The 121896-nt window shown below is 37.9% G+C and overlaps 3 protein-coding genes across 4 annotated transcripts; all 3 read left to right on the forward strand.

The window, feature by feature from the left end:
* Positions 1 to 36732: 36732 nt before the first annotated feature.
* On the forward strand, positions 36733 to 61825 carry LOC145766567 (piezo-type mechanosensitive ion channel component 1-like; the record flags this gene model as incomplete). The annotated part of the gene is made up of 19 exons (XM_082578284.1): positions 36733 to 36882; positions 37420 to 37512; positions 37977 to 38099; positions 38586 to 38628; positions 38827 to 38930; positions 39296 to 39418; positions 39691 to 39802; positions 41684 to 41785; positions 44985 to 45147; positions 46496 to 46567; positions 50647 to 50740; positions 52469 to 52584; positions 53282 to 53428; positions 53813 to 53944; positions 54881 to 54956; positions 58483 to 58667; positions 59204 to 59352; positions 60570 to 60693; positions 61739 to 61825. Coding segments are annotated over exons 1-19 (2118 nt in total), but the record flags the coding sequence as incomplete, so codon positions are not given.
* On the forward strand, positions 61818 to 102388 carry LOC145766234 (piezo-type mechanosensitive ion channel component 2-like). 2 transcript variants are annotated; one of them, XM_082577902.1, is made up of 38 exons: positions 61818 to 61844; positions 64381 to 64541; positions 65161 to 65349; positions 65956 to 66045; positions 66682 to 66882; positions 67729 to 67844; positions 68753 to 68841; positions 69071 to 69184; positions 69511 to 69670; positions 69857 to 70065; positions 70779 to 70922; positions 72316 to 72475; positions 72949 to 73038; positions 73474 to 73544; positions 74058 to 74152; positions 74242 to 74329; positions 75168 to 75431; positions 76933 to 77093; positions 77506 to 77585; positions 77959 to 78051; positions 80173 to 80347; positions 80572 to 80760; positions 81322 to 81400; positions 81957 to 82065; positions 85280 to 85427; positions 87721 to 87807; positions 88374 to 88504; positions 89390 to 89548; positions 90452 to 90599; positions 90954 to 91142; positions 91833 to 91925; positions 93666 to 93844; positions 97199 to 97246; positions 98160 to 98282; positions 98621 to 98712; positions 99968 to 100148; positions 100244 to 100333; positions 100847 to 102388. In XM_082577902.1, the coding sequence occupies exons 1-38, from the start codon at positions 61826 to 61828 to the stop codon at positions 101010 to 101012; spliced, it is 4980 nt and encodes a 1659-aa protein (XP_082434028.1). In that variant the 5' UTR covers positions 61818 to 61825; the 3' UTR covers positions 101013 to 102388. The 2 variants fall into 2 exon arrangements, with proteins under 2 accessions (XP_082434028.1, XP_082434029.1); XM_082577903.1 differs by lacking the exon at positions 97199 to 97246.
* Positions 102389 to 112546: 10158 nt separating this feature from the next.
* On the forward strand, positions 112547 to 121503 carry LOC145767348 (fatty acid binding protein 1-B.1-like). The gene is made up of 4 exons (XM_082579154.1): positions 112547 to 112690; positions 117936 to 118108; positions 120572 to 120673; positions 121217 to 121503. The coding sequence occupies exons 1-4, from the start codon at positions 112624 to 112626 to the stop codon at positions 121268 to 121270; spliced, it is 396 nt and encodes a 131-aa protein (XP_082435280.1). The 5' UTR covers positions 112547 to 112623; the 3' UTR covers positions 121271 to 121503.
* Positions 121504 to 121896: the final 393 nt, after the last annotated feature.

The raw sequence follows: 121896 nt of genomic DNA on the forward strand, positions 1-121896 counted from the left end.
TAGCTACTCTACAATGCCTGACAACCCCTGAAAATGCTCGACAACCCCTGAATATGTTCGATAATGCCTAAAAATGTTCGACAATGCCTCACAAGCCTGTCAACCACTGATAATGATCGACAATGCCTGTAAATCCTACACAATGCCTAGAAATTCCCAACAATGCCTGAAAGTAGTTAGCCTACTCTACAATACCTGAAACCCCTGAAAATGTTCGACAACCCCTGAAAATGCTCCACAACCCCCCAAAAAGCCGACAATGCCTGACAATGCCCGACAATGCCTACAATGCCAGACAATGGGTATTTAGAGGTACCCTCTGTGACTGTGATTTGTTTTCAATCGCCAGAATCTCCATAAAGCAGTCCATGCGGAACGAGAATGTGACGTCATCACAAGCAATCCATACGTCAACTTGAAAACGAAGAAAGTTTTATTTAAACAAAAACCAAAAAAATATATTAAAAATAAAGTTGTTTTGCTGTGCCAAGTTTGAAGTCAATGCATACAGCCATAGCTACGCTGTTAGCCTTCAAACATCTTTACGCACCACTGAGTTGCATATCTATATATAAGATATCTATGGTTAGAGCATAGATTACTCTATGGTTAGGGTAAAGGTTAGCGGAAACTGCGGAAAAATGTTTGCGGAAACTGCGGTCAGCGAAGGTTAGGGTTAGAGCATAGATTAGTCTATGGTTAGGGTTAGCGGAAACTGCGGAAAAATATATGCGGAAACTGCGATCAGCGAGGGTTAGGGTTAGAGAACATAGATTATTCGATTGTTAGAGTTAGGGCCGAGTTAGGGCAAGCGGAAACTGCGGTTAGCGGAAACTGTGAAATTGCGGAAAAATGTTTGCGGAAACTGCGATCAGCGAGGGTTAGGGTTAGAGCATAGATTACTCTATGGTTAGGGTAAAGGTTAACGGAAACTGCGAAAAAATATTTGTGGAAACTGCGGTCAGCGAAGGTTAGGGTTAGAGCATAGATTAGTCTATGGTTAGGGTTAGCGGAAACTGCGGAAAAATATATGCGGAAACTGCGATGAGCGAGGGTTAGGATTGGAATGTTTAAACACAGTCTCTATATTACTAGTCTGGAAGGCTAACGAAAAAGGCAGTTGTCGTCGCTCGTGAAACAGCGCTCCTAGTGGTGGTAGGGTATATAATGAAAGCCAAGCACCAAAGGTATGCAAATACAGGCATATTGTCAACTATCAATGGTGAAATTGTGCAAGATATTGTGGTTGCAGACTTGTTTTTAACTAATGTAGAATGTTTAGGATGTTAGTTCCAGTATTTATCTAGAAAAATTTGTTTGGTTTACTTTTCTGAGGCTTAGGTTAGCATGACTACAAGTAGTTAAAAGATGATGTGAGTTCAAATTATTAAGGAATTGAATTTTGGCTTCTTCAGCAGAAGATTAAAACATAGGTTGTTGAAAGGCTGGTTAGTTAATAAACTTTTCTGCCAGGAATATTAGGCACTGGTTAGTTTAAAGGAAAGCACTTGTTGCCAATGGAAATTGACCTAGACTCAAGGTTAAACAGTAGGCTACTTTTGTCTATTCAAAGTCTATAAATATATATATATATGTACACTGTACAGGTTATTTATACTGAAGAATTTTTAGAAGATATTAATTACATTATGTAAATCTAGATAAGGTTATATCAGACATGTGCAAATTATGATGCACTGGTCAAATCTATACTTGTCACAATCAACAATTTTGCTGTTCATTAAGAATAGGTGAATTACAGTCAAAAAATTTTCCCATTCTTATGGCTAGTTTTCTAGGTTAGGCCCAATAAGTTTATTCTAACTTGCCATTGAATATTTATTGTTTGTCAGTTTACACTACAGACTGCAGATGTAGCCTACTGGCAAAAAACTTGTTTGTTTACTACTGATAAAAATATAAAGTTACGTATGTTATCTCCTTTCTTGTTCCACTTAAGCTTTTTTGCACCAAAATGAAGAAGTGCATTTGACATGACACATTTGTAGCCTATATATTATGAGTTCTTATTCACTACCGCAACCATGGTTGATTTTGAGCCAATTTCACTAAAAATATGCTTGTGCTAATACTCGTAAGCACATACATACGGTAAGCAAAATAACTATGTTTGAATTAAACACCGATGGGCTAAGGTATTGGTAACTTACTTTTGAATGCAAACAGCTAGCTTCATAGAAAAGGAAATACAGCACTTCTATATTTCAGATATGTCACATTTAGCATGTTACTCGTGGGTCACTCATGATATAGAAAACAATTTATATGCATAATACAAATAGAGAATGTTCATAAATACAGTATATGTTTATTACAATACAGCAATAAGTGTACAGAAAGGTTTATTATTATATTGTTTTTAAAAAGTCACTAAAATGTTGTCACAATGTTTGGAGGCTCTTCAAGACATGAGTGAAGAAGAACTTATCGTACAATATTTTTGATGAGGTATGTTTAACTACACTTAATACTTTTGCAGCTTACTCGTTAACAATTCTCCGCAACAGCATTATCTGTTAACCAGGTTATTGTGATTATTCTTGTATTTTTTGTTTTTGTCTTTTTGCATGTATGGTAATTAATATGGACTTATTGGTCTGATGCAAATAAATAGTAATAATAATATTATCAATATCAAATTTGGAAATGTAGCCAATGAAATACATAACTGCAGGTTGAAAAAGTTAGCTTTCGAAAGCATAATATGCAATATACACCATTATGATGGTGCTACTTTAGAAGTGCATTAATTCAATAATTCCGTAGCTACTAGCTTTATTTACATTTTGAGGTACCGGTAATGAACCTTCTTTGGGTGCCATTTTTTGCATACTATATATAGCAATTGAACGTGACTTATTTTACGCAAAACATATGCATTACATTACTGGTATGCTAAAGAACTATGGCATCAAATGGTCACCCAAGTTCGGAGAGATTAATGGCACTTGCTGAAGATGATGCATTACTGAAATTATTTGTATTTTACAGTTGAATGAAGATTTGGAAGGTGGAAATTTGCCAATGACGAGGATATTCCCTTCGAAAAGTGGGGTATTACACCGACATATTGCACGCAATGAAATTAACAACCTTAATCTGCCTAATGCATATATCATGACTATTGTGAAGAAAGCTTATTGCCGGACTTGGACTGTGCAATGTATACAGCAATCCATACAGAAACCCTCTACGAAGGCGCTTTTGAAGAACTTTTTTAGACCCTTACTATGTTGATGTGTATTATTTTTGTTGTAATGGTCAGAAATAAAAAAAATTGAACTTAAGTGCTGTATGCGTATGAGAAGTCATATTTTTTGCCACTACAAGACTTCTTAGGGAACGTTCAAATATTACGTAACGCCTTCGAGGGGGAGGGGGGGTTTATGCAAAGCGTTACGTTAGCGTCACATCGAGGGAGAGGGGGTTCAAGCAAAACATTACGTAATGCTTTCGAGTACGAAATGGTAGTTTTTTGTGCTGAATTCGTAGTGAAAAAGCGTTAGCCTACATGGGGGAGGGGGGATTGAAAAAAGCGTTACGTTGGCGTTACATGGGGGAGGGGGGGTCAAAAATTCCGAAAAAAAGCGTTACGTAATATTTGAACGTTCCCTTACATGGTAGAAACAAAACAGCTATGCAATCGCATAAGCTGAACAGTGCACTACGTAGCACTCTGAAAAGTACAAGCAATTCTAAAAGCAAACATTGAAGGAGAATTCCTGTTGTATTTTGTCATCCGTTTTTGATTTGTACAATAAACATCATAGCATACTTTCATCGTATGCTTTTCAAGCTGATTTCATAGCACATTACTTTGAAGAATAAAATAGGCTTTCTATTTACACCGTAACTTAGATAAGGCGCAGTATGCCGGAGTAGTTAGTCTAATGTTCACTCTCGACATTAGATCCCTTCACTGCAGAGTACTTTACCATATCTAAAGTTTTGGCGGTACTGCTAAACATTCGAACTGTAGGCGCGGTATCACATTTAACTCTTTGACGTTGTCGACCGAAGTAGTGTTTTGCACCAGCAGCAAACGTTTCTCGAATTATTGCTGGTAAGGACAGGCATCTGAAGCTTTACTTAGTAGCATCTTCTCTCTATTGACATCCCCAACTAAATCTGAAAATCAATGACCTATATCATAAATAACATTTAACAATGCATGTTACAATTAGCACACGTGTTCATCACTAATCAACTATACACAGGGATCATGCCAGATTAGTGAATCTTCTCAATATACGAGTACATTAGCAGTGAGCACCATATGCTTGTTGCTTAAATTAAAAAAAAAAAACATTATATCTGTGACACATTACGTGATTCACTAGGCATAAGCTCTTAATTTTTACTAATGTCAACCATCATGACATACAACATAAAATTACATTATTTTATTATGTTGATGTTACCCGATGAAACTGTTTTTCCCACTGTGCTGTTGAAACAGAAAACCTTTTGTTTTCACCACTTGGAACTTTGTACAAACAAAATCCCATATTTGTAGTGCTGTTACATTGTGGTAAACAGCAGTTTATTCCACCACATTTACGCTTAACTTGTGACATTATCAATTTAAATAAGCATAACTAATACAATAAGTAGACTAATTGACCTTCAAAAAATGACATGCTCAAGATAGTAAAGAATAAGAAATTACAACACAAAGGATTTTTTGGGAGTGACTTTTTTGAGTGCCACAGATTGAAACATATCAACTTTTTGTTGTATCAGTAAATAAAACAACTTTATACACTTTTTTATAATAAGTGTCAACTGAATTAGTTGATCAATCAATGTTTTTGGAAATGATGCTGGCTAAGTAGCATCTGCCAATTACGGTACTAAGTTCAAGCCTACTTCAGCTTCAAGCTTCCACAAATATTTAGTAATTAAACCCTTCAATTATTAAGCTGCTGTGTATACAGTACTTGGTACATTGAAACTTATGAACTTTAAAGATTACTACTTCAAACTATAAAGTAATCAATTCCTTAGTAATTTGAAAACTCACATCATATTTTAACTACTTGTAGTCATGCTAGATATTAACTGTAGGCCTAACTAACACACTAAACATTCTACATTAGTTAAAAACAGTGTGCAACCACAATATCATACAGTTTCACCGTTGATAGTTGGCAATATGCCTGTATTTGCATAGCCTACCTTCCAAGCAGATTCTGTGATTTGAACGCAGTCTCTATATTAAAAACTTAAGACTAACTTAATAAGGATAATCTGGTAATAAGAAAAAATAGCCTAGGCCTATTTAGCGGTAATCTGCAAATAAGAATTTAGCCTACTTAAAGTTAAAACAACCTGCAGTTGACATTACTCGGCTAAGCCTGCCTAGACTTTTGGCTACGAATTGCAAAAGTACCCTACTACCACTTGAGGCGCTGTCTCAAATGCTAAAACACTGCCTTGCATAGCAACGCCATTGAGCTTCCAGACTAGTAATATAGAGACTGTGGTTTAAACGCGGCTTTGAATAGACTAAATGAAAGAATAGACTAAATGAAAGTAAACAATGAGCGTCCCATCATATGTGAAACGAGTCACCGAAACAAAGCAACGGTTAAACTTTTGAGATATGACGAATGAAAACAGCAGTGAACAGTAGCAATAAACAAAAGCAAGATACTTTTATTCTCACAAAATTTACCGTTAAGCTTAGGTAAGAAGTGCCAAAGCTGGAGTTTAGCCATGGAGAAATCCAGCAAATTGGGAACTTAAGCACCTTCTTCCGTTGCCAAATGTTATAAACGTTTTAAAGGTGCTTGCTGTCAAACAGTAAATGTAGATTTTTTTCAGGATTGGCTGGATTTGCAATAAGGGAACGTTCAAATATTACGTAACGCCTTCGAGGGAGAGGGGGGGGGTTTATGCAAAGCGTTACGTTAGCGTCACATCGTGGGGGAGGGGGTTCAAGCAAAACGTTACGTAACGCTTTCGAGTACGGAATGGTAGTTTTTGGTGCTGAATTCGTAGTGAAAAAGCGTTAGCCTACATGGGGGAGGGGGGATTGAAAAAAGCGTTACGTTGGCGTTACATGGGGGAGGGGGGGTCAAGAATTCGGAAAAAAAAGCGTTACGTAATATTTGAATCGTTCCCTAACTGGTTCAAGATGTTTCGTCCCACTCAAATTTACCATAAACCTTCGATTCACAGCAAGATTGTCAGTTAAATTGTCAGAAAAATTTTCATTGCCTAGCCTATATCATTGATTAGCAGGACAAAATCATATGCAAATATAGCAACCTAAATGAAGACCTTAAACCCTCAGTGTTCAGCTAAACTTGGTTAAAATAAAAACATATGGTAGCTTTATTGCACATCTACTAAAATATATTTCTTAAGATAATGTAAAAAACTACCCTACTGTCTGGCTGTACATTGCATGCAAGCACTTGAATAGCCTAAACCACTGTATCTGGTTGTGCATGGATCACAAGCAATGGAACTGGACTGGACAGAGGACAGTCTGGACTACTGGTGAAAAATCCTTAAAGCGAAAAAAGCGGACACTCCAATCCTTCTAATTCCGTGATCCATGGATACGGTTAGCGGAAACTGCGATCAGCGACTTCGTCTTTGTGCTATCTTTCTCTCGATCTTTTTAGAGGAAAAACTTTAAAATGTTTGCGGAAACTAATATCTTACGTATTAGGTAAATTCCACCACATGCCAAAGGCTTAGTCTAATGAGAACCTTATCTTCTCGTTCCCCGAGGCTTGAATCAAGTATGGGACTCACCTTTACTTTATTAAGTAAATATCTTACGTATTTAAAAATAAATAGAGATTTTGACGTTTATGGACGCCTTACGTAAGATAATTACCCCGTTTTCAAACCATTCTGCTCGCGTTTCCTTCGTCTGCCGCACCACGAAATAGCACTCCTTGGAAAGGAAATTTAATTCTGAACACGATTCAAAAATAAAATTCCGAAAAATGTTTCGGGAAAATATTTTTATAGATGCTTAATTGAAGGCGTATCAAAACGTCAAAATCTCTATTTTTAAATAGCCTACGTAAGATAATTACCCCATTTTCAAACCATTCTGCTCGCGTTTTCTTCGTTTGCCGCATCACGGGATTGCTACCGCTGGAAGTAAATTTAATTCTGAACACGATTCAAAAATAAAATTCCGATTCAATTTATTGCACATCTACTAAAATATATTTCTTAAGATAATGTAAAAAACTACCCTACTGCCTGGCTGTACATTGCATGCAACTAGGCTGTACATTGTAGTACATCGGGAAAATATTTTTATAGACGCTTAATTGAAGGCGTCTATAAACGTCAAAATCTTTATTTATTTTTAAATAGGTAAGATATTTACCCCATTTTCAAACCATTCTGCTTGCGTTTCCTTTGTCTGCCGCATCACGAGATAGCCACCCCATGAAAGAAAATTTAATTCTGAACACGATTCAAAAATAAAATTCCGAAAAATGTTTCGGGAAAATATTTTTATAGATGCTTAATTGAAGGCGTGTCAAAACGTCAAAATTCTTATTTAATTTTAAATAGGTAAGATATTTACTCCATTTTTAAATCATTCTGCTTGCGTTTCCTTCGTCTGCCGCATCACGAGATAGCCACCCCTGGAAAGGAAATTTAATTCTGAACACGATTCAAAAATAAAATTCCGAAAAATGTTTCGGGAAAATATTTTTATAGATGCTTAATTGAAGGCGTGTCAAAACGTCAAAATCCTTATTTAATTTTGAATACGTTAGATATTTACCCCCATTTTTAAATCATTCTGCTCGCGTTTCCTTCGTCTACCGCACCACGAGATTGCCACCCCTGGAAAGTAAATTTAATTCTGAACACGATTCAAAAATAAAATTCCGAAAATTGTTTCGGGAAAGTTTTTTTATGGACGTTTTTGTGATGCTTACTTTTCTTGCCAAATCACATATAGCAGTCTTAATATACGATTTTATGTTTTACTTTTCGTAGTTGCACTTGCTTTATCTTTGACAAGCCGACTTTTTTAATGAAATTTCTGTGTTCAATGTTCATTTTCCTATGGAAAAAATATAAGATTTGCTTTGATGTGGTAACGAGAAGTGATTTTATCAGCTTCCAATTGTTGCTACTTTCATCGCATTGTTTATCGCGCAAATTTTTACGGATAATTTTTTTTAGGCGGATCGCGCAGAATTATTCTGCCAGAATGACGGTGGTTAATACAAACTCTATGCGAAGTAACAAAAAGTTTGTGAGAAAAAAAATTTCGCGGCCCGGTCACCGAGGTTGACTGAGCAAAGTTTCCTTTTGTTCTTGAAGGGTTTTCTTTGAATTATTTCCACCCACTAGGTGCTGCCAAATGAGTTTCTCAACCCTAAACGCACACCATGAAAGTCGAATCAGCGCCACCTCAAGAAGTCAGTAGGTCTAATCTGGTCCTAATCTAGTTCCTACTACAAGCAAAGAAACTATGGTATGTAAGAACATACAGTGAGAGGACAGACTTAACACTTGCACATAATCATTGAGGTGTGCAGGAAGACTTACATTACGACCACACCTTGTGCGACGAACAGTAGTTGCGGTCGGTGTCACTGAAGTCAGAGGTGGTGAAGATTTAGGTGTAGGCTGATTGTTCAGCTCTGGCATATGTGCAGCTTTTAAGCGATCAATGGATACAGTTTTCCTATTGTCTTTAATGTCTAAAGTAAAATATTTTTCATTTCTAGAGATCACCCGGTAAGGACCTGTGTAACGTGACTGCAGAGGAAATGCAGTTGCATCTCTTCTAATCCATACATACTCACATAGCATAAGCTCTGGGTCAATATGGCTTTTGTGTTGTGGGTGGGGTCGAGTTGGTGAAGGCTGAATGTCTTTGAAATGATTTTTCAGTGTCTTTACAAACTCATGCTGAGGAACAGCAGCAGCAGTTCCTTCAACCTGAAAATCTCCTGGCATGGCCACGGAGGCACCATAAAGAAGCTCTGCTGGAGAACATTTCAACTCTTGTTTGACTGTATTGCGCATAGAGAGTAGCACAAGGGGTAGATTATGGTACCAATCACCTGGGTTGTTACAACTACGTAGAGCATCTTTCAGTCGTCTATGCATGTTCTCTACTAGGCCATTGCATTGCGGATGGTAGCTAGTAGTTCTATTTCGACGACAACCAAGGAAATTCATGAGCTGACCCCACAAATTTGATTCAAACTGAGCTCCTCTGTCAGAAGTGACAGTTTTGGGCACTCCCATCTGTGAAACAAAACCATACATAAAGGCATCTATTACGGATTCTGTAGAAATGTTCTTCAAGGGTACTGCCACTGGCCAACGAGTAAAACGATCTACTGCTGTAAATAGGTATTTATAGCCGCTTGATTCCGGTAAGGGACCTACCAAGTCAATGTGAATGTGTTCAAACCGTGACTGAGGCATTTTGAAATCCTTTAATGGAGCAATGTTGTGGCGAATGACTTTGCTTCGTTGACAAGACTGACACTCTTTTACCCAGCTGGCAATCTCTTTTCGCATGCCTGGCCACACAAAACGCCGCGAAATAAGATCATGAGTAGCCCTTACTCCAGGGTGACTTAATGAATGCAACTGGTCAAAGACCATCTTTCTATATTTTAGTGGAATTACCGGTCGAACCACAGCAGTTGAAGTGTCACACCATATGAGTTTATCTTGAACACCTGGAATAGCATACTGGTCTAAGAACAGCCCAGATGCCTGTGGATTGTTGAGCATGCTCTGAACAGCTTCATCACACTCTTGGGCTGCAGCCACTTCGGAGAAATTAATGCCACTTTGCACATGTAGCACACCATTAATTTCAATTCGAGAAAGAGCATCAGCAGTAAAATTTGCAGACCCTTGAATGTGTTTGATGTTTGAAGTAAATTCTGTGATGTAGCTCATCTGTCTGACTCGCCTCAAGATAGATTGATTAGATTTGGAAAGGAATGCACTTACTAAAGGCTTGTGATCAGTGAAAAGAGTAAAATCCTTTCCTTCTACATAATGATGGAAATGTTTAAGAGTACTGTAGGCCGCTAATAACTCCCTATCAAAGGCAGAATAAGATTTCTGTGTCTTATCCAGTCGTCTCGAAAAGAAAGCTACAGGAGACCAGGACCCATCAATTTTCACTTGCAACACACCACCTATTGCTGTGTCACTGGCATCAACCATCATACTTAAAGGAGCATTTTCCAGTGGATACACCAAAATTGATGCTTCAGCCATGTAATGAAATTGCGCTCTTCTGATTTGCGTGTGTGACGTTATTATTATTTTGTTTCGGACGCAGGCATTCTTTCTTTATTGGTACACGCGGTGTTTTGTGTTTTCAACTCGTTGCAGTCTTGAGTTTGTTAGCTGGTGTTAGGTTCCTATGTTTACAGAGTAATGATGTTCTTTTCTGTTTACATATGTATTTATGTTCTGTATTTAGATATCATACTTTTAAGTTAATTAAAACTTCAGTAAGTGAAATGTCTGGTTATTGTAACAGAACAATTTAATTAACTTATTTGAAAATGGAAAGCAAGTTTTATAAACCTAACGTCTTCAAGGCTGATCCAAGTTCTGCGCAATCCAAGAAAACCTGGCTACATTGGTACAAACAATTCACGGGATTCTTAGAAGGTACACCGGATGCGACTGATGTGGACAAGCTAAGATGCCTGATTGCGCATGTAGATGCCGACGTTTATGACTATATTAGTGAGTGCGACACGTTCGACAATGCAGTCGCTACACTACGTGCTCTTTATGAGAAACCTATCAACAGTAGTTTCTCACGCTACCAATTGAAAACTTGCAAACAAGAAATAAGTCAATCGCTAGATGACTATCTACAAAAGCTAAAAACGTTAGCCAAAGATTGTGATTATGGACAGGTGACGGCAATAGAATATCGAAACGAAGCTATATGCGAAACGTTCATTTCTGGTATTGTCTCTCATGAGATTCGACAGCGTCTTTTGGAAAACAACACGCCAGAGACCACAACGCTAGAAGCTATTTTCAAGCAAGCTCGTTCCCTAGAAATTGCTCATCGAAACTCCGAACAATACGACAGGCCGTTTGTGTCAAAGCCGATTTCTGAGTATCATGATGAACCCAGTACTGCTGCTATTCCAAACCAACTTGCGGGTAGTTCCAATCAATCCAGCTTCAAATCAAAATGTGGATATTGTGGAAGTTTTCCAAAACATGCTCGGTTGCTGTGCCCTGCCAGAAAAGTCAAGTGCTACAAATGCAACGCTTACGGACACTACGCGGTGGTTTGTCGCACGAGTTGGAAGAAGTCTTCAGCAATGGAATCGCTCGCGGTGGTATCATCGTCGGAACCAACAGGAGACCCCCCGACAAAGGTAAATGTTAGAATTAGCATCAATGGCATTTGGGCTAATGCATTAATTGACACCGGATCCAGTTTAAGCCATGTGGATAAAGAGTTTGTTCGAAGGCATAATCTTGTAGTTCACCCTCAATCATGTAAAATTGGAATGGCGATAAAAGGAAAAGCGTCAAGTAGTCAAGGTTACTGTCAAGTAAACATTGAACTCGAGCAACGCAAATATGTTGATGTCAATCTGGTGATTTTAAAACACTTACTGACTGACGTAATTTTGGGCCAAGACTTCTTAAAACAACACGAGTCAGTAAAAATTGATTTTGGTGGAAAGGAACCATTACTTCAGCTTGGCGCTCTAGGAAAAATTAAGACACCTCTCATGCCACAACTTTTTGAACATTTGACTGCAGATTGCAAACCTATTGCCACAAAATCAAGAAGACAATCTATTACTAATGAAAAATTTATTGGAAATGCCATTCAAACGCAACTAGCTAATAGAACAATTCGTCCAAGTACCTCCCCATGGAGAGCCCAAGTTCTTGTTGTGTCTGGGGAAAATGAAGAAATTCATCGGAAAAGAATGTGTGTGGATTATAGCCGCACAATTAACAAATTCACTGATTTAGACGCTTACCCATTACCCAATATGCAAGATCAAGTAAATAAAATTGCACAATACACGTTCTTCAGCACACTCGATCTCAAAAGTGCTTATCATCAAATTGAAATTCCCGAAGCTGATCGCTTGTACACCGCTTTTGAAGCAAATGGTCAACTGTACGAGTACAATGTCATTCCATTCGGCTTAACTAACGCGGTGCCATGGTTTCAAAGAATTATAGATGACATTATTGATCGACATTTTTGTAAAAGTACTTTTGCTTACTTAGATAATGTGACAGTGTGTGGCAAAACAAAACAGGAGCACGATGAAAATCTGCGTCACTTCCTGGATGTTGCTAAAGACTGCAACCTTACTTTTAATGAAAAGAAGTGCAAGTACTCATGTAAAACAATTGATCTTCTAGGGTATAGAGTTCAAAATGGAACTATAATTCCAGATCCAGAAAGAGTAAGGCCCCTCCTTCAAATGCCTGTGCCCCGGAGTACAAAGGCTCTACGACGAATTGTCGGGTTATTTGCGTACTATGCACGTTGGATACCAAAGTATTCGGATAAAATAAAGCCTTTAACGGAAACAGCATCATTTCCATTGAATCAAGATGCTGAAAACGCGTTTAAAACCTTAAAACAAGTGTTGGCGGACGCGACGTTGCAAGCTATTGATGAAAATTTGCCTTTTTGTGTTGAAACCGATGCGTCGGACGTAGCACTGTCAGCAATACTTCAACAAAACGGTAAACCGGTTGCATTTTTCTCTCGTACCTTGAATCGCCATGAAAAGCATCATTCAAGTGTTGAGAAAGAGGCCACGGCAATAGTGGAAGCTGTTCGAAAATGGTCGCATTTTCTCCACGGCCGTCGTTTTAGCCTCGTCACCGATCAAAATTCGGTAAAGTTTATGTTTGACAACAAAAATCATGGCAAAATTAAAAACGACAAAATTCTCCGATGGAGAGTTGAACTTTCACAATTTTCTTACGACATTATCTATAGGCCTGGGACTTTGAACGTGGCACCAGATGCTATTTCAAGAGCATATTGCGCCAGCACAGCAGACACTACACTGTACGAAATTCACGACAAATTATGTCACCCAGGGGTGACAAGAATGTTTCATTTTATTCGTATGAAAAATTTACCGTATTCAGTTGAAGACGTTCGACGTTTGACTGCTAATTGTGAAGTATGCTGTGAAGTAAAGCCACGATTTTATAAGCCACCGAATGCTACTTTAATCAAATCTACCCAACCGTTTGAGAGACTGAACATAGATTTTAAAGGCCCGATACCATCAGTTTCTAAGAATCGTTATTTTCTTACTATCGTGGATGAGTATTCTCGCTTTCCGTTTGTATTTCCTTGTGCTGATACCAGTGGCGATACTGTGATTTCATGTTTGCATAATTTGTTTTCGGTATACGGTACGCCTAGCATTATCCATTCTGATAACGCCAAAGCGTTTAAATTTTCTAAGAGGTTAAAAGAGTACTTGAGAAATTTGTCTGTTGCGACTAGTTTCACATCTGTATATAACCCCCAAGGGAATGCTCAATGTGAACGTTACAATGGTATTGTGTGGACTGCCATAAAACTGTGTTTAAGATCGAAAAATTTACGTACTGCCCACTGGGAAGCTGTGTTACCCAAGGCTTTACATTCGAACCGATCATTGCTTAATACAGCCACAAACGAAACCCCTCACGATCGCTTGTTTAAGTTTTCACGACGATCATCGTTTGGCACTTCTGTCCCGACTTGGCTCGAAGATGGTCCTGTGTATGTTAGACGGCATGTGCGTAACAGTAAATATGAACCTCTTGTTGACAGTGCCGAGATTCTCGAAAGTAATCCGAATTATGCCCGTGTACGTTTCGAAAATGGTCATGAAGCCACTGTATCTGCCAGAGATCTTGCCCCCACAGGACATTCGTCTTCACCTCCGTCACAAGATGGCGTGCTTGAACCTGATAGCATGGGAGTTAGCCCAGCAGATAATAGGCCTACCGACTTACCGCTCGCCGAAGTTGACGACTCGCCCAAAAAGGTTGTGAAAGCACAAACTGAAGTGGGTTGGCGATCATCAAGAGAACGTAAACCTCCTGATAGGCTATCTTACTAAATGTGTTCTCTTTAAGCTACCGTGGTATTATATTTGCTATGTATTCGCTATTAATATTCTCACTATTTTGGTGGAGGAGATTGTAATGAAATTGCGCTCTTCTGATTTGCGTGTGTGACGTTATTATTATTTTGTTTCGGACGCAGGCATTCTTTCTTTATTGGTACACGCGGTGTTTTGTGTTTTCAACTCGTTGCAGTCTTGAGTTTGTTAGCTGGTGTTAGGTTCCTATGTTTACAGAGTAATGATGTTCTTTTCTGTTTACATATGTATTTATGTTCTGTATTTAGATATCATACTTTTAAGTTAATTAAAACTTCAGTAAGTGAAATGTCTGGTTATTGTAACAGAACAAGCCAAAACTACTTTGCTGTCGAAAAAAGCTTTTTCTGCACATTTAGTCCACACAATCTTTTTATCAGCACGTGTTTTACCAGCAATCAAGTCATTGAGAGGTGCTAAGCATTGAGCTGCATGTGGTATGAATCTGTGGTAGTAGTTTATCATGCCCAGATATCGTCTTAATTGTTTTGTTGTTTCAGGCAAGGGGAATTCAGAAATTGCCTTGACCTTGTCAGGGGTGGGTCGCACACCATCCTTAGACACCAGATGCCCTAAGAACAGTAATTCACTCTTACCAAATTCAGATTTTGTAGGATTGATGATTATTCCATACTCATCCAGCCTGCGGAATAACTTATGTAAATGCATTTTGTGGTCTTCCTCATTTTCAGAAAATATAATTATGTCATCTACATATGCCATTACGTTGGTTAAACCATGACAGACATGATCAATGAAGCGTTGAAAGGTGCTGGAAGCATTTCTTAATCCGAAAGGCATAAAATTATATTCAAACAGACCTAAAGGACATGTGATGGCGGTCTTATGTCTTGACTCGGACGACAAAGGGATTTGGTGGTAAGCTCGAACTAAGTCTATTTTACTGAAGATAGAAGAACCTTGCAATCTGTGCAACAACTGATTGATCGAAGGTGTAGGATACATATCAGGCACTGTTTGGACGTTTAAGGAACGATAGTCTCCACACAGACGAAAAACACCAGAGTTTCCTTTAGGTACCATATGCAGGGCTGAGGAAAAGTTAGAGTTGGACCTACTAATTATGCCTGCTTCCAGGAGCATGTCAATTTCTTCTTTGGCCGCTTTTAATTTTTCAGGTGACAAAGGGCGAACGCGTGCGGAACAAGGATAGCCAGTGGTTTCAATAGTGTGGGTGATATTGTGCTTGATTGGTTTGTCTTTGTTTGGTGGACGCGTTAAATCAGGATATTTTTCTAAAATTTGTAAGAAGGAATTGGTGGCTACAAATGCTTTGGGTGCACCTACATGTGCTACCATTTTTGGGTAAAGTGGCCATGCAATCGGCTGGTTGACACTTCTCAGACAAGATTGACTGAAGTCGACGCATAAATTAAAATGTTTGAGAAAATCAGCACCAAGAATATTTTGAGATACTTCGGCCACTACAAAAATCCACCAAAACCTTGAAGTTTTCTCACCAAACTGCAAGTTCATAGTTCGCTGTCCAAAAGTGGCAATAGAAGTTCCATTCACCCCCACTAAAGAATGACTATGTGTTTTTAAATGTTTTTCAGACTTATACGGCCTAACCAAGCTTATTTCAGCACCACTGTCTATCATGAAGCATAAACCTGACTTGTGATCCCTAATGTGAAGAAGTGGACTGTGACTTTTATGAAATGGAAGTTTTGTTGCACTGGGCACAGTCGATCTCGCAGTGCAACCTACCAGTTTCCCTGGAAAGAGCAAGGAGGGTTACATTTGCGAGCATTTGCACCAAACCGTTGGTGATAGAAACACATCATATTGTGTGTTCTAGCCACGCGAGAATAATTTGAGTGTGAAGCTTGTGGTTTTGGTGCAAACCTAGCATGTGATGGACCTGTGTTCTGGGAAAAAGCTTGGCTTGGAAGAGTCCTCATTAATTCTTGCACTGACTTAGTCAATGACTCCAGCTGTAAATTTACCCTAACCATTTCAGACTGCTGGGGCTCTTTGTTTACAGCACCCACAAAAGATAAAGGGGCAGTATGCTTCATAGCATGGTCTGCTGCTATTGCATACTCCTCTAGTGAAGCCTCATGAAGTGGTGCCAATGCAATTTTAACCTCTTGCGGAAGTTTGTCGACCAACATGGACTTCACCACAGAGTCGGACATGTCTGACTCCGAGATATTTACTCTCATGTTAGCCACAAACTCCGAAGGTTTTACATCACCTAACTGCTTGACAGAAACTAACTTCTGAATTTGGTCACATAAAGGTTCTGTGAACTTGCTTATCAGAAAACTTTGAATGTCCGGGAATTGTTTTTGTCTTGCCAAAAGTGGTTGCACTGCAATCATAGTTGATGAATCCAGACAAGACATTAAAGCTTCAATCTTGTCTGAATCCTCAACTATGCTCCACTTCTGGCACACTCTATTGAAATTAGCAAACCATGCCTTAGGGGCAGAGTTGCAAAATTCTTGGGTGACTCGTTTACCCGGTTTTAAAATGGAAGTTGTTGGGTTGTTTTCTGTCATCACGCTGTTACTAGTGTTTGGTGAGATATAGGAGTTGTTTTGTGTGATGCGTGATTGGTGGCGTGTATTGTAGGTGTGTGTAGCCACAATGATAACAAAAAATGATTAGAAAAAAAGATTAAGTTAGTCTACACACATTATGGTATATAAATTTACACAAAACACTAACAGGCAATGCACTGCTAGAAGAAGGCTTTGTCGGGGGTCACCAGTTTGGCGTATCGGTTGTAGGTGGTCGAATAGTGTACGCTAAGCACTACCGACAGGCGACTCCTAGCTCAGAAGGGGCGATGTTCTAACCTTATCTCTTCTAGAGTGCACTGTCTATTAATACCACACTAAAGTAAGCATTGTAGAAGTAGTATAATAATTCAAAGTAACACAATAACATTAATTAACAATGGTAGAAGCTAATACAAATGAAGGTCACCAGGGCAGACCAGGTTACACACACAGTAATATTACTTAATAGAATAAATGTCCTTAATCAATAGTCCGGGTTTAACCTTGTAGCCATGTTCCGATTTCCGAATGTCATTTCTTTATTTTCTTTTGTGCATCGCTTTCCTTCACGTCCGATCGCTGAGTTGTTGTTTTCAAAAGTCTTTGTTTAGTATTCATCCGCGGCGCGAGCCACGTTCCAGCCTTGGCGACCTCTAGCGGACAAAACTATTCAGACGCAGGCAGAATTGTAAGGGGGAACGCCACAGCATAACCAACTGAATTATCGGGGATAAAAAAAATTAGCTTTATCGTTCTAAGTAACGAAGCAAGCCCAAAAATAGTGTTGGCTCAGCAGGCTAACGCTTTTTGAAATTTTCTAACCTTTTTTCTAACCTTTTGAAATTTTTCTTTGTGTTATAAAGTTTAATAGCCCTTGCACTTGCAAGTGTTAATTGTAATTGTAGGACTATTTCACAAAAAAAAAATTTTTTTTTTCTATCTCGCTTCTAGCTTTGGTGGCTGTGCAATTTTAAGATAGTGGTAACACTGTTTTATGGATGTTATTTTAAACTTTTGGGTTTTGCCATCTTTCCCTTTTGTTGGTGTCAAATTCGTATGTTTACTTTGCCGTTTTGTACATGTTTGCGCCAGTAGCAAAAAATAAATTGAATAGAATTTTTTTTAAATCAAGATGCACACTTCGTGTTTGACAAAATTCACTAAATTGAAACGGATTTTTGAAACAGATATAATTTGTCTACCGTACCTCTTAAATCCACTGTTGAAATATCGTGTTCCCAATAGGCTACCACCAGTAGGGCAATGAAATTGGAATCGCAAAAAAATAGCCTACATATTTCTTTTCAATTTTGGAAGGTCCGAGACTCCTTGGATCTGCTAATGTCAGTAAAGGTTTCCAAACTTTCTGCACAATTAAAATTTACAACATTTAAAAAGTGAATTGGATAATTAGTGAATTGGATATTATTGTGATGAAAGCTTGATGAGTACTATTATAAAATCTGATTGGCAAATAAAGTTATTTCTCACTACCTATCTTTTTTCTCTATTTTAGCTTATACAAATAAACCAAAAATACTTTTTTAATGTTTGTTTGTTTTTAAACAAAAATGTTTTAGCAGAGTGGTTTTAGCACGCTTCGTTTTGAATAATTTAATGTGATTACCCACGACGAGCGAAACCCCGTTATTCGCTGATCCAGTTGTGACAGAATGAGGTGTAGTCGCACTATTGTAACAGAGGAATGGTTGCGGATGAACTACAATCATCTGTTGACACGAGGCAGCAGAAGGAAACTGACAGAGTACAATCTTCTGCTGGGTAACAAAGGGGGATGACAAAGTTGGAGGTCATCCTAACTACCTGAGTACATTGATCAGACACTTTGGTTGCTCTTCAAAAGGATTTCTTTATTGATTACCCTGTACACGTAGCGATGTAGGCCTACCCAGATTGCCAGGCCAATACACACACCTACCATTGAAAAGGGAGAATTGACACGAGCACAGTTTACACACAGCTTACAAAGTTAAAAGCGAGTGAGGTTAAAAACTACAAATCAAAGACTACAACACGGAGTTTCATGGAATTTCAATATGCCGATGATAACTGTGTAGCAGCACTGAGTGAAAACCACCTACAGCAGATTCTGAATGCTTTCCATCAAGCATACAAGAGGCTTGGACTTAACAAGACCCAGGACTCAGCATCAGTATTAACAAGACTCAGGTCCTCTTTCAACCACTTCTTAAAGATCGTAGGCTACCAGTGCTCTGCCAGAAATCCTTCTCGATGGTGCACCTCTAAAGAATGTGAAACATTTCTATTACGGTACCTCGGAAGTGAAATTTCAGACAGCGTTGACCTTCAGGATGAAATATAACATCGTTTAAATTGTGCTAGCACTGCTTTTGGAAAACGTCGCTCACGAATATTTGACAATCATAACATACTAAAAAGTACAAAACTCGCCGTCTACAATGCAGTACGGTACTGTAGTTATTATATACTATATGCTTCAGAAACTTGGACCACACCTACCGAAACCATACCGTATTACAACTCTTGAAAGGTTTGAACAACGCTGCCTGCGCAAAATTCTGAATATTATCTGGAAAGAGAAAAGGCATCAGAGGAAATGCTTATAATTTATTAAAGTCTTACTTAAATCATCGTTACCGGTACCAGTTTGTGCAGAATGGTAGCCTACTACAAATTCTAAATATGAAGAAATCAAATGTGGTGTACCCCAAGGCTCAGTTCTTGGTCCACTGTTGTTTATTATCTACATTAATGACCTTAATCAAGCTTCAGAATTTGAAACTCTTTTGTTTGCTGATGATACACTACTATGTATTAAGGAAAAAAGCCCCACTAGATTGCAAGAGAAAGTGAATTCTAACCTCCTAATGATTCAAAACTGGATGCATACAAACAAGTTAACAATTAATGTAAGCAAAACCAAATAGGCTACATGCTGTTTGGGTCAAAGTCTGTCCGAGAAAATTCAAATCTAGAAATAACTTTTCAAAATACCAGTTTGCAACGCACAAACACCTATACAAATACTTAGGAATAACATTTGATGAGTCGTTATCATGGAAACAGCACATCAATATAATCTCAACAAAACTTTCTCAAAGCTGTGCATGGTGCTCTAGATCGCGAAAGTGCGTAAACTCCCAGACATTAAAAGCAGTTTACTATGCTCTAGTACACTCCCACCTAATGTATGGTATTATCTGTTGGGGTCGTGCGTTCAAAACGGAACTGTATCCTTTAAATCTGGTACACAATCGCATCATTCGCTGTTTAAACTTCACCAAGGTTAAGGACAGAATTCCCACCAAATCTCTTTTCAATAAAAGCAACTTGCTACAAGTCGAAGACATGTTTTTAATAGAAGTATGTAGGCCTAAGTTTGTTTATAAAAGCAATAAAGGACATCTACCAGCAGTTTTTTTTTGAGTACTTTCGTCTTAGTAATGAAACTTATAACTATAATACCAGAGGTGCTAAGAAAGATCTACTTTTTAAACCAAGAATGTATACAAAGTTTGGCCAACGCTCAATTAAATTTCTTGGAACAAACACTTGGAACAAATTACCGGAACAGCTAAGAAGAGTTCAAACAATTAGGCTAGTATGTTTTCTAAAAAATTAAAACTGCACTTAATGTCTGGGTATAAGTAACTAGTATAGTACCAATTACCATATAGTACCATGTATAATGCACGTCTTACTAGACACTCTTCCAATGATTGTTATTTTGTCCCACGTTACGCCTCATCCCGACTTCAGCGCAGCATTAAATATGCCGGAGTGAAAGTCTGGAACTCCTTACCAACGAGCTTGCGTAAATTGTCATTTTATTCTTTTAAAAAACAACACAAATATTCACTCATCGCCAAATATTAGCACGATTAATTTTGTATTATTTTTATGCTACCGATAGACTACCGGTACTAAATATATTTCTCTGTGACCATCTTCTAACACCTTGTCTCAATTTTCGTTATTGAATTATTCTTATCGCAATTTTAGAACTTCTATTAGAATCTGGGGTATCTGCTTGACTCGAAGACCCATGGTCTCTTCGCAGATTCCCGTTGCTGGAAATTCCTTTTTTATTGCTGTATTTATTGTATTATATTTACCTACAACGAAATAAAATCAATCAATCAATCAATCAATCATCAAACTGTTTCTACTTATTCTCACCGTATCTCGCTATTTACTGTAAGTTATATTCGCTTTTGTCTTACCAGTAGCCTATGCTGTATTGTGTGTTGTATGTAAATGCCATTTTGTATTTCTGCATCATTTCTGTATTCCTGTTTTCATACTGTACTGTTAAATTTCGTACCTATGTATATTGTTTTTTATGTTGTGTACTGTATAATATATATTTGCGTTCAACTCCGACACCATTCCATGTCAAATAAGCTATGACACCACACGCATAGCATCTTTTCACATATAAACTAGATGGGCAATTGCCCACCTAGTCCCTTTGCTTGCCCCCCTAGTCCTTTCTTTGCCCCCCTAGTTTGAAACTAGGTGGGCAATTTTTAAGATATAATTTTTGTTTAAAGTAGATCCAAGTTAAAGAATGAACAGCTAAATGGAGAGCTTCAGCATACATTTAGAACTTATAAGTCTACCTTTGACCTTACGGTACTTATAATATCCTTTAAAATATCCAGACACTTTAAAAGCTCTCATAAAAGAATTCGCCATCGACGTAGATTCGTGGGAAGACTTAGCCGCAGAACGACCAACATGGCGCAGTCTTATTTATGCAGGCGCAGAATCAGCTGAGAAACATCGTAGGCTATCTGCTGTCAAAAAACGAGAACATCGCAAGCATAGGCGTAGCCATGGGGGGCGAGGGGGGCGAAAGGGGCGAAAGGGGCCATAGCCCACCAAATTTTCAAAGTTTAGATTCCGAAGTTGAACCCTTTGTTGAAAATAACCTAATTCGTAGAAATTTATATCGTTTTCCAAGACATCTGGCTATTAACACCCCCCAGGACTTGTTTTAGACACACAGAAAGACACCAATAAATTTTGGAAATCGTAAATCGCGCAAACTTTACGCGATTTACGATTCTTTTTGTACTTTGGAAGCAATTTCAGAATCGCTCACTCTGTTGAGTTGTTGTGTAGCTGAGTTTTTTGTGTTTTCTAATTTTAGCCGCAGTTTTTGCCCGTTTGTGTGTAACAGCTACCGTGTATGTTTATGTAACAGAAACGTGTATGTTTATTTATCTGCTAATAAATTTCATACAAATATTACCCTGAAAGTGTTTCCAGAAAGCGCATATAATCCATTATTTGAGTGTAATTTTGCAAAAAAATTCGGGGGAGCATGCCCCCGGACCCCCCTAGAATACGCGTGCCCTTGGCACGCTCTAACCCCCACCAGCTTTATTGCTTTCCTTGCTTAACCCACCAGGATACGCCACTGCATATCAGGTGGGGATGTCTTAAATCAAACACTTTGTCGTTCTCTTCAATTCATCAAATATTTGGGCCCTCCAAATTTTTTTTCTAGCTACGCCACTGAATTTGCAAGGCCCGAGCCTTAAGCAACCCTGGCCCCAGCCAACCATCCTTCCAATGTCCATCTTGCAGTAGAAGCTTCACCGCACAGATAGGCCTCATCAGCCATCTCCGCACTCATGTAGCCTACACTGACCAAAACCCACATTAAAAAAAAGCTTGAACTCTGTCTCATTGGCCATCTTCGGAATGAAGGGCGAACATAACTTACATTGTCTTACAATATCCTTAATGTTCCATTCAAGCAGATTAATTAGCAATTTGTGTTGTGAGTACTGAGTAGCCTACATCAAATTTTGTGTGAGATTCTAAATGTCTGAATTAATTTTGTTTCCTGATTTTCATCAAAATAAAATACCAGCTCTTTAATCATCTAATTCTGCAAAGATTCAACTCATTATAATATCTTAAGCAGTTGTGTTTCATAGATTACCATAGTTGTTTCTTTTTACTTTAGTGCAAGAGACCTCTGCAACTAAGTGTTGCTAGATTAAATTTTATTTCATTATTATTCATAACATAGGCCTATTGTGGGCGGGGATGAATATAGAAATCAAAATGGGTCTCAAAAGTTTTGTCTAGGTAGGTATGCCTTTTTACCCACAATTTGCCTGAAAAATCTACATTTTTAAGCTTAGCCTACATGTTTTAAGCTCGGGAAAAATGCCCTTTTTCCTATCATTTACGCGCGAAAAATGCCCTTTTCAACATAACTCTCGCGCTAAAACTGCCCGTTTTAAAAAATTTGCCCACCTAGTCCCAATTTGTGAAAAGATGCTATGAGCCTATGACCACACGGGTGTGGCAGACTTGATGACCAGTTCGGTCCTTCTGCCACTCCCATCATCATCAGTAAACAACCTAACTCACATAGTAATCTTGTATTGTTTTTTTTTTTTCACATGTGCTGATGATGCAAAATAAAAGAACTTCTACTTCTTTTTGGTGAGGAATTTGCTCGCCGGTGTGAGAAATTCATCCGTCGAGATCTGGCAACACTGGTGTCTTGTTGCAACAGTTAACCCGGTTACCCGGTGCAAGATGCATTGGTTGGTCCAAGTCAGTGCTTCCACTTTGAAGGATTTTCTCCCGAAATCGGGATTTTTCAACGCTTCGAAGGATAAAAAAGGGAAATGAAGATCAGAAGGATTTTTTAGGGATTTTTAACAATTTTACAAGGAAATTTTGTCTTAAAAAGGGAATTGTTGTTTTTAGCAATATTAAAGAAAATTTTATTAATATTTCCATTCAAAAGTTCTAAAAACGACTGGAATAACGATGATCAGCTGGTTTCCGTCGTCACTCGCCATCCGAAACCTCTTCTCACTCTCTTTCCCATTCTCGCCTTTCCGTCACTTGATTTCTATTCTCGCCATTTTGGGAATTTGACGTGAGTGCAGTGAGTGAGTTAGTTTTCAGGGTACGAAATGAGGGTACCATACCAAGTGTTCAGGATACGAATTAGGTTGCACCCATAATAGAGCTAGCTAGGCTGTGTATAGGACATGTAGCCTATAATTGTACCGTATGGTGTACACAGTCAGACTGAGTCAGTATCATGAATAGGCCTAGTATCCTAAAGTTTTTCATCAGTCTCAGATGATTGTGAAGACATTACTGACAAGGAAAAAAAAGAGATAGCCTCGCCTTGTAGAGTTGAACAAGTTAGCGCATCAAGGAAAACCGAACTGAACACAAAAATAAATTTGTTAATCGATGGATAATTTGTTACTGCAGATTTACCACCTGTATATTTTCTGTGTTAGGGATAAGTTAAAGAGTCCGTGTGGGAAAGATGAGAGTGGTAATTGGTAAATGATGTCCAGGACTCCAGGTGGTAAATATCCCAGAACCGACTAACTGACAAGCGGTTTTTTGGCTGGACAGTGAACAAAGGAAGTAAACCATGTTATTGTAAAATATGTGCTGTTTTTGTGTAGCCTACTGTTCTAATAAAACAGCGTGGCTTCGACATACCGTTGCTACTGAAGAAAATCAAGCTAACTTTTGTAATTTATTCAGCAACTTTCTGTTATCAGATTGGGTTTGTCAACTAAATCAGCCATGCTACTGCCTGCAAGGTTTTGTTTTTTGTAGCGATTTGAATACTATAGGCTACCACTTCTTCAATTTACTGATTTTCTGTTCTTTCAGGGTAAAACGTAACTTGGGTGAGATTAAAATAACTTTAAAGTTGTATTGGCATTTTTTTTAAACTTAAATAACGTCAAAAATAACCTCGCCTATGAAGGAAATTTTGAAGGATTTCCGACTGAGAAAAAAGGGATTATTCAGGATAAAAAAGGAAACTGAAGAGGATTTATCAATTGTCAAAAGTGGAAGCACTGGTCCAAGTGTGATGTGGTGTTTGCAGTTTCAGGCCAGTTTAGTTTGCCCTTATTTCTGAGCATCACAAAAACAAATTTACATATCAACAACATTGCAGAGGTCTAGAAAAAGTAGAAGCGACAAACTGAAATACTAGCCTGCTTTTTGTAAAAAAATAATAGATTAGCCTGTGTATTTGGCATGGGCTCCGTTAGAGGGGGGGCCGCGGGGGTGATTACCCCCCACCAATTGGAGTGGGGGGTAACTAATGCAAAATTACCCCCCCACTAATGTAGAGATAAAAATTTAATTTTTATATTTTTTCTACTTTTGTGTTTTATTTTCATTTTTTTATTTTGTTGCACAACTTTTTATTTGCTTGCTTGGAAACTCCGACTCGCAAGACAACGCAAATATGCAATAGAGACCTGCATAATGCTATGGGAATAGTTCAAGAGCTAAGTAGTTTGCAAAATCAGTCTGGCAAGTTCAAAATCGCTCTGCAGGAAGAATCCCACCATGGCTTGCACACTTTGTGCCAAACAAGATGGCTGACACGTGTACCAGCCATTTCTTCAGTGTTGTCAAACTACAAAGCCTTGCTAAACACACTTCAAAATTCCTACAATGCGAAATCATAAGGCCTTTATTCCCAATTATTGCAAGGCAACGCATACTTTGTATTGCAGTTTTGCCAAGTTTTATTCAAACCACTTGAAAAGATAACTGGCCTGTTGCAGATCAAGTCTTAGGCTATACCAGTGGTTCTCAAACTTTTTTTTGTTGCGACGCCTCTGGAAAAGTTTTCTGGACTTGCGACGCACCAGCAAATAAAAGTTAATGAGGAAACTTATTATTAAAATTTTGTTTGTTGATACAACAACAAAAAGCAATGCATATTATTTAATGTGACGTGCTGTGGGCTTGTTTGTTTTTACTAAGTTCATTAAATCTTGGAGAATTTTTGAAATTGCCACCCGCATTTTTCTTTCAGTGTTTATTGGTGATCGAAATTTGCCTTTTATCACCGCCAAGGCAGAAAATCCTGCTTCACATAAATATGACGTGACATATGGGATAATAATTCGTAGTGCTATCTTTACCAAAGCTGGATAATCGCCATTCATTGAAATCCAGAAATTTGCCGGATTTCCTGAATTAAACATCCTTTTCAGGGAATTGTCACAAGAAAGGTCAATGTAGGCTTCTTTTTCTTGTGCAGTAAAAGACAGTGGAGTAGGTTGAACGAAAAGATCACAAATCTATTCGTAGTTTGAAAATTTTTCGGGAAGTATTTTGTAAATTTCAACTCGAGCTTGGACAAATGTTGCCCAAATATGCTTCACAAATTTGAAGGCAGCGTCATACTTTTCTTTTCAAGCAAATTGGACAAGAAAGTGAAGTATCGAGAGCTTCCAGACAGGTTTGCTATATCTTCCTTCCACAATAGCAGCTTTTTGAAATGTCATTTTTATTCGGCCCTTGCATAGAAATGTTCAGTTTGGCGAAGATATCACACAAGCAAAGTAAGCCAATTTCAATAAGAAATTGATTTGAGCTAAATAATCTGCAAGTGGATTATTTTCTTGCTGCAAAAAAGCCTGAAGTTCATCCACCAATTCGTAGAAGCGTTCAAAGAATTTTCTAAGCGAAAGCCACTTGGATGAAAATTAAAAGAGCAAACTCCGATGCGCTGCATTCATTTCTCCACAGGGTCCCACGAATTACCCATAAGCCCCATAAGTACCCATAGGTACCCATAAGTCGCGTCGAATTACCCATAAGCCCCATAAGTCGCGTCGAATTACCCATAAGCCCCATAAGTCGCGTCGAATTACCCATAAGCCCCATAAGTCGCGTCGAATTACCCATAAGCCCCGTAAGTCGCGTCGAATTACCCATAAGCCCCATAAGTCGCGTCGAATTACCCATAGGCACCATAAGTAGCATTGAATTACCTAGAAGTAACGTCGAATTACCCATAAGCCTGTATAGTGTAGAGTGTAGTCTATAGCCGTCTAGAAGCCTAGTAGTCGGCTGCATAGCCGAGTGGTGAGGAGCACTGGCTGGGCGTTCCAAAATATAGTTTGACACCGCTCAAGAGCAGGACACTTGAAGGCATGCCTAAAGGGGGACACGAAGATTGGCTTCGTTGCCTTCCCGTCCGCTTATGTGTAATCTGCAGTTTGCTGCAGCAGATGGAGTGTTTTGTCCGATAAAACATATTAACATTGGACAACTTTCCCTATGAACCAGGTGACTGCAGCATAGCAATCGTTCTCGCACTCAGCTAGAGACTTAATTCTTGCTTTGAACTTGATAATTAAAGAAAAACAGAATAATGGCAAGGGTGGGAATCAAACCCGTGTCACCAAATTCAATAGCCTTTGGCTTAACCACTCTGCCACGCAAGCGCTCGTGAAATCTTCGCTTAATTTGGTTTATATAGGTAATGTTTCGAGAACGCTCACAATATTATCAGTTTAGTTTGTTTTTATTTCTGACCATCACAACGAAAAAACAATATACGACAAACTTAGCAGAGGTCTATAAAAGGTAGAAGCGACAAAACGCGGACGTTATAACGTGCATGATACCAAAGCAGGACAATCAGCTTAAGTGACACGATCGCAAGTCGCAACAGCGACTTGCAGATTAGCCTACATATATGCTGACATGAAGGCGTAAGTAATTCCACGTTGCTTATGGGTAATTCGACGCGACTTATGGGTAATTCGACACGAGTCGAATTACCCATAAGCCCCATAAGTTGCGTCGAATTACCCATAAGCTCCATAAGTCGCGTCAAATTACCCAAATGCCCCATAAGTCGCGTCGAATTACCCATAAGCAACGTGGAATTACTTACGCCGCATGTCAGCGTGTATGTAATCTGCAGGTTGCTGTTGCGACTTGCGACCGTGTCATGTTAAACTGATTGTCCTGCTTTGGTATCGTGCACGTTATAACGTCCGCGTTTTGTCGCTTCTACCTTTATAGATCTGTGCTAAGTTTGTCGTATATTGTTTTTTCGTTGTGATGGCCAGAAATAAAAACAAACTAAACTGATAATATTGTGAGCGTTCTCGAAACATTACCTACATAAACCAAATTAAGCGAAGATTTCGCGAGCGCTTGCGTTGCAGAGTGGTTAAGCCAAAGGCTGTTGAATTTGGTGACACGGGTTTGATTCCCACCCTTGCTATTATTCTTTTTTTTCTTTAATTATCAAGTTTAAAACAAGAATTAAGTCTCTAGCTGAGTGCGAGAACGATTGCTATGCTGCAGTCACCTGGTTCATAGGGAAAATTGTCCAATGTTAATATGTTTTATCGGACAAAACACTCCATCTGCTGCAGCAAACTGCAGATTACACATAAGCGGACGGGAAGGCAACGAAGCCAATCTTTGTGTCCACCTTTAGGCATGCCTTCAAGTGTCCTGCTCTTGAGCGGTGTCAAACTATATTTTGGAACGCCCAGCCAGTGCTCCTCACCACTCGGCTATGCAGCCGACTACTAGGCTTCTAGACGGCTATAGACTACACTCTACACTATACAGGCTTATGGGTAATTCGACGTTACTTCTAGGTAATTCAATGCTACTTAGGGTGCCTATTGGTAATTCGACGCGACTTATGGGGCTTATGGGTAGTTCGACGAGGCTTATGGGTAATTCGACGCGACTTATGGGGCTTATGGGTAATTCGACGCGACTTATGGGGCTTATGGGTAATTCAACGCGACTTATGGGGCTTATGGGTAATTCGACGCGACTTATGGGTAATTCGTGGGACCGTCTCCACAAAGTTTTTTGAAAACTCTTGACTTCAGTAGGCGTGTTTTAATGAAGTTAACAACTTTGATGACAACTGAAACTGCTAATCAAAGGATTAACCTCATCTTTATAAGATAAACTGAATTCAGCTACGAAACGAAACTTTTCTGCGACGCCATTGGAAAATTGAAACGACGCACCGGGGCGTCGCGACGCACAGTTTTGAGAACTACTGGGCTATACCATCAGCGACATGATAGAGCTGGTTAAAAACTCAAAAGTTAATTATCAGAGTCTTAGAAACGAAGAACAATTTATGCAGTTATACAAGGAATCTAAGCAGCAAGTGGATAGCTTAGGCTTAGCTAAAGTCCAAATTTCAAGAAAGCGCTGTGAGCAAAGTGCTTTCCATGACCTCGCTTCTCATTACAGAAGGCAGTTCTATACATCTATGACAGCATAGTGCAAAGCCTCACCCACCGCTTCAGTGGCGAAGAAATTAAAACTCACCAAATGCTTGAAGTTTTAGTATCTGGCACAGTCAACGACAGTGCTGTTACAGCGTTGGAACGATATCGCTTTGACGTAAAAATTTTCGGCCAAGATTTAAGCCACTTCCATCAGAAATTTGGACCGATCAAGTATGTGTGCGGTCTTCGAAACAAGTTAATGGGACTTAGGCCTATTATTGTCAAAGAGTTTTATGCCTGCCAATGTGGAAAAACTTGTAAAATTGCTATTGGTCAATGGCCCTTCCTCTGCAGAAGCTGAAAGATCGTTTAGCTCACTACGCCGCTTAAAAACATGGTTCCGAAGCACAATGACTGCTTCAAGATTCAATCTCATTGCCATGTGCCATGCCCATTAGGCTAAGTGTATTTGGATGAAGTAAGCGTAGATGAAATCTGCAAAGAATTTTTTTTCAATAATGCACAAAGATTTAAAGTCTTTGGCGACTTCTGACTGTTCTGCTTAGAATAGAAGCATATAGTGCACACAATGTTTTGTTTGAGTTGAGGTGTTCGTTTATAATGTTATTTCTTTGTAGTTTTTGTGAGATTTTGGCACAAGGTATTACCTGGGTGTTATGGCATTTTTTGTTTAGTGTTATTTCTTATACGGCGCAGACGGTAGGCCTTCCTAGTATCGATCAAGATGTCTCCTTATTTTCAGTTCTTGTAGAAGTTAATGCATTTTAGCTTCTTTTTTTTGAGTAGAATGTAGGCCTAACCCTAGATGCTGAAACGTTTCATTTCACTGTGGATGTTATGGCACAGGTTGTCGTGCTGTATTCATGTAATTGTAAATTAAGTTTTATAGATTATAGCTTTGACCTTAAAGCTTTTGGCCTTTTAAATCTAACATTTTAGCGTCTGAAGTGCAAAATTTGGAGGACTTGAGCCAAGGAAGAATACAGAGAGGGATTTTGCGTATGTCCCCTCTTCCGGTCAAAATTTTCTCAAAACCTCAAAAAAATGTGGCAAGTGTTAAAAAGCTTTTGCTCGTGATTTCAGATTCGTTGAAAGAATTTTTCGATTTTAAATTGTGTTAAAAGGCAAAAATTTTGCACCCTTGGCACGAAACATGCAGTCTAAGACGCTGTATAAGAAGCTGAAGCTTTCAGTAATGCGAACGGGGTCTGGGGGCGACCTTCCAGAAGTATATGTGATGCGATAATCCAATAAGCCCCTGTCGATGTCAAAACATTGTTCCCGCCCCTGCTTAAATTACCCCCCCACTCTCAGGAAGTGTTTGGAGCCCTTGGTTGATTTGGCTTTAAATCTTCATCCTCGGACTGAAAAAGTCTTGGCAGGTTATTCCTGGTTGTTTCACAAACTTTGTGAGGCTTTTAACGCAGAGCCGGTTGCAGAGATTGACAGAGTAAAGTTTCTGATTGTTGAAGTTTTGTTGTCGGGGAATTGTTCCATCCATTAGGTGCTGCTGTATAGATAGAGCAATGGAGAGCAGTCCTTAGAATGCGTTGCTCAAGCGCACATACAGAGAGTCGAACCAGTGCCACTTGACCTTGAAGCTTCTTCGTTCACAAAATCACATGCTAACCAATTGAGCTATTGTGTTGTCCATAAGAAAGGGTTTCGTCTTGTTTTCATTATTGTTTTCTTATGAGATAACGAACAGGTGCAATATTTTTAGCGGTTACACAGGAAACTGACACCAGTTGTGTGCAATCATGGTATATTGATAAATTGAAGTGAGACTCTGCCCAAGTGCATAGGCGTAGCCAGGGGGGGGCGAAAGGGGCCATGGCCCCCCCCAAATTTTCAAAGTTTGGATTCCGAAGTTGAGCCCTTTGTTGAAAATATAATAAAGTTTGTAGAAATTTATAACGTTTTCCAAGACATCTGGCTATTAACACCCCAAGGACTTGTTTTAGACACACAGAAAGACACCAATAAAGTTTCCAAATCGTAAATTGCGCAAAATTTACTCGATTTACGTTTCTTTTAACTAATTTGTGAAAGCAATTTCAGAATGGCTTACTCTGTTGGGTTTTTGTGTAGCTGAGTTTTTGGTGTTCTCTAATTATAGCCGCAGATTTTGCCCGTTCGTGTGTAAGAGCTACCTTTAATAAGTTAATAGCTGTTTTTCTGCTAATAAATTTCATACAGATATTACCCTAAAAGTGTTTCCAGAAAGCGCTATAATCCATTATTTAAGTGTAATTTTGCAAAATTTTTCCGGGGGAGCATGCCCCCGGACCCCCCTAAAATACGCGTGCCTACGGCACGCTCTAACCCCCACCAGTTTTATATCTTCCCCTTGCTCAAGCCACCAGGATAGACCACTGCACATCAGGTGGCGATGTCTTAAATCAAACACTTTGTCGTTCTCTTCAATTCATCAAATATTTGGCCCACCCCCAAATTTTTTTCCTGGCTACGCCACTGCCCAAGTGCCCTACGGATGCAACCTAATTCGTACCATGAACAATTTGTACCGTCAGTTCGTACCTTGAAAAGATCGAGAGAAAAAATTAAAAAAAGCCGAAGTCGCTGATTGCAGTTTCCGCAAACATTTTAGAATTTTTTCGCAAACAAACAAAAACTCTTATGATCGTTACCAGAAATTTAAAAATGTTTGCGGAAACTCCGATCAACCCTAACCCCTAACCCTTTTAAAATGTTTGCGGAAACTCCGGTCAACCCTAAACCCTAACCCTTTTAAAATGTTTGCAGAAACTGCGATCAGCGACTTCGGCAAACTCTTAGGATCAATACCGGAAATTTTAAAATGTTTGCGGAAACTGCAGAAAAACGGAAACTGCGATCAGCGATGTTCTATTTTTTTCTCTTGATCTTTTCAGTTTGTTTGTTTGTTTGCGGATACCGACACCTAACCGATACTCCGATACCCTAACCCTTTTAAAATGTTTGCAGAAACTGCAATCAGCGACTTCGGCTTTATTTAATTTTTTCTCTCGATCTTTTTAAGGTACGAACTGACGGTACGAATTGTTCATGGTACGAATTAGGTTGCACCCGTGCCCTACTATGGTACCTAAATGTAGCAGAGTAAAAATTTGTAAATAGTGAAGTGATGATCATTTCAGAAAAGTCAGAGGCTTTATTTATCATATATTGTGAATATTAGGGTGGAGTGAAAAAAACTTTTTCTGTCATATTAATGAAGAGGGGTGTTAAAAGGGTGTCATAAGGTCTAATATTGACTTTAAAATTATTTTTTTGACGTGGCACCCAAAATCGAGCGTGCCACCCAGCCCCATGGGTCACGCAAAGGTGAAAATCCACGAAAACAGCGTAACTTTTTTTATAATGCTCCTAGAAAGCTGGGAGTAGGCTTAAAAGTTGCAGAACAGCTATGTTCCTATATGCTCTAAAAGAACATTTTGTTCTAAATGCATCTATTGAGCAGATATTCCAAAAAAACGTATTTTTTCCATTTTCGGGGGCAAATTTAGATGAAATTGCATTTATTTGATACTTAAATACATTTTTTTACTACACTTTGTTCATTTATTTTGGGTGTTATTATGGAGTCTACATATTTGGACAGATGGGAACCTTGGCTATTTTAATTGAATAGTTATGGTTGGTTACCTATGACGGTAGTTTGTTGGTAGGTAGGCCTATTATACCATACCGTCCTTAGCATTAGCATATTGTAGCGGACTTAATGAAGCAAGCGAACACTATCTTTTAATTTGATATTGTTATGCATTCATCAACATTATAGAGAGTTACTTACAAATTGAACAGGATATTTAGAACAGCACATATCTAGGTATTTAAATTAAAATAGAAAATGCACAATCAAACCATAGCTAAGCCACAATTCGACTGACCTGCCACCATCCCCAGTCCACAATCGAACAATTGTTCAATCTGCAGGAAGTTTAATTTAAAGCAACAGTAGTCAGCTTCGAGGAAATACATGCATATAAAACAATTGTACAGTAAAACCATAAAAAGTGTTACAAGAATAGTAGGTATTCAAATCATCATAATATTAGTCCATTAAGAAGCAAAATGTTTCTTGGTGTCGAAGCGTTTCATTAAACACCGAGAGTTAATTTTTGCCTGATCAATCCGTCACGTCTTTCATAGCCAGCAACTGAAGACGATGCCTCGGTAACAAGTTTAATGTGCCTTTCAACAGCTTGACTATGACATGGATGACACAATGGGGTGGATCTTACTTCTTCAAGCTGAACATTATTCATGTGTGTGATTGCCGGATGTTTAGAGATGTCAGCCACGTTTAAATTGACCATTTTAAAATATTCTTTTGCTTTAAAGTTTAGCTTTGGCACCAAGAATCGTCGCACATCAACATTATCGTTGCTTAATTCTCTTCCCCATCTGATTGATCAACAAATCCACCTTCAAAATCACCCATATCCACATTTTGAGTTGCCACTACGTCATGTTTTTATGGCTTTGGATGGAACGACAAAAAGCCCGGATACCTTTTCTGGAAAAATTGAAAAGGAGTAAAATAGAAGTGTATTTGATTGGCCAGTTATTAAGTTTAAGCCCATTTTAAACCAAAATTTTCCGTTGCTCACAAATGAAATTGTGGATAATCTCAGCACTGATCAGCATTATGCCTATAAAATATGTTGGGCGGTTATTCTCGGGCATGTGGACTATGATTTGGAACTTCTAGAAATTGGGCCAATATTTCACTCCCAGCGGTTGACTCTCGCTTGCAGAATAATGCGGTATTATGTCTCAGTCGAAAAGCCATCTGCAATGCTTCAATTATTGACTGAATTTTGCATAAAAGTATATTTTCCAAAATGGTTTCAAATTAAGCGAGAGAATCGAATTACAAGTGGTGCAACAAATCTGTTTGGCCTCGTTTAAAGGATCGTTAAATTTCCAAATAAGAGAGTCAGGGACATTTCACTGAAGGTTGTGCAAAGAAATGCATTCTCTGCTCATCCTGAAAACATACTGTTAAGCATGCTATTGCTAGCAGATGGAAATGAAGATGTGAGGAGGATGGCTGTTAACAAGATTCTATCAATTAGAGGTTGTTTATCGAATTACACAATTGAAAATATAGATATGGGTGATTTTGAAGGTGGATTTGTTGATCAATCAGATGGTGAAAACGAATCAAGCAACGATAATGTTGATGTGCGACGATTCTTGGTGCCAAATCTAAACTTCAAAGCAAAAGAATATTTTAAAATGGTCAATTTAAACGTGGCTGACATCTCTAAACATCCGGCAATCACACACTTGAATAATGTTCAGCTTGAAGAAGTAAGATCCACCCCATTGTGTCATCCATGTCATAGTCAAGCTGTTGAAAGGCACATTAAACTTGTTACCGAGGCATCGTCTTCAGTTGCTGGCTATGAAAGACGTGACGGATTGATCAAGCAAAAAATTAACTCTCGGTGTTTAATGAAACGCTTCGACACCAAGAAACATTTTGCTTCTTAATGGACTAATATTATGATTATTTGAATACCTACTATTCTTGTAACACTTTTTATGGTTTTACTGTACAATTGTTTTATATGCATGTATTTCCTCGAAGCTGACTACTGTTGCTTTAAATTAAACTTCCTGCAGATTGAACAATTGTTCGATTGTGGACTGGGGATGGTGGCAGGTCAGTCGAATTGTGGCTTAGCTATGGTTTGATTGTGCATTTTCTATTTTAATTTAAATACCTAGATATGTGCTGTTCTAAATATCCTGTTCAATTTGTAAGTAACTCTCTATAATGTTGATGAATGTATAACAATATCAAATTAAAAGATAGTATTCGCTTGCTTCATTAAGTCCGCTACAATATGCTAATGCTAAGGACGGTATGGTATAGTAGGCCTACCTACCAACAAACTACCGTCATAGGTAACCAACCATAGCTATTCAATTAAAATAGCCAAGGTTCCCATCTGTCCAAATATGTAGACTCCATAATAACACCCAAAATAAATGAACAAAGTGTAGTAAAAAAATGTATTTAAGTATCAAATAAATGCAATTTCATCTAAATTTGCCCCCGAAAATGGAAAAAATACGTTTTTTTGGAATATCTGCTCAATAGATGCATTTAGAACAAAATGTTCTTTTAGAGCATATAGGAACATAGCTGTTCTGCAACTTTTAAGCCTACTCCCAGCTTTCTAGGAGCATTATAAAAAAAAGTTACGCTGTTTTCGTGGATTTTCACCTTTGCGTGACCCATGGGGCTGGGTGGCACGCTCGATTTTGGGTGCCACGTCAAAAAAATAATTTTAAAGTCAATATTAGACCTTATGACACCCTTTTAACACCCCTCTTCATTAATATGACAGAAAAAGTTTTTTTCACTCCACCCTAGTGAATATAGCCTTTGAGAGGGTGCAACCTATTTCTTACTCTAAAAAGATCGAGAGAAAAAAATAGAACAAAGCCAAAGTCGCTGATCAGAGTTTCCACAAACATTTCAAAAAGCCGAAGTCGCCTCAAACATTTCATCTCTCGATGCTAGACTGCAGTTATATTATTACCACTAGCCTAAATCTACTTAAATTAATTATTAACTCTAATTATTAGAGTTGATTGCAGTGTGATTTGCTAATGTGGACTGATAGCCTACTCTTTGAGCTTTTTTATCGTTAACTATCAGCACCTACAAGTCGCTGATATGAGTTTTGCAAACATTTCAAAAAGAAGAAGTTGCTGGTCAGAGTAGCCGCAAACATATCAAATTTAACTGAACTTCACTTTCTTCCTCTCAATGCTAGACTGCAGTTTTATTATTGTTGTTTGGCTTGTAACTATATTTATGTAACTCTAACTATGTTTTCCCTCTTTCACTATTCGAAAATGCGTTGTTTCAACAAAAACATGAATCGTGGGCCGTATTGCATGACAGTCCCTATGAATGACTTTTGCTCATTGTGACGTACGGTAGCCTACCGTAACAGGAAAGAAGCAAGACAGTGGGGTGCAATTGCATTGGAATTTTCTAGCTGTAGTAGCATTGGTCAGTGGTCACACAACATATTTTGAAATGTTTGCGGAAACTCCAATCAGTGACTTTGGCTTTGTTCTATTTTTTCTCAATCTTTTCAGGGTACGAAATGGGGGACAAAGTGTTCAGGGGACGAAATGGGTTGCATCCTTTTGAGGCTATGTTGTGAATATATCCACGACCCACATCCATTTTTTCTGATATACACCTTTTTTCGATGTACATTAATGATCTTCCTTTAATGTCTAAATTTTCAACTGTGCTATTTGCGGATGTCATATATTTGGCTTTACGTGGTGAAGGCTTTGATTCTTCCCAAATATACTGTTAAAACTAGTTCAGGTTGTGTATTAACCAAACAATGATAGAAAGAGTGGAAACAGTTAATTATATGGGAATTCATGTGGATGAAAATCTAACTGGTCTCACGAATTACCCATAAGCACCATAAGTCGCATCAAATTACCCATAAATCACGTCGAATTACCCATAAGCACAATAAGTCGGGTCGAATCTCATCCATCAGTCGTGGTCACATCTCCCTTTTGACAAATGAAAATTTACCCAAAGAAATTCTCAAATTTCAGCAAATTAGAAGAAACTTTATTACTTTTGTCGCTTTTAGATGTTGTCAGGCCTTCTAAATTTAACTGCACTGCAAGATGATGCCTTTCCATACTACAATCGAAGGATGGAGTTGCATAGAGCTCCATGAGCTACAAATGCTGTCACTTATTGTCATTTGCTTGATTGCAAGAATCAATTACCAGGGCTCACCACTTGGAGGTTGAGAAATTAGGTCCTGCTTTATTAAAAAAAAGAATGACAATGTCATGTCATAAACATTTCATGTTAAATATGCATATTTCAGATGATTAACAAAGCCTATGCATTTCATCACTTTTTATGTGGTGGTATGGGGCACCTGTGAGAAATGAGAATATTAAATTTAGACTGCTAGAATTTAAAGTAGAAGTGTTTATTGTTTGCCGGTTGAAGATTTTATCTCAATATGAAGAACAAGGCTATATTTGGAATCACTTGGACGCTTTATTGGATTTTCATTCCCATTACATTAATAGGAAGTAAGAATTCTTTTGATTTATAAATGCTTTGAACTTAAAAGCATCAGTAAAAACCATATTTTTAATTTTATTAAAGTTATATTAAACTATTAAAAGTTATAATTATATATAAGTATTAAGTGAATGTACAAAAATAAATAAGTTTCATTTTTGAGACTTTTGCAGAGACACATAGTTTTTGTCTGAATATTTCTTAATGAAGAAAGCAAAGTGTTTCTCCATTGGTTTTTGGTTTATTCATATTGTAAAAGGTAAAGGTAATGTATTTAAAGGTGTAATTTTCATCTTTCAAAGTATCATTGTGGCCTTTTTCCATAGTCGATTTCAAGATCAAAATATGGGTTAATAGATTGTTTTCCAGAGCAGACTCAAAGAAATGGAAAAGTTGGAAAATTTTCATTACAATGATGTCTTATATGTTGACATTAGTCAAGCGAAGAAGATGGTCATAAACTGAGATGTTTATTATAATTGTTCAATTCAACAATTTTGTGAAAATAACCCTACTTATAGATATTAAACCCATTCAATTTTTAGGTGTGATTTTTCGCTTCAATCTGCTATCATGTATTTACTTGATTTTTGCATTAACTCTACCTTACTCTCCAAGATTGGCACCTGAAAAAATAGGTATGTCCTTCCATCTAATGCACAGTGTACAGAATCATAAAAACTATTTTAAAACTCTTTTGTTTGAGTACCGGTATATACTATGTATTTCATTGGGTTTTCCATCTAATGTACAGTGTGCAGAATCATAAAAAATATTGACATGTTGCGCTCAAATAACTATGTGACTCATATTTGCAACTTTACATCACAAAAAGAAATTGTCAACTCTTAACTCATTTCATTGACCTACCATACTGGTAGTATGCAATGTATTTTACTGAGTACCGGTATGTATTTTGTTCGGAAACGTTTCGTTTACTAAGCTATATTGGATTGCTTGCTAAGCATTTCCAGCTATAAAGAATTTCATACAATAACGAATGAAGCAACTGTATCATAGTAATGTAGCTCAATGCACGAATTAAGGAGTGCAAACTTTTTTGAAAAACTATTCAAAATGTTGAATTGATTGTATTTTTTAGCATCATGGGCAGCCTTTACCCTGGCCTTGACTATAATGTCAGGATTATTTTTGTTGGGTCATGCAGCCTTTCAGATAGCTTTGTTAGCCACTCAACCTTACGGGTCGTTAGTTGGAGCAGGATGTAAGTTGACATTGTTTTTGAATTAATTTTTCATGTATGTTGAATTTTTTTTCAATACAAACTTAATATTTGGCAAACTTTAGTCGGAAAGGTTTACATACCATTTGAGAATAATGCTTCAATGCGTCTTTCCAAAACTGTGATCAGTGTTTTATAACCTTACACTTAAATTAAGCATTGTACCATTCTACAATACACTGTATCTGTATTGTAATTGTATTGACTTCTGTTTGTGAAAAAAACACGGCAAAAAGATTGTAAAAACTGACACTGCTAGCAGGTAAATACGCCAAGTCTCACCCATTAAACATGGAACAAATGGATGATTAATATGGCAAGTGGCAACCATATGGCATAGTCAACCACTTAACAATAACATATAGACATAACATAATATATGCTGTAATGTACAATTGTACATGTATATTGTTTGATATCATTGTTTGCCAAAGGTTCAGTTTTAGTTCATATATTTTTCATGTTCAGGTTCTGATGCAGAAAGCATTGCGCGATATATCGGATTTGACAGGTGAGTTTGTAGTTGCAAATAAAAACCTCATACATTTTGTGTGGATGAGCTTACATTTTGTTACCTGACGCAATTGCAACTACTTCACAGTTTATCACAAAAGAATAAGTTTTGATTTTTAAACTTCTATTCTTATCAGAGACTTGTGCTTGATTTTTCAATTGCTCAGTAACGTTGTTTCTACGTTTGCTTGTTCAGATTTGATCAGGCTGATGCTGGAAATATCGTCCGGCTTCTCCTACCGGACATAGTGGTTTTTCTGGTCGCCCTTGCCGCATACGTTTTCGTGAGGAAAGCAACTGGTAAGTATCTGCATTCACGGTTTTTGTTAAAAACAATTGACTAAAAGGTTTTCTTTTTACCCTTACCGGTATACGTTTGCTCTGCTGTTGACTGAAAAGGCATGTTCTGTTCAAAAAAAAAAAGTAAGGCCAGATTTTATCAGACAAATTGAGTGTGCATATTCAACTACAGTGGTACGGTCCCTCAAACTATTTACAAAAAAGAATTGTTGCATCGTATAGTCTTTTCTCCTGATTGATTAAATCGCTTTGTATTAACTATTAACATTGATTTGGCACTTGCAAATGGAAAAAGGACGGACTATAAAATCACGGTCATTTTTGATATTTTGTATCTTGAGTTACTGTAACGTTTATTTTTTCAGCTACTATGATTACTCTTACTTCTGGAGGAGATGAGCATTTTCAAGAAACTGCGAAATCCTCTTCAGTTCGATTAAAAAATGGTTCAATTTTGTGTTTGACGCTGCTGTTTATGGCGTTAGCAGGTACATACAATAATAAGTCATTCAAAAATGCATTGCAAAGCTGCTATTGTTTTTTTACTGTCCAGTACCGTTGCTCAACGTCTCAAAGCCAACATGTAAATAGGTTTTTGTTTTTGTTTGCTATAATTTGATTAATGATGAATTATATCTTTAGCGACGTCAACTGACATTTTAATGAACTGGTGTTTGTTTTCATTTTAATTTTAATCACAAACATCAAATCCTTTTCCCATATCTTGTCCACAATCCACATAAGCAGATTTTATTTTCAGGAATTGCGTATCCCAACGTCATCTCGGTCGTATACTTGTTTGTTTTTTTAATTCACGCCATAATGTGGGCTCTTCATAGTTCCCTGCTTGTTCCTGCAATGGCCGCTCTCAGGTATGTTTGAAAGTGACCTTTTTACCTAACTTTTTTTGGGTAGGGGAAGACCTTGACCTATGAACCGGGTTTACCCATAAGCCACCCCCTTCAAAAAAAATTCTGTTGCACTCTAGCGCCAACTTGTACCATTTCTGAACGTGCAAATGCCTCAGAAGGTTCCATGGAAAGTTCTGGGTTAGAGCTGAAAGGTGTTTTCCAGTTGTTAAGAAAGTTCTGTTTTGAGCCTTCCAGAGTAAAATGTTGGTGCCATTGATTTTTTGTTCTGGTACCTAAGGCTTAGCTCAGTGCAGGAAGCTGTATTTCGGATATGCAATGGTAGGCATTAGTGTTGAATCTTAGTCAGACTGTGGTTAATAACTTGCTCTAATTTTTTAGTTCTGATGCAAAGCATACCAATCAGGCTGGTCTTGACCCAGGAGCAAGGAGCATGACTCTTGAGCCATGGTTCATGGGTGATGCCATTATGTCATAGGATGTAGAATTGTATAGGTGTATTACGGTATGATGTAAACCTGCTCAAATGGGACAGAAAAAAAAGAGAAATGTTTTTAAAGTGCCGTCAGAAGATTCGGAAAGTGAAGTTGAAAATGCAACTGTTCTGGATCTTAATGACAACAGTTCGGATGAAAGTGAGGTGGACGACACGATAAATGATTCGAAAGATGAAACTACGGTTAGCATTGGGGACTTTGTGGTTGTTAAGTTTTGTGAGAAGCGAGACGTGCACTATATTGGAAAGATCACAAAAGAAAAAGATGATGAAGATGATGTAGAGGTGTTCTTTTTGAGAAGGAATCCGAAGGGAAATAGTTTTTTTGAACCTGTTGTTGAAGACATTCACTCTGTGCAAATATGTGATACGTCGTATTGTTGCTTTCTCCACCAAATTCTTGTGGCTCCACTAAACGGACACAAGGGATTAAGCATTTCTCTGTAGATTTAACCTGCTACAACATTGAATAGGTTTTGTGTTAAATGCATAAACCTAGGACAATTTCTTTAGCAGCATGTAATGTGTTTTATTAATCAGGATCAACTGAAAAATATCCACCCCTCCATCGAAATCTGTAGATTTTCCGTCCTTCCTAGCAAATCCCCAAATGGGGTGGAGAGGGAAAATGGTCTGCTGAAATCTTTTCCCCACTTATGCTAAGCCGAACTATTTCCCTCCCCCACCCTTATTTTGAGCTATGCTAGGTGGGGCGAAAAAACTACGGATTTTGCTGGGGGGGGGGGGATTGTTCAGTTGGTCCATTAATAATACCTTTGTAGCCTACGGTACTGTACTTTTTGTATGCTTGTGTTTTTTTGCGTCTAAAGTACATTTCATAACAGAAATCAAACAAAGTTGGTTGATTTAATTGCAGTGGTTCATGGGTAATTCGGGGTGGTTTATGGGTCATTACCAGCAGGACCCTTGAGCCACTTTGGAGACTTTCAGGAAAATGTTTATAACTGATACGCTATTAAAGATATTGATCTGAAACTTGCCCATGATCTGCCCCAATAGTTATGTTAAATGCTTTAAAAATTTAAGCGGTCTATCTTCAGCAAAAAAAAGTTAACGCAAAAAATCTAAAAAGTGGCTCGTAGGTCAAGGTCTTCCCCTATAATTAAATTGGTCTTTGTTGTTTAAAGTTTGTGTCAGCGGATAAGATTTAGAAGACCCCTCACTCTCTCATCAGTCAAATGATAACAAAAACAAATGGATTACGAGGCCGTCCGGAATGAAGGTCTGGGCTTTTCATCTCTAATGCCAAGACAAGGAAAACGAAACCTAATCAAAGAAAATATAAATGAATTTAATTTTGATTTCTTACTGAAAACACAAAAATAAAAATGCACTTGCAATATTCCTTGAGTTTTTATTTTTTTCAGGGCTGCACTCACTGTTCTCACCATTCTTCAGTTGTTGCTGTTGTATATTTATCAAATGCAGTTTATGCAAACATGGCTTCCGTCAGATGCCCTCTATTCAAGGTATTTTATTATAATACCTAGTTTTTATCTTTGTTATGTTAATACAGCTGTAGGTAGAAGTTGAAATATGTAACTGGTGTGACAAGAGAGCTCAGTACTTACATCCTCACAACCATTTGGTAAGTTAAGAAAATTAAACAATGGTAAATTTAAAAATTGGCTGCTTCGAAGCGGAATGGCCCGTTTCGGCTAGTCCGATTGGGCTAGTCCGATTCGGCTATTACCCTATTCGGCTACAGCCCGATTCGGCTAGTCCGATTTGGCTAGTCCGATTGGGCTAGTTCCCTATTTGGCTACAGTCTTTATCAGTTAGTTCCCTATTCGGCAAATTTTTGAAAATCCAAATAATCTTTCTGTAATCCAACAATGTCCTTCTGTAAATGCAAATACGCCTTCTGTTTATTTAGAGAATTTTGTATTTTATTCCACAATAGGCTATCGTTTCTTTTGCATTCTTGCATTTTATCCAGCGTTTACCTTTGAGTGCCTTCCCAGATGGCAAAATCCGTCATTTTTGTTGTCTGGGTTCGTTTAAAATATGTGTTTTACATCAAAACAACATTTTTCATGATTAACAATACAGGTTAATGAGATAAACAGAAGTGTTTTGTTAGTTGTTCGAGTGTGTTATTGTTCAAAATCATAGGCGCCTAACTATTTTTTTGGCCGTGGGGGCGAAAGCGTGTTTCATCAGCAGCAACGTAAATTCAGCAAATGTCACGCAGATGGATGACGTAATTATGCCGTCACACTAGGATTGCTTTTATTGCCACACTCGGAGTTATCGCTACGTTCGACCTACCGTTAATTATTGTAAACAAAACTCGACCACTTCGGTTAAGCAAACACATGACATGCGTCTGCGTTAGCTAGCGGTTGATGGACTGCGACTCTTCAAGCTAAGCACAACATAAAGTTTAGCAACGAACTAGATTTATTAGCATGAAACAAGAGACGAAAAGATTTACTAAAAGGTACACTGTAAATGGAATGACAATGTTTTGAAAATGGAATGCAAATACTAACTTGATCATACGCTTGAAAATATACCTGTGGAAAGTAAAATCATTCATGTTTACATCAATTCAGCAGCACGTCACCTTGAATAAATTTAAAAGTTGCTGACATCCGTAAGCAGCCCTTGAAAAATAGTTACGGAAAGACGTTTGATTAAGTTTTCGACTTGACATTGCTCCCTTTTCACTACAATATCGCAACTTATGACTGACCGCTGTAAAACGCCCGTTTTCGCGTTGCAGATGAAACAAAAGATGCGCATATTTTGCCTTTGATCGGGATTCTATGGCAACGGTCGTGTGTGCGCCATTCAGTTTGCGTGAGTCCGTTACTGCGTTGATTATGCGGCGTGTGCGCAATGCGGTTTGTACCAGCCCTTGTTGCGTTGGTTAGTGGTTACCTCGGGCCGAGACTTCAAGTTCATTTTCACAGCGAGCGATTCACTGGGCACCGCGCAATTCACTGCAGTGCAGAGGTTTCGACTTTCGAAAGCGACATCAACTCTGTTTGCAAGCTCATAAAGCTAAACGCACGCTCCATCTACGTAGCAAATTTTTTTTTTTTTTGGTGTGCATTCAACATCTGATGACCTTGAATCGACACAAAATGGTAGATTTTTGCTATGTCCAGGCAGCAAAATCAATCATATTTACATTGATTCAACGTCTACAGACGTTAAATCAATGTAAAAATGACAGATTTTGTTGTCTGGTGTGGGATTGTAGCATTGCTACTCGTTCTAGTGATTATTTATTGCGAAGCTGTTGCGGTTTGCATTCAAAGAATGTTTTCCTGCTGCCGATCGCTAGATCATCTATTGTTTTATGTATCAATACAGCATAAAAAGTTGCCCCCACGCAGAAATATGCGTGGGGGCCAGGCCCCCACGGCTTAGGCGCCTATGTTCAAAATACATGTAAAAACTTACATACGAGTTATTAATTACGGAGATAGCATAAATTTGATGCTCTAAAACAAAGTCATATATTATCATATATAGTCAAAGTGGCAAATGCGCGGACGGACAGTTTTTACGATAATGCACGGTCCATCAATTTAGAGATTTAACCGGTGGTAAGTATTAACCGGCGATTCAATTCGATAATATCAAACCTCCATCTTTACACTCTGACTACAAAAAAAAATTAGGCCTATGTCACGTGAAAGTACGAGTAGGCTAATTAAGCATTGATTTCAACGACCTAATTTTTGGGCAAAATCAACTTTACGACCGGTTTTGCGAACTTTGATCTTCCGCTTTGCAAGGCAACTTGATAGTTACTTTGAAAGTCCAACGTAGAGTGGTTTAGAGTGGTTTCACTTTAATCTGAATAAAAAAATGTCTACTTCTGGCTTTCTTTCCCAATTAAAACCATTAATCAACGCATTCGAAAAGGTTTTCCAGAATTTCGTTATTGCTTTGTAACAAGCATTTCTATGGTAAACAACTTTACCTCGCTTCCCACTTTTTTCTCCGCTATTCTCTTTTAAATACCGGCGCGCGTAGTCTTGCTCCTCCGTCAAGGGGTGGTAATTACACGCAATTCATTATGACGCAACCGAAGGCTTTAATTTATCACACGGCTCACCCAGACAGAAAATCCGCCATTTTTACATTGATTTAACGTCTGCAGACGTTGAATCAATGTAAAAATGACTGATTTTGCCATCTGGGAAGGCACTCAAAGGTAAACACTGGATAAAATGCAAGAATGCAAAAGAAACGATAGCCTATTGTGAAATAAAATACAAAATTCTCTAAATAAACAGAAGGCGTCGTTGCATTCACAGAAGGATTTTGTTGGATTACAGAAGGATTATATCGTTGGATTTTCAAAAAATTGCCGAGTAGGGAACTAACTGATAAAGACTGTATCCAAATAGGGAACTAGCCCAATCGGACTAGCCAAATCGGACTAACCGAATCGGGCTGTAGCCGAATAGGGTAATAGCCGAATCGGACTAGCCGAATAGTAGCAGACCCACTTCGAAGATAGGCGCCTTGCTAAAATATTTAAATCTTATTTTTGAATTCTGAGTAGATGTCACCACACCCTGCGCTACACTCGAAATTGACCGTTTGTGTTCCACTTGTATTTCAATATTTTAAGAGTATTAAATTGGTAACTAAAATACAGCACTTTCAAATTTCACTCTGTTTACTTTCATGTGTGTGTTTTAGGCTTATTGGGCTGACTGCTGTTATCTCCACCGACTGCAACGCGACCTATAAGTTACTACTACAGAAAGGCGTGGATTGGACAGAGTATGTCAGCCCTGCCTGCATATTTGTTTTGCATTGGACGTTGGCTGTTGGTGTGAGGATGTTTTATCAAGATCTGCAGGTAATATGAAGATGTATGCATGCTTCTACGCTCTGGCTCATGCTCTAACTCGTCACGCTGTGCAGATTTGTTTCTATAGTTTTTAATGATTAAAATCTACTGCAAGCCTGGCCATTTTGCAGTAAATTTTTAAGAACCAGGAAAATACAATGTAGCAGTGAATTAGCGTTTCAATCATTACATCAAACGAGCCAAACCAATCGACAAAAAGCGTTGAAAACGTTGTCTAGGTACCGCTTACCTCTTTTGAAAAGTGATCAATTTTTAAATTTTGTAATCAACACACAAAATAATTGAAAATTGTTCTGCACCTACCTGGTTATATTTATACCCTACTAGGTACATAGTTTTAAAAATCTCTGCAAACCTGAATTGATATTTTAACAAACACTCCAAACAACTCAGCAATATCATTTTTGTGGATATTAGTTTTTATAACTTCTGCGTTTAACTTCAAAAATGTTTGGTGTATTTTACGTAAGCTTGTAAGTTATTTGTTTTTACTCTTCAAAGGCCAGCTATTTATTCAAAGCCAAGCTTTTCGCTGTTATTTTTATTTAGTGAAGAAACTGCCAAACGAAGCACCTATAATTATGTTTCGAAGCTTTTTTTAAAACGTTGAACTCTTAAATAAAGCTAGGCTGGCCAAAGTTGCAAAGCGCGTAAAATCACAATGGTTTAAAATTTACGTCATGGCTACTTTAACATAAACTCTTTCTTGGTTGGTTTTATAAACCGCAGAGTGTGCAACGTTGATGCTGTAGCTGCTCTGCAATCACTTGTCTTTGCGAAGCCATTTAGTTTTCTTAGCTCTGTTATGCAGTCAATGTTATTACGTATGACCTGGAGAAAGTTTCCACTTATCAGAAAATGTTTTGCTTTCAAGGGAAGTCATTTTCCCACCGTTTATCTCGATAATAGACGCGGACTGATTGTATCAGGATTGCAGTAGATTATAATAACTTTTTAAAGCCGTGGAGTTGTTCGCTGTTTTAAGTTTAACCCAGTATATACTTAAATCCACAACGCTTTTAAAATCATAGTATATCTCAGCTATTTCCAACTCAGATCCGTTCCTGGATCAACATGTCCGTATGAATTTGAAAAGGGCCCTCTCACTCAGCCATAACATATTGATTGTTGAAGAATCAAATTCAAACACATTAATTTGACATTAAACCAAATGCAAGACATAACAACAGGGCTGCACAAATCTTTCAACTTTCCGCATTCAGACCGCTGGTTGGACATAGCTGGTATGGCTAGTTTGCTTATACTTATCCATCAACTTAAATAATAGCGTTGCATGTTTTAATCGTTGCTGGCACTGCTGTGTATCCTAACTCAGATGCTGACTCAACCACAACAGACATCTGCAGCTAGGCCGTTACCTCGCCGCACAAAAAATGCTGAAAGAAAGGTAGGATATTGCACCTGTTTTTATGTCGAATTTCATTGCAGTCCACAGGCCTTGTCATTGTTGTTAGTGCTTTTTCTTAATGATTTCTATAGGACAGAAGTAGTCTATAGTCTATGCTATGATTTGTTGTGTTGTTTCAACTTCAGTGATACATTTGGTAACCTCTTCTGTTGAAAAGTAACTTTGAGCTAAACGCTTCACTTGTCACAACTGATAAATCTGTCATTTTTACGTCGACTCAACGTCAGTAAGTGCTGAATCAATGTTTAAAAGAGATTTATGTTAGGGTTAATAGTTATTGTTTATACAAGCTATTACATTCTAAATAAAGTAAACAATATCACACCAAATCAGAAGAATCGGTTTATTTAAATACAGAGCTTTCGCCACACAAGTGTTGCTTCATCAGTATAAACTGCAACAATAATAAAGAATGATATACTATTAAGATGGTTATAAAATTTAATGAAAGTGTTAAAAAGTAGATAATGTAGTAAAAGAATAGAAAAGATCAAATATTATACATAACTATAAGACTTTAGGTCAATACATCAGATAATAAGTTGATAATCAACATGTAAAAATTCAAATCTATTAAAATTGTAATTGAAGAGAACTTTTAACTATAAAACTAGTTTCTACGTATTATAGCTCCTATTTGAAGAGAACTTTTAACTATAAAAGTATATTCTACTTTGCAATCTTCAAGATGTATGTATGATAAATATGTTCCAATGAGATGAGAACTTTCTGGCATCTTCATCTTTTCTTTGTCTAATACGTACTCTAATTGCAATGATTATAGAAACTGAAACTAAAACTGTAGATCTGATTGTGACACATTAAAGGTTTGGTTTCAATATTGAGCTTTAATAAGCCATGCTTCTTTCAAAGCAGAAGATAAACCAAGCTGCACATTCGTTCATTCCAAGTTGATAAATCCTTGTTAAGTTAGTTAATGAGGATGATACATTTGCATTTCAATTTCCAGCTAATTTCTGTGCATCCTGTTTCTTGAGGTGCTGCGTGAGAAAAAAAAAACTTTTCGAAATGTTTGCAACAGAACACTCTTTCAATAATTGTGTTGTAGACTCTGTAAGAATTTTCACTGTACAAGTTATGTAGGTAGATACACCATTGCAGTAACATGCAATGATTATACTGTGTATATGTTCTCTTATTTCCACCCTGATCCAATTGATTTACTTTTTTAGCATGTTGCCTTGGTTTATACAAATGTGCAACCAGGGTTGCCAGATCAATGTAATTTAAGGGTCAAGCTAGATCAATGCGATGCATCTTCTTCAGATAAACGTTTCTTTCTTCGTCAGTCGAAGGGTCAAGTAGGACATAAAAACAGCCAAATAAAAACGTTTGTCCCAAGCATTTCCAAATAAAAATTAATTTGTTAAATTTGTTTCTCGAACAGCGAATCTGGCAACTTTGTATACCATGTTAACAACTTCGTTTTACCAAATAACTTTCAGGAGAAGAAAGCTAGTCAAGGTGGAACTCCTGCAACATTACAAGTGCGATTTTTAATTGGGCATGAGTCTTTTGTGTTGCAAAAAAGCATGCAGTCATGGCTCATATTGCTGTTAACTATTTGAAGCGCAATATTCCACATTTACCGGTTACTGGTGGCATATTTATTTCTGCCTTTGGCAGGGTTCAAATCATGGCTCCGATCTATAGGCAATTGACTGCAACTGGACACTGGACAGCGTTGATGCATTCGCTTTGTACATCTAGTTAGCGAAATTTTCCATTTTTACATCGTTTCGTTGAAACAGTGTAAATATGTAAACATGCCAGCTGCATACGCTATCAGTTGCTTTGGTGCATCTGCTTAGTTTGGTGGTTGAAATTTACAACAACATTTTACCATAATTTGGCAATACGGGTGCAAGGTAGACTCAACTAGTGTGCGTAATACCACTGGTTTATCTTAGTAAATAATTAATCGGTGAACCCTCACATAACGCCCATGTAACATACATTGTCCTCACGTCCATAGTATTTGCCGTAACTTTTATAACGAATGGTTATGTTCAGAAGACATACAATAACACTCCGGTCGTTATTCCTTGTTGTTGCATTTACGCAACAGCGCAGTTTTGCAGCGGATATAAACATAGAAAGAACGTTTTTATTGTTTATTTTATTTTGATTGATGCCTTTCTAATATTGTTTTCTTCATACTAACATGAAATCAATCATTATTAACATCAACAAACCATTCATTGCTCGAAATATGCGATTTTCTGCCCTGATGGTTTGAACTTACAAATTCATTTCAGTTCCGAATTTTGCCGCCTCCTATTCCCTAGCCAGCACATCAGTCCTTTTCTACGTTTGCAGACGTTGAATTAATGTAGAAAAGAACTGACTTGCTGACTGGACAGTGGACAGTTGTACTTGTCTTGTAAGTTCTAACTACCACGGCAGAACATAACCAGGCTAATCCTTGTACCGTACCATTCTTTTGCACATGTAATGTATGTATATGAAACGTTAAATGGCGTTCGAAAAATGAAAAGCAATTTTCATTTCACATTTTGTATGATCCGGGTTTGATTTTATTTTGAAACCTTAATCAGAGGAAGATTTTAAAATCGTTCAAGACTGAAACGTTTATTACGACAGAAACATAGTTCGGAAAATTTAATACAGTGCAAGAAAAGCTATAATCTGATACTTTAGCAAAGGTATTTAACACCTACGCAATCCCTGCATAAACGTATCTGTAGAAGATTTTAATTTTTGTAAACAATATAAGTTATGGACTCAGTTGTATATAGTGGATCATTGAATTGTGCATGTGAAATTCACCCGATCTTTGAGTCCAAAAAAGCGAAAAACAAACATGTTACTTCATTGTCATCAACTTTTGATTTATGAACCAGGCTTGCAAATTTATTTTTACATTGTTTCAGTGTGTGCTGAAGTCAAAATAATGTAAAAATAGCAACTTTTGCTCGCTGGAAAGTTGTAAAATCTTGAGGTCCGTTGTCATGGAATTAAAATCAGGTTCAATTTATTGTCCTTTCTTCGTCTTATCACATGGGTGACTGTAATTTTTGCAACAGCCTTGTGCTTGTTTAAACGAACACATACTGGTATAAACCGGAATATCAAATGAAAAAAGTACATCGCGTAGTTTCTGAAACAAATTTTAATGTAATTTTTGTAATTTACTTCAAGTAACTTTCAGGTACTGCATGTAAATTACCCTTACGATATATAAGGTTGGTTTTTGATTTAGCCTAAATGTGCGCTGCAACAATAAAACGAAATAGCAGGCTGAACAAGCAAATTTAGTTTATTTGCAGCTTCCTACTTTCAGCTTTAATCACTATGATCCAACCCATGGCGAGTTGGCGACTTACATCCACATGCCTTTCTTACACACGAACCTATTCTGTTGACTGGAGGCTGCTGTAATTTTAATTTCGAGCTCCAGACTAAACGTACTTTATATATTTCTGAAATGATAGTGATGAGAAACTATATTGCCAAAAAGTGTGATCATTGATCACTAAATGTGAAATCTTTACGAAACTCCTGATTTCACTGTAAAAATTACAAATCTCCCTTGTTTTCGCTGTTGCCAGATGCTCTTTTTAATTTCCAGCACGATTGCCAAAATCTAATTCAATATTTGTATGGTAACGGTAGCAGAAAAGGTGCCCAACATCACACAAAATAGACATAAAGATTGTATTTAATCAAGCTACGACTCAGACTATCGACTGAAACTTTCAATTCTGACTGCCATCAAGCGTAGCAGATCAGTTTCCAGTCAGATTCGAAGCTTGGACTTTGGCATGGTTTGTGTATATAGGACGCTATGATCTAACCCATAGATCATGGTTTAATTGTTCAACAACATGGTTTGATTACATAGCAACTTGGTTGGGTTTTAAAACAACAAAACCACTTAAAAGATGGATTTTTTTTTAAAACTCTTTGCTTTTATATTTTAAAGACGGTTTTTTTTTCAGTATATGTCAAGAGTGATGCCATTGGTGCTGGTCCTGTTTGACAATGATTTTTGACCATGTTTTATTTTGTTATAGCCATTAGTTCAAGAAGAGGAATTGCCCCACAATTACGATGCCATCAACTCTTCTGGTCAATCCGCTATGCAAAGCCACTCTGACCACGAAGAAGGTAACTGCAATAATGCTCAGTACATCTCTGTAAGATCTACATGTGATAACCCTACAAACTATACTTACTAGAAAACAATTACTTGTGAAGTGACATCTTGCTTTACATTTAGTTCCTTTCAAACAATCTCATTACATAGCTGCGTAGAGGCTTTTGCGGTGTTTTCAGTGAAATCGTATTATTTTTCTTCATTGAGGCGCTGTGTACCAAGTTAGATGCATGCTTGTAATAAGCTCGGCCACAAAACCAAAAAGCAAACATCATAAAATTTAAGTGTGTTCGTAGACTACAAGCATATCTCATCACCAATTCACTATGGGCGTAGTCAGGGGGGCAGACTGCAGCAGAGGTGTACGAATCCACGATTTTTAAGATTCCTCATCCGATTGTGGTTTTGCTTTTTGAGGTCTGGATCTGGCAATTTCTAAATATCTCAGATCTGGATCCGAATTAGTAAACCATTTTTTTCAAAAAAACAAGATCTGATTCGGATCCGATGAAAAACTGTATAATATGATCCGGATCCTGTACTCTTCTGCAAAGGAGGCAATTGCCCCCCCTCAAAAAATTTTTTTTATAAAATAAACGTTTCAACCTTTGTTACAGCATCTTTTGACAGAGTTTTACTATTGATTTAGGCTGAAAGTATTCTCAGAATGCGCAATTTTAAAGTATTTTTTCAAATTTTTCTGAGGAGACGCCCCCCAAAACCCCTCCAGGTTCTTCGCCTTTGCCGATTTGTTGCCTCGCTTACTGACATGTGCAATATTATACTGATTTGATGTATTCGTAGTTTTCCTCTGGATATAGAAAAGTCAAACTAAACGGTTCAATTAGCATTTATATATATATATATTATATTTATATTATATTATTATATATTATATTATATTAATTATATTATTATATTATTATATTATATTATTATATTATATTATATTTATATTATTTATATTATATATTAATATTATATTTATGTATCAGAACTTCGAAAAATCTGTATTTGAAGAGTTTGATATTACATTGCCAAGTTGTGTTAACTGGTGCGTTAAGCCAACTTGAATATGGTTTTCAGTTGCTGTCTTGCTCAAGCCTGGCAAGAACCATTAGTCATGCAAGCAAAAGGTTACTGCATTCCACAGCATATTTGCAGACACATATGGTGTTGCGTTTAGTCCGTAGGCAACTTTAAATTCGTTTTGTAACTCTTTCCTTCCTGAACGGGAGTGTATCTTAAAAGCATCATTATTTTTCGAGCATCATGTACACTGCAAGTTTTTCGAAAAAAACATTTTAGTGATGTCACGCTAAAGTGCGTTTTTTCACAACCCGCGCGCGCTTAACCAGCTCGTCTAGTCTCGGACGTTTTTTTACCTGCACATGGTTTCAAATATCTTTAAGCAATCTTACGTCATTTTTTATAACTTTGCAGTCTTAACGGATTGCCCTTCGTTGGCTTGATACTCCATGCAATGGATGTTTAAACGTTTCGCTGTAGTATTACATTTTCAAGGTAAAAACGGGTCTTCAGTTTTTTTTCTCACCAGGTGATTTTCACACGCAACATCGTACATGGCGTGAATGTAAAATTTTGATCTACTTTTTGTATGATATATCTACTTCTTCTGTATGCAATGCACTTTTTGTTTTATGTATGCAACTGCTGGTGTTGGACAACAAATTTATTTTCATTAATTGACAACTCTAGAAAACTCTGTCTATGTTTAGAACATGAGATACCTGAAGACACTGGGCGAAAAGAGGGACTTCTATTTAAAATATCAAATTGGTTTGAAGAAGTTAGACAGTACAGCTTTTACGTTTTAGCCCTCGTAATAATGATGGTAAGAATTGTTCATTTTTCTCTTTTCTAATCCATCGTAAAAAGTTAGTGATAATATTTTGCTTTGGGTGTGTATTGTGTAACCTTTAAATTAAAATTGCACAAGTTTTGGGCAATTTTTTTGTTTGAAAGTTTAGCGTCTTGAAGCGCAGATCAAAGCGCATCTTTTTTGACGTCATTGTGCTGCAGCTTTGATGCTTGACGCAGAAATGTAAGATATGCAAAATGGTCTTGAAAGAACGGCTGTTTTCCGGTTAATTTAACATTGTTACATCGATTCAACATTGTTCAATCAGTAAGTTTGCATCCTGGAATTAAAAATCACTTGCCAACCAGAAAATCACAGAAAACTACTTGCCAACCAGCAAATTAGTTTTTTTTTTTTTAAAAGGGACTTATTTGCGGGTTGGGTAGACAAATAAAGAGTTTTTCTTAGTCTGCCAACATTTTCTCTGAACACATTCTGTTCTTTTGTCGACTTGTATATTTACTCATTGATCGCAGACTCGCAGTAATTAGATACAACTGATTTAAGAATTCGATTTGGAAAATTAGAATGGAGGGATGAGTTTTAATTGTATTCACCTCTTATATCGATTTCTTTTAACCAAAAGTACATATTCAATGCCTTAAAGTGATTTGGCGCTTTGCAATCATCTCATGCTGAATAAAATTAACATATTATTTTATACTTTCAGCTTTGGAGTGTAACATATCATAGCTGGTTGACTTTTGTTTTACTTTTGTGGTCCTACGTTTTGTGGATGACAAAAGACAGAGCCAAATACACTCTCTATTGCTCCCCAGTGTTGGTAGTGTATGGTATTTGCCTTGTTCTGCTGCAGGTAACTCCTTTTCTATCAATACTGCACTATTGGTGTGACGATAATGTCAAAACGAAAACAGCATCATTGCGTGGTTGTTTTTTCGTTTCGATTGACGTTTGTTGATAAACCATTGTTCCACGTGATTATACGTATATCATACCAAAGAATACGTTACTTAGGCGTATGATTTATTATTTTTCCTATATTTCTTTTCTATTTCTCCTTACACAGTTACTCTACTGCCGAAGGAACTTTTAGGAGCAAAATGTTTTGAAAAATAGAGAGCCTAAAATGTTGATATCACGTTCACCAAACGTTTCGAAAACTAAACTGTTTTAATCTTCAGTGCTATTGAATTAAACCAGTAATCAATAAACCAATCAATCCCTTTACCTTTCCCAGTATATTTATTCACTGGATTTAAAAGATTCCGAACTCCCGGTGACAATCAATCAGACCTCTGGCTCTGTGCTGCATCTCTCCGAATTCGGGCTCAGTCGGTTTCGTTATCCTTGTTTGCATTTGGGAAGTCAGGTTTGTGCACTTTTCAATTGGAGCAAAGACTTGAAATGCAGATGAATTCGGCTTAACCCTTAGAAGGTTGGGCTCTCTGGAGTCTTGCTCAGTTTGGGGGGGGAGCTGTCGATTCTTCTTATGCTTTAGGAGTGATATTTCTGTTATTTTTTAAAGCACGGTTTCAAAACTTGGGATTCACTTTGTAAAATTATTCACGCTGAGCATATCCGAAAATTAAAACTATGTGAGTTTTAGAACTGCTCATATACGTTGAGATGTTGAGGTGACTTATGACGTTTGGGTTATTTGGTATTTTTTGGTAGAGTAATGAAAAACATGCATTGCAATGTTGTGATTAAATTTTTTTTACATAATCTCAATTTGAATCATTTGATTAACGAATCATTTGATTAACGAGGCCAAATTAATTACTTTCATCCAGCTGGTGGGAAAATTTTGTTCAATAGAATAAGAAATATTTCAGAGGATGTGCTGAGAAATGCCTTATATCTCTCAATTTATAACCTTTATTCGCTCAAAATTTCAGCTCAATAGAGGTGAATAAAAGTTAGGAAAAGTCAAGAAGTCTCATAGTCGCAGCCTCAGTGGTTTTAGAGATACAAATGTTGATACAAAAAAGTTGAATTGACAGCCCCCCCCCAACCTTCAAAGGGTTAATGCATTTTGGATAATTATTGCATATTCTGTTTCATCGCATGACGACAATATATCCCAAACCATATGCAATTATTTACTGAGTTATTGCATATTGCTTTTTGTATTAATTGCGTCATTGAATTGAAATACGAGCTATATTCGATGAACTGAAACGAAAATCAACTATTGTGAATCGTTAAAAATGTTTCTCATTTTTTGACGTAGTGTAGTGTTGTGAAGTTTGGTTGTGTTATTTTGTTGCTTATGCCTCCATTTTTGCTCTTTCTTTACCTGTAGATTTTATATCTTTGTGGATTTTTGATTGTTCTGCATCAATTCAACTACTATCGAAAGCGTCTTGCGACCTCCGGAGGTAAGAAGGGTTTCTTTCTTTAGTTGGCTGATCCCTGTACATCACTCACTTTCTTAAAGTATTGTCACAACTCACAACCTTTGTGCCGACTAAGCTTGCCGCTCCAACTTTTGATAAACTTGAGTTGTTGAATACGATTGCAAAACTCTCGGTGATATTGTTTCGGCATTCAGCAGCACTTTAGCAACGAACGACATGCCCAGATCGTTTACAGACGTTCAATTAATGTAAAAAGCGGTTGATTTGCTGTCTGGATGCTAGGTTATTCTGCTATACATCACTGATGTTAAAACAACGTTCAAAATACAGGAAAAATGCCTTTGAGTATTAGTTACTAAAAGCTTCTTGTGAGCATGATGCAAACATGAATAATATATTAAAACTGGTCACAGCAAAAACAAAGCAGAAATTGTAGAGCAAACCTTTTTTTTTATTTCAGAATGTTTACTGTCCTCGGATGCTTTCATTAAAGTATTCATTTGTTTGCAAGATTTCTGTCAGATAAAGCAATCGGCTTCCATGAACCCTTTATGTCTGCCGTGAGAAGTTTTTCCGTAAAGCCCATGAATTATATAGCTGTTTTTTTTGGCTTCCATCAGCTTGTTTCTGCCGCAGATACCTTCTTTTTGGATATCGCCAAAGTTTTTAACCGCCTTTCGAAAGATTGTCTGTTTGACCCTCGCTAAAGACACGCGACTGCGCGCTGGTTAAACACTTAACGAGACAGTAATATTCGTCTTTTTTGCATTGTTTCAACGTCTGCAGAAGTTGAATGAAAGTCAACCAGATGAGCTTTGCCTTCTGGGTATGGATATGCCATAAAGTGGGCTTTCCCACTCATTTATTTGGAATTTTTCAACAAGGCAATATATGTTTCTGCAGCTGTTTAGTTTTTGCTGCTTCCTGTAAGCTGTGTAACACATTCGCTAATGCGCTACTAGGTTCTATGTTGTCACTCCGGCCATGATTTATTTCTTATTTTGTACTCATGCATCACTTTCTGCATTTCTCCATTAGTTGTTGCACAAATGAAAGTCTAGGAAATAGTAGCTATTCTTTAAGTATCACTCATCTTTCCATTTGCCTAATTATTGTTCCTTGCAGAGAACTTTTTTGCTTTCTATCATCACTTTTTTTTTTCGATTATTTTTCTGCTGTGTTAAAGGTATGCATGAGCATTTTCTGCATTGTATTAGTCAAACCGCTTTTCCTGCTTGTATGAGTATTATCACGTTTCAATGTCATGACGACCCAAGTCTGGTGTTTCTTAATGTGAGTGTGTCTTTATCAGTTATTATTCATCACTTTTCCTTCCAGTCTTATTTAAATTTTTCCTCATTGCGAAGATTAATTACTTTACATCAAGCTTTTTATATTTTACGTTACTGATCTGTTGCTTGCAAAAGTTTAAAATCGGTTATGTACGGCACGCTATCAGAAAAAATATTTCTAATGTAAAAGTAGTTGAGAATGTAAGGGGCCGGTTCAAATGGAGGAGGGGGATTTGCTGTTATAGCTCCTGATGGAGGAAAAAGTCGGACAAAAGATATTGGTTAAGAAATTTTAAAAAAGCAATTAAGATCAAGTGTGGTGACAGTTGTTTGGTGGGGTAATGGTATGTTGTGCATGATGCATATTTAAGTTTTCACATGCTTCTAGTCTATTCAATGCAAAACCAGCGCATGATGGAAGTGAACATGTTTCTACTAATCCGCGGATTTTCTCTAAAATCTAATTCAGGTTTTATACCCCAGTTCTACGATAGCCAATATCATGTATTTTTGGTCAACCGCGAGGAGAGGATTCACCTGAAAAAGCATAGAAGCAGAAGGTTATTTCTCGTATTGTAGTTGAGTGCTTTGCAGGGCAAAGTGAGGAACCTTGAGATTTACCTTGCTGCCATGTTTGGAGTTGAACGAAAGAATATCGAAACGATACATTTTGTAGGTTGGCTGCAGTGCTGTTTTGTTTGCAGTGAACGACTACAGTGTAGAGAAGACGTTCACAAGGCAATGCAAACATGTGTTTGCATTGCTTCAAAACAGGAAGTCTTCGCTTCAAACCAATTAAGCATCCTTTGCGGTGGATACAGAATTTTACATAATGTGACATTGCAAGCCGACCTCGATGGCTTTTGTTGTCTTGCGACTCATGTCAATTTTGCATAAGTAGGCCTTAAATTTGATGGACGTATTCTAAACAACTCTTTGTAAAGATAGGTAGAAATTTTCAAAATGGGCTGACGTCAGTTGTAATTGACATTCATTTCTTTTTGCTATGTGCGTCATTGACACATCAGCAACGAAAGCAAGCGAGTAATTGTCAGCAGTATAATGCATGCGAAATGTGTGTCCACTGAACTTTTTTACTTTAGCCAATGCCAAGCCAAATACGTTTAACTGGAAATGGTTTTTAGGGAATGTTAGTAAAAATCTCTGCTTATCGTTCGTGACCTGAGTAATACACTACTCGTCCCAATCATGTCCAACTATCGTCTCTTTCTATTTTGCTTCAAAGGGCGCTAGTTTTTATTGCGAAATATCAGGGTCGACCAGTTGCTTGTAGTGGCTTATTTTCCTGTTGTCTAACAACGTTTATCTAAAGCAGCTAGATTTTAATTCATATTTAAGTGCATATGTAGCTGTTCCAGTGTTCCATCTCAACGAACAAAAGTTGGGTTGAGCTATCGCAACCTCAAGCGCGCTCTGAAGCGTCTCTTCTATCGAAAGGCCTTGTAAAAGAGCAAACAGGCTTCAAGCGATATATAATAAGCGGCTGTAGATTGTACAAACTTTGGGTGTGGCAACTGTAAACGCTGTGTTGGCAATGTTACAAATATCCAGTCAATACTACATTCGCGTTGCTGTCACAGCCGGCAATGCAAAAAAGTCCCTTTTTTGCATTGATTCAACGTCTGCAGACGTCTTGCGGTTAACAAATCAGTCTTCTTAACGTTAATTCAACATTTATTCAACTGCGCAACATGCTTTTCTAAGCAATAGGTCCCAAGTGACACATTGTGATTGCGAGAATTAATTTCTTCACGTGATGCTACCACGAGGTTTCCATGCAGTCTAGTTATTATCAACTTTCATGTGATTTCAACTTGCAACAACGCCACGTAGATGGATCGCAAAACTCCATATTTCTACTTGATATGGTTTTGTTTCTCATTCTTATATAAATCTTTTTGTTTTACATTTCTTTTCTTTTTTTCTGGATTTTGATCTTCTTGTGTAGTACGTACGTATATCAATGTATAAGCGCGTTCAGTTACGTTCAAAAAATGTGAAAGTACTATATTAACATTCAACAACCCTGTTTCTGTGTTTGGCCTCTTGGTCTGGCGTACAGAAATTCTATGCGAAAGCATTTGTCTGCACATTGTTTTTAAATACGTGCTTTAATCTTATGATTTACGACGTATTTTAATCAGGCTGAAAGTTGCGAAACATTGGTGCACGGTAGATGTTATGTAATCGCTTTTCTTGGTGTGCAAATTAATATCACAGATGTATTTTTCCAGCTTATCAAGTAACCCAAGAAAAAACACTCACCGAGCGTGTGGCCGCTTTTGTGAACGAATTATTGTGCAAGTACTGGGTGTTCCTTGTGATTGGTTTTCATCTTGCCGTTGCAACAGAAGGCCACCCGACTGGCATTAAAATCATATACATGGCTTTCTTTCTGCTCAATATGGTCGTGTACTCTGTGAGTATCATGTTCGGTGTTCTTCACAGTGTTCAAAGCAATCAAATCTGTTTTCCTTTTGCGTTTCTCAGTGAACTACATGGTTCTCTTATGAACAAGCGATGTTGAGCTTATTGTCCGATTAAGCAAATCAACATGGCTTGATCAATATTGTTTCTTCTAATTTGCTCTCTCATGGCTACCTGGAGATACGGCCTGATTCGTTACATTCTGCAGATTTTTACAACTTTTGGTAACTGTCTGAATGAAATTTTCTAAAAATAATATTTTATCCTCTTTTTTAAAATTTTAGTCAGACAGTAGCAGAAACGATGGTCAAAATGTGACAAATCATGCCGCACCTCCAGATAGCCATGGCTCAACCTTAAAATTCGTGCTCACACCCACTGCATTTTCATTGAAGTAAACCGGTCCCGGCTCGGTTTTCTGGTGACAACTTCCAAAGAAAAATGGAGTAAAGAACTGTTACGTTACTTCTAATCCATGGTTCATGACGAGTCTTCGTATTTTCACAACTTCCTGGATTTGTGTTCTAGGTCTCTTGGATAGTTTGGAGGAAGACTTTAACCTTGTATTGGACGATTTTAGTCTTTTACACGATGATAGTGGTTGCCCTTATATACACTTACCAGTTCAATGACTTCCCATCCTATTGGAAAAGCTTTACAAATTTTACTGATGAACAGTGAGCAATTTTTAATTGAATTTGACTTTCGTTAGTGCACGTCGTTATTACTTGATTACAAAATGACTTACTCGTTGAATGATGACAATGTGCTGTATTTTAATTATACTATTAAAATATCTTTAATATTTATACTTTTAATTAAATCAAATATAGTTATTTCTGAATAGTAATAACTATATTTGATTTAATTCGGCCTGCTTTGCCTTTTTGCTTAGCATTGAGCACTTTTTGTAGTATTAATAGTTTTCATTGTTTTTATACTTTTAATTAGATACTCTTGTTAATTGGATCCTAAACAGTTTTGATATATGCATAATTGCATATCTGCATTCTCAGCAGTGCCATAAAAAGAGTTAAATAAAAGCAACATGCTACACTTTTTAAGGTAACAAAGATGTTGTTAGCTTTTACTTTATTTTGATATCACATTCTATTACTCATATCAACCACTTTGCATGAAACGGTGCTATGACTACATGAAATTTGTTAATGCATTGTGCGCATTTGAGCGTCACAACAAATAATTGCGGTTTCAGCAGTGCGTCTGCTTAAAGTCTATATAGAAAGTTTTACGTTCAATTTGTATGACCATACGTCATATATCGTTGTGACGTTTGCTGGCCTGCTGAGAATGAATGTTTTAGAAAAAGTTTCCAAACAATTCAAATCGACTGATGCAGTATAGTCGTGTGCAAAAAAACGCGAAACACTTTCCAAGGTCCGGTTTTTCTTTGATTTTGAAACAAAGATTATAAAATTTACAAACTAATTCCGAGATCGACACTGATCAACTTGTATTAGCTCGCGGTTCTACACTTCCTCAAACGACAGTTCATCGAAACGAAAATTCGTCGAACGGACAGTGCAATACAAACAAATTTTTGTTTACATTTTTACCGACTTTTGGTTTTATCAAAGAAAAATGACTTTTATGCGGCAGGATATGATTTACTTACTTTTTGGTATAATTTGCACAATACTTTTTCGATAAAATCTCTGTTCGTTCAATAAACTCTCGGTTCGACAAATTGCCGTTTAAAAACTGGCAAGTACAAGCACTTTGCTTCATATGCGTATCATGACGTACGTCTACAACCCAGACAGCAAAATCGGTCATTTTTACGTCGACCCAACGTTCAATCAATGTAAAATTGACGGATTTTGCTCTCTGTGAACAATGAAACCAGACAATAAACTTTAATGTTTCCACCCAGATTGAAAGATCTTGGGCTGGAACAATCTGGTCCTGGTGAACTTTTGCTCAAGATTCTCGTTCCGACACTCTTTCTGCTCACCATCATCTTGCAGCTACAGTATTTCAACAAAAAATTTCTCGAGGTAAATTCTTGTGTTGTTCTGTTGATGAATTGAGTCATGTTTATAACTTTTTGTTAAACTTTGTTTAGTCTTTTTGCACTTGGTGATGAAATCTTGTTGGTTTTAGTTTCCCCTTATTTTTTATTAAGCGGTGGTCTGGTGGTTTTTACAAAATATCATACAAGTTCTGGAAGCCTTCAGAAATTTTCTCATGATATAAATGTTTATTTTTAGGGCGGTTATTATGTTTAGTTTTTGGAAGTTTGTATCAAATACGCACCTTGACTAAAGGTTTGTTGAAAAGAAGCGATGTTCATGGCGTCAGCACTACCTGACTACTCACTATAGAACAGCGAGCATTGTGTTTCGCTAACCACACCGGTGTAGCCTCCACACTGGCATCAAGACTTTTCCAAAAACATGTGTTTCTCGGCAGTCGAGTGTAGCGAGAATGGACAGCGATAGACAGTAGAGTAGACACGTGTTTCGCCCACGAGGCTGGGCTCATCAGTATCCCACCACTAACTCATGCCACATACGGTAGTTCTCAACCGCTGCTTTTGTCAGTCAATTGAATTCTTACCTTTGTGGAAAGAAAATCGCTCCTTCACAACAGTGCATATTCTAGGCGACAGTTAGTTTAGTTGTTTTCCTTCCACAAAAAAAAAAAAAAATAAGATGAGCTCAGTTTCATGGGTGAAACACGTGTCTATCGCTGTCAATTCTTGCTACATACGACTGCCAAGAAACACTTGACTAAAGGTGTTACTGTTATTTCCAAAAACTAGGATTTTGGACCAATGTGCCTGCAGATGCACTACTTAACGTATCTGTTTCACACACTTTGGCCTTGTTAGACTTGGTCAGTAACTATCTTTTGTTATTCGAAAAAGCCTTTAGTTAGAAAACTTACAGTCCTTCACTTCATTTAGCGAAATATCTGCCCCAAAAAGGGTTTTCTCTCATAGGCTACTTCTCTTTCGGGAGAGACTTGTCGAAGTGTGTTCTCAGTTTGTATGCTTTGACCTTGTTTACAACTTTACGGGAACTCTCACTCTTAACGCAGTACACCGGTCCCCCGATACAAATGACCCAGCCCACAGGTGACCCCAACGGCCGCCAGGGAGATCAAGGAGCAGTGGACGAGTATGAAATGGACGAGCTACAGCGTGGTACGTCTCATGCAGAAGGTTTGTCTTCGTTGCATGCCCGGGTGTTGTGTAGTGGTGTACACTTCCAACCAACGATTCATTTTCGTCATTTGTGTCTGCAAGTTCTTCACAATTTCAGGCCGTGATTTACTGACAAGATTTTGCTGCATGTTCTTCAGGCCACTTACCAGGATTGTTCGTTTTTACATTGAACCAACGTCTGCAGGCGTTGGAACAATGCAACAACGACCACATTTCCAGCTGGCAATTCACTCTTGCTCATCAACCATTCAAATAACATTTGAAAGTTATATCGTTTTCATGCCACTATCAGCCCGAAAAAGACATTCTCTTGCTTATAGCAGGCGAGTGAAAATTAAACAGACATCATTCAGCAGATTAATAGCCACATTCGCGTGTTCAGAATTCAAGTAAGACAACAAGTAGCATCTGTGTCTGTGTTTAGTGATGTTTTGTTTCGTTGCTTTGCTTTACGATTGCTGATCATAACCAATAACCATCGTCCATCAGTGGATTTGTGTTTCGGCTTCTACATTAACATTTCACTACAAACCAAAAAATTACAAAAACTGACTTTTAAACGAGTTCATTCAACGTACGAGTTGTATTTAATGCTATTTACCCAGTTTATTTTCCAGTCTAGTCAACTGCCAAAGTTGCTGTGCAACGTTGGCCTACGTCATTGAGAAGAAAGTTGCAAAGAGATGTTCCATGACATTTATACTGTAGTCGTTGCAATGATGCAAACATCACGGTTTATGGCATGATGTAATCACTTTTGTTCAAACACATCACATTTCACAGATAGCAAAATCCGTCCTTTTGCATTGATTTGACGTCTGCAGACTTGAAATCACAACAAAAAAGGCGGATATTGTTTACTGGATTCGTATTCATGCAGTAAAATTACGTGCGCTCCAGCTTGGTAAATTGAATAAATTAGTATCCGAACGGGATGATTTTACGATCCGTTGGGTACGAGCATTTGAGCTTTCTTATTGAAAATTCTTGCTTACTGGCGAAGTTGTCTCTTGCGCGACGCCTTGTTTTGTGTTTGTAGCAAGGGCAACTTTTGCTAGTTAAGCTTATCACATTGATTAAACTTAAACCAAACAAACAATTCTTATAATCCGCTTAATCAATCCAATCCGGCTCAGAGCGATTTTGGATTTCACAAGAGGTGGATACCATTTTTAAAATACCCAAAATTCCGTTCCAAAGCAAATTAGATTTAATACGCGGATGGATTTGCTGTATTATTCGTGGATTAATTGAACGGATTCTACTGCATCAACATTCAAATTTTTTTAATTCAACCACTCTCATTTCTGGTCAGATCAACTAACAGCGACAAAATATTTAAACTACATTTATTCTCCGTTTACTCTGATTGACGCTTACAAAATTAATCCATGTTTCATCCGATGTGGTTTTGCACGTCATAACAATTCACGTGATTTAATTTTGATGATCTTTGTTCATTTAAGAATAGTAAGCATTGATTCAATACAAAAATTCAATTGTCTTGCAGACTTAAGAAGCATAACTTTCATGACACAATTCGCGACAAGCTTGAAAAAAGTTTACCGTTTCATATTTTTACTCAAAACATTATATCATTTTAATGTCATGGTAACTTTCACATACTCACTATGTTCACAAATTCATTAAACCACTATAGTAAGCTTGATGTTATGTTCACAGTCAGTGTTTAGCATAATCTTATTGTCTCAAAATTTCTTTATTTTTGACATGTGCTGATAGCTTGTTTTTAAAACTTTGTTTTTGGCATTAACCGGTTTCCTTTACTTTAAGTTGGTAACAAAAGTTTAACACAGAGACTAACTTTTGATGCGGTACAGAACTTGAACATTGCGAGTTATATAAATATTGTTCGTTTCGTCTGACTGTCTTTAGAAGCTCAGGTAGCTTCTGAAGCTTCAATCTGTGATTGATTAGCCTTCTCGCAATATACAAGTTTTAACACTCCACATTTTTCAAGCGCTTTTTTTTTCTTCTCAAACTAACATTCTTAAACTTTGCTTTGCATTGCTGTGTTTAATAAAATAACATAATAATGGTCATTTTAAAGTTGTGTAATGCTTTTCAATCTGTTTCTTGGACTGAGTTGGCAATGATGTCCTGCATGGAGTCACAAACTGTCCAATTAGTTTGCCGGTTTTCCTTGTGTGTGTACGAGTTTATGCCTTAAAACTTAGATTTTTGTTCATTGAACGCTTTTTATGAAAATGTAAACTAAACGAAAAAGGTAGCCTATGATATTTTGCCAATCTCACTAATCGGAATTAGCTTTTCACGAATTCATTAAAATTCTTCCATTGCCTGTTCACAGCAATGCAAATAATTTATCAGAAGTTGCATGGAGTCGAGAAGTCATAGCAAGTTTACAGCGCAATTTTTTATCATTTTTTCGGCTTACTCAATTATAAAAGCATATGAAAAATTATATGAAAACGGCGTTGGAAATTTCACAACCTAGCATCTTGTATAGTGTTTTTCTCTTACCTATTTGTAGAAGAAGCAAGTCAAAAGAATTGGTTTGTCCGCCAGTTCAATGCATGGTCGCCAGTCGTTGCTTCCTGGTGGAAGGAAATCACGTCTTTCTTCTGGAGAGCGTTGGAATTTCATTTATGGAGATTGCTTTTTATCACTGTTTTCACTGCGGCTGTCTATCAGGTGAGCGGGCATCTTACGTCAATGCTGATTTCAATTCCGTCACTTTAGCATTCAGCGCAACAAAAGTTGTTGCATCACAATAACCCAAATTCAGGCAAAATGTACCTACTATTTTCAATCAACACAAATAGGATAACAATAGCAACACATGAAAACTTAACTGCCATCCAAGTACCCCTGGAAATTTTCTTGTCAACCCCTGGGGTTCACGAACCCTAGGTTAAGAGCCCCTGGTGTAGAGTTAGGGGGGTGAAAAAGTTCTCGGTGATTTCAACTTAAAGCTTGAGGCTCGGTAAATAAATAAATTATCTGTTTTTTTTTGTTTTTTTTAAATAGGTATCTTTTTGGTACTTTCAGCAAAAATAATAGGTCGCCTAGAGTTGTCTAGGTAGTCTAAAGTTGTAAATGGAAAATATTAACTTGTTTTTTGAACTTTCGAAAGCTGGATTCTTTTTGGGTTACTCAAAATGATACGTTTTAAGTTACTTTTATAAAACTCAAGTTTTAGAAATATTTCTCTAAGTCTTGACAGAAATGCACCTCTTCAATTTCTCTCTGCAAATAAGATTTAACTAAAACTTTAAAGCACTAATAAAGTTGCATTGCTTTCTCTTTCCAGGTGTCTGCGTTGTATGCTGGGTTTGTCATTGTATGGGTTCTATTGTTACCCTTTCGTCAACTTCACCTCCCACTTTTTATGTTGTCCTCATTGGTAGCATCCCTCATTCTTCTCGGAACGATGTTCTATCAACTCGATTTCATCATTCCAGACGCCGCGTTGGATTACAACTGCACCATACCTTTCTATGTGAGTTTGCATTTTGAAACTACCCAAACAACAAATCAACCCTTTTTGCAGTGATTAAACGCCTGCAGACGTTGAATCAATGTAAAAAAACGGATAATTTGTTGTTTGAGGAGCTGCTATAGCTTACCTGCTTGTTCACTCACTCCGGGAGTTGAAGTGCGTTAACACTTAGCGTTTTAATCTTTTTTTTTTCATCTTTATGCTCAATGACTTTTTCATTGTTTTGAATAAATATAATGCTGGTAGAGAGTTACTGTAGAAGCCAAGCAGTAATGCGGCATTTATCATGTCACAAAAGTAGAAAAAATGCAAACGTTTTCGCCATTACATCAACTTGCCATCTTCATGCATATCGAAGACTGGTTTTCCTTACACTCAAGTGAGAAGTGCTAGAGAATAGATTACGTCACAAAAGCTGAAAAAAGTGAAGCAGTTCATATTTATTTGATATTGTTTTTATTTTTTATCCGTCTTGCGTTTGTTACTTTAATGTTTTTCTTTTTAGTTTTTATTCGTGTTGACCAAGCTTTTCAACCATTTAGTTTTTCATGTACAGTTTACTACAGAAATAAAAAAATAAAAAAACTAACGTCGCATACATTGCAGGGAAAAAACATAACAACATCTTACCACTTGACTCATTGGATTGGAGTTGACAAAATGCTGCCGACTGACGTCTTTTTCTTTCACTCAGAGGTTTGTATCCCAGTTATAATATGGAGGAATACTAATATTGCACCAACAAGTGATATAATCCTAGCAGGCCAACCGTTTGATAAGTATTTTGTTTGTCAGGATTGGTATTGATAAAATTATTTAGTTTACACCAATAGGCTATAAAATAGCGTCAATGAAAGAGTATCCACAATTTGCAATTCTTAGTTTTTTTGGATTCTGCAAGCCGAAGGGAGCCAAGAAGGCAGATACTAAGATCTATAGAGATGTGGCAACTGAAGTCTTTATGCCACATCATTAGGAAAGGCGAACTCGAAATCTATCTAAGTGGGAAAATATCCGGGAAACGTCCAAGAGGAGCTCAAAGATTCGTATTTCTGTGCAATTCTCAACCATTTAAACACCCCATTGAACTTTGGAAAGGAGCACGGGATCGATCCAACTGGAACATCATTGTTCATGGAGGGTTGTATCAGTTATGACACCTACACACAGAGAGAGAGAGAAAGAGACCTGTAAGAGTTTGAACTCTTTGCACAGAACTTCGTGCCGGTCTACCTTGCTTTCGTTTGCGATGACAGCGCGTTCCGTTTCAGTCGTTTTCGAAAACTTCAAAATTAAATTAAATTTTAATTAAGTGTGCGTGCTTTTTTCCAGGGCTACATCGCCATTGTTCTGATGATCGCATTTGAACGGACAGTGCTTCGTCGGCAAGAATGGCGCAGGACCTGGCGTAACGAGCCAGCCCCGGTTGTCACCGCCTTCTACCCCAGCATTACTCATGAGGTGGTCGATGACAGCCTTTTGAACGCTGCCAAATTCTTCATCAACTATTTTTTCTTTAAATTTGGCGTTCAGGTACGACTCGCTTATCTTGTAGTGATCACCTAAACAAGAAGTCCGTTGTTTTTTTCTGCCAAACAGATCTACAATAGATACAAATATTGTTTTTTCTTCTTTTTCGTTGATACAACTACTTTGTTTACATATGCACTCATTAATTATATATTTTTTTGAATTTTTCACAATAAAAGTGCACAATAACTTTCATTATATAATCAACTTTTGCATTGCGCATTTTCATCTTATTTAAATAGAGTTTTATTGTATGCTGTCTAGTGTCTACCCTACTACGTTGTCAATCCAACAACTTAGTTTTAATGCTGTGCGCAGGCGCGAATCTAAGAGTTTTTTTCGGGGGGGGCCAGAAAATTTGAAAATCAATTAAAAAGAAAGAAAAGGCTAAACAGATATGAACAATGATACTACGACATACACGATATGCTATAAAATAGACATTAAAAGAACTATTAAAAGAACTGTTAAACTATTAAAAGACTATTAAAGTAACTATTAAAAGAACATTAAAAGAACTACCACCGCCCTAACCCTTTCATCAATTGTGATGCCGAGGGACTAATATCAGCTGTTTAGAAGCTTATCAAACCATTTGATGCGGAAACATACAATTTCTACAATTTTTCGCAAAATTTTGGGGGGGGCCCGGGCCCCCTGGGCCCTCCCCATAAATTCGCTCCTGGCTGTGCGTATAACACAACTAAGTGCTGCTTCGCAAACAGGAAAATCTGTCATGTTTACATTGATTCCATTCTGCATCGTTGAATCGATGTAAAAAACGTTGAATCAATGTAAAAAACAGTTGATTTGCTGTCTGAGAGAATGTCTCGTTTTGTTGTGTTGCAGGCTTGCTTCGTGATGACAGTGGTGACAGTATGGGTCCACAACGACATCTTCTCCATCTTCTATTCTCTACTGCTCATCGTAGCGCTCACATTGAGAACAAGAGCGTCATTGTACAAGTAAGTTCCCAGACACCAACTCGTCATTTCTTTATTGATTCAACGTCTGCAGGTGCTGAATCGGTAGGCACTTTAACATGCAGATATCCAATCCACCACGAACCAACCAGATGTTACGTTGTCTGTCCAATTGTGACCATTCCAGCATTCAGCCAGAGATTTGATTATTACTTTGAACTTTGTTCGGTAATTGCAGAAGAAAAAAGAGCTATAGCAGTGGTGAGAATCAAACCCACGTCAATGAAATGACTGGCCTACCACCGCCCTAACCCTCTGCGCCAAGCCAACCGATGGCAAAGCGATGACTTAATTTAGCTAGAATTTGCGTTTTTCCTTTGTTCTTTCTCAACGCAACCTTGATGACGTCATGAACAGCGTAGCTTCTGATTGGTTCGTGCTGGATTGGATATCTGCATGTTAAAGTGCCTACCTGTTGAATCAATGATCAATTATGCTGTCTGGGTTGCCGCGTAAAATACGGAGAACAATCGGCATCAAGTTCCGTTCTATATAAAAAACATGATTTTTGGTGTACTTTGTAGCTGATGTAGCTTTGTCAATCACATAATTTTCTTGGATGTGTACAATCTACAATACATGCACGCAGAGAAATATCGTAAGAAAATTCGTTTTGTTGAGTGTCGTATGAAGTAATCGATCCATGCTTTTCGATTGCAAAATGAGTTCTTTTGACATTAACTCAACGTCTGCAGACGTTAAATCAATGTAAAAAGAACCAATGGCTGGGATAGTTGTTTAACTCAAGAATCTATAGGCAATATTTCCACCCGCGATAACCCATCAAAATGGCTGCTTAACGGCAGTTAATTAGAATATTTGATTAGCGCTCAAAGCACATTGCCGTTTAGTCTTGTTCTTGTTGAAAATGCTGTTTACCTTGGTCACAGATTTTGGAGATTCTACCTTGTTATTCTGATTGTTTTGATATTGTGGCAATATCTAACAGAGCTTGGAATGCCGCCCCTGTGGTGTCAAGGTAAGGAAATCTCTTCTGTGTTGTCACATCTAGCTATACTATTTTGGTATCTGCTTGACTTTGGTTTTGTCGCTTTGTGTTTAACTTTCCGTTTCCCTTCTGTTGTGATATCCTGTAAATGGCCGATTTCCACTTTTGTTTTGTTTTTCTCAGACGTTTCTGGTCCAATTTAGCTAATGAAATTAATGACATTTCTATGTTTTAAATTTTTTAACATTGATATCTCAAGGTAATGAATACCCCTGGACGGTCATTGGCTCGAATGCGACAGTGCGGAACCGTTTGGTGACATGGCTCCATCTACCTGATTACATTGTCACCTTGCAAGTAATGCCTACAATAGGTGAGTTTTCAAGATTTCCATCTTTCGTGGCTTTTTTAATGAATTGTGATGCTGTGAAATTGCGCATTGAACCGCGACGAAAACAACTCATGCGTGTCGAATGCAGCATATTTTTCCCTGAAGTTTGTTGCTCAGATGCCTAGTTAAACCAACATCGCTTGATCTTGTCCTTTTGTGTATCAGAGAAAGATGTTTAACTTAAGTAGTCGAGGGTAATAAAATTTAAGCACATACAATGCTGGTGATTAGTGTAAATAATGTATCATTCTACATGCTTTCCAATTAGTGTCTCTGTCTCTACTTTCATGCTTTAATTTTCTTTCCAGCCGATTTCTTTCAACTTTTGTTCGTGGTCAGTCAGTTGATGGTCTTCAGAAAGGAGGCTTCACTGACCAAGTTCATCGGTGACAATCGCTACCTGACTGGCAGGGAATTAGACCAGGTCACAATTCGAACCAACCCGAGGAAGAATTTCATGATCAAAGGGTAAAGCGACACTTTCAACTGTAATCTGATAGACAGTCGTTTCACTTTAGTTAAATGTCTGCCAACGCAAAAAAGACGTATTTTAAACGAAAAGTAACAGCAGTAACAACTTTAAAAAGTTTAAAAAAAGTAAGAAAAGGAAAAGTAAAGTAAAAGTTAACGAAGAAAACTAACAACTTTACGTAGATCAAGGACTTTATTGGACCAGACGAAAAGCGTGATATTCGGGTACACGATCTGGCTGACGATGGCTTTCGTATTTTTTGCCGGCACGTCCCGCATTTCGATCTTTTCTCTCGGCTACCTCATTTGCTTCTTTTACCTGCTTACTAATCAACAACAACTGCTAATGGGAAAGACCAGCCGTTTAATCAACATCTTCACCGGGTTCTTAGGTAAGTGTAGTGCAGCATTAAAATTGTGATATTGAATGCTAGTAGTTGAAGGCAATACGTCGTCAAAGCCGGCGGTCCCATGACACTTTGAAGTGAAAAGGCCTTGACACTGCGCGTGATCCTTCAGAAGTGAAGGCTGAAGTTATGTGTTGAGATAAACATGCTTTGGTTCTTTATCTGTATAAAGTAATAAGTGAATTAGCGCATTTTGGTAATTTACTCAGTTGCGCTTCTATGCGGCTCAGGATATGTTAGATGTAAAAAAAAATAATCATCATTTATTGCATAGGCTATTTTATTACCAATTGCAATTATTTGGAAATAACTAATAAAAAAATATACTAATAAACCAATCGCTAAGTTATTAGGGTAGAGCTCACTGTCAAAGTATTGTAAGGTTTATTTTGAAGTCACAAAACGCATTCAAAAAAGTATATTTTTGATGTTTTTCATCTTGTTTTCTAAATCATACTCACTCGTAATAGAGTAACATCTTTTCTATAAGGTCACTCAATTAAGCGAATATGCGATCTCATCCAAACACAAGAAAATATTTAAGAATGTATTTTACGTTGAAACCATGTATTGTGATGTATCTCAAGTCAAGTCTATGTAAAGCAAACATGTATGTATATAACAATCTGTCTTGACGCTACTGGAAAAAAAGGATTGATTAAAGTATCCTTGATTTGAACGAACATCTTTGTGTTCAGGTTACACGGTTGCAGTGATAACCCTGAAATCAGGGTTGCAAATAGCCTCCTGTGTGTACATTGACACTCTGGTGGATGAAGCCTGTTGGTTTGTGCAGCTGATGAGCCTTGTTTGCGCTAAACCCGACGCGTATCATCTATCTGGTGAGAAAAAGACATATTTGTTGGTTTGGTGATTTTTTTACTTTAAGAATCTGTGTATTAAAAAATCAGTAAATTTCTCTTTGTTGTAGTTTCATTGAGTTTCACCGAATTTTAAGTTGCATTTCGTAAAGTTGTGTTCTTTCACGTTCTTGAGAGTTTTAGTGATTGCAACTGGTTACATATCATTCTTCATTCAAAAACCGTGAGGCATATAGATTGTAGAAGGGGTTTGTCACAATTTTTTTTAGTTCTTATACGTTAAGAGACTTTGGAAAAGATTGATGACGTGGCTTATTGGGATATCAAACGTTAAACAGTCACTTAAATGGTCGAATAGTTTTACTTGTGAGATGATAGATGAAATGCTTGAACTGACGAATGGTGCACCACTTCCAGAACGTAAAAAAAAAAATTCTTGAACAGCAAACGTCTTCATCTGTTTCAAAATAAATACACGCAACTACTTTACAATTGGCAATAACTTTCATTTTCACAATCTATTTAATATCGGCTGGAACTCTACACTTGTCTCCAATATGCTTTTCATTGCAACTTCTAATCTCTATAATTCATGACTTTAAAAACGACTCTCAACAGAACTCCTATCCTTCACCTATTCTAGAACAAAAATGCAGCCTGCCGCGGGCTACGTATATTGATTGTTATGGGGTTATCAACTGTTTTACTTGTTTACTTTTTGTTGGCTTTTCAGTGATAAATTTGCCCTGCTAACTTTTTCACGTCACACCTTATGTTTTATTATAGCCTACCAGTCTATTTTCTTGCCTCCACTCAATTTACCACCTTGGTAGATGCAATTATGTTACAATATTAACTACTTCTTAGAGAAGTGATGCACTGAAAAATGAGTGAAATATTCTATCAGGGATATCTAAAGAAAGGGATGTGAAGGCTTGCAGCGATTGCCTTATTGTCACGACACTGGATGGGCTGTAGTTGGTACCGCGTTAAACATGCGGTTCTTTTTTGTAGAAAGTTTTGTAGTGCAGCTGGTACAGTCAGCTACAGAAGACAGTTAGCAAATGTTATGTAGGGCATATTTAAAGAGTACCTACGTTTAGAACCACAGCTGAAACGTCACCAGTAAGCTGTTTTTCTCAATAAAGCCTTTGCTGTAGGCTAGGAGTAAAACAAGTATACGGATAGTTGAGATAGCAAGTAACTCTAAGCATGCGATGAATATCCAGGCCTGATGCTGATAGCGCAACGCAACTTATCACAACAAGGTTTTATTGAATCACTATCGGTGCCGATTGTCATTTTACGATAGGCAGGAGCCCTTCTATTATCAGACGTAATAAAAGCCTTCGTATCTCCTTCTTCAGATCTCCCTGTATTCTACTAACAACTAACCCAGCCGTCGTTTCTGCAGCACAATCCACGGGATCATGTGAGCTGCCTTACGACAATTCCGGGCTCACCTGGGATTTCATTTCCTTCCTTTTCCTCTTAATTCAACTCAGAATCTTTGCTTCTTATTATTTCCTCCATGTTGCCGAAGACCTAAGGATTTCAATGCTGTTGGCTTCAAGGTGATTTAAATCAAATTTTGATTTGATTAAACAAACGTATGTTGACGCTGTGTTAACGTCTTAACGGATGATAACGTGATGCATTGAATATTTATTGTTGAACTAAAAAGTTTCAAGATGTATCTGATCATAGAAGCTTCAGTATTCCTCATAATTTCGAGCTAGTCACTTTATGGTTTCTGCTTGTAATTGAAATTGCAGCTTTTGTTCCACCCTGTAGGTCTCGTCAAGTGGAAAACCTAACGTTTGTTTCCAATCAGCTAAATATATCTGTCCTTTTTATATTGCCTCAACGTCCGCAGACGTTAAATCAATGTGAAAAGAACGACTTTTTCCATCTGGACACTTTGACCCATTCAGACTTCGCTATTTCATCGATCATAAAGTCACGTTTATACTCGCCGTGGTACCGCTGTGAACATACTAGTGTGGCAGTGACTCAGCGCAGCGATGACGTCACGTTTGTTGTGCAGAGGAGCGGAGATGTTCCACAATAAACTGATCGACCGAGTCAAGGAACGGGAACGGATTCATGAAGAAAATATTAGCGCCATCAAAAAATCGTAAGTTCATCATCATGATTTCAATTCGGTTTCGTCCCCACTGATGGGGGTGACTGATTCTTTCCTTGTAGCGATTGCCTTCACTCCTATTCTCCATCTCATTCTATCCATCGTATCTTCTTTCTGGAGATCAGTTATCGTTTTTCACCAAGTTGTTAACGCTCGTTGTTAATTTTTTTTAATTTGCTGAAAATGAAATTACTAATTTATTTGTACAATTCAAAAAAGAAGTTCTGAATTAGCATGGCTGTAATTTTAAACAGAAAGTTTTTTTTCCTTTTAACAAAACCAACCCTCATGGTATGTCTGGTTAACAATAGTTATATTAAGCACCCCATTTGAAGTTTGCAGGATCTCTTTGTGTATATTTTGTTTTTTGTAATAAAACATGACTTGGACTTTTCACATCGCGGAAGCACACGAATGTTTATACAGAATGCAAATGATCAAAGAGACTTATAAATCGTTGCGAGAGAGCTTGGCTCAGCTGAAAAGTCATACCGATGGTGAGTGAGGTTTATTTATTTCATTCATTCATACATATTCGTTTAGTCACCCAAATCGTAGGTAGAGCAACACCTTGCGAAAAGTGATAACTGAACATGTCAGTACTGTGTTTATATTACCCTATTCATCAATGTTAGGATGCCTGACTGGGAGACAATAAAACGACCTCACAGTTTACAAACCAATTACCACCCTGCACTACGGATCACGTTAACTTTGTGATAAGTGCACGAGTAAATGGTTTCGTTTGGAGCGGTCTCTTGCAACCTGCTGTCCAGGAATCATCACAAACTGGTTCAACCCGGTTTTAACAGACATTTGTTGCAATGATTTTCCCAATTTCTGTTGCGAGTTCAACAATCATTTGTCTGTAGATTCACCAACTTCAAGTTGGGCCCTCAATTGATAGTTTTTCCGCCTTTTTGGCTGATCAAATTGTAAACCTACGTCAATTATGGCGTCAACCTATCAAAACATAACTACAACAACTTATTTACACTTGTCTTGACCAGCAATAAGGGCCGGGGATTATTACATGTTCGATGAGAGCTTTGAAAGAAAAGAAACGCCAAAAAAAGAGGAAGACGACGTTCTGGATCCTATCGATGTGAGCTCTTTTTATCAGTGTTTGAAATTATTGCGTTGAAGCGATCAATGCGTTGCTTGATTTCGTTTTAAAATCATGGTTACTTCCAGCTGCTCCATATCGCCGGTACTGTCGGGGTTGATGAAGCACTCAGCGAACGAATGGACGATAAAAAGAGATTGGCGAGTGAAAGTGAAGGTAGTATATATTCTATTTCTCTGAAACTCGGTTGTAATTTCCGCCAGTTGCGTCAGATTCCTTTCTATTTCACATCACGTGGCCGAAAAATTATTGTTTTGGTCGAAGATAAACTAAACTCAACATGGTTTGATTAGGACTGCATGGTCTTCTGGTCACACGACCTTGGGTTGATTCCAGGTGTAGTTGGCTGTTGAACCCTGCCCACTTCTGCGCAAAGTGTTCTACTTTGGTCATTACATGGTTATAATAATTATTATTGCTTTGTTGTAACATACAGTACACTCTGCGGTTTAGCAGTGCGCTTAGCTCTACTTCGGCATTCCTAAACTTGTGCCGACTTCAGCAACCCCATGAATAAACCTGGAGTCTAGCATCTCTTAACTATCGTTGAGATCCAACTATTCTAGCATACATTGTTTCTATGTTGATTTATGGTGGCCATTTGGCTATAAGTCTACTTCCACTCAACAGCCCCTAAAGTCGATTCTAGCATCTTTGGTTGAGAAACGCTGCTTTACTTGTTTTTTTTGCTCTTAGCCGTTGCTTTGTCAAAGTTTACTTTGTAGCAGCAGCTTTACCAAGTGTAACTATTCTTTCGTTGCATTAATTGCGACGCAATCATTTTTCGTTTTTGACTGACCCCAGGAAATTAACGACTTTAGTTCATGATTCTATTGCAAGTACTTATTCAAATAGAATGTGTGATGAAGAAGAACAGAATCAGTTCACCACATTGTTGGTTCAATGAGGTTTGGAATTGTGTCGTTGTATTTTTGACGCTTAATGCCTTTAACTGTTGCAAAGAAGTGATCAAGAAACTGTTTGTTTTCTGAAGACGAAACTCTTGGAGATGGAGATCGTGAAAAGGAGGAGGATGTAAGCGAAAAGAGGACTGATGAAGAAGTTGTTTATAAAGATACGGATGTCGATATTAAAGTGAGGAAGAAAGCAGATGTTGTTGATTCTGGAAAAAAACCTGACGCCAGCAAAGACACCAGTACTAAACTCGTGAAGACAAAGAGCTCTGGATCTCATGATGATGATGATGCGGATGGAGATGGTGATGAAGAGACGCAAGAGGAAGCTTTGTCTTTCTGTGGTTTGTAAAATTACATGCGGTTTTATTCTCAACTTAGTTATCTTTTATGTGGTAGTGGTATTCTTATGTGGTAGCGACTTCTTATGCATCATTGAAAATGAGCTTCATTTTATAATTCATTTTTGTGCTGTCTAAATCAGGGATGCCCAAAAGGCGGCCGGCGGAAACAATATTTGCGGCACAGTCTTGGGCTCATAATCTATATAAATTGTATCATATGATGAAGAAAACTTAGTTGTTGTGGACAGATTTTTCGGACTTTTTTGATTTTTGTAGTTGAAGCGGCATAAATTTTTAAAACTTGTAGCCCAATATAGCAGGTAATAGTATTTTTCTAACCTAACAAATCAAAATAACGCAGACAAGCCAACTTGCTTGGCTGTTGGTTTGAAATCATTCTGTTACGTAATGATCATACATCCTTTTTTGGCAGTTGGAGTTGCATATACGGTCAGCCCCGCTTAATCGGACAACATCGGGACCAAGCCAAACTGGTCTGATTGAGCATGTGGTCCGATTAAGTGGGGGAGAACAAATTTCTCTATTTTTGCGCGTTATAACATCTTCGTTTTGCTGTCATTCTTCTGTCTAGAGCAGATTGAACTCCTGTCCCGTGTTCTCTATGTTGCTTAATTCGCACAAGATAAAGTAAAATAAACACAAACCTAAATTTTAAATTATTTACCAGTCTGGAAAATTTTACCAGTCGCGGGTTGGGTGGTGGTTGATTTCGTTTGCTTTCATTTCAAACTAAATTTCACAAAATAAATTACTTCCAGCTAAAAATTTCGTTTTTAAATTTTCGTTAAAGTTTTCGTTAAAAATTCCAGCTCTGTCCACAACAATTTTAGGGCTTGAGCTTGTTTCAACTTGTGAATGGATAGGGTTGCTTTTTAGTTGCAATTGGGCTGGAAATAGAGAAATTATCTGACAACGTTGCCACTTTGAAAACACTTTGCGAAAACATAGCGCAATGTCCAACGTCATCTCTTGATGCGTAATCTCGCTAAACACGTACAAAAAGAAAACGTTATCTATAAACCTATCTTTGGTGGGAGGGTGGTCCAATTAAGCAGGAAAATTGTACAAAAAAATCGATTTAGATTTGGGACCAGCGGAAATCGGTTCGATTACGCGGAGTTGACTGTGTCACTAAAAACATTTCGTGATTGAGAACCTTACAGTATACTACACAATCTTAAAGCTTGCCGGCAGACCGAATTTTAAGGACAAAAATTGGTGAAAAATTTGATGCGGCCCGCCAAGACTCCAACTAGCGAAATGTGGCCCTTGGCTACAAAACTTTGGGCACCTCTGGTCTAAATGATGCTTCCGTCTTCAAGCGGTACTTTGGCATAGCAACTTAAATAAGGGGCTATATATCATGCTTGTCGCTTGTTTTTAAATCTTGCGACAAAAGCTTTTTCTTCTGATTTGATTAAGCCTGCAGAAATGTACGATTTCAGTTCTACAATTTGTTCATATTTGATGCGTTTTCCAGGAAAAGTCAAGCTAGGATTGTGGTTCGTCTGGGAACTCATCATGTCTGGCGTCGATTCTTTCACCTTGTACTTGAACCAGCAAAACAAAGACTATAGGAACGTCCGCATACAACTTCGAGCTGAGAAAGATGAACTTTGCGAAAAGAATTTCAAGCAAATGGTAGTTTTCTGACTTTCATGTTTTCATCTGTAAAATTGATTCGACCATATTTGCATGTTGCCACTTTCTGAACCGACTCTGTTCATAACGTTAAGCAGGAAATTAGCCACGGGGAGACTTGGGAGAACAATTGTTTCTCCAATTTTATCTTGCCCCTCCAAAAATGGGTTTTTAATGCTGTTACAACGTTTTAATGACATTATATTACATGTTGAATGACGTTTCATAAATGTTTGGCTGCATTTAAAGCTATATTTTTAAACAAACCCTTTATTTCAAATACAGTATTAAAAAGTTTACCTCCCTAACAGTTGTTTTTGCCCCCGCTAAAAATTTTCTTTCTAGCTACTTCACTGATTGTTAAGTGTTTATTTCCCCAACATTGACGTCACCACCTGAGGTTTGTTTTTAGGATGAATTGCCGAGCAGTACATCAACCGATGTGAAAATTGACATCGAAGAGGGTGATGCTTCGACTGCTGTTGCTGTCAGGTATTTCATTTCCTAATTTTTAAATTGTTACCGCAGACAAGTGTGAAACTTACGTTCAAATTAAGAAACAGGTTTTATTTTTAAATGTACGAATTCCAAAATCGAGATACAAAGTTTATGGATTCGGCTGACGTTTCGGAAGCTGAATAACACGCATCTTCATTGCTAGAATGCACTACGGTTGCAATTTGAATTGAACTTGAACATCGAAGATAAACAGTCTGGTGTTGTGAATGTTTGCTGCACCATAAGCCCAGTTTGTGCACTTTGCGCTCGATCCATTATATTCAAATTGTCCAAGCGTTTCAGTACCTTGTACCTGTGCTTTGATTTTGTTTCCTGTGACCAATTGTGTTCATGTGTTTTGTGATAGAAAACCATCAACTGTTGAAGAATACGTAGATGTGAAGCCGATCGACTTCGACCAAGACCAAAACAGAGCTTTGAGACTGTTCTATGCCGTGTGGTAAGCAGAAGATAAAGTTTATGCCAACATATTTCGAACTCTATCACTATTGGATGCCCTTGTTATCTAAATGCGCATGAGACTTAATGCTCATTGTCGTAAGCCGTTCGTGAAGTTATGCTATTATAAATATTTCTTCAAATCTTGGCGTGTCTGGCTAAGCAGTGTACTTCAAGTACAGCGTAATAACAATGCAAATTCAGTGCTTCAAAGTCAATACAAGTACGCGAAGGTTTCAAAGAAGTTTTTTCAGTTTAAAGTGCCCCTGACAGGTTGGACCCAAGTATAGTAACTTTTCTAAGCATTTTCTAGCGCAGAATTATGCTTAACGAATTTTTAATCTTAACCTCAAAGCTCGACTGATAAGGGCGAAATTTATACAAAACGACAGTTCCACAGCGCCACCACAGGCGAAACTCCATATTTCACTGCTCTGCGACGACTTTGGTGGTATTACGTCATCGTGGGTGGGCGTCGTTAGCGACGAATAAAACAACTGCTTTCTAGATGTAATTGGTGGATCACAGTTTGGTCGGAGTTGGTACAAGCGGTTGCTTTTTTCGAATATTTATTCTTTTTTGCAGTTTAATAAAACTGTACTGGATACGTTCCTACAAAACCTAAAATATACTTGAAGTGAAAAATGAAGAAATCGTACGAATCATCATTCATATTTATTTCATCATCACTATTCATAAATAAATAAAAGTTCTCTCTCTCTCTCATAATGTGCCTTCAGTTGGCCATTGAAAACCGGTGTAATAGCCATCTGGACTTTAAAATTGTTTCGGATTTGCCAAACAATGCATGATGGCAGCACAATCCGATTGTTGCTTCCGAGAGTACCACCTTGTAGTATCCACTCCAATACATGCCTGTAAGCGACTAATTACCGATACTGCCTGCAAGGAAATAAAATCACTTTGTTTAGTGTGCATTCTTTAGCGTTTAGGGTATTTTTAGCCTAATGTAGCATCCTTACTCTTTCGATAGGTCTCCGTTTTCTCCTTTCGGTTTATTGCTTTTTCTCCAGTTCTTCCTGCTCCTCATAAAAAAAGTCCTCAGAACTGCAGGATGTAAGTGTGCCTCAAAATGGGTCAAATTGGTAACACAGCTAGATGGGTCTTTCTTCAAAAGTGCTTTCGTCTGTGGCACTTCATGGCAACATACACATTCATTGGGCTGGGACATAGACTCGCACTTGTGGCAAACGCACCACCTACAGTTCCCAGCACGCCACTCATTGCTGAGAAGATCCAAATCGGGTTTGTGGTGTTAACAAAATCATCTCCATTGAAGTAAAGAGAACATATACGACTAGTTTTGTATGGTCCATCCCACTTTCGAAGACTTGAAGAAAACTTTGACTATTTTCTTCTCAGCACCTTGTTTTGTTTGAAAGCATGAAAATATAGCACACGTCTTTGTCAGTGACCCTGTCACATAAACAGCAATTTCCAGGCATAACCTCAACCATAAATTAAGGATACTGTCTGTGAGATACTGCTGTTACACTGCAAATGGCTATAGCCAGATTAGGATAAACAAAAAAATTATCCAAATTGTAGCTCTACAAGAGTTTAGAAAAACTGCAATTGCAATTGAATTGAGATGCTGTTTGATAAAAAATAAACTCAATCTATTTGATCTAAACCTGATAGTAATAATAAGTTGACTTTTTCATTTCGGTAATTCTCATTTTGCACATGCTTTAGACCAATAGAGCCCCACACATTAACGTTTTGGAGCAGTCGTACCATACCTTACCAACTCACCACAGAGAAAGAATGTATCCTTCCCACCCACGGTGACGTCACAGCGGTGTTGCCGTTTTTATTTTCGTAATTGACTGATTGCCAGATTTGCCGAAAATGAACGAAAGTTTGCAAGCGTGTAACTTAGTAGCCTGTTGATATTTTTTACGATTTGCTGGTCAGGGAAGTTTGTTAGTGTCATCTCTTTGGTATCTTAGGTAAATTTAGCAAATTTATTTTCCTGTCAGAGGCACTTTAAGATTAAATGTTCTTTCAGATACTAGTCTGTTTTTTTGACTCTTTGTTCGACATGTTTCTCTTGAATATTATCATGTACATCGGCAGCGAATCTTCAATGTATATTCAGGTATATCCTCCTGGCGAATACAGATATCCTTTGCTATTTTCTCATCATCCTCAATCTCATGCTGAGAGCTTCCATCCTCGCCTTGGTGCTACCTCTGGCCGTGTTTCTGTGGGCGACTTTCAACATTCCACGACCCACTAAAACTTTTTGGCTCTTTTCTATATTGTACTTGGAGGTAAGAGCTCTGTTGAAGGGCTTTATGTACCTAACCAGTGAAGCAATAAAGCGTTAATTAATTTTCATTGCCGTTTAATACGTCGTTTTAACGTGATTTAAAGATTTTATTAATTACCGTGTGGTTTATGATTCTAAACATCACATGCTGTATTTTCTTTGTGTCGTGTTTATTTTGTCATTGTTTGTACAGCACGCGTGATAACATTCCTCGCTTGCCCACAGATGGTGATCGTGATCCGGTTCATTTTCCAATTCGAGTTTTTTCCTTGGAATTCCACTTCATCGACAAACAAAAACTCCGACGATCCGTTCTGGTGGCCACGTATCATAGGCATTGAGCAGTTAAGCGATTGGAGTGTCATGGACCTGTTGCAGCTTCTTGTTATATTTTTTCACATTTCCATTTTGAAGGTTTGCTGACAAACTTTCAAACATTTATTTTTTGTCCATTGCCGTATGAATTTTGTAGTTAATTTTTGAAGTTGGATTTATTCGAAACTCTATTCCTGCAATCACGTTGAAACTTATTTTGGTTTAAACACTGGGTGTTGGTCATTCACACCCCCGGTAATGGAAACGTGCGATTACTGCTATGACTTGTGGGAGAAAGAGCTTTGGCAGAGTTACTCTGCACCACAAACACATTGAGCGAAGTGACATCATTTGATTTAGAACCACTTTTCAATTCAAACATAACGAACGATGCAAACAAGTAATTCCTATTCGGCTCTCTGCCAAGAAACGTATACAGTAGTTGATCGGATAGTCTTAACGGCTAGCGTGGAAGCTACTTCGTTAGGGTTAGCGAATTGCAATTGCTTGCTATTCTAGTGTGAACTTAGCCTTGTGGGGACTACCAGGAAGAGCGCTCCTTTCCGCATTATGTTAATAAGTTGGATCGTACTTGTACTACTTTTTCTGATAATTACCCGACGCCATAGAATGTGATATCATCGCTTTAATTGTCGTCAGGTCAATGGACTATGGGACCAAGCTGAAGCCCCACCTGATGAAACCCCACGTGATGAGACCACTGAAGATACTGATGAAGGTAGCAGCTTTTCAACATCTGATGAAATGTTCCTTAGAACTATATTTCGATCCTAACCCAGGCAGACTGTCTGCTCGAAGCTTGTAACTCGTCCAAAGCAAACTGGGTTGATCAGGTCAACTTCAGTCACTCACCAAGTTTCAAATGGAACATGCGTTTTTGTTTAAATTTTTATCGCGATTTCAGTCTTTAATAATTGTTTATAGAATATTTAGTTGTGTGTTCAGAAAATGTTTTGTCAGATGCTTATTGCACTGAAGGGATTTTATGTCCTAGTGTACTCAAAACTCATGTTTCTGTAATTCTATTTGAATAAGACACTTCTGAAAATCCCATTAACAGTGAAAAAGTAAGTTCAGACAAGTTTTGATAAACACTTAAACAGTGCTTACGCACAGAGATCGTTTCATCATTTTGCCGTTAAGTAAAATAAAGAGTTCTAATTTATTTTTCAATATTTCTCTTTTCCTTTATTTCTTATTTTCTATTGTGTTTTGGGAGCATATCTGAAACGACTTCAGAAACACTTTAACATCAACCACTGAATCTTGTACAGTGCTTGCTATAGAAGAGCGGCCTTCCACTTCGCACGAGGTCGTCGCTTCGCAGGAGGAGGAGAGTGACGAAGATGAAACGAAAAAAGACAAAGTATCCTTCACAGAAAAGTAGGTTGTCTTCAATTAAATTTTGTTTTGACTATTAACAAACGTGTCTCACTCAAACATTTTTAGATTAACACTTTTTGTAACTTTTACATTGATTTAAGACCCATATCGATAAGTGATATGCGGAGTTTTTGCTAAACGTTTTTCATTCAAATATAAACATGTTGACAACATCTGTAGTATTACAATGCAAACCGGAATATGCGGTTGCCACAGCTTAAGAACATGGTTCAGTTCAAGAACATTTGCAATAATTTCACGTGGCCAGTGCAGACAACTTGTATTTTAGCAGTGCTGCCAGATTGCTGTTCTACAAGTTTTCAACAATTTCTCTGGCAGGATTTTGTGGTCAAACACCCTTCTCATAACGTTTGACAAATCTCACCACTTATTTTACGTCTCTACTGCTGCTAATGGCAGGGAAATCGTATTTTTTTTATAATCACATCAGAGATGCTATGGTCAAAGATGACAATGTTCTCTGAGCTATTGAGGTGACACATATAAAATGTCACAACCAAACGAAATACATTGCGTTAACCCTCACATCAAGATTTATTACAACTGAAATGACACGTAGGTTGATGTCTTGGACATGGCTGGCTGCTATAAGAGTTAAACTTCACCAAACCCTAAGCAATGCTTTTTCTGGTACAAAGTTTGCAGGGGAAAAAAGGTACAGACATGGTTGTTGTTTTCATGTACCTTGCTTCTTTGTTAATTCACTAGGTGTTGTTCTTCGGTGATTTGCTTGTGTTTTTGTGGTGGTTTTCGGAACAGAGTGTTGTGCTGCAGTTCTCAATTTTGTTTTTCTTGCCTTGCAACCGACATGTTTTGGACTTTCTTTTCACAGCTCAATAGTTTGTGATTACCAGGCATGCAATTTGTAGCAAGGTGTCTTTGTTGTGTCAACTAAATATTACAAGATACTATAATGCGAAAGACTAAGCAACGCTGGTTCAACTTTCGCGAGTGTGTGCTTGAGGACAGCTTTCCATTCAGTGAATGAAATAATTCACAGACAGCGGAAACTTTACTTTGTCAACCTCGGTGACTAAGTGCGCTTCAGTGATTTAAGGCGTTAGAAAGATACAAAAATATCAGAATTAGCTTTTTAGAGTAGCTTTCTCAATCCAAGAATAAAACTTCCCACAATCAATCAATGTAGCACTACAGGATGGATGAATTCAAACTGCTACATAAAATATCTTGTGATAGTGCGGAATATAAACATCATACCAACACATCATGTTTTCAAAAAGGATCCTTCCACTGCTTCATATCATAACAAAGTTTAATTATATTATCTTTGATTTACCAAGTCAGGACTGGATTCACGTTACACTTAGTATGAGTCTAGATTAGGGGTGCCCATCCTTTTTAACCTAAGATCTACTTCGTATGTAATCAACCTGCTATAATCTACCAGATCAGCGTCAAAATCGCAAAATAGTGCCACAGATCGTTATCAGTCATCAACATGAGCAATAGCCATATTTTGATATGTCAACCTACGTTTATTGAAACGTTTTCGGGCAGATGTTCTGCTTTTCTTTAGCAAAACTAAAACCAGTAATATAGATTATATGTAGCTTACAGAAAAATCGGTAGGTATATGCAGTTCAAACGAATAACAACATGTTAGCTGTTCAGCTTCACCAAAAACTACCAGTGAAATCAACACCATGTGCATTTGAAAGAAACGTAATTTTATCCCAAAACTCGTGTTTTTTGTCGTATCTAGGCTTACGCTTGGCAGTTGAAGATTTAAGTTGAGTGGATAGGAAGGCAAGGAGGCTAATCTTCGTGTTTGCCTCCATGCATACCTTTAAGTATCCTGCCAAAACATAGCCACATGCTTTTAAGCGGTGTCGAACCGGCGCCCTTTCGAACGTCGAACCATGGCGTTTCTGCAGGTATCTCCTGTGGCACGGTAGAATTAAAAAGAAAAAAAAAAGATATAAAACAGTTAGATCTCTGAGTTTGAAAAAAATGGAAATTACTTTCTGCCTAAGTGCGAGAGCTGGGACGAGGAGGTTACGTTCTCATAGTCCGGAGTGTAGAAGCTGGTTGTAATGCGTAGGCAAGCTGCAAGGTTGTCATTGCTCATTATTGATGTGTACTTGAACTTGATGATATTCATTTGCGAAAAAGTAGACAAATAAGTTGATCCAAAAAAGATGCCTGGTTCAAGGCACATCTTCTGAGATTTGGATACTTCTCCACCAGTAATATCCAGATGCGCTACTACTTGAAATGATGTTTATCTGGCATTCATTGTAATTTTTCAAACTTGGAATCTCATGCTCAAGGACGGTACTTTCCAAGCCGAAAAGTATTTTGATTTGGCAGCACAGCAATGTCATCATCAATAACCTACTTGCACTAATGTGAATGGATTACACATGGCCTATAGCCTGCCAGGCTCGATAAATAAAAAGTCAGTAAATGCCTTTAAAACTCTAATAACATGCTCTAAACTTGCCTATCATTTAGCGTGCACTGTCAAGCTGTGTCACACCTTTGTCTTGGCGTTCTAGTTCTGCTTGCATGTAAGGGAAGTTGCGTAGCTTAATTTTAAACGAGTTCACGGAACTCATCATGATGGCATCACCCTTACCCTGCAGCTCTATACTCAATACATTGAGCTCGCCTGTTTATTCAATACCCCAGACAATTAATTGGAAGCCACTGTCAGAGAAAAGTTTTAATTTTTATTTTTCCAACACATCGCGCGATCGACTTGAAATCAGTTCGCGATCTACCAGTAGATCGCGATCAACTGATTGGTCACCCCTGATTTAGATAGAGTAAAAAGGCAATTATTATCTCATTTTCATATATCTGACACCATAGCACAAGCCAATATGGGACTCCAAAAATGCTTATTGTAGTGCACCACATGTTGTTTTGTTGTTACTACCCACAGGCTTGTTGCAAGCCTATGGAGATATGCTTGCATTGATTATAAGACATCCAATTGTGCACTTGTGGTCTTAATGTTACTTTGCAACGACGGCATTCCTTTCTGGTGTTTTGCAATTCGCATAGAAATCGTAAAGAACGTTACCAAAAATGACGTAGGCTATTTTCAATTTTCATACATTTCTCTACCGCTTTCGCTTTAAAGCGTTCGCGCTGCATTTTCCCATCATCGGGTGCAAAGTTTTCTTTGCTGTGTCTTGATATTTATAGTTACTTTTACTATTCACAGAATAACTCAAGTGCTCTTATTGCCATACAACCACTTCTTTGCCTCACTCCATCAGCGATTCAGCTCCGTCACTGACGTATATCTCTACATGTTCTTGTGTGACGTCATTAATTTTCTCATCATTATATTTGGCTACAACGCATTTGGGGTGAGTTTATTAGAAAAGTTTTTATGTTCAATTATCGTTTAAATGAAAGTCATACATTAATGTGTATAGATCAGTGATTTAAGCGCTTTTAGAGTTAGGCTTAACCCTTTGAATAAGGCTTATAGTCAAATTTAATTACTGTAAGTATAAATATAATCATGCTTATAATTTAATAAAATCAATTAATACCGACCGTATAGCTGAGAACACACTTATCTGTCGTATTCCTCACTTGCCAATTAGAACTGAGCTGGACAATGTCATCACGCTAGAAGACACAACGAAAGCGATTAACCAGTTAAAACGTGGAAAAGCTGCAGGTTTAGAGGTTTAGTTTGCAGGAAAAGCTGCATACCATCAGAGATTTGGAAACACGGTAGACCTATCTTACACACAGAACTCCATGAACTTTTTATTGCTTGCTGGGATAACAACAAACTACCTCAAGACCTACATGATGCAATTATCATTACCCGGTACAAAAGCAAAGGACAAAAATCTAACTGTTCTGACTACCGTGGAATGACCCTTCTTTCAACTGCCGGCAAAATCTTTGCCGAATGCTTTTAAACAGGCTATTTTCCATAGTTGAAAAGTACCTCCTAGAATCACAGTGCGGGTTTAGAGCAAATAGAAACTCCATCGACAATCGACATGGTATTTCTTCTCCGTTAGTTACAAGGGAAATGTATTTAATGTAGGGAACAAAACAATTAGAAATGGACTTTGGAACATCTTGAAACGGTTGGGCTGTCCTCCAAAATTTCTCAGCATGATCATCCAGCTGCACACAAACCAACATGGCCATGTTTAACATGGCAATGACCTATCTGCACGTTTTAACATATCAAATTGTGTTAAACAAGGTTGTGTTTGTAGGCTTTTTTATACATGTTTTAGCACCAACATTATTTAGCATCTTCTTCACTGCAATGCTCCAAGAAGCTTTTAAAGATCTTTCTGATGAGGATGGTATCTACATACTCTACCGTACTGATGGCTCACTGTTCGACCTTCGGCGTCTTAGAGTACGTACAAAAACACAAACACAACTAATCCATGAGCTGCTGTTTGCTGATGATGAGCCTTGCTTGTCCACACAGAGGAAGCACCACAACGCTTAACTTCTTGTTTTTTGAGACGCTGCCAAAATGTTCGGGTTGGTGATTAGCCTAAAAAAGACAGAAGTGCTACATCAGCCTGCACCAGAGGAAGCATTCTTCCATCCTCATATCTTTGTCAACCAATCGGAGCTCAATGTAATGCAGCAGTTTCCATACCTAGGACCCCATCTTCAGATGCTAAGATTGACAAGGAAATGAAGTGCAGACTGGCCAAACCAAGCTCTGCCTTCGGAGGGCTTTACAGACGAGTTTGGAACAATCATGACTTACAGAAGGAAACAAAATTCATGGTATATGAGGCATTTGTTTTAACATCTCTCCTCTATGGATCAAAATGCTGGGTGCTATATCGCTAGCATGTACGACTCCTGGAATGTTTTCACCAGCGTTGCCTCAGATTTATTCTGAATATTCACTGGAGAAAACATGTCCCAGACACTGAAGTCCTTCAACAGGCATCTATCTTTAGCATTGAATCATCTCTGTTAAAAAAACAACTACGTTGGGTCGGCCATGTTTCCAGGATGGACAATTACAGACTCCCCAAGATCACCTTATTTGGAGAGCTTTTCACAGGCCACCGCAATGTTGGTGCCCCCAGGAAGCGCTTCAAAGACACCCTAAAAAATCACTAAAATTATGCAACTTAGGCACTCATTGGATTATCCTTGCAGAAGATAATGCGTGGAGGCTCACTGTGCATGAGGCCATCTCCAAGTATGAAGAAACGCGTATCACCATTCACCAACCAAGAGGAAAAGCGTCGCAATAGACAAAACCGTCGGAATTTTCCATCATTACCGGTGGCATGCTTTACATGTTATCGTTGCGGTCGCCCCTGCCAGTCACGCATTGGACTTATTAGCCATAAGAGGGCTTGCAAATGACGTGATTTTTAAACTGCTATTTTCCTTCCGAAGTTCTGCCTTATATATAATCAAAGTATAGATTTTGTTTGCGTTTGAATTAAAGTTTGTGTCTTTCGTGTTTTCGTCTTCTTCCCACGCCCAGCATATCAATTGTATTTTACGTTGAATTGATGTAAAAAAGGACTGATATACTGTTGGCTGATAAATTTCACTATTCAAGTATACGGATTACTGAATTTCCAGGATAATAATCCCGAAAAGAAATAGAGCAAAGCTTAATAGCGTGCACTATCTTTGCAGCCATACATCACGGCGACGGAAGACGTGGTATCGAACATCCAATCCAACTACATCCCCACTGGCTTCCTCGTCATGCTGCTGATACAGGTACGTGGTGTTCATGTGTAGCATTGCGTTGATAACAATTGTTGGCTTATTTTTATCCAACTCACACCAAACTAACTTGTAAGGAAAACGATGAATTAATCACAAAGTTTCCTCGTCACAGCACATGACTAGGGAACCGTGTTCCGAAAGCTAGTGCAAGCTTCTGCTACCGCTGGGAACTCGTAGCATCATGCTAAAACAGGTCATTAGTATCTACATTGTGAAGTAAGCAACGATCATGCTGCTGAAAGCGAAACTCAATCTTTTACATAATCACATAAAACTACGTTTTTGATAGCGTGTCTACGTATAAGCGATATGACATCAAATAGACGTGAAAAGTATACAGTTCACATTTTCATTACTTTTTGTCTTTTCTATGCTCTTATACTCAATAGGCGAAGATTCAACATCAAAAGCACGAAGATTCTATTATTAGTGACATTACACTCAAGTAATTCCATGTTGATGGTGATTTTTCAGTAAACGCGTAAAAGCTTCACATAAGTTGTGTCCGTTTATCTCTGACAGCTTGACACGAAAGCAATCATTAATTTTGTTTTCAGTTCCTTATGATGTTCGTTGACCGTGCCATCTATTTGAAAAGAAGCTTGTTCGCAAAAATCATCTTCCAAATAGTTTTAGTGATCGGAATACACGTCTGGATGTTCTTTATCCTTCCCTCCGTCAATCACAGGTACCGTATTTTCTTTCACTTGGTTTCAGTTTTAAATCTTTTCAGGTTAGTTTTTTCACAACCTACTGCAGTCCACTTTATTTCATAGCTGTGTTGCCTCAAGTACAGTGTACTAACAACTGTCGAAGTTAGTTTGTAGCTAGAAATCCCAACAATACGTGATGTTTGTTCTCGGTATCAGTGTATCCAGACCGGTTTCTGATGCGCAACCGCAGGCCTGTTAGCTAAGTGTCTTCAAATGTAAGCTGATCGACCGTGTCTACAGTTGGCCGTGGCTTTAAGTTTTTCATCCAGCTAAGTGGTTTTAACGTCTTGGCTGCTGCTGTAATTGCGTAATCATATGCTGCTGGACTTAATTGCGTAACTGCATCATGACATAAATACGTCATAACGTAAACTCAATCACATCATGTCAACCAATCCGCTGCCAATGTGTGAAACCGGCTAGAGGCTTCCAACTCTACCAAGCCTGCCTCCGTTACCCGTGATATCATCGACATTGGACTTTGTATGGTCCAGGTCCAAATTGAAACAAAGCCATTCGCTTGTATGGTTGCTTAGTGTGGTTGTGGCTGCGCGAGGGCTACGTACACACTCTTGGCCAGCTCCATGTCCATTGCGGTCCAACAAGGTCGAAACGTGCAGCTTTGATGGGAACTAATTGCAACGGGATGCCGGGTGCTCTGCTCATTGAAACCGCATAACAGGATGCATGCCCATCAGACAATGTTTTCTTCCGCCAAAAATAGGTTGCCGTTGGGGGCTTTTACGTGTGTCTATTAGCCCCAGGAATTGCTAGATATGGGCCTAGCTTTCAACCTGGGTTCACCTCTACACCACGTCGCCTATGTCAACCAATAAGAATGCATCAACTTTTCATTGCAGACCCTTCTACGAGAATCACGTGGCACAAACATATTACTTTTTCAAAATTCTCTACTTTCTCTTGTCCGCCTACCAGATCCGAGCTTGCTACCCCAGAAGAGTGACCGGAAATTTCTTGACCAAAGCATACGGGACCGTAAATCTATTTCTCTTCAAAGGGTCAGTTGTTCACCGTGTTATGTGGAACGTTACCGTTTAATGTTGGTAAAGTAGAATTCGCCTAATTTGTCACCTCAAAGGGATTAGAAAAAGTGACGAAATAGGTGAACTAACGAATTATACACACAGGTCAACCTATAGGAATGACTCCTCGACCCACAAAAAATGTTACAAATAAGGCGAACTGACAAATTAGACGAATTATCCTGTATATTGTAATTGACAAATAAAGCCTAACAACCAGACGGCGTTTAACATAATAACATGAAAATAAACTAAAAATTACAAACGTTTTCGCCTCGGCCATACTAATGTTAGCCTTTTAAGTAACCAACTGATTGATGTTCTTCATAAATTGAAATTACAGATCTGATCTACATACACAAAATCGAAAAAAAAAAAAATGAAACGGCAAGGCAGAAGAGAGGCAAAATCACATGACGCTTAATTGCCTAAGAAAAAAAGTTGGTTACTTGAAAAGGGCCAACATGAGTATGGCCGAAAACGTTTGTAACTTTTAGTTTATTTTCATGTTATTATGTTAAATGCCTTGTAGTTGTTAGGTTTTATTTGTCTGTGGTTAAAAAATCACCTCCACCAAAATTGTACATTTGTATGAAGAACATCAATCAGTTGGTTACTTAAAAGGCTAACATTAGTATGGCCGAAGCGAAAACGTTTGTAATTTTTAGTTTATTTTCATGTTTTTATGTTAAATGCCGTCTGGTTGTTAGGTTTTATTTGTCTATGGTTAAAATAATCACCTTTCTATCAAAGTTATTATATTGTAATTGGTTTAAGAAACACTTGTCATACGCGTTCTGTCAATTTGCTTCAAATTTGCAGCAGAATTTCACAGCTGAACATTACTACAACAGTTATTTTCAATGTTTGTGGTTCCAGGTACCGAGCTATTCCTTTCCTCGCTGAAATCACATCCATAATGGACTGGATGTACACCGGTACTTCTCTGGGCATTGGCGAGTGGATGAAAGCGCGGTCTGTGCGTGCAGAAGTGTTTGAGATCAAATGCTGGAGAACGTTTGATGACGTAAGTTACTTTTCGTACTGGGATGTCACTAGCATGCATGATTGCAGAAGCTTTGAAGCACATCAGCAGACTCGGTCACCGAGGTAGAATACGCATTACGCAAACCTACCTGGATGAAGCTTCACATCAAGTTGTTTAAATCCGAGGATCAATATTGCACAATCAGTCAACAGCAACACCAATGTTTAAACATTCTTGCTTATTCTTGGCATTACTCTTATTTAACCGCGTAGTTTTTCATTGTGCAGTGGTGTTATTACCAACCTTTTTGTTTCTAAACTTTAGTTTTTCTTTTCCCGTTGTTGTGAAATCCTAACGTGTGACTGACATGAAACATTGTCATTTTCATCATAGTCTTATCCATCACCAAGAGGCCTCGCGAAGAGACTGTGGATCAAATACTTGATCGGTGGCTTGCTTCTCTTCCTGCTTCTCTTTATCATATGGTTTCCCTTGCTGCTCATGAACATAGCTCTCACCATTGGAGGCGTCGTTAACAACCCTATCGAAGTCGACATCAAGATATCACTGGGATCATTTGAAGTAAGTGGAAATTTTTAGGCAGCAAAATCTGAATCAATGTAACTATGACGGATTTTGCTGTCTGGGATGTAACACTAGAGTTTAGTCTTATGTCTATCTAGCGTTTGTCGTCTACGTATTCAATAGTGAGATCCCTGGTTCGACGTTCGAAAGGGCGCAGGTTCGACACCGCTCAAGAGAATGTGTCTTTAGCAAAACACTTAAAGGCATGCCTGAAGGTGGTCACGAAGATTGGCTACCGGGCGTTAGCCTGGATGCGGCTAAAATATAACTTGAAACTACAAAAACATAAATTTCGTGTTTTCGGCTATTTTTTGAAACCTTTATAAAAAAAATTATCTCTGACAAATACAATTCGAAAAAAAAAAAACTGAGCTATACTAAAAGTTTGAAGCACGACTTCAAAGCTGGACAGCATCACAGTGTGTCCGAAATAAATATCAAGAGCAATAGACGCAAGTAAAACCAACAGTCCAGCTGCGTTCAAGGAGGGATAGAAACCGCACGCATAGATGCTTATTCCTTAAAAACTCATTTCATCGAATTCATGGCGTTTGAAGAATTTAGATAGAAACTGAGATTTTCTTATTGAAAAAAATCGCTGTTGATCTGCAAAACCTTGTTTTCACAAGTCACGCACAAACACAAATGCGTGTATTGCCTTCGTTTACCATGTGTTCTCTTTTTCAGCCGATATTCCAAGTTCAGGCAGATACGGCTGGTATCACTCCATGGACCCAGAGGAAATTTGATGACTTTAAAAGCGAATACTCAAATAACGAGGTAACATTTCAGTTACATTGAAGCAAAAATATACATTGGCGACCCTATTGTAATATCCATGCCCATTTGTAGAATTCATTTGATAACACTGAAGACGAAAACAGTTTAGTGTTCGAAACGTTTGCTGAACAATGAGCATGAGTCAAGCAACTCAAGCATCTACATTTTGGGCTCTTTTCTTTATTGTTTGATTAGAGTTAGATTGACCGAGTTCATTTTACAAGAGAGATACTGCCTTTCTTGTGTTAGGATAGTCTGCTTCAACCTGCAAATATTCTTTTTACATCGATTCACTGTCCAGGCCTCGAAATTCACGGCGGACATGCCCGCCGTCACAGCATGTGATGTCCGCGGGAGGTACTATCTAGATCGGTCATATTTGTCCGCCGAGAAATAACACAGGAACTAGCGATACAAATCGTCATTGCATAGCACGAACAATTGTTGCGAGAATATAATTTTCCGCACATTCTAGCGTGCATCTAGAAATTGTGAATACTGTATCCCTTAGCTTCCATTCAAGCAGGTAAACTTTCGATTTTTACGTTGTTTCAACAATGGATGACATTGAATCAGCGTAACAAAGGTGAATTCTTCGCTAAGAATCGATGGTAGTACCGGTACTTCTGCACTAATCACACGCAACTTCATTCAAGTTTTACGTCACAATGTCTGGCTTTGATCTCCGAGTAATGATGATACGGCAAGGTTGGTTACAAACTTAGATTATACGAATAGGCTATTACCGCAAGATACAGCAAAATTTGTTAAGTTTTAGTATTACAGTAAGGAAGAAAAGGCCCAGGGAAACTTCTGAAAGTGAGAATGAGGACGATGAACCTACTTACTCTTCACTTTCGCTCACATGACACGCAAAAGCAAAAACAAACTTAAAGAAAAAAGACTAGTGAAATTTTGCACAGCAGAAAATAGTAGCGTTACTGTAGAAGTTTTCCGACTCGTGTCCAGAGCATTGTGACGCAAGAAGCTACCTCGTTCGGTGGAAGTTAATCAGTTATGTGGCGCGTTAAGCAGCTCCATTGCGCTTTGACTCTTCAAGCGCACGTCGTTGGTCTGATAAAAGCCTTTCGGAGTGACTTTGCTGAAACTTTAAAAAGCCTTCTAAACTGTAGCTATAGTTCTCAAATGGCGAAGAATTATCAAGATAAAGTGATTAAGCATGACGATCGACGTTAAAACTGGTGTGTCCGCCGTGAGACTTAGTTTATCCGCCGAGATAGCTGCTCAAACAGGACACGTTTGTCCGCCGTCAACAAAAACGAAATTCGAGGCCTGCTGTCTGCAGACGTTGAAATACTGCAAACAAAGACTGATTTGTTTGTTTGTTTTTCATATCTTTATCCTGCATTGCGGGAAAGCGGACTTGAGCGCTATGCATCGGTGTACGCCTTCCGACGTACACCTGACCCACGCTGCAGCCGACGGCAATGTCTGTTTCCGGTTGTCTACTCTACTCATGACTTAAATTTGGTACTACCTATTACTCGAAATCGATCACTGGATAGAGGCAATTATCGTAAAGTTTCTTGCCCAGAGAAACAACAGCAAGTGCGAATGGCTGGAGTCGAACATACAGACTCTCGACTGCGAGCCCAACGCGCTATAACCACTCGGCCACTGCTGCCGGATTTGCTGGCTAGGGTTAAAACATTCAACTGTTGCGAATATTTAGTCGAGTTGAAAACCTTAATTCTAACATTAAACAAACGCCTCATTTAGAACGCGGCAGCATTCCTACAACGGTTTTCCCATGACCAAGTGGTCTCTATCAACATCGACGGCGAATCGAAGACCACTTGGATAATTAGCCCACCACAAAGGAAGCTGTTGGCCGAAGGACTGAGTCCATTTTCAAATATCAGTCGGTTTCGTTTGTTGTTGGAGTGGAATATTCTGAAGTATGTATTATATGCTACTCTTATCCAAAAACGTGATTTTCTAAGCTTTATAAAACTACTTTATTCGTAGAATCTAAAGTTTTTGATAGTATTTAACTTTGATGCTGATGTAGCCCAATTGCTTCTGTGATATTGGTTACCATAGTCAAACACTGGTGATAGTATTTCAAAGCAAGTTTCAGTTGTTTATTTTCAACACACCCTTTGAACCTTTCAGTGACGAACACATTTTTTCGACAATTTTTTTTTGTCGAATTTCATTGGATAAATCCATGTAACACATTATTTCATTTTCCTTTTCATAAGACCTGGTCACAGGTGAGAATGTCTGATGAGTTAACCTCTTTGTAGGAAACTGGTACATCCGGCCAGTGTTTGTAGAGATAGAATCAACGCATGATTGAATTACTGGTTGTGTGTAGAGAGTTTAAACATTAGGGTGTTTCATTTTTTCACCATTTTTGAAATTCAAAATGCCTGGGGTCTTTGGGGAAAAAGTTTACACCCCAAATTTTTTCAATTATGACGTCATATTGAGGTGGTCCACGAGGTTTGAAATTTTTGGGCCTCAAAATCTCGAAATTTGGCCGTATCTCCGGAACCGCTCATCATAGATTGACAAAATTAGTATCAAAATGCGCAGAAGGGTTGGTTGTCTATACCTGATGTAGAGAATATTAAGGTATATCGGCTTCAGAAAAAAAGTTGTTTCAAAAAATCTGATTTTCGGTCTATTTTCTCCTGATGAACAGAGATCAGGTGATCAAGATAAAAGTTTTTCTGTATTTTTCCATCTTGGAAGCTGTTATTACGTAATAATAGTTGGTGTTAAGGTTTCAGTACTGGGCTTGTCTAGTCTTGCTATCTGGTTAAGCAAAGCCCCATCTTGCAGTGCTCCGGGACTCTTCTTGGCGCTGTCCATAAAAGAAAAGATATATTTCGTTTATGTGGAACATGCATCCAAGGGTATGAATATCATGACCAACTTCATCATTAAAATAATTGACCAGTCGAGTATTGACTCCGGACTTTTTTCCTGTGTTGAGAGCAGTCGTATCAGCCATGACTGAATATACTTGGGATAGGTGAACTCTGCAATCCTACTGGATGATGGTGCCAAAAATCAGAACTGCAGTGACCGACACACTTTTGGGAAAAGATTTAACAGCAAGCACACTTGCACTCTTTCTTGCTTCATGCCATTATCATCATCAACAAGTTGGCCCAAGAAAACGTATCGACCTACTTTATCGACAAAGCGCCCATCATAACATAACTGCATGGCAGAAGCTGAGTTGAGAAGGTTCTCACTTTCCATCAGAGATTTTTCTCTCGTTTTTTGTCATTGGCGGTATACTGTCGAAGGTGATGCAGCATTGCAGCTACTTGATCTTTTCCATGAACCGACCTCATTAGATCTGACTGCTGGCGTACCGAAGTCATCCTACGATCAGCAAGTACACAACTTCTATCATTTATGGAAAAAGAATGTACTTTTTTGTACACTTTTCCTCAAACAGCTGGTTTCAGAGGCTTGTATTCCTTATCATCTTCCCAATTCATGTCACCATCAGAGTCGCTTTCGCTACTGTGTAGACATCTAACTACTTCATTTCTTTTTCGCTGTTTCAAACATAGTAGTGCCGATGCTTTGGCAGATTGCATCCAGAAGTGCTAGGTTTCTCTGTTTGCTAAGCACTGGAAGACCAGCTTTGTTCCATATTCCAACTACATCTTTAGCAGTTCATCTTTTAAATCTTTGAAATGGGGTATTTTCTTCAAAAACTTAGGATTAGTTTCGGCTACTTTCTTCCTCAAGTAAAAATAGTGACTGACTATGTCTGAATTCAGGGGAAGCACATTTCTCTCCAATTCCTTGAAGTTTTGTATCGACTTACAAATACCTGACCTTAATGCCGTAATGACACTTAATCTAAAGCAGGTGAGCAGCATACCTCTTCCTCAACAGTTACATTAATATTATAATAGTAATACCTTTAAATTACCATTTCATGTCTTGCAAAACGAACAAGGACAATTATTACGCAATAGCAGTTTCCAAGATGGAAAAATGCAGAAAAACTTTTATCTTGATCACCTGATCTCTGTTCATAAGGAGAAAATAGACCGAAAATTAGATTTTTTGAAATAAGTTTTTTTTTGAAGTCGATAGACCTTAATATTCTCTACATCAGGTATAGGAAACCAACCCTTCTGCGCATTTTGATACTAATTTTGTCGATCTATGATGAGCGGTTCCGGAGATACGGCCAAATTTCGAGATTTTGAGGCCCAAAAATTTCAAATCTCGTGGACCACCTCAATATGACGTCATAATTGAAAAAAAATTGAAGTATAAACTTTTTACCCCAAATACCACCAGATGGGACCCCAGGCATTTTGAATTTCAAAAATGGTGAAAAAATGAAACACCCTATTAAACATCATTACTACAATTTACTAATAGTGAAATTTAATACTGTAATAAACAGATAAACCAAGCAACAACACGACATTTGACGTATTGTACAAAAATAAACTAAAATTTCCAACCTTTTGGGCGGTTCGGTTGCTTGGTTTCATCTGCTTATAGTTCAACAAAGTTATCTCGGAGTTGATTGGTAGTACAAAACTTGAAAACTGCCAGTAGAATGTTGCTCATAGCTCAAAGCTCTATAGCTATATAGCTCCTGAAGAGAGTTAGCTGAAAACCTGCAGCTTCGAGCTATGTGCAACATTCTACTCGTCATTTTAAAGTTACCCCTCTACCCTTTACCTCTTTTTCCTTTACCTCTCTACCCCTTACCCTCTACCTCTCTACCTTTTAAAGTTACCTCTGATTGTATTCTTTAATTAAGCTTGATTTTTACGCATGGAGGATTGCATTGAATAAAAACCATACCAAGTCCATGCCTTCACACCACCACTCTCACACTATCATCACCTTATGATGTTAAACGTTGGATTTTAGTCTGGTTTCATTCGTAAAAGCACACTATGGCTTATCAAAAAAAAAGTCGGTTTTGAGGCCTTCAATCATAAGATTTCATTAAAGGTTTCCTATTCTTTTTTCTCCTTTGTTTTACTGGCAGCCCTGTCGTTGAATGATCCCATTCACAGAGTGTCTGGTGCTACCTTGACACCATTGTTTTCAGTCACTTTTTTTGAGTGTTTCAAACATTATTTTGAAATATTGGTTGAACATTTTCTGTCATAAAATCACGAGTTTGAAATAGTCTAACAAAGAAGGGAATTTTAGCAGCAGTGTACAGTTAATTTATCACACCTAGTTTTGCAGTTGTTGTATGCAAATTCCTCTCGTTAAGTACTTACTATGATTTCATTTTATAAAAGGTCCTACCAAGAAGAAGAAAGTTTGGATTGTAAAAATTGCAGTTACCTGTAAATCAAAGTAGAGGTTTTAAACGCTTGTAGTCGATCAAAACTCAACCCACTCAGCAAATCAGTTTTTTACGTCTCCAGACGTTAAATCAATGTAAAAAATGACGGATTTGTTGACTGGGAAATTGCTCCGCATTTAGGATTGTACTTTGCCGAGTCCCCCTTGAACAGTGCGGAAAAGCGAAGTTTTGATCTGGTGATGGTGGAAAGTTGCGTGCAGTAATTTCTTCTCTGTTGAATTTCCGTTTGCTTAGAAATTCTGTAACTTTTTACATTTTTTTTTCAAATGTAACGTGATCAAACGTTGATTAGATGCTGTAGTTGTAGAATTTGCTAAGTAGTTACTAACCTGGGTTGCATGATTACATTAACTAACATCTTCCGTGTGCGATGAAACGAAAGTGTTACAGAACTATAATAGCAACTCGGAACACCTGAAGTCAAGTTAATGAACCGTAAATTTGTAATAAATAGACTTAATCCTGGATTAACTCATGATAGGTTTTTTAAAATAATCTCTCAAAAATGAATATTCTGCTTTTTGTATGTAGGTTCTCGGTTTACTCTATATGCAATATGCATATCTTAATCAAAGTAACCTCTTATTACATGAACTGGTTGTTGTATGTAGAAGAAATGTTAAGCATTTGCTTTTGAGAAATGTCGGTACTCACCACGAAGTCGTCTACTCTATTGCACGAATGCTTAATGTTTTCAAAACTGTGGTTATGCGCCAAAATGACTATTTTGCATGAACTCTAATCAATTTGACTCCACGTTTGTTTTAGTTTGTACAGTCTTACGTGGGGAATAAATTAACACAACATCTTGTATGTTGTTTAACCTGCACAGTTGATAAAATGTTTTGTTAAGAAAGCTCTTCTTAGCTTATGCCAATTTCAATCACTTTCAGAGACCCAAGCAAAACCACAGTGTCATCGTCAAGTGGTTTCAATCGTGTGTACCTTGGCCGCAGTGACCCTGCCAGAGCGCAATTTCACAATCTGTTGATTGGAAAGTCTGGAGTCACAAACGTGTGAGTGCTTATTCCTACCTTCTTTCCTAATATGTGATTGCCTCACCCTCTTGCTTAAGCCTAAACCTCAAAGCTGGACTACAAGGTGGGCTTGAACGGTAAAGCCGTTTTTCGGAACAGGCAGAAACTCTGATACTTCTTACTCCATGATCCATAATCCATGGCATATCCTCCACCCTTACGTTTTGATGCAACGGCTGGGATTACCCGGAATAGGCTTCTGAGAATCTCCCTCGGCTTCGAGATTGACATCCTTTTAACAAATTAAAAGTTTAATCACATCACAATTATGTAAGTAAATATCATGTCGATTGTTGATGTCTTGTTATCTCATGCAGGACGCTGCCATTCCTCTTCCCACAGTTCATCTACTCACCAGGAACGTTATCCACAGCTTCACCTGCCGAAAACCTGTATGCCGATCCACAATGTGAGAATGGCATTCTTGGTGGTCTCTTAAGTATAAACTTCATCAAATTACAACTCAACCGACAATTTAGGGATATCGAAAACAGAGGGATACGAAGGCTGTTATTACGTTTAGTTATGGAAGGGCTTATGGAGTTCCAACTGTTTTTGCACGTGAGTGCATGGCTCAACCGTCGATGGCCCGAGACTACTTATTTAGCTGGACAAGCTTGTTATATTCGCAGCTAACAATCATACTGAAGGCCTGAAATACCACCGGCAAATTGGCATGGAAAAAGAGCGTTTCGCAACTAACCTACTGCAAAGGCTTTGTTAAAAAAAACTGACTGGTAATCTTTCAACTGTGTTTTCAAATAAGTATTAAATATGCTCCACATAAAATTTGCTGACTGTTTTCTGTAGCTGACTGTCTTCTGTAGGTGGCAATACCAGCAGCTCTACACAACTTTCTGTACTTTAAAAAAGAGCGGCATGTTCATCGCGCTATCAACTACCACCCTTCTAGTGCCGTGAGAAAAAGGCAATCGCTGCGAGCCTTCTCATCCCTTTATTTTAGATATCTTTGCGACCATCATACTCATTCTAAAGATTTTGTAGAAGTCGATATTGCTCTTAACCTTCTTTCGGCTTCATGGGTACAACTGTAACTTTTGCGTTTATAAATTGTACTAACTTTTTTACTGAATGACGTATTAACCTGAAATTTCCTGACATCTCTACATTTTGGAGTTAGATTGCGTAGGCCAAATTTTAGTATAAAATCTTTAAACGTTTCCGGAATAAGGGGGTCAAGTTGATTTTACACCCTTAACAGGCGGCATAGGTACAATTGTACCATCACATATTTTGTATGGAATTAAGGCAAGAAAAGAGAAATATTTTTTTAAGGACCAAAAAATTTGAGCCAAAAATGAGTTTTTAATTATGTCTTGCAGAAAACGATATAAGCTTGTTGCTGGCAAAATTTGGAGTGTTTAGATGAAAAAACTTTTGTTTTAATAATTCTGCAAACCTAATCCAAGTTCACTTGGTTTCTTGGGAAAAAGGTTTATTATTGCAACTTGCATTTACAATACTACAATCTTCACTAAATCGATTGAACCAAGTTAAATAGCTTCTAATTAGTTGCTTGGTGATACTGCGTATTTTTCTAGTTCTTTGTTTTTTTCACATCTTTGTTATCGAATATGTCGACAATATGCTTAAACAATGTCTTAGAATAGTATTGATTTGCGTCGATTACATCTTCTCCGCAGTGAAACCCCTTGCCGTGAACTTCATGATACAAAGCATGGATAACAGCACCGTGACGTCATGGTGGAGAGTGAACGCTTTGAATTCGTCGATCTACGCAGAAGGAGACGACCCGAAAATGAACATGGTGGTTTTCAGCGACAAAGTATCGCCCTCAAGTTTAAGTTTCCTCGTGAACTACGGGTGGGTTTTTGAAATACTTTTTCTACAAAAAACAATTTCAAGTCTGACTCTCGCTCGACCGCTTTTTGCAACTTATTTCTCTCTTTTCGTTTCAGCATCATCGGTCTGTACGTGTCTGTGGTTCTGGTCGTTGGAAGACTTGTCCGTACCATTCTAGTAGGATCACCATCCACCATTATGTTTGAGTAAGATGAAGAAATAGATAAGATAACTAGCAATAGTCCATCCAGTAAATCAATCTTTTTTCACATTGACAACGTCTGCAGACGTTGAATCTGTGTAAAAAGGGATAGATTTGCTACCTCAAAAAATCGCACACGCTGTTTGCATATTACCTATGATAAGATTCCTTCTCACAAAATTGCTTCCTGGATTTTATTTCATAAATATTCAGGGTCGTGGTTACCTGTTAGTGTTACCTTTCAATGTTATTTTTGATATTGCTAAATTTGGTTTTTAAATTAACTATCATGTGTCATCGTTCATTTGTCCCTTCTTTATTAGATAAGGCTTGGCGTTTGTCCCCGTTGGGAGGCGTCCGCCAGTTTTTGCAGCCCTTTTTTAAAGTACATTAATATGTAGGGTAAAGGCAACGTATGCTGCCTGGATTCCATCACTAGTAGCTAGAAAGTGTAAAAACATTTACCATTTAGCATCACCTTAATCTCTAACCATCAATTTCTTTTTGTGACTTCCAGCGAACTTCCGAATGTTGATCGTATATGGCAACTTTGCAACGATCTGTACATGGTGCGCGAGGAAGGCGAATTCGAATTGGAAGAAGATCTTTATGCGAAACTAATTTTCCTCTATCGCTCACCGAAGCTGCTCATTGATTGGACAAGAAAGATAAAGACAGATTGAAAGTTTTAAAGTTTTCATCTTACAAAGTTCAAATGCCTTAAAAGTCCCCTGAGCATAGTCCACCACCGAAGGGGAGATTTCAATTCATAACTAAGTAGCAAAATCCTTCTTTTACGTCAGCGCACGTTGAATCAACTTAAAAAGAACTGATTTTTCTATTTGGTAAAATGACAGCTGTTTGCAACGGTTGCTGAGCCTGTTTACTTTTTTGTGTTTGCGGAATATTTTCAGAAGTGTTTTTGTTTTGGAAAACCTCACCGGTTGCTGATTATTTGGTATTGCCGCTGTCTCCTTCCAACGATGCTTTTCACCTTATCTCCCCAGACAACAAAATCAGTCATTTTTACATTGATTCAACAGCTGCAGACGTGAAATCAATGTAAAAATGGACTGCTGTCTGGGTCCTCTCACTGGCAACTTGTAAGTGTCAGCTGTGATGGAAACTGGAATACCAATGTTAGAATTCTATGCATCTTTTCTTAATTAAACGTTACCGCAGCTATTTAACAGCAGTCCCACCTAACCACCCATTCAGCCTTTTTTACATTGATGCAACGTCAGTTACATCAGCAGCAGCTTTTTTAAATCAAACGAAAACCGTTTTCCAATTTGTGATTTTTAAACTTAAAATGGCTGTAAAGTTAACTCATATTCTGATTGATTCACCCTCCCATTGCTGAAAAGATGTTTTAGTTTTTACCACTTGGTATAGTAGCATATAGCATTTTTCACATTTTGAAGTGAAAAGTGATGCAGACAAGTTTGTAGTATTGTCGGTAAGATGGTAACAGGCATTTTCCATCGGCCTTTAACTTATTTTGCAACATGTCACTCAAACTAAATAATATGAGATGCACTCAAACCTTATTTCATTGCAGTATGAAGCCCACTGATTTAAGGAAAATAAATATCGCCCTCTAGGCAGCAAAATATCCCTTTTTTACATTGATTCAACGTTTGCAGGCGTTAAATCAGTGTAAAAAAGAACTGATTTTTTGGCTACAATAGATTAGGTTTGCTCCATATGCCAGCATGTCGAATCATGTATGCGGATGGTATTGTGTGTCCTTGCTTCACTTTGCAATCATTGCCTTCCAACTGTTTATGATCAACCGTGAGTATCATCAAATGCTTTAAAAATCATGCTCATTTCCACCGTTTGTGAACGAACCCAATCGTAATAGCCTAATCAGAGACGTAATAACTAAACCTTGGCAGTTCATGTTCAACCATCACCAAATAAAATCAGCTGCCAAGAGTGATTTATTTTTCGTGGTGTGCAATTATTTCACCCACTTGATTTGCTTTTCATAAACCATCCTCACAAATTCGTACAAAAGTTTATTTGATGCGCAATAAATTCGCTTTACACTCGTGTCGTCATAAGCTGCTTTTTATAGAGGTAAGTTTATGGTTCAACAGAATTATTTTTATTTAAGAACTGTTAAATATATTACCAGTGTTGCAAAGTTCAATAACGTGTTGCTAAAAATTTGGGAAAATACAATTTTGAGCAGATGTAGAATTGTGGATGCTTTAATCGTCCCAAACAGATAGTTAAGCTATATCAATGCGCTTCTTCATAATAAAAAATCTCAAATAGTGCATGTGGAAGCTGATACATGCATGTGTATGGCAGCCCTGGCGTGACAGGACAGTTTATGATTATGAAACGCCGCGAATAAACCAATTCTCAATAATAATTAATTCGTGTGTTGTTGCTGTTCATTTGATTGTGGGAATGTTGTACCATTTGACTATGAAGACTACGAAACCCTTTTCCGGGACTTTTCTTTCCATTATGGTGGATGCTCACTGGAGCTTAGCTTGCAACTAAAGTAAGATTTCTGCTCAGCTGAAGAAAGCTCGGAGAAATCGAAAACAAAATTCGGTTAATCTTTGCAAACCTTGTTACCGTTTTTGGCTAAACCGGAATTGAAATAAAATAAAGTGTCGCCGCTTCCCACCACCTTCCGGCCGCAAAAATTTTTTTCCCACCAGATTTCTGTCTCATTTACATATTTTGGTAAAAGATAAAACCGTGTGAATGCAACATTTTCTCGTTGGTTTCATCCTCTGCCTACTGATCGGGAGAACGGGGGTTCGACGCCCGTCGTAGTCAAACTTTTTTTTTCTTTAAATTAATTTTTGCGGTGCACAAGAGAGAGAAGTTCTTTTATTTTTGCATCAGAACTTCTCTCTCAAGAGCTTTTCAAAAAAGTAGAGTAGGGTTAGGGAAAGCTTATATTTTATTATCATTGCACAATTTCATTGGCAAATAGTTATTTCGCAATCTGAATCAACCAATCTCTCAAAACACTTTCGGAAAATCTTACTTTTAGAGTGACTAGAATCAATAAGACAAAAATCTCGTGGGAAAAAAATTTCGCTTCCCGGCCATACCACCTTCCCACTGTCGCCGCTTCCCACCACTGCCAATCAATCTCGGTTGGTTGCAGGGTTGCATTCCTGGGGGGGGCTCGGGGAAGCTCAGCCCCCCGAAAAATGAAAAAGCTTGATGTAGGGGGGGGTGCTCGTTCAAGGTTCCATTTTTCCGCTCTTCTGGCTGAACAACAACTTATCGACTAAAAAAGTAACACTTTAACAGCTTTTTCACAACAAAACTGCAAAAATACACGAACATAAGTTGGTAGCAATCGTCGTTTTCCGTGATTAGGTCCGTATATTAGCTTAAGTTTATCATGCAATCTACATGTAGGTAAATCAAGCTTTTTTGCAAATAGGGCAATAAAGAATGACATAACAAATTTCGTGGCTCTTTTGGCATTCTAGATGTCTGCGTGTGATGTGATTCTTGCATTGAATAGCCTTTCCCATCCATGTGCCTTAAAATTTAGGAAAGTAGATAAAATTTTCAGTGTGCGTTGTGCTGCGTCCTCACATCGTGCTATCAAGGCTCTGTGGAATAGTTTCCCAGCATTGTATAAACACTTCACAGCCCTCTCAGAAAGGAAAAATATTAGAGAATCGGATCAGGCCATGTTCAGAGGTCTCTGTATCAAAATGACCACCAAGGAATTCGTAGAAGATCTGGCGCTTTTAAAAGATTGTCTTCGGCAATTATCGCTTTTGTCAGAAACTCTCCAGACTGAGAATATCAACTTCGTAATAGCTAATCGTCACTTAAAATGGACTGTTAATTCTCTGTTTCAAATCAAAAAAGCGGTTCAAGAAGGAAAGTACTCGTTGATGAAGTTGTTAACTTGAGTCCTGGAAGTACAAAAACTGCTCCTTAGGCATAACGTTGGACCAGTTCAAAGCTCGACGTAGAGACTATCCTTCTTTTGGTCGTTATCTGTTTATTCAAGCTTCAGTTGACAACATTGGAAGCAGGATGGTGAACACCAACAATGAAAATTCTGTAAGAGCTTGAAAATTATTGTACCAGAGTTATGGCACGCTGCAATCGAAGTTCCGTGGCAAGAAGGGGAGCAGATATTACTGGAAAAAGAGGAGAGATTTCATGTCACCACTCTTATTTCCGATTTTCGATTGTATGTTGACAATCCTTGCCTTATTTCACATAGCCTTCGATAAAGTTGCTCAAGAATGTAGTAGGCTACTAAACATGATTGCTTTAAGTTTTGCTGAAGCCGAACGTGGATTTTCGCAAATGAACTTGGTCATCACATCACAGTCTCTATATTACTAATAATAGTAATATAGAGACTATTAGTAGCCTAATATAGAGACTGTGATCACATCGCTACGATCAGGGCTGACGAAATTACTTGTTTCAGTAATGTTGTTCGTCAGTAGGCTATCAATGGACCACTTCCTCATATATGGAATGGCATTGCGGCAATTCAGAAGTGGTTGCGGACTCATCGATCGGTTGTGGATACTCAGGTTAAGCACTCTAAGCTGCCCACATTGAATGAACTCAGATCTGTGCAAAAACTGTTTGCTGGCTAAAATCAAAGACTGTCGTGGACTCGTGGTGCTTATAACTTAGCCCATAAAACCGAAGACCTGGCAGACAGGCTATTTGTTTTCTATAATCTCGTTTGCACCAACTTGGAATAGCCTATGCTTTTGCTGTATTTGGATTTGTTTACACTGTTCGTTAATAACTAAATGAAATTTTAGTGTAGGCTAACTGTCACATTGGCAACTTATTGGTTCTTACTCGCAAAGCTGCAAACACAAGCTCTCATTTCAGGAGATGCATTTCCTTACTTTCCTACAGTCAATGTTTTGCAAGTGTGCTTAGAATTGTAGCAAATAAGTAGCCTACAACTGAGTTAAAAAGATTGGAATTAGCTCATGCCATGCGAGTTTCAAGTGTAAGCTTACGCAGTAAAGAAAAAGCAAAGGAGATTGCAGTGTAGCAACCAAGCCAAATTTTAAACTTATAATTTTATTTCGGATTCGACTACCTTTTCACGTTTTTTTACTTCAAGCTATGTTTTAGCAAGGATTGTTTTTCGATATGATGTTCAGAAATAAAAACAAACTGAACAGTGTTTTTTTTCAAAAAAGGTAAAGATTGTTGGCTCACCTACACCGATTACTTATAGGCCTACATACTTTGTCTATTCCGCCCTACACACTTTGTCTATTACAACACAGCTAGGTGTTAATAGAGCCCCCCCCCCAAATAAAATGCTAGGAATGCACCCCTGGTTGGTTGGTTTGAAAATTTATTTTCTGGAGGAGAAAAGTTATTTCTGGCAGTTTCGCATACTTGAAAGGTCTTGCAAAACTTACACAAACTCGGTTATCGAGATTAACAGAGTGAAGCTTCTGGTTGTTAGCCTAGCTACAAATATTTGCAATAAAAGAAGACGCTCATGTATTTTATTTTCAATTTCTTGACTTTAAAAAACGAACAGCAGCAGCAGCAACAACAAAATCGTCCTCGTGTATCCTAAATAAATCGATCATTTGAAAAAGAATCATTGCGTAAGTTCTAATTCTCGCTAAAATCCTTCATTTAGGATGCAACCGAGTGTTTGGACACAACAAGGAGGCTAAGTTAAACACAGTCAACCGGGTTAAGTAACTCATTGGTTTAAAAAGTAGATCCAAATAAATCTGAAACTAAAAAGTTTTTTTTTTTTTCTTCACCAAAAACACTATTAATATTGTAAACCATTTCCAAAAAATGATACTAAGTAAAGAACTCCCTTTGATAAAGTAAAAAACACGTCTTGAAATACGCGTGCACGATTGAGTAGGCTACGTATTTTTGACATCAAATCAAACCTATACACGAATCTGTTTCTTTTCAATGCTGATGACTTTCATGAAGCAAACGAGATCGTTGCGAAAATTTGTTAAAATTAATATTCAAGCTGTTGACACCATAGTGGATAATTTTAACATCAACCATTGACAATATTTTGGAAAAATATGGCCAAGGTGTGGACTATCTTGTCATTCGAAAAAAAACATCGTTAATTTTTTTCGCAACGACATGTCTGTGTAAGTCTGGTTTTCGACTTTGATGATGATTACGTGCCCGATCTGTTCCATACGTTGGCAGCCTTGGTCTTCCAAACTTCTCTGTCATTTGCCATTCGTATAAAATCGCTAATTTTGATTGTTGTGTTTTGGCCCATTGATTGAAGCTGTTTAAATAAGTTAATCTTTGCTGACCTCTGCTTCTTTTTTCTTGTATCATGCCCAATGGTAACTTACTATTTTTCGAAAGCTCAATATCTGCGAATATGCCCTATAAATTCCATCTGGGCCCCTTCTAACTGTTGTTATTAATCTCTTTTTTATTTTTGCCAATGCCAGAACTTTATCATCACTTTTCTTTTCAGTCCAAGAGATCTTCAACATTTTTCTGAGAAACCACATCTCAGCAGCCTCTAATCTTTTCTTTATTTCGTTACCGTACTTAGATTGTCCAGCATTCGCATCCGCAAGATGAACTAGGTTTGACATATGATTTTAAAACTTTCACTTTAGTTTTTATTGTTATGTTGGGATTTTTGAAGACTGTGCTCATTTTACTGAAGGTGTCTTTTGCCGTAGAGATTTTCTTTTTAATTTCAATGTCACTTTTGCCATCAGAAGTTATAATATACCCAAGCTATTTAAATTTGTCAACTTGTTTTACTGTAACACCGTTGAGTGAGAGGTTACATTTTGGATAAGTTTTCTTTTTTGATACAGTCATGCATTCAGTTTCTCTTGAATGTAGCCTAACTTAACGACTTCAGCTACTTTAAAAAAAGTAGAAGTAGGTAAGCTACATAGTGTCAGCGACTTGGGCCAAAGCAAAAGCGACAAGCAAAGATAAAAATACTTCCACACTTCGACTCGGCCCTACCCACAAGTTCCAAGAATACCATAGCATAGGCCCTAGGGGGAAGGTTTGGTTAGTTGAGCCGGGTAACGGTTGATCCATCCGGTTTTATCGCAACGTCGTGCATGATTAGTCAACCGTTTAATAACGAAAATATGGAAAAACGTGAAGTCCATCAGCACATGTAGTTTTTAGGGATTTTCTACAAGCAGAAAAATTGTGAAGCAGTAAAATGGTAGGTAAAAGTAGTTTTGAGAGAAATAAGAAATGTGTTATTTTTTCCTACGATGTTTCATTGTCGTCTTAATCGAAATTCTGGGATAGGTAAGGATAACTTACTTTTTGTTTTAGTAGTTCTCGTTGCTTGATTAGCCATCAGTTGGTTATTGGTAATTTTTCATGAATTTTGAAAATGGCGGCGATGTTAACAGTTGAGCCACTTGCAATGTTCACGATTGAGCCAGGTCTTTGTCATGAGGAATGTAGTTTATGAGCCGATTGTCCTGACGCACTGCCCTAATTTTGTTGTACCGTACTGTGATTGATGCGTAGAACTGGTGGCGGTCCACTCCCTCCTTAAACTTCCATAAGAGTAATTCGTTCTGTAATGCGCCAGTTGAGGGTAATTTTTTACACCCCCCCCCCCCTTATATTTTTCGATAGCAACGCCAGTGGTTGCTAAGGTTTGTTTTCTTCACAAACCTCGCGAAATCGTTTCAAAAAGGTAAAAGCACCTTCGTGCAAAGTTTCCTATTCAATGATTCTCAGTGTTTTCAGTAGTATAAATTTTTCACTGGTCTTTCATTTTAAAACACTAGACACAATACACAGTTTAAACATTTTTTGATTGTATATTTGCAAAATGTTCAAGAGAAAAGTTTATTGCGTATGATGCAGATTGAGCTCTCTTTGGGGATATCGTTTGGAAGTGAAATAATAGTGGATCAACCGTGAACAATGGGTGGCTCAACCGTGAAATTTAGGGTATCATTTGAGCCGGCTGAGTGTCAGTTTCAAAATGCCAATAAAAGATATAAATCGGGGTCAGTCGCAAACATAAACATGCTCACAAGAACTGCAAAAGACTGAAATTTACCATGATGGATTCGGATTTTCGGTAAAGTTTGTCGTTAAATTTTTATTGCAGAAACATCGATTTCTGGCTCAACTAAGTAGACCTTCCACCCTCCTAAACGAAATACAGAAAATAAAAGATAGATGTTCCTCAGCCAACAGAGCAACACCACACCTGACGGAATTCGAGAAGACGATCGAGGACAACGGATGTTCCAAAGATTTTCTTAAGCAGCCACCCAGACGACGACACCAACAAAATAGACAAAATCTCCAAACATCGTTCAACCCAATAGCCTACAAAATTTCCTTTTATGAGCGACGACGCGGACAGTAAAGAAAGTCTTCAAAGACCTGGATTTGGCAGTCCGCCTCTTTCGACGCTCACGAACCCTCCGAAGCGCTTTTCGAAAACGACAAAAATCCGAAACTTGCCGGCTACAAGACTGCCCACTACGGAACGACGACATGTATACCACCAAGAACTAAGAACTGTGTTTACAGGATCATATGCAAGATATGCAGTGAAAGTTACATATGCAGCACTATTCGCCCAATCCCCCGGCCTGAAAAAATACCTTAACTCAGTTAAAAGTTCTGTTTTTGGTCATCAACAACAGTGCCTTGCCGACTTTGAGTTTACAATCATTGCCAGAGAAAACGATGCGATTCAAAAAGGTCATTTTCATAAGTAGACAGAGTCCAAAGATCAACCACCGTGCCGAAAGGGAAGAACTTCGTCAACTAATCTATTAATCAAGCGATTCAACAAAATTTCACAACAATAACGCCGAACCACACAGAAACTCAACAGACAGCATCCTCAAACCAAACAAAAGAGCTGCATAAAACAAAGACTCACTTCATGTCCTTTCACTTACACAGGCGATGGAAAAGACGACTGCAAAGACTAAGGAGCTCAAGCTTTATAAACTTCAGCTTTGGTAAAGTTGAGCACTTTGATAGCTTAGCTCAGGACAGCACCTTTCATCGGTTTACTGAAGGCAAAGTTTTGGATGCTACGGCTTTGTGACAAATAGCCTACTAGCATTAAATGGAAGTTATCATTTTTCACATAACGAAGCCAGATTGCGGAGCAAGTGCAACACAAGCTACTTCTGCATATAACCCTACCGGTTATAGGCAAATTGTTCGTAAACAGTTGTTCGTAAAACAATTCTTCGTAAACAGTTGTTCCTAAAACAATTGTTTGTAAACAGTTGTTGGTGAAATGAAATCCGTAAAATAATTCTTCGTAAAGCATGTCTTCGTATACATCAAATCTTAATTGCATGCACGAAGAAATGCTTTGGAAAGAATTGTTTTACAAAGAATTAATTTTACGAAAAATTGTTCACGAAGAATTGCTTACAAAGAATTGTTTTAGGAAGAACTGTTTACGAAGAAAACGTCGGACACCACCTAACCAGTGATTCCCAGTGGCAAAAAGATGCAAACTGCAAAAAATAGTACAAAACATTGAAACCACTGCACACTGAAAAAAGACTAAATGGCGTTGTAGAGCTCGAGCTCCCCTAAAAGGACGTACCCTTCTCCCCCCCCCCCCCCCCCCCCCCCCCCAGTTAAGAACCACTGTCTTAGAGTTTTGTATTTTAGGGTCAACAGTTTATTGTGGAAGTGCAAAACAAAACCGAGATAAAGCAATCTGACGCCGAAAGGATTTTATTTAAAAAGCTTTCGAATTGTAGCCTTCCACCCTGCTTCCAACAAATGGAGCAATAATCTATTGCCTTGAATAAACAGATACGGAATGAATCTGACTTTTAAGCTTTCGCTTTTTAGAACTCACCGTAGAAAGGTGGATAAGCAGTTATTGCTGTTGTATAGTCTTTTGTGTTGGCGTATAGAACGTTTATGCTTGGTGTCCAGAGGCATTGTCTTCGCTTTCCCTTCCCCAACAGCTATATGTCTTCCTAGTGGAGCACTGGACTTTATGCATACATCTACCTTTGAAGAATGTGGTAGCTCCACCACCCGAAAAACCACCCGTTATTTGTTCACTTTGTTTCTTTTGTTTGTCTTTATTATTTCTGTTCACTTTGTTTGCTTTTTTTCTTGTTAATTCACTCCACAATAATGATGACGTTTTTGATCATTGTAACCTAACGTTTGATGACAAGCTTGTAGCCTATCAAGAGGTCTGTAGTACAAACAAAACAAATTAAACCTTCGGTTGAGCCAACAAATGTTAATTAAATGCCTTGTCATGTTTTCTTTGAAACAATGACAAATCAATTTGAATTTATTTCAAGAAATTAGTAGCGACCTTAAAATGAAAGCTTGAAAATCTAAATGCGTAATTTGCATATTTGTATGGATGTTGATTTTTTCCTAGTAATGTAGGCTACTATGTCAGTACGTGACGTAATAATCTGTTGGGCTACTTTTCGTGACCTAAGTATAACTGCTAAAGCGGGTGAAATGATGATCATGCTCAACTATTGCACGAATTTAGTTATTTGCAACAATTGTCCGCTTTTTCACCCAGCAACATTGTGTTTTTCATACTGTATTAAGTTCCTAAAGTTAGAATCAACTAATTAATTTTAAACAGCTGAACTTTTCCTAAACCCTTTTATCATCAAATACGCTGAGTGCACTGTACATTTGTACAAGCCTTCTTTGTAGGATTTGTGAAATAAAATGTTGAAACAGCGTGAAGTAGCGTTTGTATTGGAAGCCCGTCCTTGCTAAAAGATATAAGAACTTCTCCAGACATTCGTCAGAAGTCAATTTCAAAAAAACAGCTACAGTAGAAGGGGCAAGAATGTGTAAATTAGTTAGTACTTGCCAAATTAAAGTCAGTTGCAGTAAGCTACGCTTTCACTTGGTGGAATATATTTTAGCTTTGCAGAGCAAAACTAATTTAGCTAGTTGGGTGCGCGATTGGAAAATTAACATGTATCAACATTTGTTGGACGTGAAACAGACGACTGCATTGTACCTGATTTAAAACGGACATTTGAAAATATAACTCGTAGTCAGGAAGTTTGGTTCATGTTCTCGGCTCCATTCTGACAAGATCTGATTGTTCAACAGGAAGTGCATAGGATCAATTGCTGTGTGAACAACCTGTTACTGATAAATTGCAGCAAAATTAAGAATTTGGATAAACTTTGATTGCACGTTGGAGATTTAAAATAAGTCTGATTTTTAAAAGCAGACATGCGAGATATAAAGTATTGCCATTCTCAAAATTGCAGCAAAAATTGTTAACATTGTTAACGTTGTCAGTTAACTAGGCCATTTTTTAGCTTAAATTTTCCAAAAACGTTTAGCAACTTCATTTGCCTTTGCTTCTCATCTCGATTGTTTCAATCATACCAACGGTCTGTGAAAATTTTCGCAAACCAAAATAAAATTAGCAATTTAAAGTTTATAGCATTGATCGATCTCAACAATAAATTCCAAATATTTCATGTATTTCTGCTGTCTCACGTACCTTCGATGGAACTACTAAAAGCGAAGAAGGAGGTTTCAACAGCCCTGTTTGATTTGATGTGGTCAATAGTGAACTTTAGAGCGTTAGACAGAAGATGAGAGAGTAATACACAAGCCACAAAATCGCTTCTGCTTTACACCAAAAGTCAACGTTTGAAGCTGTTGGATCAATGTAAAGTGGAAAAAAGAATAAAAAACTGACTAACTGCCTGAGTTTCAACGAATATTGATCTGGCTGAAATGGTGATTTATTTGAATGCAGTGCCTCAATGGTGATATAAGTTATTTGCTAAGGGTCTGAAGTGGGCTCTTATTTTGACACTGAGGTGAAAGTTTTATTGTTTGTTGGGATAACTCCGCAAAGCTACTTCGTGCGCAATTTAGACTCAGTTACACCTTAACGACAAAAGCTAATGGATTTGCGTTTAGGAAAACAGAAAGCACTTGAAATACAGTAGAATGTGATAAAATTTTGATTTCTCCAATATGAAAATAGGTAAGCGTTCATGTGACTTGTGCACTGTGCAGACCTACTGACTTTTCTTTAAAAAAAGGACTGCAAAACTTGTTCTAGGCAAACGAAAGAGAGAAGCGTTGCCACTATAGCCTACTTTTCATCCGCGAAGCATCAATGATACTGTACAATATTGATTTTAAATGGTTTGAGGAAATTAGCAGCCTACTAACAACAATTTGGTCAATTGCGTACTAAACCTAAACAAATCAGGATAATCTGTAGCGCTTTTTAGAATTCTTACTGCTTCGTATTAACTGTGGTACTGTTATAAAATTAAAATGGGTTTTGGTGGAAAATGGGAATTGAAAGATCAGGAAGGATACGAAGATTTCATGAGGCTGATGAGTAAGTGTTAACATATTTTGCCATTCTTGTGCTTTTGCACAGAACAAATTGTTGATTTTCAAAGAATTTGTACTGAAAAATTTTCAACGCAGCTTACTTGCAGGCAGAATTCATACTTTTTTATATTAAATTTTGATTTCAGTTTTGTATTTTTCACAGTTTGTATTCTAGACTTTTACTATGTTGACGTGTAGCCTATAGTTTTCGCTGAGATGGTCAGAAATAAAAATAACTGAACTGAACTATTCCACTGGTTGATATTTTAGGCGATATAACAGAATAATCTAGATCTGTTCAAAACGTAAATGATTTTGCTTCGTTTTGACTAGTAACTGTTTTGCTTTTCTGCATTATTGTAAATTAAGTTTCTTTGTAAAAATTTTTTCGTTTTGTTATTTCGCCACACCGCATTCGGAACACCACAAACGATTTTTTTTACATATGTTATTTGCTTCTAAAATATCACAAAGTGTTTGTTGAATTCAGCTGAATGTACTGTAAACCAAGGCCTCCCACACTGGGGGTTGTAACCACGCAAGGGTCGCGTAACGAACTTCAGGGGTCGCAAAGAGTAGCCTATACTAATTTTACACAAAATAGGCCTCTACAGCATATTGGTGCAAGATGCTGTGAAAGTTATTAACTTTGTTGAGTCGCGCACTCAATACACGTATTTTTCTGAGTTCATGTGGTGAAATGGAATGGGAGTTTAAAACCTTTTCACTGCGTTGTGAAGTGTTTTTTTTTTTTATTATCTTTATCCTGCATTGCAGGGAAAGCGGACTTAAGCGCTATGCATTGGTGTACGCCTTCCGACGTACACCTGACCCACGCTGCAGCCGACGGCAATGTCTATTTCCGGTTGTCTACTCTACTTATGACTTAAATTTGGTACTACCCATTACTCGAAATCGATCACTGGGTAGAGGCAATTACCGTAAAGTTTCTTGCCCAGAGAAACAACAGCAAGTGCGAGTGGCTGGAGTCGAACATGCAGGCTCTCGACTGCGAACCCAACGCGCTATAACCACTCGGCCACTGCTGTCGAGTGAGGTAGCTTTCAAAAGTCAAAGCTTTGAAAAGGCTATTATAGTATTCAAAAATGAAATCGCGATTTTTGTAACAGAAAAAAATTCAGACTTGGTTCACCATTTTCGCAATGATAACTAACTTTTGAAATTATGCCAAATGTAAGTTTAGCTTGAAAAACTGAACTAATTTTATTTGTTCCTCTTAAGAGTTAACATCCATGTTTTGCATTGAAATCTAAAATTGATGCGTTTGACAAAAAAATACACATCTGGAAACAAAAGCTTTAAAATGATTTTTTTGAAATGTTTTCATTTACTGAAGAGTTTTTGGCTAACAATGATGTGGAATCAAATCAATCGTTATTAAACCTCTCACCTCTGGTTGTCGACCATTTGTCAAATATGTTGGAACAGTTTTAGAAGTATTTTTCTCAAAAATTGGACGTTACCAAATTAAATTGGATTCAAAACCTATTTGCAATGCAAAAGCAAAGTTGGCCTTTCAAGCACCTCCCTCTTAAATTTCAGGCAGGGGCGCCGGAAGCGGGGGGGCAGGGGGAGCAGATGCCCCCCTGCCCTCAATTTTTCTGCAGATGGAGGGGCAGGGGGGCAATGGTGCCCTTTTAAAGTCATGTAAGCTACTGCACATTTTGCAATGTAACAATTTCTGCTATTCGCTTTTAGCCTAATTATAATCTTTCATTTTTGCCTCAAAATAATGTTTACGGCACAAAATTTTGCAACACAGTAAGTTACAGGCCTTAAAACTCGTTTTTTTCTGGCAGCTATCGTGGCCTACCGGGAGCTCCTTCTCGGCGGCCAAATCTGCGTGCTTGGAGACCAAAATACAAAATAAAAATAACGATAGCACAAGTAAATAAAGTTAAACTTGCAACAATGCTAAAATGATCACTTAGCGTTGTTGAAGTCTGGGCCTGGGCGACGTCCTATACAATAGAATCGTTGCACCACGCAATAACTGCTTAATCGGGATTGTAATCCAGTACTGCGGGACTATCTAACGACACTCGCACGAGTGTCTCCAATGTGGCTGATTTTAAAAAAGTTCGTCACTCCCCTAGAATTCTTGTTAGCAACGAAAAACAACGTTCGACATGTGTTGACGATGACGGCAAGGTAATAAAATAAGTATTTCAATGATGTGAAGGACATTACTAAAAGAAGCATAATTTTTGATCCAAAAATGTTTTCCTCTGGGATGTCAACTAACCTAGTTTTCCTTTTTAACAACGATTCAATGTCCGACAACATCGAATCGACATAAAAACGACAATATTGCCAGCCGATGTAAATTAGCACTTCGTATTAAGACTTTGTTAAAATAAACGTCGGGAATTACAAATAAGACTGAGGATCGCAGATGGATATATTCCATCAATAACAAATATTCCCGCACAATGCAACAGTGGCGATTATGACGCGCTGACCTAATTTTGCGTCACTCTTTGATACTACATATTTTCCACAGTTCATCCACGATCATTCTATTGCGAAATTAAATAATTGGCTAGAAGAGACCGGCGGCCAAACTTGGCCGATTGAGGAGGTAGCACCGGCTGTCATTCCAGCACTACTTTGCGGCCATGGCAGCAGGCTGCTTTAAGGCTTGACAGTCGGTTACATCATGATAACATAGCTGTCATAGCATGATGCCCTTCTTTGTATACCGGACACATGTAGGCTAAAATTACTCAAAGCTAATAGATTAGCATTATCGCGATGTCTTAAAACTTGAAAAAAAATTGGCCTTTTAGTAAACAAAAGTGCCCTTTTTTCGTAATTTTGCCCCCCCCCAGTCAAAAATCGTTTCGGCGCCCCTGATTTCAGGAAGAACTTGATGATCTATTTTTTGACTAAGTTGCGGTTTGAATTTTCTGAAAAAAGGTTGCACACTTTTGGGCTGAACATTAGAGTAAAATATCCATTAGGTTACAATCTGGCTTAGCAGTAGGCCTAACCGAATTTCTGCTGTTTGTATCAACATATCTGTGCGAGTCAGCGTTTTCAACGTTGACGACAATCAAAACAGCATTAAAACCACGTTGAGACCAGCATTTATAAATGTTAAGCCACGGCTGTACCCACTTTGTGGCAGAAAGCAGTCGCGCCCATCCAGGGCCGGATTTAGCTGATAGGGGGTCCGGGGCACTTTTAGATCGGGGGGCCCCCGTGCAAAAAATTTTTTGCGCCTACGGCCCGAAAACTTTCCTCTACGTCTACAGTAGCATTGATCCAGCACTGCACAGCGTTTTGTAGAAACTTCAAATGCTGAAAGAAAAGAATATAACACAAAATCATACTTTTTCCACGTAGGGGGCCCTTTAAAAGTCGGGGGGGGGGGGGGGGGGGGGCGGTGCACCTGCACCCTCTGCCCCCCCATAAATCCGGGCCTGCGCCCATCACACAGAATATATGTGTTTGCTTTTTTTGTTTCCAGTAATTCCAGTATATAGGCCACGGTAGCCTGCCCTACATGTGAAGTAGCCTAGCAGGTTTCCAGTAGGCTACAAGTACGTAGCTTGTTTTTAGTTTTGGTTCGACTTAAGCTTTGCAATAAATATCACAAATGTACACTATACAGTATATTTCGAACTATTTATAATTATTATAATCGTGAGGGCCGAGGGGTCGCGAAATTTTTTACAAGATTAAAAAGGGTCGCTAGCAAAAAAGCCCACTGTAACCCTAACTATTCAATCAGACCGCTTTTGCATTGATAAATCTCCCACAGACGTTGAATCAATGTTAAAAATAAATAGTTTTATGGGTAGAGAGGAAGTAGGCTACCACCGATAGGCTAGGCTACATGCTATTCCAGAATGCTTTCACAGATTGAGACCATCAAGTTTATGAAGGACAACTGGACAATTAGCCTAACCGCAGACACAGCCTATATTTCAACATTCTGTTTTTTTGCGCATCTCTCTTTTCTGTGGGTTGTGACAGAAATATCCTTGTAAGAAAAGAACTTATTGACTTTGAAATGAAATGCATTGCTTGTGAATATGGTAGGCTACATCTATTTCTGTAGCAAACAAAGGGAGTGCCAGCCTCGATGACCATTTCAGCTTAATTTTCATTGTATGACTCCTGTTTTGGCAGTGTTGCCTACTTGGATTAATAGACCACTTCATTTGCAGAGTTTAAATGTGTTGATTGGATGCTTTCAACCCAAGCCAAAGAATGGGATAACGTTCAGCTTTGTGTGAAGTATCTGGCAGGGAAAAATGTTGGCATTGATAATACTAGTCGGTTCGATATGCACGAAAGCTTGTGCAAAAGCGGCTTAAAACTGATACAATTGCTCTTTCTAAAATGATGGCACATGAAAAATGGACAGAATATTTTAAACATTGCAAAACCGTAGCCTAAAATTTTTTAAAGAAATGTTACATCGCACAATTCGTCTGCAATAGGCTGTAGCTCGTAATTTAAATTTAGAACGCATTTTTTTATGATGCAGCCACAATATGGCGCAAGAAAATAGGCAAGTTGAGTTTTAATGGTTGTGAACAAATGTTTCATGGAAGCAATTATATAATCTCGTTAAAGTTGACCCTTCCTTATTGGAAAAAGTTAAGGGAACAGCAAAATATCCATGGAATGAATCTGACAATAAAAATTTGCTTCGTTTTTTGACTAAACGTTTGTTTTGTTGCATAAACCTCTAGTTATCTAAGAAAATGTAACAACTTCTTCAGACGCAAAAGTTCATTTGCATTTTACTTGTTTACGAAACATGTTTTCTTTTGGGGAAGAAAATATGGTAGGCCGACATTAACCAAAATAAGAAAATTTAACTCGTCATTGCTAGTTAGCCTACCCAGATGACGTTAATTTTTTTTTCCATTTAATTGAGACGAAATCTTCTTAAATATTTTGGCAGATGTTTCTTAGAGTTCCTAGTCTCACTTAAATTTGCTATTACGCTCCTGAATAGGGCATTTGTAAATGAAAATTATCCAGTAGGCCTAATTCAATGTTATCAAATGCGATCTAAGCTACTGTATGAGTTTTCGAGCAAACTCGAAACTTTGAAGCCTGTCCATTCACTTTTAAAAGGGTAGCAAACACTGGTGAAATAGTAGGCTATACAAAGGCAGAGACAATAGCTGTTTCTTGTAAGTTTCACTTTTATCGTTTTTTGACAACTGATGCTGGTGTGATAAATTTTTCAATTATTTTTAATGCAGAGGTACCCGAAGAGTACATCCAAATGGGAAAGAATGCCCCCGTCTCCTTACTGATCGAAGAGGAGGGAGACAAGTTTAGTATTCAAACTACGACTGGTCCACAATCCTGGACTGACAAGTTCGAACTTGGCAAACCTGCAACAATAACAGGCCCAGGGAAGCGTCAAATGCCTGTAAGTATCAATTAAGAAGTAATTGCACCTATTTTGCCACGGTAAGATATGGCATATAGTATAAAATAGGCGATGAATTATTTGGACCACCTGTGATGAAACTGTTGGTGTATTTATCGTGCAGCACAGAATGTCATTTGCATTCGAATGTAAGTTAATTATATCTGTGCACTGGCTGCGCACTGCCATTTTTGTAATGAGTGATCGAATATTAGTAACCTAAGTTCAGAAAGGGGTAGGGTAGCCTAACTAAGATGATGTGTTGATCGATAGTGCTAAAATACTATAAAGGTGAACACTGAGCAGCTTAGGCTACAAAGACAGAGCATCATCGCACCAAGTAGGCTATTATTCAAAATGGTATTCTTCAGTACCAATCGCAACTTTCAATATTCATTTGCTTTTGTGGTATTGTTTGCCAAGTAGGTAGCCTATCAATTTTAAATCTTTCTTCGTTGGGATTAACATGAGCAACCGTGAGTTTATAAAAGGTTAATGAAACACAGTAGCGCACCCAGAAAAAATTAGGGGAGGGCTAATTCAGAAATGTCGGCCGAGTGATTTGCGACAATAGTGACAGTGACAATAGGCCAATGCCTATCCTTTTGATTAAAAGTTAAAGGCACTCACAGCCCACAACCCATCGGTTGCCGATACATCAAGATTCGTTCCCTCAATCAGATTAGAAGTTGGCCTAGTGAACCCCATGCTACTCTAGCACCATCAGCATACTCATCCCTACGTTCACTCTCGCAATCTTCTATATAGATCTCAACTTTTTCGTCATGTATTACAAAATAGAATTAGCTTTCTGTTTGCCAACACAAATAAGTGCGAAAACAACAACTAGCACAAAAACAGTTTGAAACAAAACACCAATTTTGTAAACAGTAAATTTGATGTGGACGTTTTTCCTACTTACAAAACATTCAAAATTAGTTCGCATTTTCAACTAAAGTCTCAGACGCCTTCGTCTCTCTGCTCAAATGTTGTATACAGTTTTACATGTCCGTGTGATTCGGCATTGACGTACGGTACATCAGTATGTCCACCAGACATTTGACCACGAGAGTACGGGAGCATCTGAACTTTAGGGAGTTAAAGAAAAGTGCCATCAAAGACTATATCATAGAGTGTTCTTTTCGCACAGATCGAAAATTCTCTGCTGACTCATTTAAAATTTTACGCAAAGGCAAATCCCAATTTGACACCAAAATTCCGGAAGCGCTATTAATCAAACGTAACAACCCAAAATTAAGCAAACAATTATTTGCTAGAGGCGCGTCCATTCTCTTCAACATTTAGCCTACATGATTTACTTGATGTATCACGTTCCCTGTGGTGCAAATTTTTTTGTAGTCATTTATCATCATCATCATCATCATAACCCATCGTCGGTTTGTTCCCCACTAGTGGGGGTGGCCGATTGTTTCCGCGCAGCAATTGTTTTAATTCCCTTTTCTCCCTTGATCGATGTAGTTGCCTTTTCCTAATGTAATTTTACCTTCAAGAAGTTGAAATTGATTGCGTTTTTATTAATATTTTCAGGTTCCTGATGAGGGCTTAAGTTAAGCTGAAAACGTTAAACTGTTAAAACTACTTATAAATAAGTTATGTAAAATATGTTGTTATAATGCTCATCCCTGTTGTATTGTTGTGTCTTATTCATACTTAACCTGTAAGCAAAAGGTATAAATGGAGAACATACAAAAGCTTCATTTTTGATGGCGGGTTTTCGGGGGGACTTGATCCCCCTTAGCCCCATGCTGGGTGCGCTACAGATGACACAAAAGCATCGGAGATTCAAGTCAAAAGAATAAAAGAGCATGGAATGGACGAGACTACAGCTTGCTTGACTAAACCCAAGATCGTATCCGCACACGATTGACAATGGTTGTGTGATTAATGCTTCCTCTCTGGCTTGATTTCTATTGACTGCTCTGTGCAGCCAATGCTTGCTTAACCGTTAGTGTCAATCTGGGGAATATTAAGTTGTGGATGGCTTGATCGAAGATACCACGGAATTGCATAACATAGCCCTAGTCTATGTGTTTCAGATCAGAACATTTGGAGAAGATTGAAGGCTTCCGCTTTCCAATAACTTAGCATTTTGCATGAATTGGCGACGATGCTTCATTCGTATGTGGGCGTAGGCTCACCACCTGCACTATTTTCAACAATGAAACAAACATTATTTTAAAAATTAGTCTACAATAGACTTGCTTTCAATTTATTTCCGTACTACTCCTACCGCTCATCAATGATGGCAATAGTAGTTATAAGTTACTGAAAACTTAGCCACTGATTGACAACCCAGCAAGTAGATAAAATCATTATCCTGTATTATAACTGGACGTTGACACATTATATTAGCCTACAATGAACAAACAGAAGAAGCTAAATGCTCACTACCATATCATGCCATTATTGATTTTGTGATTACGTCAATCAATTTCTTTCTAGACTGTTGTCACAAGAGAAGGCAACAAATTGGTTGGAGCATACGAAGTGCCAAACGCACAAATTATAGCTTGTCGGCAGTTGGAAGGTGACATTCTTTACGACGTGAGTGCAGTCCCCTATACGGAAACTATGTAGTCTAAGTTATAGTTTTAATCAATAGATTTGTTTATTTTTCAATTGTTGATTGTTTAAAAATTTCGAAAATCCAAGTGATTTTGGAAATGTTGATTGAGTGAGCAGTTTTTGTCATATTATTGTTAAAGTCGCCTTTGAGAATGTCATAATTTAATGAACTGTAACAATTTTTATCCTCGGACTTAGAAATCTTTACCGGTCACGAGGATGACAAATTAAAGTTTGCGCTTGTCTGTAAATAATTGCATCCAGGAATGACGCTGAATGAAGAGCTGCCCTTTCAAAGTAGGTTGCTCAATCGCACACGCCGAGAGTAGAACCATGTGTTTTCTTGTTTCATTCTATCTGATTAAGTCTACTGACTAGTGACCACACGAACTATACTCACTGGTCACCGAAGTAGGTCAAGCTTCGTGTTTTTGCTTTAACTAAAAGTGTGCGTAGATAGGCTACTTGGCTAACTTATAAAAATACATAATATTATTTCTAAACCGGTACTTGTTTTACCAGATTCTCACTGTCGCACATGTCTCATTCAAAAGAACGTTTCAACGACAGCAATAAAAGCTTCTTTCAGGACCACAACTACGCTACAGTATAAAAGACCAATTTATTGCAGACATTTTCATACTACTTTCGATTGTATTTTAGTTGCCGTCCTTTTGTAATTTGAGCCTACAGTTGTTCTTCCCTATTTTATAATCTATTTGGTGAGGCATTGCCAAATTCCTACAGAGCGTACTGCAGGCCTGTGTTGTTTTTGTGTTATAAACGTGGCATAAAATCATTGTTAAAAATGCGTATTAAATTAAGCAGGCGATATTCAAACAGCAAATGCAACCTATAATAACCTAGATGTGCTTGCCAAAGAAACCAATGCAGGCACAGACTACTTATTGAACTAAAAAAAAATTAGGAAGAAATTGCGGCAGCATTGTCTATTTTTACACCAGCATGGGCAACTATATTCATTGGCTAACAAACATTCACAAGTAAAAATTTCCCGACGTTGGCACCTTTTTGTGAAATATGTCGACAGTTTTACAACAATGCCGGCCCGGATTTAGGGGGAAGCAGAGGGTGAAGGTGCCCCGGGCCCCCCGACTTTTAAAGGGCCCCCCTACGTGGAACAAATGTAATTTTTGTGTTGTTTTTTTATTTCAGCCTTTGAAGTTTCTACCAAATGCTAT

Source organism: Aplidium turbinatum, chromosome 3 (genome assembly GCF_918807975.1).
Source record: "Aplidium turbinatum chromosome 3, kaAplTurb1.1, whole genome shotgun sequence".
Taxonomy (NCBI): Eukaryota; Metazoa; Chordata; class Ascidiacea; order Aplousobranchia; family Polyclinidae; genus Aplidium; species Aplidium turbinatum.

Coding starts and splice junctions, on each gene's coding strand:
- LOC145766234 (XM_082577902.1), top strand. Junction 98,713..99,967: donor CCTGTATGCCGATCCACAAT/GTGAGAATGGCA, acceptor TCTTCTCCGCAG/TGAAACCCCTTGCCGTGAAC. Junction 100,149..100,243: donor AGTTTCCTCGTGAACTACGG/GTGGGTTTTTGA, acceptor TTTTCGTTTCAG/CATCATCGGTCTGTACGTGT.
- LOC145767348 (XM_082579154.1), top strand. CDS start 112,624: ATGGGTTTTGGTGGAAAATGGGAATTGAAAGATCAGGAAGGATACGAA. Junction 118,109..120,571: donor CAGGGAAGCGTCAAATGCCT/GTAAGTATCAAT, acceptor ATTTCTTTCTAG/ACTGTTGTCACAAGAGAAGG. Junction 120,674..121,216: donor AAGGTGACATTCTTTACGAC/GTGAGTGCAGTC, acceptor TTGTTTTACCAG/ATTCTCACTGTCGCACATGT.